The sequence below is a fragment of the Coffea arabica genome, chromosome 1c (assembly GCF_036785885.1).
Source record: "Coffea arabica cultivar ET-39 chromosome 1c, Coffea Arabica ET-39 HiFi, whole genome shotgun sequence".
Lineage (NCBI taxonomy): Eukaryota > Viridiplantae > Streptophyta > Magnoliopsida > Gentianales > Rubiaceae > Coffea > Coffea arabica.
Window position 1 is genome coordinate 57,033,861 of NC_092310.1, and position 121,362 is coordinate 57,155,222.

At 37.4% G+C, this 121,362-nt stretch overlaps 19 protein-coding genes and 1 non-coding gene across 34 annotated transcripts; 8 read left to right on the forward strand and 12 right to left on the reverse strand.

The window, feature by feature from the left end:
* Nucleotides 1-4,084: 4,084 nt before the first annotated feature.
* Nucleotides 4,085-10,039, forward strand: LOC113732711 (ethylene-responsive transcription factor-like protein At4g13040). The gene is made up of 7 exons (XM_027258640.2): nucleotides 4,085-4,531; nucleotides 6,217-6,270; nucleotides 6,474-6,607; nucleotides 7,666-7,750; nucleotides 9,015-9,189; nucleotides 9,426-9,547; nucleotides 9,649-10,039. The coding sequence occupies exons 2-7, from the start codon at nucleotides 6,234-6,236 to the stop codon at nucleotides 9,786-9,788; spliced, it is 693 nt and encodes a 230-aa protein (XP_027114441.2). The 5' UTR covers nucleotides 4,085-4,531; nucleotides 6,217-6,233; the 3' UTR covers nucleotides 9,789-10,039.
* Nucleotides 10,040-10,888: 849 nt separating this feature from the next.
* Nucleotides 10,889-12,837, forward strand: LOC113732719 (uncharacterized). The gene is made up of 4 exons (XM_027258660.2): nucleotides 10,889-11,098; nucleotides 11,271-11,384; nucleotides 11,741-11,845; nucleotides 12,378-12,837. The coding sequence occupies exons 1-4, from the start codon at nucleotides 10,963-10,965 to the stop codon at nucleotides 12,638-12,640; spliced, it is 618 nt and encodes a 205-aa protein (XP_027114461.1). The 5' UTR covers nucleotides 10,889-10,962; the 3' UTR covers nucleotides 12,641-12,837.
* A 683-nt stretch (nucleotides 12,838-13,520) lies between these two features.
* Nucleotides 13,521-17,389, reverse strand: LOC113732729 (FHA domain-containing protein FHA2). The gene is made up of 3 exons (XM_027258670.2): nucleotides 16,144-17,389; nucleotides 15,198-15,355; nucleotides 13,521-13,872 (listed from the first exon to the last, which is right to left on the reverse strand). The coding sequence occupies exons 1-3, from the start codon at nucleotides 16,817-16,819 to the stop codon at nucleotides 13,663-13,665; spliced, it is 1,044 nt and encodes a 347-aa protein (XP_027114471.1). The 5' UTR covers nucleotides 16,820-17,389; the 3' UTR covers nucleotides 13,521-13,662.
* A 4,403-nt stretch (nucleotides 17,390-21,792) lies between these two features.
* Nucleotides 21,793-25,881, forward strand: LOC113732739 (uncharacterized). Its single transcript, XM_027258682.2, has 2 exons — nucleotides 21,793-22,635; nucleotides 24,307-25,881. Exons 1-2 carry the CDS (start codon nucleotides 22,394-22,396, stop codon nucleotides 25,697-25,699), a joined length of 1,635 nt encoding a protein of 544 aa, XP_027114483.1. The 5' UTR covers nucleotides 21,793-22,393; the 3' UTR covers nucleotides 25,700-25,881.
* Nucleotides 25,882-27,230: 1,349 nt separating this feature from the next.
* LOC113732750 (membrane protein of ER body 2-like) lies at nucleotides 27,231-33,555 on the reverse strand. Its single transcript, XM_027258693.2, has 6 exons — nucleotides 33,137-33,555; nucleotides 30,898-31,314; nucleotides 30,175-30,309; nucleotides 29,221-29,439; nucleotides 28,739-28,800; nucleotides 27,231-28,633 (listed from the first exon to the last, which is right to left on the reverse strand). The coding sequence occupies exons 1-6, from the start codon at nucleotides 33,438-33,440 to the stop codon at nucleotides 28,175-28,177; spliced, it is 1,596 nt and encodes a 531-aa protein (XP_027114494.1). The 5' UTR covers nucleotides 33,441-33,555; the 3' UTR covers nucleotides 27,231-28,174.
* A 9,490-nt stretch (nucleotides 33,556-43,045) lies between these two features.
* LOC113743292 (oleoyl-acyl carrier protein thioesterase 2, chloroplastic-like) lies at nucleotides 43,046-43,930 on the forward strand. Its single transcript, XM_027271274.2, has 3 exons — nucleotides 43,046-43,348; nucleotides 43,442-43,555; nucleotides 43,831-43,930. The coding sequence occupies exons 1-3, from the start codon at nucleotides 43,281-43,283 to the stop codon at nucleotides 43,895-43,897; spliced, it is 249 nt and encodes an 82-aa protein (XP_027127075.1). The 5' UTR covers nucleotides 43,046-43,280; the 3' UTR covers nucleotides 43,898-43,930.
* A 2,359-nt stretch (nucleotides 43,931-46,289) lies between these two features.
* On the reverse strand, nucleotides 46,290-54,809 carry LOC113732755 (membrane protein of ER body-like protein). 5 transcript variants are annotated; one of them, XM_027258710.2, is made up of 10 exons: nucleotides 54,343-54,809; nucleotides 51,465-51,875; nucleotides 49,873-49,998; nucleotides 49,516-49,638; nucleotides 48,746-48,820; nucleotides 48,426-48,500; nucleotides 48,085-48,180; nucleotides 47,559-47,819; nucleotides 47,066-47,127; nucleotides 46,290-46,962 (listed from the first exon to the last, which is right to left on the reverse strand). In XM_027258710.2, the coding sequence occupies exons 1-10, from the start codon at nucleotides 54,647-54,649 to the stop codon at nucleotides 46,504-46,506; spliced, it is 1,995 nt and encodes a 664-aa protein (XP_027114511.2). In that variant the 5' UTR covers nucleotides 54,650-54,809; the 3' UTR covers nucleotides 46,290-46,503. The 5 variants fall into 5 exon arrangements, with proteins under 5 accessions (XP_027114511.2, XP_027114508.2, XP_071937358.1 ...); XM_027258707.2 differs by having other exon boundaries at nucleotides 48,085-48,189; nucleotides 54,343-54,803; XM_072081257.1 differs by having other exon boundaries at nucleotides 48,085-48,189; nucleotides 51,465-51,795; nucleotides 54,343-54,472.
* Nucleotides 54,810-61,422: 6,613 nt separating this feature from the next.
* On the forward strand, nucleotides 61,423-65,678 carry LOC113732766 (oleoyl-acyl carrier protein thioesterase, chloroplastic). Its single transcript, XM_027258724.2, has 7 exons — nucleotides 61,423-62,011; nucleotides 62,877-63,010; nucleotides 63,104-63,217; nucleotides 63,493-63,588; nucleotides 64,195-64,282; nucleotides 64,356-64,424; nucleotides 64,933-65,678. The coding sequence occupies exons 1-7, from the start codon at nucleotides 61,661-61,663 to the stop codon at nucleotides 65,203-65,205; spliced, it is 1,125 nt and encodes a 374-aa protein (XP_027114525.2). The 5' UTR covers nucleotides 61,423-61,660; the 3' UTR covers nucleotides 65,206-65,678.
* A 1,781-nt stretch (nucleotides 65,679-67,459) lies between these two features.
* Nucleotides 67,460-72,159, reverse strand: LOC113732772 (uncharacterized). 2 transcript variants are annotated; one of them, XM_027258735.2, is made up of 6 exons: nucleotides 71,951-72,159; nucleotides 70,368-70,655; nucleotides 70,188-70,245; nucleotides 69,482-69,600; nucleotides 68,288-68,538; nucleotides 67,460-67,738 (listed from the first exon to the last, which is right to left on the reverse strand). In XM_027258735.2, the coding sequence occupies exons 2-5, from the start codon at nucleotides 70,605-70,607 to the stop codon at nucleotides 68,296-68,298; spliced, it is 660 nt and encodes a 219-aa protein (XP_027114536.1). In that variant the 5' UTR covers nucleotides 70,608-70,655; nucleotides 71,951-72,159; the 3' UTR covers nucleotides 67,460-67,738; nucleotides 68,288-68,295. The 2 variants fall into 2 exon arrangements, with proteins under 2 accessions (XP_027114536.1, XP_027114545.1); XM_027258744.2 differs by having other exon boundaries at nucleotides 68,288-68,508; nucleotides 71,951-72,126.
* Nucleotides 72,160-74,720: 2,561 nt separating this feature from the next.
* LOC113732786 (uncharacterized) lies at nucleotides 74,721-77,667 on the reverse strand. Its single transcript, XM_027258758.2, has 2 exons — nucleotides 77,380-77,667; nucleotides 74,721-77,218 (listed from the first exon to the last, which is right to left on the reverse strand). The coding sequence occupies exon 2, from the start codon at nucleotides 76,877-76,879 to the stop codon at nucleotides 75,083-75,085; it is 1,797 nt and encodes a 598-aa protein (XP_027114559.1). The 5' UTR covers nucleotides 76,880-77,218; nucleotides 77,380-77,667; the 3' UTR covers nucleotides 74,721-75,082.
* A 1,023-nt stretch (nucleotides 77,668-78,690) lies between these two features.
* On the reverse strand, nucleotides 78,691-82,290 carry LOC113732791 (RPM1-interacting protein 4). The gene is made up of 5 exons (XM_027258769.2): nucleotides 82,189-82,290; nucleotides 81,095-82,074; nucleotides 79,597-80,127; nucleotides 79,179-79,373; nucleotides 78,691-78,998 (listed from the first exon to the last, which is right to left on the reverse strand). The coding sequence occupies exons 2-5, from the start codon at nucleotides 81,101-81,103 to the stop codon at nucleotides 78,969-78,971; spliced, it is 765 nt and encodes a 254-aa protein (XP_027114570.2). The 5' UTR covers nucleotides 81,104-82,074; nucleotides 82,189-82,290; the 3' UTR covers nucleotides 78,691-78,968.
* A 3,350-nt stretch (nucleotides 82,291-85,640) lies between these two features.
* Nucleotides 85,641-88,668, forward strand: LOC113732808 (uncharacterized). Its single transcript, XM_027258795.2, has 2 exons — nucleotides 85,641-86,820; nucleotides 88,043-88,668. The coding sequence occupies exons 1-2, from the start codon at nucleotides 86,541-86,543 to the stop codon at nucleotides 88,411-88,413; spliced, it is 651 nt and encodes a 216-aa protein (XP_027114596.1). The 5' UTR covers nucleotides 85,641-86,540; the 3' UTR covers nucleotides 88,414-88,668.
* A 149-nt stretch (nucleotides 88,669-88,817) lies between these two features.
* LOC140037132 (putative pentatricopeptide repeat-containing protein At3g25060, mitochondrial) lies at nucleotides 88,818-92,367 on the reverse strand. The gene is made up of 2 exons (XM_072081291.1): nucleotides 89,596-92,367; nucleotides 88,818-89,508 (listed from the first exon to the last, which is right to left on the reverse strand). Exon 1 carries the CDS (start codon nucleotides 92,209-92,211, stop codon nucleotides 90,172-90,174), a length of 2,040 nt encoding a protein of 679 aa, XP_071937392.1. The 5' UTR covers nucleotides 92,212-92,367; the 3' UTR covers nucleotides 88,818-89,508; nucleotides 89,596-90,171.
* Nucleotides 92,368-92,455: 88 nt separating this feature from the next.
* Nucleotides 92,456-92,528, reverse strand: TRNAK-UUU (transfer RNA lysine (anticodon UUU)). Its single transcript has one exon. It is a non-coding gene; the product is annotated as a tRNA-Lys (tRNA).
* On the forward strand, nucleotides 92,504-97,731 carry LOC140037134 (uncharacterized). Its single transcript, XM_072081301.1, has 13 exons — nucleotides 92,504-92,792; nucleotides 92,920-93,553; nucleotides 93,887-93,971; nucleotides 94,111-94,200; nucleotides 94,459-94,532; nucleotides 95,079-95,163; nucleotides 95,261-95,350; nucleotides 95,756-95,886; nucleotides 96,360-96,441; nucleotides 96,517-96,564; nucleotides 96,799-96,871; nucleotides 96,969-97,072; nucleotides 97,342-97,731. The coding sequence occupies exons 1-13, from the start codon at nucleotides 92,648-92,650 to the stop codon at nucleotides 97,450-97,452; spliced, it is 1,752 nt and encodes a 583-aa protein (XP_071937402.1). The 5' UTR covers nucleotides 92,504-92,647; the 3' UTR covers nucleotides 97,453-97,731.
* An 827-nt stretch (nucleotides 97,732-98,558) lies between these two features.
* LOC140037137 (uncharacterized) lies at nucleotides 98,559-102,986 on the reverse strand. Its single transcript, XM_072081305.1, has 6 exons — nucleotides 102,506-102,986; nucleotides 100,919-100,980; nucleotides 100,489-100,769; nucleotides 100,046-100,117; nucleotides 99,900-99,962; nucleotides 98,559-99,016 (listed from the first exon to the last, which is right to left on the reverse strand). The coding sequence occupies exons 1-6, from the start codon at nucleotides 102,610-102,612 to the stop codon at nucleotides 98,972-98,974; spliced, it is 630 nt and encodes a 209-aa protein (XP_071937406.1). The 5' UTR covers nucleotides 102,613-102,986; the 3' UTR covers nucleotides 98,559-98,971.
* A 1,820-nt stretch (nucleotides 102,987-104,806) lies between these two features.
* On the reverse strand, nucleotides 104,807-109,988 carry LOC113713709 (uncharacterized). 5 transcript variants are annotated; one of them, XM_072081316.1, is made up of 11 exons: nucleotides 109,546-109,976; nucleotides 109,307-109,383; nucleotides 108,831-108,910; nucleotides 108,583-108,664; nucleotides 107,577-107,644; nucleotides 107,388-107,469; nucleotides 106,941-107,024; nucleotides 106,750-106,845; nucleotides 106,440-106,559; nucleotides 105,600-105,775; nucleotides 104,807-105,091 (listed from the first exon to the last, which is right to left on the reverse strand). In XM_072081316.1, exons 1-11 carry the CDS (start codon nucleotides 109,637-109,639, stop codon nucleotides 105,070-105,072), a joined length of 981 nt encoding a protein of 326 aa, XP_071937417.1. In that variant the 5' UTR covers nucleotides 109,640-109,976; the 3' UTR covers nucleotides 104,807-105,069. The 5 variants fall into 5 exon arrangements, with proteins under 5 accessions (XP_071937417.1, XP_071937412.1, XP_027093310.1 ...); XM_072081311.1 differs by having other exon boundaries at nucleotides 108,831-108,919; XM_027237509.2 differs by having other exon boundaries at nucleotides 108,583-108,643; nucleotides 109,546-109,975.
* A 1,379-nt stretch (nucleotides 109,989-111,367) lies between these two features.
* On the forward strand, nucleotides 111,368-113,458 carry LOC113713753 (uncharacterized). 3 transcript variants are annotated; one of them, XR_011841097.1, is made up of 5 exons: nucleotides 111,368-111,962; nucleotides 112,251-112,285; nucleotides 112,402-112,527; nucleotides 112,629-112,745; nucleotides 112,996-113,458. XR_011841097.1 is itself a non-coding variant. In XM_027237546.2 (4 exons), exons 1-4 carry the CDS (start codon nucleotides 111,659-111,661, stop codon nucleotides 113,013-113,015), a joined length of 567 nt encoding a protein of 188 aa, XP_027093347.1. In that variant the 5' UTR covers nucleotides 111,371-111,658; the 3' UTR covers nucleotides 113,016-113,458. The 3 variants fall into 3 exon arrangements, 2 of the variants coding, with proteins under 2 accessions (XP_027093347.1, XP_027093341.1); XM_027237546.2 differs by lacking the exon at nucleotides 112,251-112,285 and having other exon boundaries at nucleotides 111,371-111,962; XM_027237540.2 differs by lacking the exon at nucleotides 112,251-112,285 and having other exon boundaries at nucleotides 111,372-111,962; nucleotides 112,932-113,458.
* Nucleotides 113,459-113,814: 356 nt separating this feature from the next.
* On the reverse strand, nucleotides 113,815-117,919 carry LOC113713695 (uncharacterized). 4 transcript variants are annotated; one of them, XM_027237491.2, is made up of 6 exons: nucleotides 117,434-117,629; nucleotides 116,510-116,662; nucleotides 115,391-116,399; nucleotides 115,049-115,198; nucleotides 114,775-114,955; nucleotides 113,815-114,170 (listed from the first exon to the last, which is right to left on the reverse strand). In XM_027237491.2, the coding sequence occupies exons 1-6, from the start codon at nucleotides 117,475-117,477 to the stop codon at nucleotides 113,989-113,991; spliced, it is 1,719 nt and encodes a 572-aa protein (XP_027093292.1). In that variant the 5' UTR covers nucleotides 117,478-117,629; the 3' UTR covers nucleotides 113,815-113,988. The 4 variants fall into 4 exon arrangements, with proteins under 4 accessions (XP_027093292.1, XP_071937453.1, XP_027093285.1 ...); XM_072081352.1 differs by having other exon boundaries at nucleotides 116,510-116,675; nucleotides 117,434-117,573; XM_027237484.2 differs by having other exon boundaries at nucleotides 115,391-116,662; nucleotides 117,434-117,919.
* Nucleotides 117,920-118,674: 755 nt separating this feature from the next.
* On the reverse strand, nucleotides 118,675-120,364 carry LOC140037166 (xyloglucan endotransglucosylase/hydrolase protein 2-like). Its single transcript, XM_072081359.1, has 4 exons — nucleotides 120,136-120,364; nucleotides 119,696-119,796; nucleotides 119,373-119,569; nucleotides 118,675-119,159 (listed from the first exon to the last, which is right to left on the reverse strand). The coding sequence occupies exons 1-4, from the start codon at nucleotides 120,320-120,322 to the stop codon at nucleotides 118,754-118,756; spliced, it is 891 nt and encodes a 296-aa protein (XP_071937460.1). The 5' UTR covers nucleotides 120,323-120,364; the 3' UTR covers nucleotides 118,675-118,753.
* Between the last annotated feature and the right edge of the window lie 998 nt (nucleotides 120,365-121,362).

The following is a 121,362-nucleotide window of genomic DNA, read 5'->3' on the forward strand; positions in this document are numbered from 1 at the left end:
TGGTTAAATCCATAAAAATTATGGTTTTGTTGGGGCCTTCAACTGGTCAGATATCGACAACTTATGTCCAAGTTATGATTTTTTTTTTTTATTAGATTCTTACGGTTGACTTTTCTCACCTAGGAACCGGTCCAAGGCTAAATAAGATGTTAAAAATGCTTTTAATATTATTATTGTTTCTATCTTTCTAAGCTGTAGGACAGAACAAGTACATTGTTTAGGGAAAGTTCTATTCTATTTTTGTTGCAAGTGCAATTTGATTATTTATTTATAATGCATAAGTACTTCATTGCATCCACAATTTTTTTTTCTAAACAATGGTGGGATGAAAAAAAAGCGAGAATAAAATTTGAATTTACTGCTTCTAAATTTTAACTTCACACCAAGATCTTTTCCACCAACAAACGAATCACTTATTGCACCTGCTCGTGTGTATATATATATATATATATGAGAAAAAGTTAGAGAAAAAGAAATACAAGTTATGAAGCAACTAATATAGTAATAAATTCGACAAATAATAGCAGCAGGCCAGCAGATATAGAATAGAAAAGAAAACCAACCGTATGCATTAAATAAAAGAAATATGCACACTCTACATCCCATACCAAAAAAGTCCTTTGTTGTTTATTATTTAGACAAGGAGCAAATCCAAATAATTACAACAAATAACAAATTTCTCTATATTATCTCCTCAAAAATTACTTTAGGATCGATAGTATTAAAGCCAATGGATTTTTTTTTCTTTTCTTTCTAAGTGCTTAAGGCCTTGTTTGGGCTGCGAGTTTTTATAGAAAAATTCTCACACGTATTTTCTAATCATTTTTTCATTTCGTATACATCATATCATTATAATAAATATATAATTTTTTTTTGAATTAATTTTTTCTGCACTGACAGTGTATACATTGTCAGCATTGAATGAATAACAAATATATAAAATTTGAATTTAAAATTTAACTTTTATATATATGTTATAAATCTAACGGTGATGGTGTATACATTGTCAGTGTATATAAGATTTATTCATAAATTTTGCAAAAACTTGCAATCGAAGCAGGCTTCTAGCAATTTTTAAGGTTCGCATAGAACAAAACAGCAATAAAAGAAGAGGGGAGAGGATGGATTGGGGTTGGCCGAGCGTTATCTAATGCCGAATACCAAAGCTTATATGGCAGGCCGTCCATCCAATCATGCCTTCGTCGGTGCTTTTCTCTCTTGTTCTTCACTTCTTGGTTCTCCATTTTTTTCTTTTTTTTTTTTGCTCTTTTGTGCTTTGGACCTTTTGCGGCCAACCAACCAAAGCCTATTAATAATTGGGTTTACCCTTTATTGGTAGCCTACACCAATTTATGAATTCCGTAATTGTCCCTGCTATGTCAGCCGTTGTTTTATACTGTCTCGCCCGTACAAGGAATCCTCAAATACCGCCTGAAGATGTTAGAATGACAAAATTATCCTTCCATTTGCAGGCTTGCATCAGGGCGTTCCGTTCAATAAAACTAGTGGACAACAAGTTATTATCCTGTTCGCCGAAAAACAAGAAAGAAAAGAGACTACAAATTATTACAGCCTTCATTTCACGTATTTTGACAAAACATTCCAACAATATTGAAAGCTTCCCGTAAGTAAAGCCACTCTCATCCAAAGCAATATATTATTATTGTTTGCCTTGTAGCATCTCTATTGCAGCACCTATAAATTTCCTTTTTCATTAGACAGCTAGGAATGCAATGGAAAGGAAAATAAATACAAAAACAAAACAAGTAAACCATGAAAGCTTGTGAATGATGAGGAAAATTCTACATGTCAGGGCTTTTGTAGTCCTTAAGGAAGCCAATGACTACGCAAGTTTCGTCACTGCCTTTTTCTTGCACATAATGGCTTGAGTGGCGTGGCCTAGCGCTTCTCCAACGTTGGTAAAATATTCCATCCCCGCTTCATATCTCTGGCTTGTCCGCAATAGCGGCCCAAAAAACTGACCAATAAAATGTCCACTTTGGGATTCATTTCAATTTGAAAAGTGTTATTTGGATGAAGTCTTGTTGTAAAAAATATAACCAAAAGAAGAGAAAAAGGATGGATCCAATTTTACTGACTTCTCGCTTGATGGAATGTAAGCACTATGAAGAGAATAATTACACATGATATAGTCTATTGTCGTTATTACTATTGAACAATCTTTTTTTTTTTTTTTTTTTCTGTGTGGAAGGTTTTAAAGTCAAAATTTTTTACTTACAATCTCTTTTTCCTTACTATTCAATCTAAAGCTCTTTTGTATTTACTTTCGGATAAGTTTATTATATTTCCTTCTACTTTCGACCAAGTTTCATATGCTATTAATTATATGCAAATTCCAGACATATTTTGTCATTACTGGAATTTAGATTTTTCTTAACGGCGAAATATATATTAGCCACACTTCTAGAACCTTTTTTGTTCCTTTAAATCAAAACAAATCATTTAAAAAAGGAAATAACATTTTTGTAGCGATTGGTTTGAAATACTTAAATAGTTGAGTTTACCATGTGATGCTTTAATCTAAATACATCATCATCAATTTGTTTTCCTAAAAAATTTGGCTCTCTTTAGATTCGTGGCATATTTTTTAAATTCAATGTTACAGTACATTTAAAAAATACCTTAAACAGGATCTCAAACACATCCAACAAATACATTATAAGAAATTTTACACCTCTTTTTTCTTCCTTTCATCATCACCTATCGCGCACCACCACTATCATGTACTGCCACTATCCTTTCTTCTTCTTTCTTTCTTTCTTCTCACTTCTTCCTCCCTTCCATCCCTCATTCTTCCTTGATAGCCCCCCTCAAGGTCACAATTAGAAAGGAAGAGAAGGAATGGGAGTTGTAGTGCAAGGGTAAAGGAAGGAAAGGAAGGACGGAGGAGGAGAAAGGAGAAAGGAAGAAGGGAAAGGAAATGGGAGAGACAGAGAGAGGAGAGAGGAGGTTAGAGTACGGAAAGGTAGTGGCGGATGGTGGTTGGTGGACGGTGGTAAAAAATTAATAAAATTTCAAAAATATCTCAATAAAATTTTAAATTATAAAAACATATCAAAATACATATATGTAAAAAAATTTTAAAATATAATACAACATTAAGCCCTCTATTTGGATTAGCTGTTTTTGGAGGTGTTTTTGAAAAATGTTGCTGTAGCAGAGTTTTTAGAATATATTTTGGGATATTTTTAAAAAATATTTTGGGATATTTAAGAGTAGAAGAGTTTCTAGAATATATTTTGATATATTTTTTAAAAAATTTAAACTAATTTTTAGATTATCTTTTAGAGTATTTTTTTTTAAAAAAATTTATTATATTTAAAAAACTAGTTTTTGAAAAACACTCCCATCCAAACTACTTTTTAAAAAAAATACTCCTAAAAATAATTAATCCATACCACCCTTAATTTGGGGAACAGAATCAGCATGTGCTAGACGCTCATTAAAGTGCTGCCAAGGAAGTAGGTAAGAAATGGCAAATTGATTTGCTGTCGCAATCTATGGGCAATTATAGAACTTCTCAATGGGCAATCATAGAACATCTCAGGGATGCATTACATGTCAACTACGTATTCATGTCTACAAATTACGAACATCCTAGACATAGGTGAGACACCAAGCAATAACTTATTAGTACGTATGTAATCGTAATTTGGATAAATATTACATAGCACAGCTTATTACCTGAAATCCTTGCATGTAAATCAAGAGATGAAGCCTCTTACCTTTGGCCATTAGAAAAAGAAACTTTACCGGAAAACCATGTACTAATCAAGAGATGAAGCCCATCCTGGAGTTGAAAAACTTGCGTGTGATCCCCGGTGGGAGAAACGATCAAACGAAGCCAAAAGGTCAACCTTTCTTTGATGCTTACAGGTGGCATACAGAGCAGTCAATCATAAAGGGTAATGAAGTAATTTCGGGTCATCCAAAGATACCTTGACTGGTAGTATTAGGAAAATAGTGGTATGGGTATTGCCGTCCTTTCACAGATTTAAGAAAAATTTCACTATATATAAAAAGAGTAGTAGAAGCATACATACGTTCCCCTTCTCGTATTCAACCAACCACCTCTATCTCTCTCTCTGCCTCTCCCTCTGTCTATGTGTGTTTCTTTCTTTCTCCTATTAGTCACTTTCTTTCTATCTCTTGTTGTAAATTGTAACAGGGAGAATTGGCGACCCCATTAGGCCATTACCACACCAATAGCAGCAACCTCACACCACCACCACCCTCTCCTCTCCCTCAAAACATTATGAGACTAGAAATAAAACAAAAGGTGGTAGATGCATGACTAACAACATCAACTACTACTATCACCCCCCCCATCCCATCCCATCCCATCCCAGCCCCTCCTCCCCCTCTATCTCTTCTATGCTCTCTTTATCTTCACCACCCTTGCCCTTGTAAACCGTAATCCTTTAGATTTCTCCCTTGAAAAACAAACACAAAGTTGACAATCCTCGGTTTCCACGCTTCTCGCCACTTCTTTTTACTCATCACTTCTCAGGTGCCACCCCCAAGCCCTGTATTACAATATGTGTGCTTAACTCGCAATGGCTTTTCCGTTGCATCTTTGCCTTTGCCTTCCTTGCATCTTTTTCTTGGTTTTGTTTTGTTGCGTGCATTGGTCTTGCGGGGGACTTGTTTTTCGGATTGAAAGAAATTCTATGACATGTGGGTTTCTTTAAAATTGGTTGGCATTTTGACAACTGTTCTTTTGTTTCCCTTTTTTATTTTGTTGTTGGGACTTGGGGGTTGTTTCTCTTTTTCACATACTGCTTCATAAAAGGTGGTAGGTTGGTGGGTTGACTTCGTCTCAAACTATAGAGGCAGTCAATTCTGGAAAACCAATGGTTTGGGAGATGATGTTCAGTTCTTCCAATTACTGGTTCAACTCGGCATCGTGATTTTTATGGTCCGGTTAGTTTATGATGGATTATAAGTTTAGCTGTCACCTAATATGGTGAAGTAGGCGTTGAAGTTGCGCTTTGCCACCTTGGCTCGTCCTTCGATCTTTTACCTCAACTAGTTTCTTCTTCTCCTTCCTTTTTCTTTTTTTAAGAAGCTTGGACAAAATTAGCTAATACATAGAATTGGGAATCGTTGCATGAGCTCTCTCTTCCCTTTCCCCGTTTGACTTGCAGTTCTAATACATAGGTTATCTGTTGCTGCCTCTTTTACCCCGTTCAACCCGCTGGACTGCTTTTGGTCTAATCCTATTATCATGGGACTTGGCAGCTTATTCTAGTAACAGCTAGTTTAACAGAACCGTCGCTACAGGAAATTGTCTAGCTGATGAATTATGGCATGTAAAACAGTACATTCTTGGTTGTTAGAATTTGTTGGTCTCTTTGTGGCTTTCCTAGATCATACTAAGTGGCACAAATTGGGTTTTGTAATGTGAAACATAATGACCGCTATCTCTGGATGGTTAGTATACTCAACTTTCCCATTGTAATATAATAACTGAATATGGGGGAGAATTGAGCTCCTGGGTGTCGTTAATCTATGGTGAATTATGGCTACGGCTGTTTGACGGTTCTGGTTCAGAACATCTTAGTGGACAGCGGCTTTTTGGGATTCTTCTGAGTCGGACTTAGTGTTCCGCTTCTGTCATTGTAACTTCCTTATGTGAGTCTTGAGAATGCTATCATGTTTAGCCATCCCCTGATGTTCCTTTTCAGGACTTCCGCAGTTCAAGCTGCAAGCTTAACAACTCTTTTTTCTGATTTTGAAAAAGCAAAAGGGATATTTTGATTTTGGAAACAATCCACAAGCTTTCAGTCTTCTGGGTTTTGGCAGTTCATCATAGCTTCAAAATGTTAGCTTCACTTGCATGCCTTTGACATCTTCTTTGTTCTCCTCAAATACGCCTCATACCTGACTAATTTCCTCTTTCTGATGGCTTGATTTCAGTTCAAACTCTATTCTTTTTTACTTTTTTTTTTTTTTTTTAAATCTAGTTAGCATATTCTGCACGAGCATAGTCCTAGCACTTTACCAGTGGTTTCCTTCTTTTGTTGATGCACTTTCTTCTAGTGGCATTCTCTATTAATATCCTGCTGCATCTGTTACACTGTCTATCTTTCTGTTTACTTTGTCTTCTTTTCTGTATTTCACTTCTGTTTTTATTTGCTAGTTTATCAATTTGTATCTTTTGCAAATTTCATGACCATTGTGTTTTCTGATCAGGAATATTGAAGATAGCCATGGTGAGCATTCGAAGACGCAAACTCTTAGGTTCTGGTATGCCAAGTCCAAATATGTTTTCTTTAGTTGATGCAATGTTTCAATAAAGCTTCCTAGGATTAGTTTTTTGACTCTATCTCACATATGTGGTGCTCTCTTCCGTTTTTGCCATAAAAAATGAAACACATTTTCTAGTTTGTTAGTGATCTTCTCATAATAATTCATTGGAAAGTATCTTAAAATTAAATGCCACTTTGTAGGGCGCTGCAATCCCTTCTTGGCCCCGCTGCCCAAGTTCTCTGAGAATGGGTACACTCCTGAAATCCGCATGCAGAACACTAAACCATTCAGTGTTCATCCTATACCATCAATCGATGTTGATGAAACAAAGGAGGTATTCATTTAATCAAACTCTGGTTCTTTTCTTGTGCTTTACTTTGTCACAGCTCGTGTCAATCTCCATGTAGGCATAAGTTTTTAGCTAGTTGAACTTGCATCAGATGGTTTGATGTTATCCTTGAAGTTGAAATGAAAATTTTCAGCTTAATGCTGAATGCTTGATTTTCTGTTAGTTCTTAACTCTTAACAGCAGAAAGCATTGAAGACGAGATTTCAGTTTCTAGGTTTTCTTTAGTTATAAGATTTATTGCCGGAGGAAGAATAAACAATTCGTTTAGAGCGTTGTTCTGGGAAAATAGATGAATTGCTTTTTTCTATTAGTTTCATTCACACGTGTATGTATAAATGGTTTAATGTTCATTTCATTCCTTGTAGATGTTGCTTTTGAATTCATGTGAGAATAAGTCAGTTAAGATTGGTCTCCTTTGTCTTAATTTTGGTTAAGCTCATCTCCTGCAGTGATAGAGCATGGTACCCCTGATGCTTTTGGGTCTATATCTTTGTTCCCTTCATAAATGCGACAAAGTTTTTATTGGACCTACATTTATATGAAGTAGAAGAAGTTTTTCTTGGCCTATTGAATGGGTTAGTTATAGACTTTGGAAATTCCCATCTGTTCATGCAGAATTTGTATAGCCATGGGAGTCTTATATGCTTATACTTTTGTTATCATGTTTATGTCAAGTAGCAGGTTGGTTAACTTTTATTTGGAACTCTGTAATTTTTTTTTTTTTTTTTGCCTGATATTGGTCATGGTGATTTTTTTCACTTGTTGTTTCTTTGTAAGTATCAAATTGTTGTACACTTATGTATAGTGTTTGTTCAGGAAACTGTTGTATATTTAATATCCATGCTCTCTGAAATATCTGTTGTTTGCCAAATCATGGATGTCCTTTTCCCTGGACTGAGAATAGGTTACATAGATGACTGAATTGGAGTGGGATTGGACTTTATCTTGCTAATCAGAAGAACGTTCTGGATAGAACTGTAACTTTAGGTCTTGATACAAACTGCAATGATATACTGTGAATGACTTTTTGCTGCATATTCTAGAAACTCTCCCCACTGAAGGCCTCTGGGTCATCAAATGTGCCTGCTTGTACAGAATTAAAGGAACAACATACTCAACAATTCCCAGGTAAAGTTTCTTCATTCTAATAATTTCTTGCAGATCTGATCGACCTGGTTGAAAGAAAATATGAGATCTTGTTGTTCTGTACAAAGATGCTCATTACCTATTCTAAAATTTGTGGTGGCATTGTAGTTATGCAATGAAAAAGGAAAAAAAGTGGAACTTGGAGATCTAATATGTGTTATCTGCATAATGTAGGACAAAGACAGAAAGCTAGCATGAAATTTTGCTCTGGTTTTTGTGAAAGAAGCATCCAGGATGTGTCTAATAAGTATTCAGAGCCTATAAAATTGTGAAGTAGAATAAATTAAGATTCCAGCCTATGCTGTGCTTTTAACAATTGCTGATATCACCCATATCATTGAGAAACTAAGGTTTTATGGACTTTATGACTTTTGTCTGGGTGGAGGACCTTGTGGATTAGTTGGGTTAGGTACCAGCAGAGAATTGGGTTAAACGTTTATTCCCTTTTGGCCACGGTGAAAACTGTTTACTTTGTGTATATAGTTCCTCTGGAAGGAAATCCTGGGAGATGTAGCCTTTTCCATGAATTGGGAGATGCAGTGGAGCATTAAGTGATTTCATGAACTACAAAAAAAAGTTAGTTTGACTGTATACTGGTGAGGAGTGCCGTTAAAATTTGTAAAAATGCTCTAAAGTGGCACCACTGGATTTTGAGGTTCTTTTCCGATTATGATGGCAAGGAAAGATTGGTCAACAAATCTAGTAGATGCATGAACGTGATGTGATTATTTCCTGTTCTTTGGTATGTTTTTCTGCATCTAAGATCACAGAAAAAAACTCCTTTTAAGTTTTTAAACTGATATAGTTACTTTTATGTTTATCTTTTCTCACTCTGAACATCTAAGAAGTCTAGAAGAAACATTTCTCACTGATAAAGTTTAGCTTATTGCAGAACTTGAGTTGTCAGACCAACAAGTAAAATGTAGGAAATTGCTGTGTCTGTGAGACACATATATCTATGATAGATCCATAATCAGCTAGGACAATTTGCTTTGTCTGTGAGACACTGACAAATATCAGAGTGAGTTTTGCTTAATATCTGACTTTTCCAGAACTTCGAGAGAATCACCTTATATTAGTTTGGTGTGCAATTTATTTCAGCAAATCCTGATTTTTATTTACTTTTCTTTGCTTTCAGTAACACAGATGTTTACCCCTTTTTATGGAATTTCTCAATGAAGAATTTTACTGCTCCCATTTCTCCTGCCTTTGCCCATTAAACCGACCAACTTATTCATTACTGCAGAAGTTAAACGCAGAAAGCGACATAGGAGAAAGCATTTTGAGAACCAAGAACAATGTGTAATGAGAGGTGTCTACTTCAAGAATATGAAATGGCAGGCAGCCATTAAGGTAGACAAGAAGCAAATCCACTTAGGAACGGTTGGTTCTCAAGAAGAAGCTGCTCGACTGTATGACAGGTACAGTAGATATTTCTAAGCATTGCAAGAAGGAAAATGGAGGGAAGCTCAGGCACTTCTCATCGTGGGTCATGCAGGATTAGTCTATATTGACCCACCACTTTCTTAATGATTTCATTCGATTGAATATTATCATTAGCCTTGAATGTCATCAAGTGCTACCCATTAAGGTTTTAGCTATTAGAGGGGCAAGGAGCTTGAACATGAACTTCTGTTGTTGTTTGCTAATTTTGCAGAGCAGCTTTTATGTGCGGCAGGGAACCTAACTTCGAACTCTCGGAGGAGGAGAAGCAAGAGCTCAGGAATTTCAAGTGGGATGAATTCTTAGCAATTACTCGTTCTGCAATTAATCACAAAAGTAACTCCGCGTATTATGAACTACCAAGCCTGTTTTGTCATCACCCGCCAGTTTGTTCCTTTTCCTGTGCTTGTTGTTCATGAATTTATCGGAATTTGCAGAACACCACAGAAGAAATGGAGCAGGTTCACGAAGAAAATCGGAGTCTATGATGCTGAAAAGGGCCTTGGAGAGTGAGGAAGGAGGCAACGGTCTCTCAGGTTCAGAAGACACTGCAGAACCAGACACATCGGGTTCCTGAAATTCCCATTCCCTGCAGTCGAACAATTTTTTTGGGCAATTTTTAAAGCATTCTCTGCCTCTTATATCTTGTTCCATTTTTTTTTTTTTTTTTCCAAATTAAACGTAAGAGCCCCTATTAGGGCAGATGCATGGTCCGCTTGATTAACAGAGTGTATCCCTATAATTTTCAAAGAATGCTCAATCATGATTACGTGGGTCACAAAGTGTTCGAGTAAATGGGGAGAAGAATGCTCCATTTCTTCTCGCTCTTATCATCCTCTCCAATTTGAGCCAGTTCTAGAGGGTAAGGCCTTGTTTGGACAGCCAATTTTCGTGCGAAAAATTACGTTATTTTTCTTCGTGATCATATTTTTCTATTATCTTTTTTTTTTCTCGTATATATCAAATCGTTACAGTAATTTTTTTACTTAAAAAAAATCCTAGAAAATGCAATCCAAACAAGATTCCAAAAATAAATAAAATCCTCTTTGAAGTGAAAATCAGCAGCTTTGAATTGTTGCATTGGCGGAACATATAACTAATGCGAAGAGTGTTGAAGAAAGGCGGGGCCTTGTTTTGCAACGCAGAGATAACAGATGTGCAGTAAGTCCGCCATGAACGAACACGCATGCAAGAATGTTCACATCGACATCGTACGTACTCAGACGTTGAATTCCGTTGTTCAACTTTCATTGGCTGTTAAAGGTCTGGTCTAAAAAGGCGTACGTATAAATAAATTAATGCGATTGCACTTTCAGCTACATATGACCGAATAGATTTTTTCATCCGACTTCACATAATTTAATCATATGGGTCCAAGTGTCCAGCTGCAGAAATTTCTTTTAAAAAGACACCCAACTTTTCAACGCCAGGTTTTTCCTTATGGTACGGCAAACACTTTGTACTACACCCAATCTCTCTATATATATATATATATATATATATAGAGCTGGTGACTCGAAATTTCTCACACTATTTCATCAATTTAAATATTATAAAAATGTGACAAAATTTGGAAATTGTTAAAGAAACTCTTGGGCCCTCACTCGGGCTTTCCATTGATGGATAGGTCCGAATTGTTTTGGCAAGCCCAATAGAATACTTTTATCCGAAATGGCTATCCATTGAAGACGTCGTAGTTTTGTCCCAGTCGGGTGTAGTGGTGCGCTGCTCGATTGCGATTTCTGCCAAAAATGGCTCCCTCATCTGCTGGTGATGAAACTACTCCGGAAGTAATTGCTTCTCCCTCATCATCATCATCATCTTCTTCTTCTTCTTCTGCACTGGATGTTTGGAAGAATAGGATCATTATACCGACTCTCGTCGCAGGTTAGCACTCATTTTGTGTTATTGTTTTTGTTGAAAGGGGCGAGGGGAGGAATTTAACATCGTTTCCCTAAAACCCTCATTTGCAGGTAGATGGGCACAAAATGCTGATTTTCAAAATTTTGTTAGCATGTAAGCGGATCCTTACAGTTGTATTGACTTGTGATTGTGATAGGGATTGGTGGTGGAGGAGTAGGATTAATATCTAAGCATCGGAAAGTCCATGGCGTCGCCAAGATGTCTGCTACTTACGCAGCTAACTTCGCCATCGTCACCGGTTGTTACTGCGGTAAATTCTCAGTCTTTGCTCTAACATTAGATTCACTTGCTATTGTTTAAAATGTCTGTCAATTAGCCTTGATCATCATGAATTGGCACAAATTATGCTGTTGTAAATATCCGGTAAACTATGCTCTCCGTGTAAAATGTTGTCGATTAACTACCAAATAGAGCTTTCATCTTATGTATTCCTTTAAATGCCAAAGCATCGAAAAGCAAATAAGATCATTAAGTTAATTTGGAAACGTGCGATATTCTAAACGGTTCTCCAAGACGATCATCGCGAAATCCGAAATTTGGTTAATAGGTAGATCCATTGTTTATTGACTTACGAGTCCTTGCTAATTTGAACTTCAAATGTGGCAGGTGCAAGGGAATTTGTGAGAGTGAGTCGAACTGGTAAGCCTGATGATTTATTCAACTCATTGATTGGAGGCTTCGGAAGTGGTGCCATCCTTGGACGCCTTCAAGGTACAAAGTCCTTGCTTCTTTACCTTGGTTCTCCTATGGAACGCGGTGCCACTTCTTCTTTACTCTCATGTGTTATGCTTGTTTCTGAAAGCAACCAATAAAGTCATGTTATATGAGACTACAAGTAGTTGCAAATGCAGCCTTAATAGATTGACATTTAGCAGGACTCGTGGAAATTCTGACATTTCTCTGCAACTTTTTAGGTTTATCATCCGTAAGAAAGTTTGTTATTGGCATGCTTTGAAACGTAAAGAACACATTCAGTGCACAAGTTTTTGACATTAGGGCAGGTTTAGGACATTTTTTAGATTACATAAACAAGAGCTTTCAGCTGCTGTGTTTCATGGCTTATACTTTTTGTAATTAACCATATGTTATCTATGCTAGTGATGCCAGAGTCAAATGCGTGATTTTGACACTCCTCTTTAATTTTGTTTTTATCCAAAGGATCTTTCTTGGAATGAAAGGGTTTCAAGTCAAATCACTATAAAACCCGTCAAAAAGCAATTAAATGTTTCTGAATCAACTTCAGGTGGTCCAGTTGCTGCTGCCCGATATTCAGTCATCTTTGCTGTTGTCGGAACAACAGTTGATTATGCTGCTCTTAAGACAAAACCTCTGTTGAGAAACTTCTACAACTCTCTGGTTGGTGACAGTGATAAGAGTCAGCAATGGTTGAAATTGCCAGAATGGTCACCGATCCAAGTACTTGATGAGGAAGCTCTTGCTGCAAAACGTGCAAGGGAAGAACAAATCTATAGAAGTGTCCGCAACCTGAAGAAGGAAGAAACTTGAGAAATTTCTTCATCAACTCTTGGTTTCTCTTGTTCTTTTGGTTTCCTTTTTCTTAAGCTATTATCTCATTTTGTAGTAGGCATTACATAAAATAATAGTAATAATAGTTCTCACAACGAAATTTGTTCTTTTTGTGGTCATTGACCTCACTAGTTTTGAAGTCTTTGCTTAGGGATTAATGATAATACTTTCTGATATTCTTCCATTGCAAATTTATGGCTATCCGTTCAAAAATGGCATGGCTGTGTCCGATAGCTATCCACTTCATTCGTACGTGCCTCGTGGTATAAATATTTGCGAACATTTGCGCAGCACAGAAAGACTAAAGACACGAGTGAGTTCACCATCCCGAGTATAAACATACGAACAATCACCATGAAAGGCAAAAGATAGAATTCATCAAGAAGCCAATTGTATCAGTAATGGGAAACAGAACTTCACTCTTCTATCATATAGTAACTCCAAATTAACATTGACAGGGCAGATTCTAAATCTGGCAAACGTCAGGCTGAATACATGCTAATCATATGCATCCTCCCTCTGTCCAAATTGGATACTGCCGGATTTAGTGATCCAAGTTGTTTTTTAACGTAATTTACAAATAACATTGGTACTCATTCTATTTTATAAATCGAACTTCCAGCGCCACAATACGTTCAGGATCAAGAATGCTTTATATAGGTCTTTCGCTATAGGTTGTCTTATTCTAATGCCAACCTCATTTTTAACCAGCTCCTCATAAGGTTAAAGGTGCAGGTACACGGTTTGGAACCCCTAAATTGTCCATGGATACAGTAACAAAAATAAGTCCAGTTTAGCAAAAACCAACAAGGGGGTCAAAGGAAGCATTCAAACAGAACGAATGCGTGAGAAGCAGACAGCAAGTTAAGATTGCAACTGACATTCAAAGGAGCCATTTTACATGTATTTGAATCACAATGATTAACCAGCATCAACACATTTGATGAAATGTTCAACACTCCAAAAAACGTCAATATCTGGCACATGTTATGTTTCATTTCTCACGAGAGTAGCGAGACAAGAGAGACGAACTCCAATGTCACCCGTCCCTTAGATCTTGTGTTGATAACAAAGTGCTCTGGATATTTCCTTAACAACATGAGCAATCCATACCAGGGTTTTGCCTTGGCTTCAGGACTTTGAAAATCCTCTGATGTGAGGTATCTCCTCAACCGACCATGATGCCAAACATTCCTATACTTGTCCAGCAACTGTGCAAAACAGAAGTTGCTCATTATCAAACTTATAAAAGGTTAGCAACACATAAAAGGAAGACCAGTGATAATTTTGTGTACACGAAAGCTAAGCAATCTCTACAAGATATATACTTCATAGGAAGGAGTACTTCATCGTGACAGTTATAGAGCAATCTTGGGTCTGGGCTTCTCAGTTTAGATACACGAAGGGTAATAGCACATATGATTACACTAGAAAGAAAGGCAATTATTCTTGAAAGCAATCGGTTCAGTTAATGCAACACATGATTAAAAACAGTCAGCAATTTACTGTTGGTAATGTCTGAAATGGATAACAGCAAATTTTCACTGAAACCGAGTTAAACTTTCTTTGAAATTGCAGACTGGAACTACTAAAAGGGATATAGTTGCTAGCCAGAAACACCCTTCCTTTCTGTTATTCTTTCCCTGAAAAATGGGAAGATGGGAGAAAAAAATTTTTTTTTTGGGGGTTGGGGTGGGGGAAGGATGGTGTGGAATAGAAGAGGATACAGCCTACCAGGTTCACTTAATCTAAAATGAAATAGGAGTCCAATTGATGTTCCCTTTTTATTTAAAGGAACTATCATCAGAAGGCATTACATTTGATTCGCTAATGATTGCACATTTTTTAACTTTTGCAAGGCGATCATTTGCACAAATCCCCTCTTTCGCTTTCTTTTTTAGATTTCAGCATGGTCTTAGGGAAAAGGAGGGATTTGTAAAACCAACTACATCACTTCCTTGTTGATGGAATTTACACTTATAAAGAAATTATGCTTATTCAGAAGACATGGCAAAATTAGAGCCAAATTACATCAACTACTAGCTGCACAGCTCTGCTACCATATTTTCAACAGCAGAGCATCTTTTAGTAGACGAAGTCTGTCCACACCCTATGTGAATTACCTCGAGAACAAAACCGTGAGTCAAACAAGATTAAAGATACATGTATTATCCACAATTTCCAAACTGGAGCAATAAGGTCTTTTAAGCAGAGAAAAGCATGAAATCATGCTGCTCTCCACCCTGATGCTGCGTTTCAATGGGCCCCATCTTTTCTACCCATCTGGAAGAAAAACTTGGCACTCTAAAGCATGTAAGATAAAGCCAACTTTTAATAGGATCTAAGACTAAACAGAAAATTGATCCACCTACTAGGGAGCAGAACTTTTTCAATGTTTACTTTTTTTTCCCCCCTTTTTTGGGTAAGATTCAATGTCTTCCACTTTTCAGATATACCAACACCCAAAAAAAAAAAAAAGGAACTACTAGATGCTTAAAAGCATGTGTTAATTAGTTGTTTAAAGAATAGAATTTACCTCCTTATGAAGTTTCTCCATTGGCATCCATTCTCCAGGGCCACACATATCAGAAAGCACAGTAGCAACAGATGAGACAACATCCTTCTCTTCTAATTGCTGGAGCTGCTGATTGTCAGCGTCCCTGTCAACACGAGATCTTCCATCTAGCTTTTTATCTGCAGAAGCATGCCTATAATAGATTTAGAATGTAGAACTTTTCAGTAACAACTTAAATTCACCAATCAATAGTGCAACTGGTAATGCATGGTGAACTGACCACTCAAACATCCTAAAAAGATTCATGCTTTGATGCTAATTAAAAGAAAAAAAGAGACAAATGATAGAGCAAACACAGGGATGCCACAGCACTTGAGGCCAAAACAACAAAACCATGAATCAAACAGCCTACAACCAGCCACTTTCAGCTGCAAAACCAATGGGAATCAACCTCTAAAGCCAGTTGAAATCAGCACTGCCTAAAATCAATCCATAGACCACCCTAAGCAGCATCACAAATGCCTAAAGCACAACAGATGGAAAAGCAACACAAATGCACAATGAATTCGAGAGTATCATTGACTCAGGGATAAAGCACTAACAGCTATCAGCCACCCAAGCACCCGGGTTTAGCTTAAAGAAAGCCAATGTCACAGTGATGTAGCAAATTTAATGATTTTTGGCCAGTCTATAAGCCAAAGCCGATCTAACTAGAATGCAATTTAAATTTTGTTTGAGTCATTTCAAGATTAAGGCTTACAGTTACAGTTTCCAGTTAGCTCAAATTTGGGAAATTTACAGGGCAAACCAGTTTACTTGTTACAAAGAGCAGATACTACTCATTTATTTTAAAACATTCATCATCTAACTTCAGGAAAAATTATAAACCTTGAACAAGTTAAAACCCCGACATAAACAAGATTGAATCTTTCTTTCAGAATAACAGATAAATGCAGGAAAGACTAACCCAATTGCCCCGAAATTGCGGTCCTCCCACCCGAGCTCCCGGAAGCATACCCATAACCACTCCCATCAATCCCATCTCCTCGTCGGATTTTCTTCGCTCCACCGGAGCCACCATCTTCCCCTCCATCCTCGTCATACTCCTCCTCATAATACTCCCTCCCTCTCGCCAAACCTTTCTTTCCCATGGCCCCAGGAGGAGGGGGCAACCCCATATGCTGACCATGAGGCGGCAGAGGAGGCGGAGTGGCCCCCGCCGCCCCAGCAGGGGGATAATTAACATTGACATTAACATGATGCCTAGGTCCAATGGGCCCACCGAGAATACTCCTAACAGGTAGCAAAAAATAAAACTCCTTGTCGCCGATCTGAAGGAGGTCTTGGGAATCGAGCTTGACGGGAGGGTTACCGGGGAGGTGAAGAACGCCCTCGACGAAGCATCCGTTCTTACCAAGGACTTCGAGGGCAAAACGACGTCGTTGGAAGTCGTAGAAGATGCGAGCGTGGTGACGGGAGATGTTCATGCCGCCGCCTAAGGAGGAGAGGTCAACGTCGACAGTGGATTTCTTGGAGTTGCGGCCGAGGACTATGGAGTAGGTCTGCATGTAGTACTCGAAATCTTCGCCTTGTAATTTGGCAAAGCCAGCTTCCACGTCGCTGCCGCCGCCGCTGCTTCCCATGTGGGCTTTATTTCTTCAAGTAATATTTGCTCTAGGGCTTTAAGGATTGTCTTCTTTTTGCGAGGGTTATGGAGATTTTTGAATCAGTGATGGTACTACTTGGTTTGGAGGTTCGGGATGGAGATTGATAATGAGGGAAGGTAGACGAATTCGTCTGCGAATCCAATTTTTCGGTGCAACAAAGAGGGTTAAAACACTAGAAGAGTAGAAGAAAAAAACTCAATAACCCAGCCCCGCCACATCACTGGCGATAAATCTCCTCCTCCACTCGGATTTTGATACCTTTCATACTACTCTCGAATTGTAAGTAACATGTTTAGCCTGCTTCATAAAACCACAAAATTGGGAAAAGGAAAAAATGAAAAAAAGGAATTAACTAGCTGGATTCTCGGCTTCCCCGACCTTCCTCTCCATCCTTCCAAAAGAATCTAATAGGCATGGCTATTCTGTTGAACCAATTACGTAGAGAATCTAATAAGCAATTTTTGTTACGGCTGTTGTCGCACGGAGTACTACATTAGCCAGGACTCGTACTGGGGTTGTTCATTCTATGCAGCAGTAGCAGATCAATTTCTTGCATTCTAGCTGTAATCCGAATATATAAACGTAGTATGACTGCTTGAAATTATCAAAATTGGTTCGAGGAAGCCTAGCTTTTAGCATCTTGGGATTAATAATTCCATTTTCTTTCAAGCTTTATTTATCTCAACTTCATGAATGTATTATTTGTCCGTTTGAATGGTGAGTTATTAATTTTTTTCTTGGGTATAAAACTTTATAGAAATTGTAAAAAAAACTTTTGTATTTGAGAGTTTAGAGAATTTTTTTTCTTTTTCCTTTCTTCTCCTCTCTCCCTTCCCATCACTAGCCACCAACCGCCACCACCTCACTCCTCTCTCCTCTTCTCCTTCTTCCAATTGTGCGATTAAAAAGAGGCGGGGGAGGGAGGGATGGAGAGGGGGAAAAAAGGAAGGAGAGAAGGAGGAGGAAAAAATTGAAAAAAAAAAGGAGGGCACTAGCTAGTAGTAAGAATGGCAATGGGGACGGGTAATCGCGGGCACCCATCCCGCGGGGGGCTAATGGGGAGAGGGTTAGGGCGGGGGGTGGGGCGGGGGCAGGGGAGTGTACCCCCCATCCCCCGCCTCGCCACCCACTTTAAAAAATAAATATATAAAATATATATGTATATAATTATATATACAATATATAATTTAATTAGTTACAAATTTATGATAATGATATTATTAGTTATATGTATTATATAATGTCTATTGGTATATATAATATAATTAATATTATTAATTATACTAATAATTATATATGTGTACTAATACAAATTATTAATTGGTTATACTAAATTTACTAATATATTTATACTAAATATCTAATTACACTTAATACAATAACATTTTTTTCTTAAAAAAAGCACAAGCACAATAATGAATTAGTGATTGTATTTGTGCAAAAAGTGAAAATTTGACTACTTTAGTTATATTTATTTCGTCATGTTGGATTGCATTCAAATAATTTTTATTTGATTGTTTTTATAAGTTTCAATTGTAAAATTACAATGAATAATAATTTGATGATATGTTAATATTTTAGTACTTAATTATTTGCTAAAATTTAACCATAATAAAATTATATAACAAATTTTTATTAGCCCCGCGGGAGCACCCGCGGGAGAAGTGGGCGCGAGGCAGGGACAGGCGGGGGGAGCGGGGGAAGGGGGATGGGGCGGGGGGAGTTTGTAGGCAGCGGGACGGGGGATGGGGGAGGGGTCCCCCGCCCCAACCCCGCCCCGTTGTCATCCCTAGCTAGTGGTGGCAAATTGAGGTGGGAGAGGCGGAAGAAAATAATAGAAAGAAAAAAAAATATGTTTTTGAATATTTTGGAGTGTTTTTAGAGATTATTATAGACAATGTTATGAAAAAAACTTGTCTATTAAAAATATGGCAAGAAATTCAGGTGCCAAATAGTTTATTTTGTATAAATAATTTGCTAATTTTACATTTCAAGAATTGAAATCCTTGAGTTTATACATTATTATGTATGAGTTTGTTCTAATTATATATTAATTTTTATTTCAGAATCGTTATTTATGATATGTATTTGTATTGATCTTTCTTTTTTTGAGGGGGAGGGGGGGTTAATATAATCCCTCCACCCTCTCAATCTACAATTGCAAAACCCCAAATATTGAAATCCAAAAGAGAACTCTTAAGGTAATTAGTGCAAACTCAAATGATTTTTGGATCACATCACTGTTTACCCTTGATTGTAATCACATGCGAATACATGTACCAAACTTTTGATAATGCAAAATTAGTCATGCAATCTGGATTTAAATCCCTATCAGCGAATTGAATTATGAATTATTTACTCTTAAAACCATACAATGAAATACTAAAGTATTATCATCTTTTACCTTTTTTAATACGGTTATCATGAATCCACAATAGTAGGGTAATACCCAAAAAAAAAATTACAACTCAAATTAATCCACAAAATTGTGAGAATTATAATTCAATATCACTACAAACAAACTTAACATAGTGGGATAATTGCAGAAATCTCTCCTTAGGTTTTTGACACTAGCACTAATTTCCTCTGTGGTTTAGGAAATAGCACTGATTTCGCCTAAGAGGAAATTGGGGCTATTGCTTACAAAAGATTGTGAGAATTTACCTTTATATCTTAATTATTCGGAGAAACATAATGAACGAATTTTGCAAAAGAAACATGCTTCTTGTTAACAAATTAAGTAATTAATTAAACTACGTGTTAGTTCAAAAATATAACTTTTGGAGTTGTTTTCACACTCAGAAATCTTCAATATTGCCTTTCAATTGTAGTTGCAACATTTGTTCTTGATTATGAAGGATGGTTGGGGAGTTTTATGATCCTTTCCTATGGCTCGAAGAAGCTATTCTCTTTGCTACAACACTTCACCTTAAGCTGCCAAATTAAACTCAATGAAAGTAGCTATGTTACCCTCACAAACAGTCACAAAACATTGCTAATAGAGAGTTTTATGTGTCAAATTTATCTTTTTTTTTATAAATTATTGCAATAACTTGCAAATTTAACTTTATTTAGTTCATGATACTTCAACTATTTTATGTAAACTAAAAGGGTTTGTACTTACACTTCCTGAAATTTATTAATTGTTAATTGTTTTGTGGTGTTTTTGTCATTTCTTTGCTAATACTACTTAACATGCAGTACAAATGACAAATCTGGCACAAATTTCTCATCCTACTTCTTAAAACAATATTTTTTTTAATGGCATTTTTTTCTAGGTTAGACTGTATATGTAACAGAATCAGTAAGTTCAAGGGAAGCCAGTGCTATTTCTTAAAACTACACGGAGATGGGTGCTAGCGTCAGAAACCTTTTGCAATTTTCCCTGACGTAAAGCAAGAGATGAAAGTTCTGAATCCTGGATCATCGACCTTGAATATCAGACCAAGGCCTCGTAAGCCACCTTTAAAATTCTTTCCGTTATGATGAAATTCCAATGTTTACACAGACTCGAACTAGAAATCCAAAGTCCTCACTAGTTTACACAGACTCGGATGAAGTTTATTGTTGAGTTTCAACATTTCTGCGCATTAATGATTATAATGATCCTTGATCGGCCACTAAGTAAAGATTGATTATCCGTATTGCTGATTATTTAATGGGGGTCATTTATTCACCTCTTTGTTCGTTAAATGCGGTCCAGAGGAGTCGCATGACCAGTGCAGTGTTAGGCAGTGGCGTTTAAAGAAAAACAAAAAATCAAATGCGGGTAGTGTTGTTTAGTTTTCGGTAGTAGTAATTTTATTCTAGCAATGTGACACCGGAAAATTGCTGAGCGTTTTTCTTTGTAGCGGTTTTCAGACCTGGGAACTTTTTTTATCACCTTGCATGCATGCAGCAGATTTTCCCTCAACCAAAAGAAAAACAAACAGCAGCCTCTGGTGCTTCTATTGGCAAGTGAATCCTTCTGTTTCATGTTTGATATTTCCTACTTCACGTGAATGCTCGTTGCTGATTTCGGAATGGACACCTGTAAATGATTAGGCATCCATCAGAGTAGTTGCATTAATAACTTATTGGAATGGAGCTGCAGATATCAATCAATTTCAAGGTATTGGGGTCCTCCTATACATGTGCCATGTCCGTCATGTTATTAAGAAGATGAGTTTCTTTTGTGGTTCAATTTCAAGTTTTCTTTAAAAGAGAACTTGTTGGCAATAGACAGGAAGAACTATTCTTAGCCAAGCCAATGATTCACCGGATTACTCGAACCCGACATTTATGGGTCTGAATCTGTTACCTGGGATTTTGTGTTTGAATTTAGCTGTTACGAAAAGCAATGCGGATGCTAAGCCCAGCGTGATCTGGGACGGCAGAGGCTAGTCTAGAATAAGAATAGAGGAGGAGGCACTGATTGTAGTGCTAGTAACCGGGCATTGAATTGAATTGGCATCCAATTTCTTGAAATGCCTCCTGCTTTCTTTAGGTGTATGTATCCCTATTGATTGCCTGACCTCAACAAGAAACGAATAAATAACATGCCATCTTCAATCTTTATTCTTCAATTGCCAACCAAGAAATCATGAATAAAGCTCAATCCATTCCCTTCAAGTAAATACTACTCCAGGTATCATTCTTGGCCCGCTATCTCTACCAAGAGAGAATGAACCACCTTAGCAAGACCAGCAGATACACAACAACTCTCTGTGTGTTTTTGTGTTTATCTTCTTGTTAATGGGTACGTTATGGAGCTCAAACAAATGCTCCTACCTCTCGTTGTTGTTATTTCACGCATAAATATGAGCTCAAATGGATTTTCATAAGCATGATGACGGCAAGAAAAGATGCCATGCCATGTACACATGACTCAAACAGGATTTATATGCACAATGCAATTTACTTAATACAGAATTTGTACAAAGTAAACTCCTTTTTATTATTTTTTTTTGTTTTGTTTATTTGAGAATAGTAAACTCGGTTTGGTTCGGGTCAAACAATACAGTGTGATTACTCTTCTCGAGACAGCTTGTTTCCCATGTCAATCCAAATTACACACTCTCATTCAGTCATTCCAGACGCTAACCCACAAATCTCAGCACAGATAATAAAGAGTCATAAAGTCTTAATCGCTCCCTATATTCCTCCCTCGTAAATAAACAAACAAACAAACAAACAAAAAATCTGTTTTACTCTTACCATAAACATCTGCTCCCCAAAATCCCCCTGAAACATTACCCGCTCAGTCAGTCTCTCTAGCTTTGTCCATGATTCCATCTTTCTATTCACACATTTTGCTCTGTTTGAATTATTACTAGCGGGAGTGGCTAGAAGCCTTCAAGTGGTAGCCACAGCTAAAGACGATGGACAGGGCGGCATTGGCACTGGGGCGCCTAGCATAAGAAGAAGAATAATATGCATTTTCAGCTGGAATTCTGGATCTGAATTTCCACTACTTGGAAAGGAATAAACCCAGGGGAAAAAAAAGAAAAAAGAAAAAAGGGAACGCTTTTTTTTGGAGCTAATCCCGCATTCTTGAAGTAATTAACAAGAATGGGGGTATTGAGGGAGTCTTGGTGCTTTTGTAACGGCGGAGGTAAGTCGGAGAGAATGAAAGCCGCCATTTTCTCCGGTAAAGGTCCCTTAATGGCCAGAATCGGAGCTGCCGGCACCGGCTTCCTCATCCACCGGAACCTTCTCCTAACCACCCACGTTAATCTCCCTTCTGTCTCTGCTGCCGAGGCTGCTGAGATCCGCCTTCACAACGGCGTCGCTGCTTGCCTTTTTCCTCACAGGTTAGCTTAATTATAGCTCGTGTCCACTCTTGGTACTAATTTATGTTGGCAAGTAATAGCAATGACTTGTATGTACTCACGGATTCTTGAAATTGGCTTAATAGCAGTAGTGTTCTAGAAAAAAAAAAAAAAACACCCTTTTTAGTTGATTAATAGTGGCTGCCGCCCAATGCGGCCGTACATAAAAGTCGATACGGGTGATGTCTTTCATGGGTTGGGTTGATATTTGGATCTGATTCGCATCAGGTTCGCAAGAAACTCACACGGAATTAACTAGTCTAATTTTCTCTTGCTGCGTGATTTGATGCTGATGCGATTGAACTGGGTAAAAGTTAGATAGTGGGACAAGCATTAGGTTCGTCTACGTGGTATGAGCTACTAGTTAGAAACTTCGTCGATGCGATTTGGTTTTCCGCTTGGTTAGATGTGGGTAGTTTCATGCAGTTGTTTATATTTGGTTGATAACGAGTTAGATGACTGCGATTTGGTGATCTGCCTAATGATTGATCAGTGAGCAGATAACGGTTAAATTTGTTTGGATAGGGTATTATTTGAAACATTATTTGGAATAATAACTGGAGCACTTTTTTGTGATGTGATGTATGTGAGATAAAAATGTGATTGGAAATATGAAAAGGCGGGTTGAGAAATGTGTTTATGATACAAGCGAAATATTATGTGGGATAATTTGCTATCCAAACTCATTGAAAATTCAATAATTCATTGGATAATCTGTGCAGAAGAAATGGGTCCAAAAAACCATGTTTAGCTCTTTGTTTGTTTAGGACCTTAGGTAGTCACCTTATGCTGGATTTTATCAGCATTTCAATGACATATCTTCCCTTGTTAACGAGGCCATTGGGCGGTCTTGTTTTAGACCAAAGAGATAATGGTACGTGCCTGGCTATTCCAATAATAAATGAGCTCATTTCTACTTCTTTTTATTTTCTTAAAGGTAAAATAGAAAACTTACATGTACCTTTTTGGGGTGAAGAAATTAAGAAAATGGCCTTTGGTATCAAATGCTCTCAACGGACTTGATGTTCTTAGCTTTGCGGTTTTAGTGGTCACAATATTCTGGAAACTTAATGAGATCTTGAAATCCATGATCATGGATTTCTGAATGTTAGGACACCTTAAAGAAGCTTTATTGTCAGTTTATGCATTTCAGCGAATTCATGCTTGAGCACTTCATATTCTGTACTCAATGCTTTTCAACTCAATGAGGTCAAAGCTTCAATTTTCTGATTGATCTGTTTACCATAGTTATCTCGTATATGTCTGATTGATCTGTTTACCATAGTTATCTCGTGTATGTCTGATTGATTTGTCGCAAGCCAAAATAAGTTGGAGCAACCCTAAAGAAGTTTTGACATTAGGAGTGAACTCAAATTGGATATTGTCTGTTAAATATATACACAAGGTCCTTTTGCATGTTTGATTCTATCTGACATAAGTATTTAGGTCTAGTTTGTTGGATGGGACAAAACTCAGATGCCTAGGACAGATTAAATTTTGTTGTATACTAACTGGAAATTAACCCAAGTGATTTTAGCATGTTGTCAGCATTTGGTTGGCTCTATCTGAGGTGGCTAACATTCCTGAGACCTTCAACAATGACTCTATTTGTCTATGCATCTTTTGGTTCTTGACTTCTTTGTTTGGTAGCAGGTTCTTTATTACCAGCTCTGTTCTTGATCTGACTATAGTAGGCCTTGATGCAATGGATGGAGACACAAATGTGCTGGTACAGCACAATCACCACTTGAAACCCTGTTCCAATCCTAACTTGGACCTGGGTAGTGTAGTTTATCTATTAGGGTGCACAGAGGAAAAGGAGCTGACTGTGGGCGAAGGAAAGGTTGTAATACCAACCGACAATCTAATAAAGTTATCAACAGATGGAGTAATTTGGAGCCCTGGTTCCGCTGGATTTGATGTTCATGGCAATCTTGCGTTTATGGTCTGTGATCCTATGAAGCTAGCCACGTCGCCGAATACAAAATCCACTTCAACTTCTTCCTCATCGTCATCATCATGGAAGAAAGATCTTCCAATGCAGTTTGGTATCCCCATCCCTATCATCTGTGATTGGTTAAACCAGCATTGGGAGGGAAACCTTGATGAACTCAATAAACCAAAATTACCGCTGCTCCGGTTAATGTCTACTGGACAGAAGAGCGAACATTCCTGTGCATCATTCACTATGCGGCAAGTATTCAAGTCAACAGAAGCTGAAAATGAAGGAACTCCATCATCATCAAACATGATGTCAAAGCATATTGGTCCAAGTTGTTCTGCTGTTCATAATAGTTCAGAAGATGAAGCCGTTACTGCGGATCCACCAGCTGCTACTCATGTACAGGGAATTCCAACACCAGAAATATACGAGTCACCAAAGTTGACGTCTACGCCAGTAAGGAAAAGGGAAAGCACCCAAATCCAGCTCTTGGATATAAATTTTCCACCAAGGATTGTTAAAGTTCCAGCCTCACTGCAGCCTACCAGAATAGTACAGCCAAACTCAGATGAAAATCATGTCAAGGAACCACCAAGGCTGCACCTGATGGATGAAGATCAATTTAGCGATAAAGGACATTCTGGCATCATAGCTGAAGCTGAAGTTGCATCGACAGGTTCTGTAAATGGTGTCCAGAGTGAGGTACAATCTTGTGCATCTCCAGTGGATGGTTCAGAGATGCAACGTGACTACAGTAGTGAGGGAGAAACCACCATGTATTCTGCTGAAACAGCAGAAAGTCGTAATTATCCAAGTCCTAAGGAGGGAAGATATAACCAAGTAGGGAGGAGTCAGAGCTGTGTAAACTATAATAGATGGGGGCCGGCCCAAAAGTTTCCAGTTGGTCGTAAGACAATGATTGAAAAGCAGAGAAGCTTTATGCAAGGAAGAAATGTGTATTCACAAGGGGCTGCTTCTCATAGAAGCAATGAATATTACAGTCCTACTGTTTCTTCAATTTTGAAGAAGCGGAACAACTTGGAGCAGCAGCCAAACAGACCCAGACAAAATGCAGTTCATTCATCTCCGAGATGGATGTTCTAAGTTGTGAAATTGATAGGCTAACTATATATATTGTTCTCTCTCTTCCCTTTTTTTTTTTGTGGGTTCCACACCTACCCTATTAAATTACTTTTTGCCTACACTGTAAATTATATGTCGCAATTTGTGCAGAACATATGAAAGATAAACAATAAAAAGAATCAAGCTATTCAGTTAGTAGAAAATGTTGAGTTATGCCAACTTTTCTTACAAAATTTACTATATTTAACCTGTTTGGAAGGTGATTTTTTTTTTTGGAGTTTGTCTAAAATTTTACTATAACTTACTGTGGAAGTTTTTTAAAAAATTTTTGAAATGTGTAGATTTTTTAATATTTTGAAATGTATAGTTTAAAAACTTTAAGAAATTTTTTGATGTTACTGTACCTAAAGTTTTTAAAAAACTTGTAGTAGACAAACTTGGTAAAAAACTTGGGTTCCAAACAATTAGTTACTAGAGCAATAAGTCTTGTTGTTAGGATATTTGTTAACTAAAAAATCATATTGGTTTACTAACGAATATTTTAGTTAAGATTTGCCAAATAGAAGATTATGTTATCAAGCAGTTTTTGCCGAGGTTTTTTAGAGCTAAAATTGTGGCAGTTTGTTTCTTTGTAAATCATATAAATAGCGTGTTGATGACTGAAAAACTTAAATTCACTTTTATCTTCCGGTATGAATCTTTTATGAGTCATGTTTTTTACAGCACTAATAAAGGTGTCATCTCTTAGTTTATATCTTAAAAAATCAATAGAATAGAAAGTGTTTAACTTTATTTTCGGTACTAGCGAATAATTGTCAAAGCGTGGCTAATATTCTATGTAACATGAATATGAAATTGTTTTTCTCTTCAAATGCAGCTACATATTAGGGCTCTGTTTGAAACCCCAAGTTTTTTACAAGTTTGTATGCTATTAGTTTTTTAACAATTTTTGCTACAGAAACCTTAAAAAACTTATCAAAATTTTTAACCTACACACTTCAAAATATCTAATACACAAAAAACTTTCCCTTCAACTTTTCTTCTTTTTCCTCCTCCACCCAACCCACCACGTCCTCCGTCGCCAGCCACAACCTCCACTACCGCCGGTCACTATTCCGGCCGCTAGTGCCGGCCTTCCTTTTTTTTTTTTTTTTTTTTTCCTCCCCCTCCCCCTCTCCCCTTCTCCTCCCCTCCCCTCCCCCTTTGACCGATCTGTTGGTGTTCTCCTCTTTTTTCTTTTTTTTTCTTTCTCCCTTTCCCCTCCCCTCTTCCCCTCTACCTCCCACGCCACCCTCTCCCCCTCCTCCTAGCTGCGATCTAGTCGCGCAACCAAATCGCAAAGGGGGAGAGGGAGGGGGGCTGCGATCTGGCCGCATGACCAGATCGTAGCTAGAGGAGGGGGAGAGTGGCAAGGAAGGGGAGGAGAGGGGGAGAGAAAAAGCTAAAAAATATATGTATAATCCATGGCTGCAACAATTCTGGCGTCGGAAGGCGAGAGGGAAAGGAGAGGAGAGGGAGAGGGAGAAGAGGGGAAGAGAAAGGGAAAAAAAAATTTTCCTATGGCTGTTGGGTGACCAGATCGCAATTAGGGGAAGGGCGAGGGTGGCAAGAAAGGGGGAGGAGAGTGGGAAGAGAAAAAGCAAAAATAAAAAGAAAAAATCCATGGCTGCAGCTTGCAAGTTCTCGGGCGACAGGGAAGGGGAGAAGAGGGAGAGGGAGAGGGAGAGGGAGAAGAGGGGGAGAGAAAATGGGGAAAATTTTTTTTTACCAAGGTTGCTGGTTCTTCTAGTCAGGGGCAGAGGTGCCAGGGAAGGGAGAAGAAGAAGAGAGGAAAAAAAAGAAAAAAGAAAGAAAAAAGTTTTTCGACCTAAACATTTTTCTTACAACTTCTACAGTAATTTACAGTAAAATTTTAGATAAATACCCAAAACTCACCTACCAAACGGGGCGATTTCTGACTTTTTATGCTACCTGCTAGCTTCCATTCAGGGCTTTGCATGCAATTGCTCCAAAACGAAAAGGGAACTGAAACAATTTTCAAATACTATTAAAAAGATGTCGTAGTATGCTTAATAGCAAGCGCCTAGCAGACTAAATGGAGATTAATGGAACTGTTTTTTCCTGCCAGTTCATTCCTGTACCAAACTGTATCCACTAATTCACTTGATTTGCTTCATGTCGCTTACTCCATTTTCTATTCTGCTTTTTTCTCTTCCAGTCAACAAATGTTTGAGATATGCTAATCAAACTATAAAATCTACTTAAGGCAGAGCAGCCTCATTAAACCAGACATCATATACATAAACTCAATCTAGATACTCTTAGACCTGAGCAAAGGAAAGAACTTAAATCCAAGGTCCCAAACTTGACTAAAGAAGATAAAAGTACCAAGAAACAACACAAGTCTCTCTTCAAACCCTAACCGACCCCAACCACGGTAAAGAGAACAAACACACTTAATTAAAAGACTCCAGCTGAAGTTATTACAATGTGATATCAGTACGAAGCCGTGCTGGTTGGATTGAATGACTTGGCTTGTGAAAACAACTGAGGCTCAACTGTAGCAGGGTTCAACCAACCTAGTCTCTCTAGGAGCTTGTTGACTAAGTCCCCAACAGCATAGGCAATGCCTGAGGCCATTACTGCTGAAATAACGTAGTACAGTATGGTTTTGAAGTATGCCATGACCTTGTGTTCCCCGCGTGTGTATGCCTTTGCCATTGCAAGAATAACAATGCACAAAAGAGAAGCTGCTGCAACTGCCAAAATCTTGTAATCCCTGTCATCACTCTCACGGAATGTGAAGCCGTATATTACAGGTGGGATTAGGCCAAATACAAGGTACGATAGCACAGCTAGCATTGCATGAAGAGAGAAATGCTCTTTCCGACCAAGTTGTTCCTCGTATCTGCTTTCATTGGTTTCACTAGAGTCTCCGTATCTCAAGTCCCAAAGCTGTGAGCAATTTAGCAAGTTGAGAATTTCTATAAGATAGGCTACCATTATCAGGGCAAAGTGGTGGAATTGGATAAGCTAATTTCTTTAGCGAGAATAACTTACATTATGTGCAAGGACGACAAGTCCACCAACGAGGTTTGCCAATCCAAGTGCCACAATGTTCACTGAAAGAGTTCAGATACGTGAGTGAAACTTCACCAATCTTAGGAATGAAATAGATCGGTCGTAAAACTTCTAGCCTAAGATAATGTCTAAACTTTTGATTTGCGTACAGAATCAGTTTTGATCAGTCGACTTCCTTTGCTAGCGTTCATTGGAGCGTCCAATAGAGCAATCTAGTTTTTGAAAATTTTGTGTTTTGAGAAATTAAAATCACGCCTAGCAAGGATGTTACGCCTATTATTTCAAGAGAAAATTCTACCCTTATTCCGCTTAAAGAATCTGGTCAAACTTGTAAATTGAGGCTAAAACTAGTTTAATACTAGATTAACTGACAGTTTTAATCAGGCTTCTTTTAACATTTGGGGACATCAAATGGGGGAAGGAAATGAAAGTGGAAATATTTATGTTGATAGAGGCCTTACATGTGGTAGCGTCAGAAGCTGCTGCTGATGAAACAACACTTAGGCTTGCAATTGACTCCATCAAACCTCCATATACAATACTTCTGACAATCTCCAATGACCTGGAACTTTGTGATGGGGCGATGGTCTCCGCTTTTCCTTCACCAGGCTGTGTGTTTCCAAGTGAAATTGTCACATAATCTCCTTTGCTATCGCTTTTTTTTGGTTCCTTGATAACATCTGCACGAACCACAGTTGAATTTTGTTAGTTATAGTAATGTGAAATGCAAGCTATGGAAAAGTTGATGCTTTTACAAGAACTACGGAAGTCTTGTACCATTAACAAAGAATAGTTTCGGTAACATGTTCCAGTACACAACTGGTTGATGTTTATGAAGCATCATGTTTAATGTTGATTACAGCACAAAGGTGGACAATTTGGATTTTGTCAAAGCTGGAATTCGAGTACACAAGCCTGCGATCTCTAAAGTATCATTTTGGCTCAGAAGTTAATCTCGGAAATGCAGATCCAAAGTAAGGCAATCATCTCAGAAGCAAAAAATGATTTAGTAACATTGCAAATTGAACCCTCAAACTCTCCAAATGCAAAGCAAAGGGGGGAAAGGCGATCATTGGCCTGATCTCTTGGCTCATTGGTGACTTCGGGGGAGGAAGAATTCAAATCTGCTGAGGGGTTTTCATATGTTCTTCTCTTTCCACAAATCGAGAGTAGATCAAAGCTTCCTGCGGCTAATAGCAGACTACTTAAGATTGAACCATGACATCATCTTAGCAAGAAGTGACAAGATCCACTACCACAAATGTGATTTCTCAAATGCAAATCGAAAGTAAGTTTATAACAACTTAAAGTGTGTTGTATTCAAGTATCCAATATGCAGGTTTCTACAACTAATAGGCTGAAATAATTCGTTAAGATTGAGAAATGCACCAACTTTCTTGACCAACATATATCACCTTTGTCCTGTGTTGTGCCAGATGTGGGCATGCTTGCACCTGGTGATTGTTGCCCTGGTTGGAGAGGTGGTGTGCTGTCAGGCCCTTTGCCAGCTCCAAAACATCGAAATGGATTCAGTGATTTCAGTCTATTCCCTGCTTAATTCACAAAGTCATGGTACTTTGTACTCAATATGGGGTCCTCGCTAAAGCACATCAATCAATAAAAGGAAACTAGAAAATCATCTGGGCTATTCAAATATCTTGCAATCTACTGTTAATGCAATAACTTACAGCTCATTCACAATTTACTATCAGAATTTGAGATTGTCTTGCCAAAAACAAAAAATGAGGTCATTGACGCAATTGCTATTGGAACCTGGGAGCCAAATAGAGCAGAATATATATACACTATTGGGTGGGGAGGGTGGTGTAGTTGGGGCCAGGAAAATTACATGAACTTGTGTAAGACATGGAAGCATAAAGAAGCAAGTAGCATGCCATCACTCCTTTATGTGGGTGAAAATTGGGACGGTTGGGTCATGGACACACGATAATAGAGCTGAGCCCAGTTTAACTTTATATGCTAAAATTCAAATTTTCTACCCTGAATTCAGGGAGTACGTGATGATCTTAAAATTTTATTATGGGCCCAGGGAAAAAAAAAGGCAAAAAAGAAAGTTAGTATAGGAAATGCTTGAATGAAAAAGGGGGGAAGTCAGGAGGTAGTTACAAGCAGAATACCCGAACAAATAAATATCTTGAAGCATGACAAGCATCCAAACAGGTCATGACGCTGCGTTGGTGTTGGACTTGGAATTGGAACCATCCTTGGCCTCATTTTCCTACGCAGAACCACCTTAGTAATGCGACTGCTGCAATGAGGACAGTACATGTTATAGTCATCATGACTGTGTATCTTCTCTACTGCCCTCTCAAACTCCACTTCTATTTCTTCCTCGCCACTTTCGAACTCTAGTACATCATCCACCTCTGCACGTTCATGGGTTTCTTCCTGCAGCTGTGGGCTTGTGGAGGGCTGCTGCCTGACCGCCTTACCGCTTATCACCGGCAGAACTGGGTCGATTTGTACGTGCTTCAGTTTGGCACTACCCGACTCCTCCACTTTGACATTAGAATGAGACCATTCCAGTCCACTACCTACAAAGCCACATGCATTTTGCTCAAAATGGAAAATCAGATAAAATCTGGAAGCGAGTTTTAAGTAGCTAGTATGCCGTGATGGCCAATGAATATGCAATGAAGTATCTAAACAACGGAAAGGAAATCAAGGGGATTTTACTATATTAGATGAATCAGCGTAATGAATACCATTGATTAAGGAGAAACAAGGAAGAACATCATCAAGGAAATTTTGTCGGAAAATAAAAATATTGTACTGGGGATATGTAAGGTAAAATTTTTATGGTTATCTCTTTCACAACTATGGGCATGCATGCATGTTACTAACCTCTATTTGCAAAAATAAAGGGTTTCTGATGATTTTGATCAATCCGAGGGTTTCCATTTGGATAGGTCCAAATGAAGTAGCGACACTTCCACATTCCTTCCATGTCAAGGAGTAACTTAGTTGGAATTTATCCAAGTTTCAAATGTTCCAGAGTTAAACTTGTTTTCCAAGACGAAAGTAGAATTTGCATGAATGTGTTATATACGAATATGTTGGTGCATGTGGTACCAAGATTTCGCAACAGATCATTTAATTCTTCCTGAATTTGTTTCAGAAGAATTCGTAGTTAGAGACGACATTTTGCACTACAATGGTTGACAAAACGAAAATAATCACACCAGAATATATAGTTTGATGACTAATGGAGGAGCAATTCAATTATTAGGGAGAAATTATCAATATTGGTTCTGTAATTTAAAAGGGAGTGAGGGACAGTGAAGAAAAGATCTTCCTACACCGAACACAAAAAAAAAAAAAAAAGATCCAAAAAAACCTGCATTCCATCTACAAGCTTTTCGGAAAGTATAAAATCCTAAACCCCAATTCTGAAATTTAATACTAGAAAGCATAAAAAAAAAAATGAAGAAAGCCTCATTTTTATTTATTTTTAAAATTTCGGATGCGCTCAGTCCGTTTTGAATTCAACTAAATTAAATTGTTAAAAAACCTGCCTAATCTCAAAGGGCTCTAACTAAATGCTCAGAAATCTAGTCTGGTCCGGCAGAGAGGGTGTTGACTTCCATAGCGCAATGCCGAAATTTGCAAATAAAAAAAATTACATAACCCTCTCACCATGGAGATCAGCTGGTTACCATCAATAGTTGACTTTTTACTAAGGTGCAGATTCGCAAAGGAGAAAGAACCAAGCGAGGATGATAACCAAAAAAAGCGGTGAGAATCCCTGACCTGAGGGATTTAATGCCTCCTCTCACGACTAAGACCCCTTGACAGAATTGTCTACTCCTTTGCATAATTTTCACGGGAGGAAAAAAAGAAGCAACACTACTAGGAGGAGAAGACTTTAGTATGCCCTTATCTACATCCCTGGTGACTGGTCCGCATGCAAGAATAAGAGGATAAAAGATCGATCTTAACCAATAACTACAAGTACTGTATCCATTTTCTTTGAACATTATGCTCATGGAGACTGGGGATTCATTCTGCATTTTTCCCTGGTCCGTATGCAAGAAGAGGTGGATAAAGGTCGATCTTAACCAATAATTACAAGTGTATCCATTTTCTTCGAACATTGTGCTTATGGAGACTGGGGGATTCATTCTCCATTTTTCTGTTCACAAGCTTGGCGCTAATTAGAAAACATAACCTTAACTTGTTACAACGATATCAGTGACTAATTACTGAATATCTCGCAAATCTAATACAGAAGCAGCAAGGTAGCATGTGTATATTTCGGCACCGCAAATTGCTCTTAAAATAGGCATGGAAGTTGACTAAACCACCAGTGAGTAAAATAGTGGTACTATAGCAGCAATTGATTGGTGACGTACGTACCTTCATTTTTGTCGAAGTAAACAATCTCTTCAGACGTCTTTTCCACCTTCTGGTCGCCTTCCACACTACCACTTACAACCTCCATCTTGGGAGTAGTATCCAACAAATCTACAGCAGCTACCTCCTCGGCGGCGGGGAAGACAGTAGCGTTACCTCCACTGTTGGCAGCTGCAGTTGGGATGTTGGCGGAGCGACGACGTTGCAATAAAGCCTCTTCAACTGCCTCCTCAACCTCCTCCTTGAAATGATGCAGCACTTCTTTTCTCTTCTCCACCCCCGTCCTCAGCTGCTGCACGACTTCCATAATGTCGTCCCTTCCTCGCAAGCTAGCAAGTAACAACTACAATTTCCCAACCACCACCTTCTAACCAGCTAGATCTCTCTCTCTCTCTCTCTCTCTGTCTGTCTCTGGTTTAGAGTGATTCTAGTAGTTATAACTAGTTTTATTGGTGAGTGAGATGCAGGATATCACTTCAGCACAGAAATAATTCTTTTGTCTGTTGTGGTAGAAATTTAATTTGAACCATAAGATGGACTTGTGTGCAATATAGCCGTTGGATCCTACTTAAAAGAAGTGGCACGATTTCAGATGTAGTGGTTGGATACCGGTTGTAGAAGTAAAAGCTTTCATTTGACCAACTAAAAAAATGATAAATTGTTTAAAGGGTAAAAAATGAATTTAACATATATAAGGACACATATAGGGCTGCCCAACCCGACACCATTTGTCTTATGAAGAATCTAATGCTTGCCGACAAACATACAAGAGTGTTGGAGAAATTTCCAACTTTGTGATGAATTTTAAAAAAATTTTACAAAAAGGGTGATTTTAGGTTTAATTTCCGTCAGGGGGGTATTCGCATTTGTGAAATGCGAGCTAAATGCGAGCTCAATGAGCTCGCATTTCACAAATGCGAGCTCAATGAGCTCGCATTTCACAAATGCGAGCTTACAAGAGCTCGCATTCGTGGAATGCGAGCTCTGGTTATTGAGCTCGCATTCCACGAATGCGAGCTCTTCTCAATTTTTTTTTTTCCTTTTTTAAGAGCTAGGGAATTATTTCTAGGAAGCAAATGCGAGCTCTTATCTTTTTTATTTAGTGTGTCAGAGAGTTGCCATAATCTCCTTAAACCCGCATGCGGGTTTAAAGAGTATTCGGATATTCTCATATGCACCTATGCAAATCGAACCAACCGGATATCTTATCCGTATCCCATTTTTTTAAATAAAAATCTTATAAATTTGAAAAATAAAATCAAATTTAAATGTATTAGGGTTTTAAAAATATTATATAAGTGATAAAAATTTTATAAATTGTAAAAATAAAATCAAATTTAAATAATTAAATGTTATATTTGCATAAGAAATAATACAATAATCATAATAATGATAATACAATAATATTGGTGTAATAAAACTGCCATTAATTTAAATATTTACTTATAATGCCCAAAGAGCCTAATTACCAATTTTTTCTTCTCGCGCTCAAATATAACATTAACCCGCATGCGAGCTAACCTTGAAATAGAAAAAACACAGAATCCCGCTTGCGGGTTTCAACGTTAGTGCGAGCTCGCATTCTCAGAATGCGAGCTCACTGAACTCGCATTTTGATGTTGAGCTCTCACTGAGCTCGCATTCTCAAAATGCGAGCTCAATGAGCTCGCATTCTGAGAATGCGAAGACCCCAATTCCAGAAAACCATTCACAATACGCCCTCGTTGTAGAATCATTTTTTTTTTCATCACAATGTAAGAATTCACTATTACCACGTGCCATGTTCATACTTGAAGAATATGTTATGCCAACGTGGCAGTTATGCGTTGTTATCCAGACGCTCATTTAATTTGCAATTTTTGCATGCATGCAGAGTAATTATCGTCATTAACATTGACTTTTATTTTGTATTTTTTGTTCAAGCATGCTCTGTAATTCGTGTTTAATGATCGGTCTTGAGATGCCAATAAATGGATATAAGTAGTTGAATTAATACACGTGTAAACCAAAGTTAATATATAATACACGGTAATGATATACTAGTTTGTAACAATGCTAAATCTAGTACGTGCCATGCGTGTACTGAAAACTAGTAGTGTTACTAATTCACATTCAATGAAATGAATACTAGTACTAATATACATGTAAAGAAAATAAGGTAATAAAGATTAAAACTCCTAAGATGGAAGAAAATAAGGCAATAAAGATTAAACCTCCTAATATGATAATTCCTCTCCTTATGAATTTAATTAACTAATATAATATATTATTATATAATATTAATAAATTTATAATATATATTTATATAATATATTATACATGTGTATATAATATTTATAAATATAATTACATTTACATTTTTTATTATAAATATATTATATAATTATATATTAATTTTTAACAAGTAGTGGGACGAGCCTCGTTTCTAAAAGGGAATCAGACTTGGCTTTTATCCAATACCCTTCAAATTACTAGGGAATTGGAAAACTCCAAATTTTTAGATATAATTCCAAAATTTCAATTCCGATAGTAGTAATCCAAACAATGATTATGAGATTTATTTCAATTCTCTATACCGAAACCTTTTTACCAAATACCACCTAATTATGCATTCAATCCGATAGTCGATAGATGTGGTGCTTGCTCATAAGAAAATGGTAATAGATATGGATCATTTCGTTATGAATTTCCTAATGCGTTGTAAGACTATAACGATAATAGCTAATTACAGCAATTAATCAGATAGTCGATTCCGATGATTATAACTAATTAAGTCTCTAATTTGATTATAGATTCCTTGGTGCTAACTCATAAGTAGACAATTGTAGATATGGATCATCGGAATCGATGAATTCTCCAATTCGTTGTTGGGCTAAGATGATAACAACTCATTATAACAATTAAATTGGATAGTCAATTCCGACGATTATAACTAATTAAGTCTCTAATTTGATTATAGATTCCTTGGTGCTACCTCATAAGTAGACGATTGTATATATGGATCATCTTCCTATGAATTCCCCAATTCGTTGTTGGGCTAAGATGATAACAACTCATTATAACAATTAAATTGGACAGTCAATTCCGACGATTATAACTAATTAAGGGTCTAATCTATTGTCGATTCCTTGATGCTAGCTCATAAGATGGTGATAGATATGGATCATTGTTATCTCTCAATTTGTTGTTAGATCATTGTCAGATAGTGGATTCCAACGATTATAACTACTTAGGCTTATTTATACAACTATTAATAGGACTAATTTATATGATTGTTCATGGTCAACTAAGTCGAACATAGTTGATTAAAGTTACTAATATGATCTCATATATATCAATTAATTATAATAACTTAAAAGCGTGTGGTTTTCATGAAAGTTAAAGCACGCCACTTGCCAAAATGATAGAGCACGCCTTTAAACAAATCCAAGTTTTGATAACAAATCTCCCTCCTGACCAGTGGCACGCGGGCAATTTGGAAATATCTTAATCGTCAGAATACATTTCGCGCCATTGCATTTCTTTGGCGCCAACAGAAGGTTTTACTGACCATTTCGCGCCATTGTCAATTCCGAGAGGTCCCACAACAAATTATGTTGCCGGTTTTGCCCTTGATGCCTGGCCGGTTAACAAGTTTGCTTGTCCTTGCTTGCTTGGCCCACCACTATCCATTTGTCACCTTTATGTTGGTTTTCTACATTAGCAGAATACATTCGTTTCTTCATTTAAGAAAAAACCGTGAGGGATGCATGCAGTGGTAAATATTATGGAATTATGGATGACTGGCTAGCTGCTAGCCAGCTAGCTGGCTTGCAAAGGTGCAAGTTCTTGTTTGGCGAAGCCTTCTTAATTATAGCCTAGAATTTAGGTCAGTCCAATTAAATACGAAGAATACAGCGTGTGAAAGCTAGTTCTAGGTCAAGAAACGAACTATTCAATAATACACTGCTGTGTATTATTACTCCTCGCTTGCTAGCTGGCATTTTCCTCGCTTGCTGGTTCAAGAAAACTAATTTATTTTATTTTCTTATTCTTAAAAAATAAAAAAAGAGAGAAGAATCAAATACGATCTTTATGTAGCGAATACTGTAAATAAAAAAACTTGTTGCCACAAAAATTTGATTTCTTTTGATTTAGGAAGAGAAGAGGATGGTCTGCAATTGAACTCTCCCACATAACATCCTGACATGTTCAGTCTTGACTTAACTATATGCATGTTGCACTGAAAAGTTGTTGTACTAGCTTCTCGCAATTATATCTGCCACACTGCTCAGCGTAGAGCCTATATGTTGGAAGGAAGCGGACTTGTCCCTGCTGCACTAATTAATTGATAGTTAATGAAAACGTGGAAAACGTATCCATGCACGATTAGTAGACGCGGAAAACGTGGGCTCATTACGTGGTGGAGAGTGCAGACTGTCTCTTCTTTCCCATTGTTCATTTCCATTAAAATAAAAAGAAAAAAAAAATGAACGTGATGAGGCATCAAGCTAGACTTTAAGCCTTAGAAAAGGAGTTTTAGGGTGTGAGCCATGCATCTGGTTTTCTTCTGTCCGTATCCTGATATTCTGTCCAGGTTCTCCTCCATATTCAATTACTAAATCCTGGCGGTATTAATTGGCTCGGTGTTGCCTTCATGCGAGTCGCAGAAAACAAAGCCAGAGGAGCTTGACGTAACTTGCTGGGGTGTAACACGAGGGGATGTATTGTTGTTAGCTAGCTGACCAGGTTATGGCTCGGAAATGATGGTCGATTAGGAATTCTTGGCAGTGGCAGATATAATTAATCCTTACGAATTGATCACAAAACTCAAGTATTACGTATATATACTTCTGCACATGCGTGTTATTTATTCATGTATTTGTCTTTTCCAATTTGTGCGCAATATTCGGCGGCTGAAGATATAAAGAGACGAAACTAGTGAAGCACGTAGCAATTTCATTTTATACCTTTTTATTTTTATTTTTTGGTTCCAGAGCCAGAGAGTGTGTGTAAACAAAACATTAAAAAAAAAACAAATAAAGAGTCAATCGTTTCAAAAATTGATAAAAAAAGAAGTATTGAAGTCAACCGAAGCTGAAGGCCTAATTTTTTGGTAGCTGAAATACCATTCTTACAAACTGCATTTCCTTGGAACGCAGCTACATATTAGATTTCTGCTTTTTTTGCTACTTGCCGGCCTCAATTTAGGGCTTTGAGTGCAATTGCTCTCTTGGCTTTTTTGGAGCATAAACTAAGAAACAACACTTTAGTGTTGCAAAAAAAAAAAAAAAAAAAAACTTATAAAAGACTTTGTATTGAAGGTGAAATGAGCTTCTGTTCTATATTCATCAAATCATTATTTATAGTGATTACATGAAACAAACTAGCAAAATATCCAACTAACAATTATCCTAAAAATCTCAACAAAATATAATCTTCTACTACTAGCAAATCTTAGCTAATATATTTGTTAACAAACCAACATGATTTTTGGTTAACAAATATCCTTATTTTCTAATAACTAAATTATTTTGATATCAACCCCAATCTGATAAAATCTGTAGGAAAAGTTGGCATATCTCAATACTCCTCCTTGCCACTTTTGCTGCAGATTTTCAATTGCCTTCTCAAATCTTTGAACCTTGTTTTGGACAAGCCTTTCATAAAAATGTCTGCAATCTGACCATCAGTCTTGCAATGTTTCTTGAGCCAAACTTCAAAATCAATACCAAAATTTTCGATGTATTCAAATGACTTTTTTGCAACTTGAAAGTGCAATTCCCATACGTAATAGATGAACCTGAAGAAGAAATTCACAATACAAAAAATGATTGTTATGAGAGACATAAAACAATCCTTCAAATTTTTGTATGGCCTTTTATCAGCTATGTTACCACCATACAATTTGGGACAAATAAAAAAAAAAAACAGAACTATCAAAGTGGGACGAAGGGAGTAACATTGTGGATGCTCTTACCATTTTCCTCCTGTTTGAACGCATGACTATAGCTGTCCCTTTATTCCATTCACAAGCCAACCTAAATATATATATATATATATATATGTATATATATTTTTCTTTCGCTTTGACTAGTCTTTTTTAGCTATTAGCACCATATATATATGTATAGTTATCTACATTAGAAACGACTCAGGAATTTCAAGAGTTGTTGTATCATAAGGTCCTTAAATAGAATCTGTTAACTGTTTTAGTATCATCTATATCTTGATTACTCATATCAATATCCCCATCTACATCTAAATTAGAAACAACTCCAGAATTGTTGTATCGTAAGGTTTTAAGCTCGATTCCCATGGCCATCGGTATCTATACTTAAAGAGGAGCTAGCGATTTTTAAGTGAAGAAGACACGACAAAGATCAGATGGGCAAAACAATAATCCTGAAATTTTGGGAGGAAATTCAATTTAAAAGAGGATTGTCTGCAATTGAATTCCGTCACCTAACATCTTGACATCTTCAATCTTCACTTCATTGTGTTGCAAGAGCACCGACCCTTCATCAATTCAACCACCGAACTGTTGTACCAGCTTCTCGCAATTACATCTGTCACTGCTCAAAAGTAAAGCTAGTGTTGGGAGTAGACTCGTCCCTGCTGCAGTAATGAAATAAATGTCCTTATTAATAGCGGATGCGGAAAACGTGGGCTCATTACATAGTGGTGGAGACTCTCTTTTCTTCTCATACTTCATTTCGATTGAAGAAGCGCGAGACACCATACGTTATAGAAAACGAGTTTTAGATCTGGTTTTCTTCTGTCACACCACCATTGATCGCTGCTCTGTCCGTATCCTGATATTCGGATTCTCTCCTCCTCCACATTTAATTACTAAATCCGAGCGTTCTACGAATCTTCTTTGGTATTGGCTAGGCGTTGCCTTCATGCCAGCCAGCCCATGAGTTCCTAAAATTGGAGCAAAACAAAGCCAGAGAAGCTTGATGTTAATCACAAGGGAAGTGTAATTTGACTTTGGTATTTTCGAAAATGATGGCCATCTTGTTTATACTTTTCCTTTTATTAGGCCTTTCTTACGGGCCATCTTCTGATTATAACTTACTATCATTATTATTATTACTGTCGTATTTTCTTGTTTCCTCCCAATTTTGTCGGCAACGATTGAGGTTACGAAACATAAATGTGGTCGCTGGAGGAAAAGTTTGGGTAACTTCTAATAATGCTAAAACTGGACCACCGCTATAACCAAGCACGAAATAGGAACGTTAAGAAACTGTTTTTACCTAATATAACAAGTAAAATTACTTTTAGCGACCATTTGATTACCTGCTGTACTGATCATCCAAAATAAAATAGTACCTAAAATTTTAGTTAGTAAGTTTTACATAAAAAATAGTAAGTTAACTCAATAAATTGGTAACTTTTATGTCTCAAGAATTAAATTTGAATAAATATGGAACTTATTTTTTTTGAAGTAAATTACTACTCTATATTCGAAACTTACTTTTTGAAGAGTAAGTTTAGTTCAAATAATAGTAAATTTTTATAGATTAATAGTAAATATTGTTGATAGAATAGTAAATTTGGTTAATCATCAAAACTTACTAGTTTGTGACATAAATTTACTATTTAACTTAAAGAAACTTATATGAAACAAGTATTAGGAAGTTTATTTAAAATAATGTTAAGATTTTGTATTAATAATTGAAACTTAGTATTAGGCTCCGTTTGATAACACTGAATCTAAATTCTAAATTCTAAATTCTGAATACTGAAATAATTAATTTGCTGAATTTTAAGTACTGAAGAGAGATATATGAATGTCTGAATCTTAATACTGAATCTATTTATACTGTTTGATAAATATTCATAATTTAATACTTAATAAGCTAAATTGTACAATTTTGCCCTTCTATCTTTTAATCCAAAAAGGAAATAGAACTTATGATTTAATAAACTTAAAATTGTTAGGTATGAAAATGACAATGATTGTGAAGAGCAATGCATACAATGACAATGTTTCTTTGTGTGGAAAAAGGTTATGGTTTCATCGTTTTGAGAATGGAAAAACAAGCTTTTAATACTCCAAAAGCACGTTCAATTACATTTCTCAATCTTACATGTGTTTGGTTAAAGCGTTCTTCTTTTGATTTCGAACGAGAAGTATTTCGAAAATCAGACAACCAATATCTAATATTTCGATATGGTGTCATAAAGTCACGTGTGTGTGGATAAGCTGCATCACATAAATAATATTTATCTGCACAAAAAAATATCAAAATATAAATGTTTGTGGATGAAAATTACTGCAAAAAAATACTATTGTTAAAAAAAATTTTGAATAGAGAATATCAGGTTGTTTTGTTTAATTATATAAGGATTTTGAATAGGGAATATTAAGTTGTTTAATTAGATAAGGATTTTGAATGTAATTAATAAACAGGGATATATTTGGTAGATAAGATAAAGTAGTTGAAGTAAATCTCTTGATTCTTATCAAATTAAGCATTCAGCTAAGATTTTTGTGCTGAAAAAAATACATACAAATTCAGCACCACTTAATAAGTTCAACAGGTAAATTTTTATTTATCAAACACCCACAACATCTGAATGTCTGAATGAATTCAGTTTCAGCACTTTTTTATGTTATCAAACAGGCACTTATAATTAGTAATTACTCGTAATATAAATGTATGATACACAATTGTACGTATCATTTATAAATGTTATATGTTTTAAGCATTTTAAATATACTATGAAAACATTTTTTTTTTTACATATGACCTTATAAAATATGTAAGAATAATTTGTCATATTATAAATCTTGAGTTATTTTTGAATTTGTGAAAGGTTAGAAAATTTGGATGACAGTAACAACAAATCTTTCGAGTTATATATAGAATTGAACTTATCTATACATCACAATTTCCATATATTGACACTTATGAATATAATGACAATGTACACAATTTTCATATATTAATACCTATGAGTTTAATAAAATGGTAAAATCTTAATAAATTTATTTTCTGGGTTACAAGTATAAAAATTAAAGTTGTATTAACATAACATAATCTTTGAAAATTATAGCAAAATTACCCATATGTTAAATTCTGTGACTTTTAAACATATTTTGTATCATTTGCATTTTGGATTTGCATCCATATGTTTTCTATCAAACTCTTTTTTTATTGGCAAATGGTATGTAAATTATTATAAAATTTTTTATGTAAACTGTTAAAATTATTAATTCACAAACGACTAAATCTGACTATTTTATGGCATATATTAGTCTAAATGACTAAAAAAATTACTGTAATCATGTGCATGTTGATTGTTGAATTGAAATTTCCTTTATTACTAGTACAAGTTCTTCTAATCAAAGCAAAATAAAATCAAATATCTTTTCCTTTTGTATGCAGTAGTTATGGTTAATAGAAAATTATTAAACCATTTTTACAATACATAATTTCTTCTAAAATTAGTAACATTTTCCATGACCTCTAACCTTGTCAATAATACTAACCATTGACATCTAGATAATCTTAAAAGCAAAAGCTATCAATATGACAAAAAAAGAATGTTTTCATGCTGAAAAAAAAATTGCGATTCTATATAGAATTGGAGAAATTCATCATGAATGAGAATGAATTGCAAAGTTATCATATTTCTAATTTCATATGCATCCAGAATTTCACGCAGCATTAGTTTAAAAGAATCTTCCTTTTTCACACTAAGGAACTAATCCCAGTCTCTACGTCTCTTTTATTTTTTCTTTAACCATTAAATGGGATCAAAGTTGTTAGCAGTAAAATACTAAATAAATTTAATTCCATTTCAAACTCTAGTTAATTGTATACTAATATTTTAAACCACAATCAAACTCTAGTTAATCCCAAAGTTTTTTTCTTTTCCTACTGCCCCAACCATTGTAGCTTGTGTTGCTGATTTATCTCTCCAGTTACGCTAGATTTTTGTTTTGTTTGGATAATTTTCTTTCTTGAATATAGCAAGCCATGCATAATGAATTTGAGAACAGAAATGAAAGATGAGTGAGCTTATCTCAGTTTTGCTGAAACTGTGTTGCTTTGTTAAATTACACATTTAAAAATTTGTTGTGCAGGAAGTTGGATGCAACCATGCTCAGAGTGTTGGGTTTTCAACGGATGGATTTGCAACAACACATACTATGAGAAAACTGCACCTCATATGGGTGACTTCTCGCATGCAGATTGAAATTTACAAGTATCCTGCTTGGTAGTAACCACACCACTCATTTTGCATTCATCAGTCAAAGCAATGGGCTTTTTCTCTTTTATATGTGTTTCATGTGGGGAGTCTCTGTGACAGGAGTGATGTAGTTGAAATTGAGACGTGGTGTCAAAGTGAAGGAAGAATTGGTACTAGACGTGATTGGATCCTTAAAGACTATGCCAATGGTGAAGTCATCGGAAGAGCCACCAGGTGAATTTTCATATTGACTGCAAGAGGCTAAGACCAGCGAGATGGTGTGCATCATGCACCTTAAATCAGATGTCTATTTAGCCCAACATTGTGAACCTGCTGATCTTTTTTGCATTGTCTAGGTTTTATTGTTTGGCTTTTTAAGAAATTCTTCATTCACAATTTATAATCATGTTGTGAGATTTCCTACCGTATATATGGTTACATGGTATAAGTTCTGATCTTGTGTTTCAGACCTGTTACATAACTGGATTTGATTATGATTTCTATTGCAGCAAGTGGGTAATGATGAACCAAGACACAAGAAGGCTTCAGAAAGTGACTGATGATGTCCGTCCGTGATGAGTATTTAATCTACTGCCCAAAAGCACCTAGGTGGCCTCCTTGACCCTCATTACCTGTGTCATACTACTAAGTTTCAGTATTGGAATTATCATATGCCATGTGATGAGTGCAACCACTATTTATTAGCCAAGTTTCAGTATTGGAATTATTGCTTGCAAAACATGTGGCCATGAAAAGTTGCTCCTCATCTTGTTCATCAACCATCTGAGCGTGATGTTCTCTTTTTCCTTTATTTTTGCAAACTCTCTCCATATGTCCTATTTGCTTACAAAACCTACATTAAATGTCAGGTCTAAACCAATAATATATTGAAAGATGTGAGGTTTTCTTACAGTGTGGACACGGAGGATTTTTGTCATTTTTCTTCTCATCTTTGCTATTTTTTTCTTGATCATTTCTTTTACCTTGTCGAATTTGATCCTTATTTATTGCTTGAAAAGCACCTTCAATAATTTCTTCAATTCTTATGGCTCGTCTGTGTTCTTGTGCCTCTAGAGCATTGATCAATTCTAGCAAGGTCATCCGAGAGAGATCTTTTGAATCTTCAAGAGAAGAAATCTTGGTTTTAAACCTTTCTAGTAAACTCACCAAGACTTTCTCCATAACTCTGCTATTTGGAAGTTGTTCTCTAATCAATCTGATTTTGTTCACAACATTTAAGAGTATGTTAGAATACTCTTTAATGTTTTCTTTGTCTTTCATCCTAAGGAGTTCAAATTCTCTCTTAAGGCTCAAAACTTACATCTGCCTTGTTCTGTCATTGCCTTGAAAAGCTACTTTGAAAGCATCCCAAGATTCTTTTACAGTTTCACAAGTCATAATTTTTGTGAATACTGCATCGGAAACTGCTAAATGAATGCAAGTTATGATTTTTTATCTCCTTTTGACTGCATCTCTATGGGCTCTCATCTCTGCAATAGTTGGATCTTCTGATAATTCAGAAACAGGATCTGTCTCTACCACATCCCAAAGATCATTAGCATCCAAATAGGACTTCATTTTGATAGTCCAGATTTGGTAATTTTCACCAGTAAAACTTGGAGGATTGGACAAGAAGCTATGTTTTCAGAACCGGACCGGATATCGACTCGGCCGAGGTCAGGGGTTAGGGGTCAATGGGTTCGACCGGGGGTCGATAGGGGTCGAATCGGATGATGTCATAAATAAAAATTATTTAAAAATTAAATTATTGTATATAAAATATCCAATAACATATTGATATTAATAAAGGTATATTCATATATATTTGATATTTCAAATATATTTGATGTTTCAAATATATTTAACAAGAAAATACAAAAAAATTAGAACAATCAAGTAACAATTTATATTATTTAATAAACATTAACAAGTTTAGAATTAAAATTATGGATTTAATTGAAAAATAACATCAAATTTTAGGACAATATTTATAAACTATGAAATATTTGAGGTATATTAATAAGTTTTCATAATTTAGGGGGCCAAAACATAATATTAAAAAAGTTTGAACTTTTTTTACAAAAGCTCCTGTTGGACCGGTTTTTCCCGTTTTGTACCGGTCAAACCCGGTTTTTGACCGGAGTTGACCGGGTCTTGAATCTCCCGGTTCTGATGACCAACTCGGACCGGACACTTGGCCGGTTCCCGGTTCAACCGGTCGGACCGGCCGGTCCGGTCCGAGTTTGAAAACACAGACAAGAAGTTGTTTCCTGACATTTTGATGTTGAGGGCTTTAGTGTGAAAAAGGAATTTTCACCAGATTCACTCACTCTCAAAGAAACAGACCCTTAAGATTTAGGCTCTTGATATCATTTTGTTGGCTTTTTGGAACATAAACTAAGAAATAACACTTTAGTGTTGCAAAAAAAAAACTTATAAGAAACTTGTATTGAAGGTGAAATGAGCTTCTGTTCTACATATATCAATTCACTATTTATAGTGATTACATGAAACAAACTAACAAAATATCTAACTAACAATTATTCTAAAAATCTCAACAAAATATAATCTTCTACTACTAGCAAATCTTAGTTAATATATTTGTTAACAAATCAACATGATCTTTGGTTAACAAATATTCTTATTTTTTAATAACTAAATTATTTTGATATCAAACTCAATCTGATAAAATCTGTAGGAAAAGTTGGCATATCTCAATATGCTCAAACACGAAAAGGAAAATCAAACATATTTCAAATACTCCACACAAAAAGGTCCTGGCTTCCAGCCGGTTCATTCCTGTAACCAAACTGCATGTATCGACTAATGCACTTGATTTGCTTGATGTCGCTTACTCCATCCTCTGTTCTGCTTTTTCTCTTCCAATCAACAAATGTTCGAGATACGCTAATCAAGCTATAAAATCTGCTCAAGCGGAGCAGCCTCATTAAACCAGACATCACACACATAAACTCAAACTAGATACTCTTATACCTCAGCAAAGGAAAGAACTTGCAATCCGAGGTCCCAAACTTCCCAAACTTGGCTCAGGAAGATAAAATTACCAAGAAACAACCCAAGTCTTTCTTCAAACCCTAACCGACCCCAACGCTGGTAAAGAGAACAACACACCAAAAAAAAAAAAAAAAGGCGCAACCTCCAGCTGAAGCTTCACAGTATGATCAGTACGAAGCCCAGCTGGTTGGAGTGAATGACTTGGCTTGAGAAAACAACTGAGGCTCAACTGTAGCAGGGTTCAACCAACCTAGTCTCTCTAGGAGCTTGTTGACTAAGTTACCCACAGCATAGGCAATGCCTGAGACCATCACTGCTGAAGTAACGTAGTACAGTATGGTTTTGAAGTATGCCATGAACTTGTGTTCCCCCCGTGTGTATGCCTTTGCAATTGCAAGAATAACAATGCACAAAAGAGAAGCTGCTGCAACTGCCAAAATCTTGTAATCCCTATCATCACTCTCACGGAATGTGAAGCCGTATATTACAGGTGGGATTAGGCCAAATACAAGGTACGATAGCACAGCTAGCATTGCATGAAGAAAGAAATGCTCTTTCCGACCAAGTTGTTCCTCGTATCTGCTTTCATTGGTTTCACTAGAGTCTCCGTATCTCAAGTCCCTAAGCTGTGACCAATTAAGCAAGTTGAGAATTTCTAAGATAGGCTACCATTATCAGGGCAAAGGGGTGGAGTTGGATGAGCTAATTTCTTTAGCGAGAATAACTTACATTATGAGCAAGGACGACAAGTCCACCAACGAGGTTTGCCAATCCAAGTGCCACAATGTTCACTGAAACAATTCAGATGCGTGAGTGAAACTTCACCAATCTCAGGAATGAAATAGATCGGCTATAAAACTTCTAGCTTAAGATAACGTCTAAACTTTTGATTTGCGTACTGAATCAGTTTTGATCAGTCTGACTTCTTTTGCAAGGGTTAATTGTAGCGCCGATAGAGCAATCTAGTTCTTGAAAATTTTGTGTTTTGAGAAATTAAAATCACGCCTAGCAGGGACGTTACGCCTATTATTTCAACTGAAAATTCTACCCTTATTCCGCTTAAACAATCTGGTCAAACTTGGAAATTGAAGGCTAAAAGCCTAAAAGTAGTTTAATACTTAGATTAACTGAGATTTAATTAACATGGCTTCTTTTAATATTTGGGGATATTATATAGGGGAAGGAAATGAAAGTGGAAATAGTTATGGTGAAAGAGGCTTACATGTGGTAGCGTCAGAAGCTGCTGCTGATGAAACAACACTTAAGCTTGCAATTGACTCCATCATACCTCCATATACGATACTTTTGACTATCTCCAATGACCTGGAACTTGGTGATTGGATGACGGTCTCTGGTATTCTTACATCAGTTAGGAAAACATCTGTTATTGGGAAAATTGGAGGAACAACAGGTGGTGTGTCTCCAACTTGAATTCTCACATCATCTCCTTCGATCTCGCTTTTTGGCTTCTTAACAAAAATTTCTGCAAAAATTACAATTGAATTTTGTTAGTTATAGTAATATGAAATGCTAAGCTACGGAAAAGTTTATGCTTTTAATGAATCTATGAAGTCTTGTAGCATAAACAAGGAATAGTTTCAGTAACATGTTCTAGACTTCTAGTACACAACTGGTTGAGGTTTAAGAACATCATGTTCAATTTTGATTACAGTGAAACTGCGGACAGTTTGGATTTTGTCACTGCATATTCTAAATTTCACACATCTATTCTTTCAAGTAAATTTTACCAGTTTTGTCAATGATGCCAATAGGCACAATATTTCCATTCAGTACAGATCCTTGTGCTGGTAATGCATTTGGTATGAAAGTCTTGACACCATCTCCTGCACAAACTAATCGAAGTTTGGATCACCGGAAATTAACTTTAATAACAACCTGAACTTGGGTGTATTTCACCAAACAGTATTTTCATGTCCTCATATATAAAATGATATATAAGCTACGCCTCGTCAGATCTTAACTGTTCTTTCAAGTAAATTTTACCAGTTTTGTCAATGATGCCGGTAGGCACGATATTCTTATTCAGTACGGATCCTCATGATAGAGTAGAATTTTCAATTACGTTTACCTAGAGTTGCCGCGTTACTTTCAGTCATTCCTACTGGTGGTATCGCATTCGGTATGAAAGTCATCACACCTTCTCCTGCACAAGCAAATTGAAGTTTGTATCACTGGAAGTTGATGTTAATAACAACCTGAACTTAGTATATTTCACCCAAACAGTGTTCTCATATGTTAGTGCATAAACTGGTACATAAGCCATGCTTTGTCAGATCTCAACTGTTCTTTCAAATAAATTTTACTAGTTTTGTCAAGGATGCCAATAGGCACAATATTCCCATTCAGTACAGATCCTTGCAATGGAGTAGAATTTTCAGTTGTGTTTACCTATAGTTGCAACCTTGCTTTCAGTCATTCCAGCTGGTGGTGTTGCATTTGGTATGAAAGTCGTGACACCATCTCCTGCGCAAGCAAAATTAAAGTTTGCCATTGGAAGTTAACTTTAATAACAACCTGAACTTGGGTATATTTCACCCGAGCATATATTCTCATGTCTTCATGCATAAACTGATATATATAAGCTATGCATTGTCAACAGGCTTCCGGCAAATGCCTAAAGTGTTTCTGTAATTTGCTGTATGTGGTAGTGGAAACGAAGAGGCAAATGCTTATTGGATAGGGAACAATACGGAAAATACACAAAAAGAAAAAAAAAAAAAAAGAAAACAGCATAATGGTAGACCATTGATAATCAACCGCGCTTTTTGTGTTAATTACAAACTCAATCTAAATAGGCAGGGGCGGGTGAGGGAATGTGGCTAGCGAGTGATTAGGAAATTGACACCCTGCTAATGCTAAACAACCCTGCCAATGAGTTCTTGGCTGCATAAATCACTTAATTAATCTTAAACATTTCATGTTTCTCAGATACAAGTGAAAAACTACTGAGTTTGGTGTGACCAAACTCAGACTTCAATACTGATATCGAGTACACAAGTCTGCAACCTCTTAAGTATCATTTTCGCACAAAAGTTAACTTCCGAAATAAAGTTCCGACGTAAGGCAATCGTATCAGAAGCAAAAATGATTTATTAACATAGCAAATTGCTCTCTCAAACTCTCCAAGTGCAATGCAAAGGGGGTAAGGTAACACGCACCTTGATCATTGGCCTGATCTCTTGGCTCATTTGTGACTTTGGGGGAGGAAGAATCCAAATCTGCTGAGAGTTTTTCATGTGGTCTTCTCTTTCCAAAAATCCAGAATAGATCAAAGCCTTTTCCTGTGGTTAATAACAGACAACTTAAAATTGAACCGTGCCATCATCTCAGCAAGAAGTGACAAAATCTAATGCCTTAAATGGAATTTCTCAAAATGCAACTCAAGAGTAAATTTATAACAATTTCTAGCATGTTGTATTTAAGTATCCATGATGCTGGCTGCTACAACTAATAGTCTGTGAAACAATTCATCAAGGATTAAGAATGCACCAACTTTCTCGACCAGAATATGTTACCTTTGTCCTGTGCTGTGACAGATGTGGGCATACTCACATCTGGTGTTTGTTGCTCTTGTTGGAGAAGTGGCGAGCTTTCAGGCCCTTTGCCAGCTCCAAAGATTCGAAATGGATTCAGTCTATTCCCTGCTTAATTCACAAAACCATTGTACTTGTAGTCAACATAGGGTTACCGGTATAGCACATCAATCAAGAAAAGGAACTAGAAAATCATTGAGGCTATTGATATATCTTGCCATGCTACTGTTAACGCACTGAACCGTAGCTGATTCAAAATTACTATCAAAAATTGATATTATTTTGCCAAGAAAACACGGAATCAGGATTATTGACAGATTTTGTATCGGAACCAGGGAGCTAGACCTGGCAATTGGGCGGGTTGGGCGGTTTTGGGCGGATTGATATTGGGTTTTTATTTAAATGGGTTATACCCAATCCGCCCAACTTTAAATTGGGTTACTTTTGGGTTGGATCATTTTGGGTTATCTCAAACCCATGACCCAAATATGACCCAATATATTAATTAATAAATTTTGATACATAAATTCTCTTAAATATATTTTTACATACAAAAAATTTTTAAAAGCAACAAGAAGAATACCTAATCACGAAAATATTCGAACAACCATGTTCATATGGCACATATTTAGAATTATCCATACAGGTTGTAGCTTCCAAATTAAAGCAATGAACGAAAAAGAAAAAATCTGTTGAACTGAGAACTGAAGTTGCCTAAATACTCAATATTTCAATCCTGGATTTTTGGAGATTAGAGAGAAGTACTCCTCGACGCTTAGGAGCTCAAGATCACCAAACGTAAAAGGCTAAAAGTACATACGAAAATTACCCAAAAAGACATAGAATACGTACAAAATTGTTTGTAGGATAAAAGCAATTTGTCTAAGATCTAAATTTGCTAAAGCAAAGTTTTCACAACACTGACAATCTATCCAGGAGTTACTCCAATAGACAACATACAGGTGAATCCATTTACTACCCCTAACATACAGGTGCGAAGCTGGTGGTGGTGGAGGTTTATTTGTTTTTTAAGTTGGGTAATGGGTACCCAACTTAATTACCCAAACCCGCCCAAAATATGTATGGGTTTTTATTACCCAACCCAAAATTAACCCAACACCCAATTTACCCAACCCAACTTCTGAAATTAGTGGATTGATTGGGTGGGTTTTTGGGTTTTGGGTATAATTGCCAGGTCTACAGGGAGCTAAAACGGATTCAGGATTATTGACAAATTTACTATCCGAGATTTTTTTTTTTTTTTTGGTGAGGGGAAGAATGGGGTAGGTGGTGCCAGGAAAATTACATGAACTTGTGTAAGACATGGATGCATATAGAAGCAAGTAGAATGCTATCACTCCTTTATGTGGGTGAAAATTTTTGGGTCAAGTATGCAGGATAAGAGGTGAGCCAATTTAACTTTATATGCAAAAATTCAAACTTACAACCCTGAATTCATGGAATACATGATAATGTTAAAATTTTATTACAAGCCCAGAAAAAGCAAAAGAATAAGTATATAGGAAATGCTTGAAAACAAGAGGGAAGTTAGGAAGCAGTTATAAGTAGGTTACCGGAAGGAACAAATACGCTGAAGCATGCTAAGCATCCAAACAGGTCATCACGCTGAGTTTCTTTTGGAGTTTGAACCCTCCTTTGCCTTATTTTCCTACGCAGAACCACCTTTGTAATACGACTGCTACAATTAGGACAGTACATGCTATAATCATCATGAGTGTGTATCCTCTCCACTGCCCTCTCAAACTCCAGTTCTATTTCTTCCTCGTCACTTGTTTCCTCCAATACATCATCAACCTCTACACGTTCATCCGTTTCTTCCTGCAGCTGTGGGTTCGTGGAGGTCGGCAACTTGACCTCCTTATTGTGGATGACAGCACTCAGAACCTGGTTAATATCTACATCTTTTAGTTTGGCACCCAACTCCTCCACTTTGACATTAAAATGAGACCATTCCGGTCCACTACCTACAAACCAAGCATTGTTTGCACAAAACTCAAAATCAGATAATGTGGGAGCGAGTTTTCAGAAGTGCGCCATGCTGGCTGATGAATGTGCAATATGCTTTTGAAACAAAGATGGAAAGGCAAAAAAATGGCGGGGAAAAATGCATATTTGCTCATATATCTTGGATTTATAATTTACAGATTGCTAACATCTGTGATCATATATAAAACAGCTTAATGAATATCATAAAGGAGAGAAAAAAAAAAAAGAATACCATTAAGGAAAATTTCCTGGAAAATAATTACTATGCGGGTGGAAATCTGCTAAAATTTTTATGACCATGTCTTTTTTTTTTTTCCACTACTCTATATGGGCATGTACTAACCTCTATTTGCAAAAATGAAGGGTTTCTGATGAATATGATCAACCCGAGTATTTCCATTTTGATACGTCCAAATGCATTGGCGACACTTCCACATTCCTTCCATGTCAAGGAGTAACTTAGTTGTAATTTACCAAAGTTTAAAATATTCCAAAGTTAAACTTGTTTTTCAAGAACAAAATCTGATTTGCATGAATATGTATTAGATATATGCTGGTGCACGTGGTACGTACCAAGATTTCGCAACAGATTAATGTTTGCTGGTGAGTTTGACGTTAGTAAGAGTACTCCACAGACTCAGAGACGACAATTAGTGGTTGATGGAACATAAATCATATATCATTAAGTGCATACTTTGATGCCAAAGTCTTGAGCAATTTTCAGGAGAAAGAGTACTATTGGTTGTCACATTTAAGAGGGACGATGAAAAAATAATCAATAAATTCGTGTTCTTAATTTGTATACAAACAAAAAGGGTATATTAAACTTTATCCTCGATTTAGAGCTTTTCTACATTATTTTCCTATAGTTTTAAAAACTATATATAACCCCTTATAGTATCGACTAAAGTGTCAAGGTGACGAAATTTGCATTGCGGGGTCAACTAAAATATTAAAAGTACCCATGTGTAAAGTTAAAAATTATTTATTAACTAGACGAGGGCTATAAATATATTTGAAAATTATAAGGGAATTATGTGATAAAATACTAAATCATAAGGGGGTTATATGATAAAGTATAAAATCATAAGGGGTTAAAGTATTATGTATATTATATTTATATATTTTGATCACTTCGACCATCTATGTTTTTAAACAAGGGTATTTTCGAAATTTCTATAAGTTCCGTTATCTTTAATCTAAATTATGATGGGAATTATGTATAACTTTTGAAATTATAAGATATTTATATAAACAATTGCTAAACCACAAGGTCCAGGAAAAAAAAAAAAAAAAAAAAAAAAGAGTTACTCCCAAAATTTGAAAAACATGAAAGAAAAGAATCAGTCGTCCATTCGGGGGTGCGCTCAGTTCTTCTAGTTTTGTCCTCAGCTAAATCGTTAAAATACCTACATAATCTCAAACGCCCTAATTAATTACTCAGAATTCTAGCCTGGTCCAGAAGGGCGTTGACTTGGGCATGGCACCAACTGGCGGAAATTTATAAGATAAGCCTCAAATCCTCAAAGATATATAAGTCATCATCACGATTAGTTGACTTTTAGGGTGCACAGTCCCAAAGGTGAAGGCCACCTTACTTGGTCAAATTTACATGCTGCGGTAAGGAAAGAGAGAAAAGGCATCTGATCAAAGGAACGAATAGAAGGTAAGCCCAAGTCTTATTATTATTTTGGGATTGCAAAGATAAAATAACTGCATAAAATTAGACAGGCATATAAACACAATGATCTGGGGGGAAACAAACCCCGGCTGAGGATAGAAGTAACTTCAAGAGCTGTTACTTCAATAATAGTAAATTAACAAAGGACCTAGCGGGAAACATATCCTATAAGTACTTGGTAAGCCCAAGTGTGTTGTCGAGGACAAAGAACAAAACGAGGTTAATATTTAATAATGAAAGGAGGAAATGGTATACATAAGAAAGGTCAGTGAAAGAGAAACATCTGGTGCATGCACAATATTTTTCATGTGAAAGAAAGAAAGGGTACTAACTACTACGTTGAGAAGACTTTCATACGTCCTTGTTCACTTCCCTTGTTCGTATGCCAGAAGAAGTGGATAAGGATCGATCTTTTATCAATTTAGTGTTACACAGAATCCATTTTCTTTCGACATTATGTTGATGGAGGGACAGTGAATTGTCCATTTCAGAACTCAGTGGAACAACGCCCAAGGCACTCCTTAAGACCCATAACCTTACCCTGTGTCGCAGCGGTTTTACTGACCCTCCAGTTTTAAGTATCTCGCAAATCTGATTTAGAAGCAGCGGACTGACAATGCTCGGAAAAAAAAAAGGTTGCAGTAAATATATATATATATGTATTGGCATCGCAAATCGCCCTTAAAAAAATATGCATGAAATTTGACTATGCTACCAGTAAGTAAAATATTAGTATAGCGCGCAGTAATTGAATGCTCACGTACCTTCATTTTTGTCGAAGTAAACAATCTCTTCAGACGTCTTTTCCACCTCCTTCTGGTCGCCGTCCACACTAACACTCGCCACCTCCATCTTGGGAGTAGTATCCAACAAATCTACAGCAGCTACCTCCTCGGCGGCGGGGAAGACAGTAGCGTTACCTCCACTGTTGGCAGCTACAGTTGGGATGTTGGCGGAGCGACGACGTAGCAATAAAGCCTCTTCAACCACCTCCTCAACCTCCTCCTTGAAGTGATGCAACACTTCTTTTTTCTTCTCTACCTCCGTCCTAAACTGCTGCATGACTTCCATAATGTCGTCCCTTCCTGGCAGAGCTAGCAAGTAGTAACTACGATTTCCCAACCACCACCTTCTCACCAGCTAGAGAGAGATCTCCCTGTGGTGTAGATTATATGTGAGATGTATTCAGTGGTATCAACAGAATTAGGAATGACTAGCTGCTGGCTAGCTTGCAAAATTGCAAGTTTTTGTTTGGCCCAGCCTTCTTAAATATATAGCCTAGACATGAGGTCACTCCAATTAAAAAGTGAATATTTCACGGGAATAATTTCACTAGACTCCTTTAAAGTTTATAAAATTATACAAACCACCCCTATGGTTAAAATTTTGATAACGAAATTAGTCCAATTAGAAAAGCCAACATTAAAAAGTACTTTAAGGAGAAAGATGAAATTTTGATTCCATAGACACCCCTTATGCATGTGTATAAGTTGTATTAGTAAACAAATAAAAATAATTAATACACATATTTCATCATTCAAAAAGTTCACATTTAATAAATTAGACAACACAAATAAATAAAAAACAACACCAATTATCACAAGATTCAGCAAAACATACTAGTTATCTCTTTTAGCATGATGTTTGCTATGATTCTTATAATTTTGAATAGAAAAAAATTTTGAATTTTTCCTTTATTTCTCTTTTACTAATATCTAATGATAAAGTAATTAGAGTACTGATTAACTATTAGTAACTGATTAATAAAAACAATTGTTAAAAATTTCTTTAATGATGAACGATGACTTGTATTTACAAAATAACATCAATTGATATACCTAATGAAGGAAGGATGGAAAGGAAAAGTAAAATTTGAAAATTTTTCTATTTAAAATCACGAGAATCATAGTAAACAACTAAACATCGTATTAAAAGAGATAACTAGTCTGTTTTATTGAATCTTGTGATCATTAATGTAGTTTTGTTACTTATTTGTGTTGTCTAATTTATTAAATGTGAACTTTTTGAGTGGTGAAATGTGTATATTAATTGTTTTTAATTTTTAATTATTTATATTCAATTACTAATATAACTTATATACATACATAAGAGATATTTATGAAAACAAAGTTTCATCTCTCTTTTTAAAGTATTTTTTTAATATTAGTTTTTCTAACTGGACTAATTTTATTATTAAAAAACTTAACCTCATGGGAGGTTTGTGTAATTTTATAAATTTTAACGGAGGTTAGCGAAATTGTTCGAAACCTCAGAGGCGGTTTCTGAAATTATCCCATATTTCAGTGTCCGAGAGCAAGTTTCTAGGTCAACGAACGAGCTGCGCATTATTATCCTCCTGTTTGAACGCATGACTATAGCTGCCCCTTTATTCCATTCACAAGCCAACCCACGCTTTGACTAGTCTTTTTTAGCTATTAGCACCATATATATGCATAGTTATCTACATTAGAAACGACTCAGGAATTTCAAGAGTTGTGTTGTTGTATCATAAGGTCCTTAAATAGAATCTGTTAACTGTGTTTCAGAGTATCATCTATTATATCTTGATTACTCGTTTCAATATCTCCATCTACATCTAAATTAGAAACAACTCAAGAATTGTTGTATCGTAAGGTTCTAAGCTGGATTCCCATGACCATCGGTATCTATACTAGAGGAGCTAGCGATTTTTAAGTGAAGAAGAAGACGCGACAAAGATCAGATGGGCAAAACAATAATCCTGAAATTTTGGGAGGAAATTCGATTTAAAAGAGGATTGTCTGCAATTGAATTCCGTCACGTAACATCCTGACATCTTCAGTCTTCACTTCATTGTGTTGCAAGAGCACCGACCCTTGATCAATTCAACCACTGAACTGAACTGAACTGTTGTACCAGCTTCTCGCAATTACATCTGTCACTGCTCAAAAGTAAAGCCAGCGCTGGGAGTAGGCTCGTCCCCGCTGCAGTAATTGATACTCCAGTTAATGCTAATCTCGTCCCCGCTGCAGTAATTGATACTCCAGTCAATGCTAATTTTGGAACCAGACTTGTCTCTTGCCCCTGCTTAGAGCTGCAAACTAGCCGAGCCGAATCGAGTTTTGAGCTAATCGAACCGAGTCTCGACTAAATTTTACCAAGCTCGAACTCGAGCTCAAGCTCGGCTAGCCGGCAAATTTCGAGCTCGACTCGAATCAAGTAGAGCTGAGCTCGAAAAAAATAAAAAATAATTATTTTATTTTAAAAAAATAAATAAAATAATATTTTTTTTCTTAATAAATAATAAAATATTAAGGATATATACGTAATTTTACTATGAAATAAAAGATAAAAAATATATATAATATACGTAATTTTATTATTAAATAAAAATAAAAATATATATATATATATATATATATATATATACCCAAACTCGCGAGCCGGCTCGCGAGCTAACGAGCTTAATATTCTGAGCTGGAGCTCGAGTTTGACTCGAGCCGGCTCGAGCTCGACTCGAGCTCGATTAATATTGAACTCGACTCGAGCTTGACTCGAGCAGCTCGCGAGCGGCTCGATTTGTTTGCAGCCCTATCCCTGCTGCACCAAGTGACTTGGAGCGGATCGATTCGTTTGCAGCCCTACTCCTGCTGCACCACCAAGCGACTTGATAATGAAATAAATGTCCTTATTAATCCATGATTAGCGGATGCGGAAAACGTGGGCTCATTACGCGGTGGTGGAGACTGACTCTGTTATCTTCTCATACTTCATTTCGATTGAAAAAAAAAAAAAATGAAGCGTGAGGCACCATACGTTTTAGAAAACGAGTTTTAGATCTGGTTTTCTTCTGTCACACCACCACTGATCGCTGCTCTGTCCGTATCCTGATATTCGGATTCTCTTCTCCTCCTCCACATTTAATTACTAAATCCGAGCGTTCTACGAATCTTCTTCGGTATTGGCTAGGCGTTGCCTTCATGCCAGCCAGCCCACGAGTTCCTAAAATTGGAGCAAAACAAAGCCAGAGAAGCTCGACGTTAATCACAAGGGGAGTATAATTTGACTTTGGTATTTTCGAAAATGATGGCCATCTTGTTTGTACTTTTCCTTTTAGTAGACCTTTCTTATCTCACGGGTAGGGTGCTAGCAAGTCTGACTCGGGCTCGGTAAAATCGAGTTCGAGTTCGAGCTCGAGCTACTCGTTAAATTTAATAAGTCGAGTTCGAGGTCAAGAAATAAATACTCGAGTGTTCGTCGAGCTTAATCGAGCTTTCATATTTTATTATATTATATATTTTTATTATATTATATATTATATATTTTAAAAAAAATTATAGATTTATTTCAAAACTCGAGCTCGGGCTTGTTATTTTACTCGAGCTTACTTGAGCTCAAACGAGTCGAGCTCGAGTTTAGTTTTATTTCATCGAATCGAGCTCGAGTCCAAATTTTTTTACTCGATCGAGCTCGAGCTCGAACTTGAGTAGCACAAATTTTGATCAAGCTCGAGCTCAAGTATGGTGCTATTCGAGTTCGACTCAGGTCGATAGCACCTCTACTTACGGGCCATCTTCTCTTCTTATTATAACTTTGCTATTATAGTCTGCTAATAATGCTAAAACTGGACCACCGCTATAACCAAGCACGAAACAGGAACGGTAAGAATGTTTATCGTCATCTGCTGCGAGGATTTATCATCCAGAATTAATGCAAAGAAAATAAGAAATACCAGTAATAGTTAAACTGCTTGAATGTGTAAGAGACAGGCATGCCAGCGTAGATATTTTTAGTATAGAAAAAAAAAAAAACGATAGGAATAACCTGAGTAAATGAACTGGATATCTTTTACTACTTTTTAGTTACATCAAAGGATTGGTTTAGGAATACTTTGCAGCATCATATATGATCATTACGAGCTGACAAAAGTCAAGAGTTGGCGGCTGTTCACTATACCAATCCACACGGTATTTTCTTTTAGATTTGGTATTTTCTGGACAGCGTTATTTATTTAGACTTTTGTCTTTTACGATCTGTACACCATTTATTTAGAGTTTGGCAGCCAAATATATACAGTAAAAGACGAAATTAGTGGAGCACATAGCAATTTCTTTTTTTTTGTTTTGTTTTGTTTCATTTAGTGTCTGAAAACAACAACAACAACAATAATAATAAAATAAAGAGCAGCGGGTCACCGGTAGGAGTGTCAATTGATCGGATTCGGGTCGAAATTGATCATTTTATATTCAAATCCGTTTTTATGTAGTAGATTCGGACCCGACCCGTATACTCGTCTGGTCTTGCTTTTAAAATCCTGAAGCAGGATCTGACTGATCCGGGTCGGATCGGGTCCAAATTTAAATGTTTCATCTAAAATCAATTACAAATCCAATCTCCAAATTTAAACAAACCAAATTATAAAGTTGAATCACAAAAAACTCGCAATAGCCATTTCAAAACTAACCACAATTAATCTACATAGTCATTACTAAATTGTTAATTTGATAAAAGAATGTATTTAGAAATATTTATATTTTATAATTATTAGTTTATCGTTTGGGCCCGAATCGGATACGGATTGAAATCCTATAATTCGTATCCGACCCTTTTTTTTTAGAGTAAACGGGTTCGGATTTGGGTATCAAAATTATTTTTCAATCCAAACTCGAAAAAATTTATCGAATTCGGGTCGGATCCGAATCTAGACCCGACCCGTTGACACCCCTCATCACCTAAAAGCCAATTATCACAACTGAGTCGTTTATTTCAAAATTTGATTGAAAAAAGAAAAAAGAAGTTAGTTTTAAAATGGAAGGTCCAATGCCACATCGGGTCAGATTAATCTAAACCATTGAATTGTTTTGTACAATTGCTGGGGCGATCGGAAAGAAACCGATCCCAAATTCAGGGTTGGCTGTACCTTTTCAGTCTACGGGGTGAAGTTAGTTGATTTAAAGCATCCAAAGGTGCTCACAAGCCCAATGGGATGAGATTAACAACACGGGCGGCACCAGCTTGTTTCCTTGCAAATTAGGGATCCCAAGCCTAGTCCAATTTTGCTTTGCCTTCGGATCCAACAATTCGTTTAGGCACAGGGTAATTAACTCCTTTTGGCAACTTTAACATAAAATTATTTAAGTAAGAAAGCCCTTTTCCTTTAGATTATTCATTCCTACCTTTTTAATGGAATCTCATCTCTTATAAAAATTTAAGAATGTTCAAAATAGCAGGGTGTCAAATTTATCCTTATAAATATTTTTAATGCATCACCAAGTCTTAACGTATTTGTGCGCTCAATAAGTAAATGAATGTAATTTTTACATAATAAATAAATTCTCCTCATGTTTAAAATACAATTTTCTTACTAGCAAACATTTATTTGCCAAAATTTATTTGGATAGAGAATTATTAGCCAAAATTTATTTGCTTACATTATCATTACAATTTCCAACACACCTTTTTATCTCTCCAATTACTTTTTTATCTCACATACATCACTTCACAAAAAGTGCTACAGTAAAAGTATCTCAAATAATTTACAATCCAAGATGTTGATTTGTGATGCTAATGCCTTGCTCTATCTTCAATAACAACTGGAATGACTTGGTAAACTTTTCTTATGCCAGCTTCTTTCAGCCTTTAGGAGAACCACTCCATAGGTCGACGGGATGAGAACCCCACCCGCATTGAGAAAAATTCAAAGGAGATGACAAAGCGTTCCTTTGATCTAGTGAAATTTTTATATCTATTAGTTTCTTATACACAGTTTTTCCAGACTCTTTTTTCTATAAATTATGATAGATTAGATTATAAAAATATTATCGTTATCGTAAAAAAATAAAAAAAAATTCAGCCTTTAGGAGCGTTTTCTTGACTAATATCCAGAATTTCATTAAAAAACCATTAACTAATATCCTGCATTTCATTACACTATTTTCATAGTATCCATTAACGCGAAACAAACTATTATGTCGAACTGAAATAAAATACCAACACCTTTTCTAAGGCCAACAACACCAACTCGAAATGAATTTAAAAAGAATAAAATTGATGAGCATATTTGGGAGCTGACAAAGATATTTCCAGAATCAGCTCTGAGTTGTTACTGCATAATAGTAGAGGGGCTGAATTTTGTATTTGTGCGTCCAGAGGGCCTGAATTTTGCATTTGTGGAGAGGGCCTGAATTCTTCACGCAAACCTCAATTTTGTATTTGTGCGTCCATAGGGCAGGGGAGAGGGGCTGAATTCTTCACGCAAACGTCAGATAATTCCAACTTCAGCAAAGTGCAAGTTGTTCGGCGATGCTTGACTACTACAGGGCTACGCATGATCCATCAAAAAAATTTTTTTTTTTTGGTCGACACAAGGGTGTCCGGGTTAATTCTTACGGGACCCAACTAATTTTCTGCGACCCGGACCCGGCGCGCCAACCTGACCCGAACGCGATAAGTGCGCGGAGGAACCCAGCGGAACGGATATTCGAATTTGGAACCTTAGAGTCACAGGTGAGAGGCGCTACCGCTGGACCATCAACTTTTCTTTCCATTCCCATCCAAACGAAGAAAGCTTTATTTATTTTTTTTTTTTTAAGGAAAAACGAACAAAGTTTTAAAGACACCACCAAGTCCATATGCGTAATATCACCCAAGAGGCAAGAACCCCCTTTTTTTTTTTTTTTTTTTTTTTCGTTTTTTACCCAAGAACCCATCTGATTACAGAGTTTTATTGCTCCTACCATACCATGCCATATTGTTGCATAGGTCTCATCGAAAATAGCCACATTCTCCCTTCCCCACCGACCACATGGTCGACCACACGGTCTCGGTTGCACACCAGTAACTTCCAAAAACAGCAAAATATAACCAGAAGAACCCCAGCTGCTAGCAGTACCAGTAGTCAACAACGTTCCCCACAGCCTCTGTCGCACACCGATATCTCCCAAAAACAACAAAACATAACCAGAAGAACCCCAGATGCTAGCTAGTAGTAAATAACATCGCACGCAGGCTTCTGTGGCGTTCAGTCTCTGTGGGCAATCCACACACGCACACACAGGGAGCAAGAGGGATTTTGTTGTAATAAACAAGAAAAAGAAAGAAAAGATGTTGTCGAGGGGGACATTTTGTGTATGCAATTCAATCACCGACCACAGCCATGCCGCTGCCCCGGGCCTAAGTGGTCAATGCCATCAAAGATTCTTCAATTTTATCAATCGGCGCAGAAATTTTGTCATCTACTCTTCTGGGGCGGCTCAGAAAGGTCCGGTTCTGGCTGTGGCTACCGACGAGCCCAATGCCAAGCAAGCCGGATTCCAGCCCAGCCTGGCTGACCGCCTCAGGCTTGGGAGCTTAACCCAGGATGGCTTGTCTTACAAGGAGAAGTTCATTGTCAGATGCTATGAGGTTGGAATTAACAAAACTGCCACCGTTGAAACCATTGCCAATCTCTTGCAGGTACTCTAATTTCACATTAACTTTTGGTGCTATTTACCAAAGATTGCAACTTTATGGGGTTTTACCTTAGAATTTGCCAATGCATGCATGCCTTCTATGGTTTTTGAAAGATGAAATTGACAATCTTCTATTTTTGTTTTTTAATATTTATGCTTATCAAGCAGGTTTTATTTTTTCAGTTGTGGGAAATCGCTGTGTTGTTGTTGTTTCTCTGTCGAAATACTAGCAAGCTGTAAATTCATATGGGCTCTTATATAACTAGCATTTCTCTGTGTTTGCTTTGGGTTTTATGATAAAGTTTGGCAAAATTAGTGAACAAATTACAAGTTCAGGAATGGTTTGTCGCTGGAGTCTTCTTGACTCTGATCCTTGTTAATCTCTCAATTGACATTTTGCTGTTTTCTTTAGGAGGGGAGGGGGGGATGTCTTCAAATCATGCTAGCATTGTTTGCTTTTTCTGATTGATTTGAGTGTGTATGATTCGAGTCATTGGAACCTTACACAAGGAGGGGAATGAACAATCAGTGGAGACTGAAGTAGAGTAGATTCATCTTTTTCTGTCCCTCTTGGTCAATAGGTTGGCTGGAACTTTTGGTGGTTTGTCAGACAAGTTTGTTTCTTCCTACCCACTCTGTTCCCAAAGTTTTTTTCTTTTCCTACTGCCCCAACCATTGTAGCTTGTGTTGCTGGTTTATCTCTCCAGTTACGCTAGATTTTTGTTTTGTTTGGATAATTTTCTTTCTTGAATATAGCAAGCCATGCATAATGAATTTGAGAACAGAAATGAAAGATGAGTGAGCTTATCTCAGTTTTGCTGAAGCTATGTTGCTTTGTTAAATTACACATTTAAAAATTTGTTGTGCAGGAAGTTGGATGCAACCATGCTCAGAGTGTTGGGTTTTCAACGGATGGATTTGCAACAACACATACTATGAGAAAACTGCACCTCATATGGGTGACTTCTCGCATGCATATTGAAATTTACAAGTATCCTGCTTGGTAGTAACCACACCACTCATTTTGCATTCATCAGTCAAAGCAATGGGCTTTTTCTCTTTTATATGTGTTTCATGTGGGGAGTCTCTGTGACAGGAGTGATGTAGTTGAAATTGAGACGTGGTGTCAAAGTGAAGGAAGAATTGGTACTAGACGTGATTGGATCCTTAAAGACTATGCCAATGGTGAAGTCATCGGAAGAGCCACCAGGTGAATTTTCATATTGACTGCAAGAGGATAAGACCAGCGAGATGGTGTGCATCATGCACCTTAAATCAGATGTCTATTTAGCCCAACATTGTGAACCTGCTGATCTTTTTTGCATTGTCTAGGTTTTATTGTTTGGCTTTTTAAGAAATTCTCCATTCACAGTTTATAATCATGTTGTGAGATTTCCTACCATATATGTGGTTACATGGTATAAGTTCTGATCTTGTGTTTCAGACCTGTTACATAACTGGATTTGATTATGATTTCTATTGCAGCAAGTGGGTAATGATGAACCAAGACACAAGAAGACTTCAGAAAGTGACTGATGATGTCCGTGATGAGTATTTAATCTACTGCCCAAAAGCACCTAGGTGGCTTCCTTGACCCTGATTACCTGTGTCATACTACTAAGTTATCATGTTCCCGAATCATTGCGTAACTGTGGAAGAACAAATTGCAATTATTACTGGAAATTGCAGAATAGTGTGAATTTGTTCTTCATTCTCTTGAAATGAGCATCTTCTGAATGTTCAAGAACCACTCAGTCCATTCGGTTCTTCTTTCGTGTTTCCAGTTAAATATGAATGTAACTCACCTGCTGTATAGTCCTGAGTACCAAAGCATAGTTCTCTTTTATTCAACCATTTGGGCACTTTTATATATGCTATAAAGTAAGTTTTGAATAAACTATGAAAAAACACTAATTTTTAGTACACTAGAAAGACTGGCGGGGCATTGCCTCTTCTATGTAGTTACAGTAAAGGTAGTCCATTAGGAACTGCATATTAAAATTAGCTTTCACAATATGGAGCCATTTCTTGTCCAACTCAACCAAATTCTTGTCTTATTTTGTAAAAGGTGGACATCTTTTAATTAATATAGATTATTTATCCAGATAACTCTGACGGAATTTTCGTCTGTTTTTTATAGCAGTGTAGATAAATGTTTCCTTATATGTGTCCTTGGATTCCCATTAGATTAGCATTTCCTGAGGAGAATAATGCCAGTTTGAAGAAAATTGCAAAACTGAAAGATCCTGCTCAATATTCCAAAATAGGACTGGTGGTGAGGATCTTTTTCTAAATGATCGTTTTTGAACATCTGCTCTCAAATATCTTACGTGCTTCTATGTTGGCAGCCCCGACGAGCTGATCTGGACATGAATCAGCATGTAAACAATGTAACCTACATTGGATGGGTTCTTGAGGTTAGTCTTCAACCATCACAATGCTGCAACTTCTGTACTGGAGCTATATTTGTTCAGGGACTTGCATGCTTGGAATTCTTTGGATATTAGTTTCCTTATCCATCAGTTCGAGTAGTCTAGCTAGAATGTCTATAAGCGTGATGAAAAGATCTGGTATTGGCACCACTTGTCAAAATTACTGGTTAGTGAATAGTGAGTGACCTATAAGCTTTGGCAAAAACTAGAAGGATATTCCTGTTGGGTTAGCACCTGGTTGAGTATTAAGTCAAGGCAATTAATGAGGTGTGAGAGATTCCTGCCAGCACGAGAAACACTAAGCTCCTGAAAGCCTTCATCTTAGATCGTTGATTATGTTTGGTAACTATGATACCATCGGTTGTCTTTCCAATTCAGTAACAGATACTTTGTGATTGTTTATTCTAATGAATTCCTGCTTGCATCAGACTTAATTTTTGACTATCACTTCAAAGCACAACATTGATTTTGATGATCCTTACTTGTCTGCCAGAGTATACCTCAAGAAGTCATTGACAATTATGAACTACAAACTATTACATTGGATTATCGGCGTGAGTGCCAACATGATGACATAGTCGATTCCCTCACCAGCCCTGAACTGGATGATGATGCTGCAATTCTTCAGACAACTAATGGGTCCCCCACTGCTAGTAGAGATACGGACAAGTGCTGCCAGTTTTTGCATTTATTAAGATTATCTGGTGATGGACTTGAAATCAATAGGGGTCGCACTGAGTGGAGAAAGAAACCTGCAAAAAGATGAAATCTGCATGTACTTCTGGTGGAGAAAGGCGAGCTTTTTGTTTGGTTGTGTTAAACACTAGCGCATCTCTTCTTCTTTTCCCTTTCTAATTCTTGACTTTTTCTTCTTCACAAGAGGAAGGATTCTGTTTGAATTAGGCCCTCATTAGACAGTCAATTGTGTGTTTCCATCTTGTTTAATGCTGCATATGATAGATGAAGTAGCAGCATGGAAAGTGTTATTCATCATAACAAGGGATAGAGTTTGACACTATGTTAGCTTAGCTTTCTTCAACCCAATGCATAGTCATGGACTCATGGCTGTTTAACTTTTGACTTAGAATATACGTACTACGCTAGTGGAACGCAGGTCTCCGGCTGATGTATCGGTTGTTCATCATCGTCCATAGTGTACAATTCATCACAACATGTTGGATTGTTCTAAAATTTTATCCATGAATGATAACTGCTCTTCAGAGTTTGCAAGCTAGCAAATTTTGATCTCTATCTCATATTATTTATGCATCATTCACTTGATGATATCATATTGAAGAAGTTGGGCTAGTAACTGAATCCTAGTAACCTCACATGCTTCATTTCTTAAAAGGGTAAAAAACAAAAAAAAACCCTCTGTGATATACTTAACATACAAGAAAGTTCTTTATGATTTTAAAACGTATAAAACGACACCTCATGTTTTGAACTAAATTGTAAAACTAATGAAATCTGATAAACTTAACGGAAATGATGGTCTCAACTGTTAAGTTTATCGGATTTCGTTAAGTTTACCGAATTTTGTCAGCTTTGCAATTTAATTCAAAATATGAGGTATCGTTTTGTACGTTTTGAAACCATGAGGAGTTTTTTTGTGCATTAGGTGTATCACATGGGGGTTTTTTTTTTTGTTTTTAACCCATTCTTAAATCCAACATTCGTGATAGTAAGAGCGTTGCTTCATTTGACAGAAGTAATTAAACAGGGGAATGACGTTTCTTAAATCCAACTACAATCGAATAGAGATTGCAAAAATTTTTATCATTCGACGGGTAAGAAAGATACAAGCAATGGCGAAAGTCCTGCTGCGAACGTTTGTCCCTTGCTTTGGCCATATTTGTTAAGAGTATCATGATGTCCATTCAGCAATACATTTCAAATTTTGAGTTATCTACGAATTACTGCTGTTCCGAGTTCTCAAGCCAGCAATTTTTATCTTATATAGCGTTGCATCATTTCCTGCTTCATTTCTAAATTCTAACATTGCTAAAGCTTTCAGGATCAGACGATCATTGCATCAGACTTGGCAGAAGTGGTTAAATTGGAGAGTAAAGTTGAAGCAGCATGCGTTAAATACATATAATGAGAGTGATAAGCAATCTTATGCTTTATGCTTGTAGTCGTACCATCTAAACAACCTACTTAAACATTTCCCAGAAAAACACAGAGGATAAGCTACTAGCATTTTAACGCGACATGTCATATGGAACCTGGCTAGTCCAATTTCCAGTAACAGTAAATCTCCATATCTTGACGCAAGGATGAGGGATTCCCGTGGCACTAGCATTTTTCCAAATTTTAAGTTCCCAAAACGTGATAAAAGAGGAAATCAAGCCAGGACCTGACGATGATGAAGGAAAGGAGCCCGGACCTGGGACGGAAAAAAAAAGGACCTGATGAAGAGAAGAAGCCGGGACCTGACGACGGAAAAAAAAGGATGAAAGCTCCGTAATTAAGGACCAAATTGCTTTTCTAGTGTGGTTTAAAGAACTTGGCATCTATGTGGGGAAAGATTATCTATTTTCTCATGTGTAGTTGTGAAAATATTCGGGTAACACAGGGAAGGGGTTCAATCAATCTTCTATAAGGGCAGCCTGGAAATTGGCGCAAACGGACCCGATCCTCGTAAATTTTCTAGTTCGAATCCCCACAAGGATACTAAAAGCCTAGACCTGAAAAGAAAGATGGTCACCACAACCGCCCGATAGCCTCGCAAAGATTCCGCGATCCAATCAATGCTAAGTGCTCCTGTAAAGAAATATACGCAAAGCAAACACTTCCTTCTTTTGGCAGTTTTATCAAACGCATTCCGTACCAAGGAGAGACCAAGAAGCCCATATTTGCCCAAACAAAAAAAAAAACTGAAAATTGCAGTGGATTATTTTTTCCTGTACATTTGTTATGGATGCGTTTTTGAGAGTAAATATCTGGTTTTTGTTCCAATTCTTCTCAACGAAACAGAGGAATAAGGGAGATGCGAGAGTAGATTAGCAGTTGCAATATTGAAGGAATAAGAACGAAGTCTTCATCAGCAATTGAACAATCAATCAGAACTTCACTAAAATTACATATATCATAGCCAAAACAAATATTTTGCCGGGTGTCACTTAATGCAAGAAGGAACACCCAGAACAATAAACAGCCTAAGCCTTAGCCAACCCTGCAAATCCTTCAATTTTGTCCCGTCTTCCAAAACCCACCTTAAGGTATTTAATGCTGCATATCACCCGTGCTCTTATCCAGGTCTCTCATGTCAAACCGAACAGGTTTTGACCCAAGCCCTATTGAAAAACGAATATTCAAGTGAACGGTTTGAATGAATTAAAACAATGCTCATACAGTATACTGCACAAAATGATAACCTTTATAACAACATATCAAATGGGACATCTGTCACATATAAGATGAGAGTCCAGATAAAAACCAGCATGTGAACAAGGATTGCAGAGACAAAAAATGAACAGATAAGGGCGTTTTTGGAAGAGAAACACCAAAACAAAGATTTAACCAGCTCAGATAAGTGAATCATTCAAAACAAGTTTCACTGGTTTTAATTCTAATCAGTAAATTTCACTGGTTGCACGAAGCAACCAACTAATGTATCAAGTCATCATTATCATAGGAATCCAGCCCTATTGTCCTTTCAGATCCCAAAAGAAGAATTTAACACTTGCAGACTCTAAACGTTGGCTGCAAATATGTCTAATGTTACTTTTTCTCCATTGTAAACAGATGATATAAGTTCAATTTCATGGTAACAGACATTGATATTGTTACTTTCACGATAAGGCAGAAAACCTGCTTCATTCCAAGTAGGAAAAGAGGAAAACCTTGAGCATTAACTTGCAGCAGGAAGATAGACCCTAATAATGTCTTTCGTTGTGACTTTCCGCCTACATGTAGGGCATTTATTCTGAGCAGCTATGGCAGACTTGATGCATGCCTTACAGAAAATGTGACCACACTTGGTTGACATTTCCTCAACCAATGGACCCATGCAAACTGGACAATTGAAGGTAGGCTCCTTTGGTGGGGGCGGTGGTGGCAATGGCTGCGACACCATAGAATTCACATTATCTCTCTGCAGTTCCGAGAAAATAATTAAACTGGGAAAAATCACTTCATATACTGATCCAACTAAGAAAACTAAACCAGATTACAGAAGTGGATGAATACAGAGAAAATAATCAAACTTGGAAAAAATGCTTCATACAGTAATCCAACTAAGAAGGCTAAATCAGATTATGAAAGTGGATGAATTTATAACAAAATGTTATCAGCTTTACAAACAAAATGATCAAGTTCAAGAAACTTCATAAATCAAGAGCTACAAACCCATCGTTCAAGAAACTTCATAAGGCACGATGACGATATACATGCAGAACTAAGTCAGAATAGTTAGCATCTTTTCTTCTAATTTTCTTCGGGTGAAAGGGGGGGAGTAAGGAAAAACCAAACAAACACAAAATTTAGTTCCATAAAAACATCCATAATCAGATGACCATAAGAGGAAATACAACAAATTCAAATAAAATTTAAGATCTAAGAGTTAGTCTTGTCTCTGGTGTTATCATTACCATAATTATCAAGGTTTCCTAGAATAGAATGATGATACAGTAAGACCCCTTAATCAATCAGGTATTTAGTAAGAGAAGTGATGTCCATAATTGGAACACTGCCAGCATGCACGTTAAATAGAACTCAAGATTTACATAATTGAACTGTAACACCTGAGAAGAAAAAGAAATGAGGCAACCTAATTATAGAAAAAACCTTCACCAGGGAGAAAAGGAACCAGGTAAAAGTAAAATGATCTATACTGTCAAAAAGGTGAAACTAAAATGCTCTATCTTGAACCGTGAAACATAAAAATGCTATCTTCAACCAGGACATAAATTCATCAAGTTTAACATTAACTCGAATCAAAATAGCAATTTTCCAATCAACACTCAAAGTGGAAGAAGTTTAAAAAATACATAAGTGGTGCAGAATAGATTAAAGCAACCATAAAACCATAGTATTACCCCAGAGTTGCTTGCACCTTCCAGGTTAATGTAAAGGTCGCAGTTTATAAATGTTTGGTTTGCAGAGACTCTTCTGTGCTTGTTTCGACCATTTTGAGTCCCTCTAGATGATCGTTCGTCTGCAATTGTTGCAAATAAAGTCACAGCATTAATCCCCCCCCCCCCCAAAAAAAAGAAATAGGGTAAACTAAAAATTTTATATGACTAATTTCTTTTCCTTAATTGTCATATAGCAATATAGCAAATGTCCAACAATTCATTGAAGGGTGAAAAAGAAGATGTCATAGAAATTCACCCAAAGAAAACAAATGATTCAAAACAATACTTTTAGGTAATCATTGTCTGTACCGGCTGTTGCCATTCATTTACCAGTAGAAATATTTTCAAGTAAAGAGTATCGACTGTGATAGCTAGCAAAGAAAGGCCATCTCTATAAAAATAGCCAAATGGCATATAGCATGTTAAGTGAGCAAATCAGAGCAACTACATAACTACATCTGTCTTTAGAGGCACATGACCTCATGGACACAATCAAAGGATAAACTTGACATGATTTTAAAAAAAATGTTTCAGGTGGCCCTGTAAATAAAGAACTTGAGTCAATCTCAAAGTACAACAAAGCCCTCAAACCCACAAATTAAGCACATGTCTCAAGATGGCAAAACTCAAACTAATGTCTGTGAACAAAGGGAAGCAGACGAAGTACCAGAGTCTACATCAACGACGATCACCCGCTCATGATTCCTCCTAGAATTGTTTTTAGCCTGAGGTAAATGAAGACAATCTTTAACACTATTAATCATGATGCCCGAATGCCATAACAAAGACAAAAATAAATCTCCAAACAAAGGGGAAGAGTAGATGAAACAAAGAAGGAAATCCATACCTCTGCAAACGCCCTAGGCGAGGATATCATCACATCATCATCAATTGCCTCAAGATCAATTGGGCAAGGTGGGATAGGAGCAGCTCCCCAGCTAGTTTCATAGTCTCGAGACTGAGAACGAGCTGAAGGTCCCACTAGGTCACGGTTATCATTTGGTGGCACTGCATTTAGATCAACATTTAATCCTGTTTTCCGCCTTCGTTGAGACCTTGAATATGTCCTATGTCCCTGGGTGCTCATCACAAATTTGAGTATGGCCTGACAGGATAAGGCACTCTGAAATTCTTACTGCAAAAACAAATCAAATTGCACAATTAGAGCTTAGGATAAAAAGGCATCAACCATGTAGTAAGAACCAATTTCTAGATCAACCAAAACCCTCTTAACGTCAAGAATAAAAAGCAAAAACAATCAAACCCAGTCCTTCACAGTAAGAACCAGTTTTGAACTTTTGAATCTAACACGAACTTTAGACAGCTTACAAGAGATAACAACTACAGGGCAATAAGAAGTTTTTTCCTATCGATAATCTTATGGCCTGATTAAGTATCCAAAAGCTAGAGGCGTCAAGCATGGCCACTCATTCAGTCGTTAGACAGTCTTACTAGAAACTAATACTACGATTTAACTAAACACGACAGATGTAAGCAAAAAGATTCAGAAATAATCAGGTATGGTCAACAGGGAAAACAGTGGCGATGTTCTCAATGAAACAAAGCTATGTAATAAAGACCATAATCGTCTGATACAAGCAATCCTATGTGAACCACTAGAATGATACAACAAAATAGCGAATGTCTACTAAAGCTTGCTGGCACAAGACTTAAAAATCGGCTCAAGTGGGAAAAGTCGGTATCTTTAAATGACAACCACAACCTAAAGCAGAAAACTGCCACCAAAACCATGAGTTGAGAGAAAAGTGGCCATTCTACAAGCAAAATCTGAGGAAAGTCTTTTCAGTGCAAACAGGAGAAAAAAGTTTGGATGAATAAGTGGCGCTAGCAGTTTGCTTTTCTTAAAAAAAAAAAAAGAAAGAAAGAAAGAAAGAAAAAAAAGAGAGGAAAAAACTTTTTTTTTTACATAGCAAAAGTGTCTAAATTTTTTCTTACAAGCTCATACCTCAATTCTGAAATGTGAAAAAAAATGAAGAGTAACCGTCCTCTTCACATTTAATCATCTAATTAAAATAAAGTTAAAAAAGATTGGACCAGTATTCAAAATCATCGCCAAAAGTCTTTTCTTTTTTTTTCCACAAAATATGATGATCGGTTAATAGAGCATATTTACTTTTAAAAAAAAAAGGAATAAAATTAAATCACTGCTACAAGAACATTTATGTAAAAAAAAGGCCCCAAAAAATATATAGCTACTAATCAGAAAAACCATTACTTCCTTCAAAAAAAAAAACGAAAACAAAAACAAAAAACACTCGACGATAATGATTTTTTAACAAAAAATTAAACTTAAAACAGCAGATGCCTCGATCATGAACCAAGCCAGAAATCGACTTGGGAAACGAAAGAAATTAGATACAAAATTTATGTGAAAAAACGAAATAAGGGGAGAGGATGGGGATTAGAAACCTGATATGTAGAGGTGGATAGGCGATTGACACTTGGTCTTCTCCGCCTCTCTGGCTAGGGCTTTTAAATAGAGAAGGGAAAGGAAGGGGATGGAAGGGGAAGCGTTCCAGTACTGGTATTAGTATTTTTAGAGAGAGAGAATTGTGTGACTAAAAGGAAACAGCAGGATGGGGGATGGGGCGGACTGTTGTCAAGTTGCCTCCAGTTTTTGATCAGAGAGATTGGGAGAAACGGATGCGGGTAAGTAAAATCGGGGTTTAGTATTAGGGTCGGGGCCGATGTTGGATCCGAAGTCGGTTGGAGCTAGATAAGGTGACACGTCGCCTTCTAAGAAAGGAGAAAGAAACAAAAAGGCGACACACGGTCCAATTTTATGATTTTTTCCCCCCACTGCTCCCGTTACCGCGCTTCGCTGTACTTTGCGTACTTGCCCGCGTCAACGTTGGTTCAAATCTTTGGAGTTTCTTTCTTCCACCCCCCCCCCTCCCCCCTCCTTTGGAGCCTTTTTTCTTTTTTTTTGGGGTGATCAAGTTATGGAGTTCCTTTTTGCTTTGCTTACTGCACTTTTTTTCATCAAAATTCTTCGGACCTTTGGAATTAAAGGACAACATTGATGATTGAACATTTGAACTTGTATTGTTAAACTTTTCGAGCATTCATTTAGTTTTCTTCAAATTTACAATTGATTTGCTTTTCTTTTAAAAATCGACAATTTTACATTTTAGAACTTTGAAACCACGTGGTGTGATTACAATTGCATTTTACTGCCATATATTTAGTTATTTTAATCATAGTTATTTAATCCGATACAACAAAAAACTCGTAAGAGGGACCAAATCAATGAATCACTGATTAAACAAATAGATATTAAAATAATAATTATAAATATAATTTTTTATATACATAATAAAAAAGTAAACAAGTATGTATAAAAAATATTTAGTTATCAAATAAAAACTAAGTAAAGTAAGTTATCAAATAAAAACTAAGTAAAGTTTCATATACATTTAAATGAAAATCTGATGTACAAATATTATCAAAAGCATATATACACTTTGTTATAAAAACAAAGATTCAAATAGGTCTGGCCAACATCCATCCCACATCGAAAGATTGTGGGTTAGTTACCCTGGGTTTAAGGTCCTCAGTTGCACCTCTAGTTACCAATTGGCTGGATGGTGTTGGTTTGTGGGCTCCACCTTAGATTGTACTTTGCACCCGAATTTCGATTACCTCTGAGTGTTGTGTTTCTAATCTAATTGTTCTTGTGTTGATTTCGATTTGTTGGAAAAAACAAAAAATAGTTGGTGACGGTGTGCTCGGGAGAGGGGGTTAGTCATCCATCCCACATCCAAAGATTATGGGTTTAAAGTCCTCAGTCACACCTCCAGTTACCAATTGATTGGATGGTATTGGTTTATGGGCTCTACCTTAAATTGATCTTTGCATCAGAATTTCGATTTTCTCTAAGTGTTTCTAATCTAACTGTTCTTATGGTGATTTCGGCTTGTTGGAAAAAATAGGTCCGACCAAGTTTGTTAACTCCTTATAGGCTCAAGCCAACTCGATAATCAATTCATCTGACCGAACAATTCAACCACCAACTAATGATAAGTTGAGGGGCACTTTTGGTATCAAATATTTTTTTCATCCTTGAAATACTTTTTATTTTTGTTTTTTTTTTAAATTGAACTAATTTGTTACAAGAAAAATTAATTAAAAAAATTAGTGATATTTTTAAAATCTCAAAACAAGATAATGAAAGTGTTAAAAACCTCAAATGAGGTTCGAGATTTCTAAAAAAATCCCTTTGTTTGCCGTAGGCTAGAATTCGCATCGCCAAACCGGGACCGAGGGAGCTGGAACTTGGTAGTTGTATAGATGGGTCAAAATGCATCCAACATTGAAGTCACTTCTATGCTTTTGAATTTGCAATTATGTTGAACCCATTTCTACTAATTTTGTAAAACTCAATCTAACGCTCCATAATATATGAGCCTTATACACTTTTTACGTACGAGATTTTTCTTAGAATTTCCAACTTAGTCTACCATATTTTGTGGCTTAGCAACCGAGTATAAGTTACCACACATTAAAATGAAGCCAAGTTTTTTACCAAATGAACATGACATTTTAAAGAACCAAACTCAAATCAAGATTGATATTTGTTTGGTTCATCTTTTTACAATTACCAGAACATTATGATTTGCCCTGTTTGATATGCTCAGCGCCAGAAAAATCTACCTACCGGCTTTTATGTGATGGTGAATATCAAGTGCTGTTCATCTTCGGCCAGTCTGCCCCCGTAGTCCGTGTACAGCCCCTCACTATTCTGAGGTTCGCAAAATTATTAGTACCGTAGTATGTCAAGGCAGGGGATTGATCCCAAAAAAAAAAAGAAGTACGTTAAGGCCTAAGGGAGCGACAAACGGTTCCCAGAAGTTAGCAGAACACTTATGAGTGGAAACACTACTGCTACTTTCGTTGATCAGACTTTGTGTCCATCGCAAGTTTTAGGGTAAAATGAGGGAGTCGCCCTCATTCATGAGGAAAAAAAGCCATATATGAAGTGATAACAGTAGTAATATAAAAACCAAAGGGCCATGGAGCTACCAGATAGTTTGATTATACCAGGGAGCCACATCAGAAATTTTGTATCTTAAACAAAAAGCATCAATAAAGCATAGCAATTAGCATCTTCCAGGTACTTCCTTCAATGTTGTTCCTAATCTCCTTCCATTCAGTTCCAGAAGAAAACCCAAAGACCATGCTACTGAACATTATAATGTAAACTATAGTAGTACCAACTATTAATTCCTGCCAGATGAAATTCGCAAGTAGAGACAAAAATCCAGTACTCTACCTTCCAACGAGCTAGAAATCCCCAACAATTTATGGTTATTGGAACAATCCAAGTACAGTAAACATTTGAAATCGCATCACATACAATTGTAAAAGATAACACGAACAAAGTTGTCTTACAGTTACACAGTTCAATCAGAGTCATTTTTCTTATTTGTCATGTCAATAAATCAGAATGAAATCGTGATCGTTGCTTTTATGCGAACAACAAACTCTAAAACAAACAAGATTACAGTTAAACTTACTGGGGAAAATTGTGAAGGTATGCCATCATAAAAGCTTCTCTGTCAACCTGATCATGAATGAATTCACAGCAATTGAATCCAAAACTATCCAAGATGATTCAAATAGTTCGTGAAAGTACTCAGCTCCTGTCTCCTCAGCCGCACTTCTAAATGCAATCCCAAATGCATTTCCCTGAACTGCACCGAGTCGCGGCTTCCCGCAAACCCCCACCATTAATACTTTATCCCGTTCTTGAGTATAACAAACACAGACTAACGGCTTCATCCTTGCTCCCTTTTCCCGTAAGGCATCCATCAGAAAATAACCAAATTTAGTTAAAGCCTGAGGGTGACATAACACCTTTGTATCTGCTGAATCTTCAAGCTTCACCCACCGAAATTTACTCCCACTTCTTATTGATCCTTTCTTGGTTATGGCTGAGCTACCTTGTCTAAGAATCGACCTTTGCACTGAGATAGCATGTTTCATCCCAATTTCGAGCTTATCAAGCTTGTTCAAGGACAATGCATCATAAGCAACCCCAAACTGTTTTGAAGCAGAGGAGCCATTGGATTCTACGGATGACTCTAACAGGGCGGTAACTCCATGCACTACATCTGCTGCAGAGACCCTTGAACTGTATCCGTGCAATAGTAAGAATCCTCTAAAATAAAAATCCGTGAGACCAAACTCTGGAAGATACTGCTCAAACATGTCCTTCATCCTTCTCTTGATCTCAACACTCATATACTGAAACTTTTGTTTGCACTCTTCCCGGGCAAACCCCATCCGAGCTAAAAGAAGCTGCATCTTCTTTATGCCATTGTCACTCCAAGTCTTTAACTTAGTTGCAATGTAAGATGAACACAACATCGAATCAAACAAGTTCCATTCTTGTAAGAGCATCAGCCTTGGCTCATCCTCGTATGAGATTCTTGAAGTGTCAGGTGCAGTGACCTTTGTTCCATCTTTGAGAGTAACTGAAGTAATAGTGTCCAAATTGCCTGAGCTATTAATATGCTGCTCAAGCTCCATTACCCCAGCATGGTATCTCTCTTCTGTTAATCTCTCGTGAACAAACTGGTCAGTCAAAGCCACACAAGCCAACCAAAGCAATTCATTTGTGTTTTTCCTGAGAGAATGAGACAGTTCATACATCAAACACCCAGATGGCTTCCCATGAAAGGTACCCATAAAGTAGTACTCTTTCTTCAACTTTCTGAAAAGCTTAACTGGGTCACTCTCACTTTCTTGAGAAACCTTCCTCCTCTTTCGAGTCCCTTGACTCTCACCACCATCTTCCTCCTCACCCTCACTGTCATTCTCATCCTCACTATCCGAATCGTCCCCAATCTCATCATCACTATTCAAATCACCAGCGTTAGCCAGCTCTGAAATGTCAAAATCATAAGCCAAATCAGCCTGGTGCTCATCATCCTTGGTGTAAAGCACCACAACGCGATCATTCCTGTCGCTCAAATTATGCAAGTGGATGGGCCTGTGGCTATCCACCACAAAAACACAAGCCGAAGGACCAATTTGTAATACCCTCCTAAGATCTCTATGACAACCCCAATTTACTAACAAAATTGTAATGGGTTCCTCAGACAAGGCACACAAATTAGGTCCCGCGTATTTATGAATTTCCTTAAAACTGGAAACTGGATAACAAGCATATCTAACGGAATCAGATTCAAGAACATGGCCAATTATCTTTAAAGCACAAAGCGAATCCACATCAGAAGTTGAAGGGAAAATTAGCAAAGGAGTGGACGAAGCTGAAGCTAAAGCCGATTTGCGCAACCGCAAGTAAAATGATTCTATACTTAGCTCTCTCACCATAATTCCTTAACTGAGCTATGCAAAAATAAGAAAAATCTAATCTTTTTCCGGTAAAAAACAATTCTGAGCTCATTACAGAATTATGTTCCGCATGGGCATTTATACAAGCACTTGGATGGGACCTTTAAATCTTATACAAATAGAAAATGAGAACTATTTGTGAACCCAATTTTGCGGATCTATGGGAGAGGAAAGGAGAGACCGAAGTCAGATTCAGGGTTTTGTAGAAATACCTCGAAGGGGAGAATTAAGTTGAACCCGGAAGAGGATTGAAGCTGGAAAATCAGTTATATGGGCTCACAGCACTCAAATTGTTGTCGTTCCGTTGAGATTTGTAATCTGAGGAGAAGAAAGTGATTTTGAGGAAAAGAGGATTTGAGCTTTGAATAATGAATACTTCTGTGTTTGAGTTTAGAAATTTGAAATTTTCAACGACCGCCAAATTTTGGCGGGTGAATCATTCGGCCTGAAACGGATCCATATTGATCTGACGAAATTACCCTCCGTTTGAAGAAGTATTCGAAGCCTTGCTCGCTTTATCAGATCATGTCCCTGCAATTCGTTGTTTTTTGCACTTGCGTCCTCCTTTTCTTTTTCAAATTTAGCTGGGAGGCCAGTGGAAATTGTTTAAGCACACTGGACTGGAGTTACCTGTAAATCAATTGATCTTTTTGACATCGAATTGTAGGATGATACACCACGATTTTCATTTTGGGCATGTAATTCTAGGTTAGACAAATTTCATTTTGGGCATAATTTCACCCAATTGTTGTAGCTATATTATTAATTTGAAGTTCTCAATAAACAACGAAAAAGCTCTATTTTAATTGGTGTTTAGATTGCTTGCTAGAGCAACTAATAATCATTCATTGAAATTTGCATTGTGATCAAAGTGTTGGGCTTTCAAAATTGATAACAGGTGAAATTATACGAGTGCATGCAACGTGTACGTATAATAACTCACAGATACAGCTTGCAAAATTTTTTAGGATTAATTTTACATCATGCACTATCAGGGTAAGGTGCATGATTACGAATGCAAAATTTGGATTCCACAGTCGAATTTAGATTAGTTATCATGCACTTAATGATAATAGTAATATACATACTATATACTATCAGTGTATAAAAAGATTCATACAATTTCTTAATCAAGTTGTATGACTTTTTTCAAGTGCTTCCAATCCCAACTTTTAGCCCTAATTGAAGATCAACACTACGTGTTGTTTTTTTTTTTGGGGCCAAAGCCTTTATTGGGCCGAAAATTATTAGTTTACATCACAAACACAATTTCGAAATATCTTTTTGTCTTTCTAATTACTTTTTTTTATCTCATATATATACGTTATGTAAAAAAAAAAAAAAAAAAGTGCTACAATAATTATTTCAAATAATTCCCCGTCGAAAAAGACATCAGTACGTGTGTCTTATACTAGACACTCATGCAGGAACCCCAAGGTGTTATACTAGACAACAATGAAGGTACTATTCGGGAGAAGAATTAGGAGGACCAATCCAATGAAGGCCTTTTTTCAATTGAAATGAAAAGCCTGGCATAACAATCAATCCATGGACACAGGACAGCTTCCATAGCTTGGAATTGCTGTACTGCAATATGCATGGGGTCTTGCGGCTGTGTTAGCGCATACTATACTTGCGATTTTAACCTTGTCTTGGTTCATACATTATTGTCTCTTACAGTTAGAAATGCTGATTTAAGAGTGCAACAAATCTCTAACTATCTTGCCCCTCCTGATTTGTGTTTGTGGAATTGGCTTGAACGTTGGCTCTTGCGCAACAACCAGCAAAAATGGAACTAAAGGCAACATCCTTTTTTAATTAAAGAATCTGCCACTTTTCAATATTTTTGTATTTCAGAAATTGGTAGCTACATCGTGCAACACTAGTTAAGATTTGGCACAAAAACACTAGTGACCAGTTCCAGGACAAAAGAAGACCCGAAACCTTAAATTTATTGTCCCAACCAACAAAACAAACTGAGAGGGGGGAAAAAATGCACCAAAACTCCTTCAGGGCTACTTACAGGTCCATCAAATGGGATGAATAGACACCAGAAGGTAAAAATTCCTCATTTTCCAAACCATGGAAAGCAGCATCCCTGCAGAGAAGAGCAAACAGACACGAACGCTTTGTCAGGCACTGACATGAAACCAAGGATCATAAGGCAGGCCACAGTTAAAACGACAGTTGAAACTTGAAAGGCATAGGAAATATGAGAAGGGCCCTAGGTTGAAAAAATCACTGGATCAATGGTTCTTGAATCGATTGCACAGCATACCTTACGATCGCCACTGGCATTTTGCTTCCGCTTCATGTGGTAGGATGGCTCGAAATTATTGCCTGCTTGGAGATTTGAGGGGCCGGTATGCCTTTCCTCGCGCACCTTGTTGAAAATATGAGTGTAATTATCAGCTGACTGAGGATTGTTCTCGTCCCAGTCACCAAATCTTGGAACAGCAGCACCTCTATCAGGCTGCATTTTACATGAAGGAAGATGATCAGCAAGCAGAACAAGAACAGAAACCGCAAACACAACAAAGCACTAAAAAAAAAAAAAAGGATCTTTTGGAAAGGATAAACATGTCCAGCGTGCGTCGAAGTTCTAAAAACAAAGTCAGATCCCTGCCCTGCAGTCTGAAATCATTGATCCATGGAAGTTTGAAGATTAGATTAGAAAAATATAAACCACAACTTACACTTTCCTCCACTCGACTAACTTGCTTCATACGGGACTTCCCGTAAGTCCCATGGCTGCTGTCATGCGAGCTCTTTCCATCCCAAGCGGGAGATGTGCCACCTCTCCCTGCTAACTTTGCAGGGTGATGTGAATGTAGTGGCGACCGCTCGAAGCTGTGCTCAGACCCTGCACTGTGTCTGGTTGGCCGACCAGAATTGTGATGAGTTGACTCACCGGAGGTCCTGCGGCCTGGATTATCAGTACGTGCAGGAGAATCCACAAATTGCCTGAAATTACCATCTTCCCTACTTCCACGATACTCGTGCTGTGCCCTAACAGCTCCCCGTCCCACTGGTTCCTCCGTTTGAGGTCTTATATTAGAGGGTGCTGGAGCTGGGGGAGCAAACTGGCGAAACATTTCTGGATTTTCCTCGGGGTCGTTGGGATTTATCATCTTTCCACCTCTACCTTTCCTTGCATTATCGAAGTACAGTGTGTAGGGAACATTTTCTTGGCTGTCCCAGTTGCCAAATTGAGGCACATGGGGGCGCTGAAAAGTGACAATTACAAACACACGATTGTTATTTACTCGAATATGCATGGCTTCACAAAAGTTTCCAATTAGTTGTAGCAACTATTCTATGATTCTCATCAGTTGAATCTAATTCAGGGTTCGCAACTCCTCCAGTTTTTAAGAACTGAGCAATTCCAGGCCATGGTTGTTTTTAGCAGTAGTAACACATACCGTGAAAGCCCATAAGAGTGAGCAATAAAGACACATATTTCTATTCCTGGGGCACTTTGATAGTTTGTCCCCAGTAGAAAAAACTAGAAATCAACAATCTCCCGTAATATTCCAGAAATTCCTTCTTCCGGTTTTCCTTACTAGTGCCCCGCAGCCTCTTACTGGAATTGCAAGCGTGAAGTAACACTCCCAAGACAACCCAAAGCTACAATCTGACTACCCAACCAAATTAGCCATATTATTGCGGGCGTAAAATAGAAGGGACAAAAGCACGTGCAATGCAAACCCCACATTTTATCTTTAAAGAGCTAATTAGCTATCTTAACCCCATCACTAATCAGAAATGCAGGAACAGCAAACATAAAAGCCACCGCCTAATTCATCCAGAACAAAAGTCAACTCTATTTTGTCTTCGTACTTTAACAACTGGAAGACAACTGCAGGACACAAATCACCCAAGACATGGATCTCTTTTTTGGGGGGGGGGGGGGGGGAATGGAAAGAGAAAAGGCAAAAAAATTGTCAAGAAACCACGAGGGATTCAAAAGAAATAATACTTACAGCGCATGGGAGAGAAAAAAAGAACAATTGAGTTGGGGCATGACAGATTTTAATCTCAAAACAGCGTGGTAGCAGCCATTGGGTATATAAACACATAAAGTAAATAACTTTCATATATAACAATCCATTTATAGCATAAAAAATCGCAAGAGTGGTGTGAAAAAGGAAGAAGAGGACATGGAAAAGAAAAAAAGGACGAGATGGAACTTACTGCTGCCATTTCCCTTCGACCAAGATGTTGATTAAAAGCCAAGAAAATGGCAGTAGAGGATAGCTCTTTTCAGCAAAGAAGCAAATATGATCGAGAACAGCAAATCAAGCCTTCTCTTCCCCAGGAAAAAAATGAGAAAGCTCTTCAACTACCCAAGAAACCAACGGAGAGAGAGAGAGAGAGATGGGGCAATTAAAGATTTTAAGAGGCGTTGTAGTAGTAAGAGAGGAGAGGAGAGAAGAGGGAAAGGTACATCAACCATTGACGCACGCCACCGATAAAAGTTTTGACCATTCCCATTCTTCTTACCAAGTCTTCCCTCGTCTCGTTTACGAAGTCTTCTTCACCGTGTGAGAGAGCGAGTTACCACGGAGTGGGAGGAGTAGGAGGACTAGACCAGATTTGAAGTTAAAACAAAACATAATATATAGTAAAACAAATTTAGCAAGTCAAAATCAACTACTAGTCCGAGTATTCAACTTCGGCCCCTCCTCTCCTCTGACCATGAAACCGAATACTGCTACTAGTCTACTACTACCACTTCAGTCCAGTTTTTTCATTTTTGCTGGTCCGTCTCTAGGGTTCAACAATCAACACCAGTACGTACAGTACGGTACAACTGGGCAGCTAGCTAGCGTGCTTGCTTGGCCTTTAGTTAGCCTTGATCGGCTGATGACTGGTCTTCTTCTGCTCATCAGCTTTGATCAGCCGAGAAAAATGGTCGATTCACTCTGGATAAGTTGCCAGTACTAAGCACCGTCCGATGACCATGGAAGACCGAAGTTGCACCGCATAGGCCTCTGAATCGTTGTCTGTCATTCTTCTTCCCTATTTGATTTGGAAGTAGGCTGAGACTCATTTTACTAAGAACTTAAATCATTTTGAAATCCGAATCATTGAATAGAGAATTATACAGTCAACTTTTTGTCATCTTCCACGAACTGGAAACTTGAGCTCGAGCGCATAAACCATAATCTCCTCTTATTACCAGAAAAGAAAAAAAAAAGCCTTAATATCTCAATCTGGAATAATTAATTGATTTCATCAAGAATGAATGTAGAAGCAGTCATATTAAATATAAATATGCTACGTACCCGTAACTGCTTACGTAATGAGAAGCGTGTGGAAGCTCTGGGTGATCACCTCATGCACGAACTTTTCCTGGTCGTCCCCCAGCCCCGTGTAATAAGCCACGTCACCGCCTCTAAGAGTAGTGTGCCCTTTACACATTATTTACAACTTATTTATACACTTTACACATTATTTACAACTTATTTATACAAATTACCTAATTTGAATTATCAATATATTTTTTCATCATATTTTTATCTTTTATATATCATATCAAAAAAATATTATAATATATCACTTTTTTGAAATATTATATCAAATAATTTCCTATCCAAACGCATTCAGAGTTTCTTGTTACTTCACAAAAAAAAAAAAAAAAAAAAACTCTCGATTTTTATGTATTTATTTATTTTTCATTTTGTAATGCTCTCTTGGCTTGGGCAAGATTTGCGTAGCCATGTTAACATCATAGTCTTACGTGACTGTCAAAATAAATGCAACTTAATTCTGTGGTGGTGATGGCAAAGAATAAGAAAAGGGCGAGCTGATGGTTGGTAGCACAGTCAATGGTTTGAAAAGAAAAGAAAAGAAAAATACATCCGGATTCATTCAACCTGAAATCCTTTTTTTTTTGTAAACTTGCACCTCATTGCCCCCCACAAAATTAAATTGCTCTTCCTCTTCGGTGGGTTGATTGAATTCCAACTAGTTAGTATTTTCAGACATCAATTCCTCATTGAACTCAAATAGTTGTCAACGAAGACCTTAGCGCAAGAGCTCAAGAAGAAGAAGAAGAAGAAGAAGGACAAGAGAACAATAAGAAGTAAAGGAGCAGAGAATCTTCACACTATTCAAGTACATTAATCTGCTGTCGGCAAGCCATCAATACATATGACAAAATGCCACGCCAACTACAGCTGGCATTTACTCTTTGTACCCCTTCTACTTATGTTATGTTGCGCAACTGCCTCTTGCATTATACTACTCCCTCCGCCCCACTTCGATAGTCCTGTATTCCTTTTTTATCTATCCCAAATTATAGTCTGCTTTCTAATTGAAAAATATAGTTATATTTTAATTTTCCTAAAATACCCTTATTCAATGTAAATAGTTGTTACTATTCCCTCCTTTTTTTTATAACTGACGTTTAAGAAATTTGTTCTTGTGTACTTTTATCTGTCGTTTTATTATTCCCATACAGTATTAATTATTTTTTCACAATTTTACCCTTTTATCTCTCTTTTCCAATACAGGGTTCTTAATTACTACTTCTAATAATTATTGCTTCTCTCTTTGTAACAACCCTAGTAATTATCTGCCCCTCCGTACTCCAGTGAGAGAAAACATGGGTGAATTGGACAATTAATGAGGGTACAAAAGGAAAATAGTGTACAGATTTAAGCAATGAAAAACTTTTCTTAATTGGTGTGCAAAACCTTAAACGTCAGTTATAAAAAAATGGAGGGAGTATAAACCTACCTCATTTAATGAGAGTTGATTCTTTTTTTACCATCAATTCAAGTTCCCATAAAGTTGTACCATATTTAATGTGAGGGTATTTTAGAAAAATAGTAATCTAAATTTACTTTTCCAACAAAGTTAACTACTTTTTCTTAAACTGTGTAAAAAAATAAACAGAACTATCAAAGTGGGACGGATGGAGTATTGTTTTTCAAGCATCAATTAGAGCAGCTAACATTACTTTCTGGTGCAGGATTTTTCTGAATTCTAATGGTGTGTTTGGATTGCAATTTTCTAAAGAAAAAATTGTTACATTTGCAATTGACACATTTTTACTTCATATATATATATATATCAAATCGTTACAATAATTTTTCTATAAAAAAATTTAAAAAACTACAACCCAAACATAGCCTTATTCTTCTTCCGATGGAAAATTGCAGTGTCAAGATGTTTAACATTTGGATCTATATAGACACACACGCATATCTTTGAAATCAAAACCTGAGAAACGCTACAGGGAAATATCACAATTTCCGTGCACCATATGATTGATACTAGAAGAGGATTTTCCTTTCTTTTTTTTTTTTTTTGGGTGATGAAACTTGAAGAATTTATACTAACAGTTTTGGTCAGATTGTAGGTCAAACTTTGGGAAACTAATGCAAACGTTGTCATTGTTTAAGTTGGAATTTGTCATTGTCATGCAAATAGCCTGTTTAGACTTGGGTAGAGACTCCTTCGGCCTCAGCCCAGCCCACATAGAAAGTTAAGAACTTAAGATGTCCTTGTCTTCCGAGTGGAGTTCGAGCGCAGACGTCGTACTGGATTTCCGTTGGCTTAGAGGCCCAGTGAAAATGTGGGCCAGACTTTGCTCTCTTCCTTCTTGTAGAAATCCGGCCTAAGTCGTACTGGATTGAGACGGCAGTATATTGTTTTTTATTTTTGCAAGAAGTATACATTGACTAACAAAAATACATGTTGCATTTCAAATGTTGATTTTTAGTAAAAGGAAAACGCACTAGTAACAAAATAAAAGTATTCTTAATTTTTCTTTTCTTTGTTTTCCTATTGCTAGCATACCTGTCGTCGATTGGCAGGGGCGATACCAAGATAATAAACCTAACCTGTATGGACTACTACGAATGGCAATGGACAAGTTTGGGGTGGGAAATCTCTCCTACATCTTCAACTGAATCTATTAGAGAATCGACGGAGATCAAACAATTATCGAGCCAAATGAATGTACTATATATATACACCTGTATGGATTTATATAAGATCAAATGACTGTTGATCTCTCCCCCATCTTCTATTGTTAGGCTCTCGCTCTCTGTTTTTAAACTCGGATCGGATTGTCAGTTCGATCGGTCGAATTGATAACCGGTAAGTTGGCTGGTCCGAGTTAATCCTAAAAATCGGGAAATAAAAAATTCGGTCAAATCAGGTCAAAACTCGAGTTTGACTGAAAAAATGAAACCGGTCTCCTTTTTTTTTTCTTTTTTTTTTTTTTACTTTTTTTGAAAGGGCAGAATATTTTAAATATGATGTTTTGATCCTTAAGTTGTTAAAAATTATTAACATACCTCAAATATTTCATACTTTATAAATGTTATCTTAAAGTTTGGTGTTATTTTTCTATTAAGTCCATAATTTTAATTCTAAACTTGTTAATGCTTATTAAATAATATAAATTGCTACTTGATTGCTCTAATTTATTTGTATTTTCTTATTAAATGTATTTGAAATATCAAATATATGTGAATATATCTTTATTAATATAAACATGTTATTAAGTATTTTACATATAATATTTTAATTTTTTAAAAAATTTTATTTATGACGTTTTCGATTCAACTCCTATCGAATCCGGTTAAACCTATTGTCCCCTAATTCCTGAGCTCGATTGAATCGGATATCGATTCCGAAAACATAGCTCTCGCTCTATCCCGCACCCTTTTCTCCGTATATAAGATATAATTTCTTATATCTAAATTTGTTTATCCGAAGGGACGGTGCGGGGGTTGGACCCCGTTCAAAGGCAAGGGAAGAAAATGCCCTCGATCCCCCGCCCATTCCTCTCCCAGAGGACACCCACTTCAGTCGCTATCCCTGTAAACCACCAAAGAGGAACCCCTCTGACCTTTTTTTTGTTTTGGTGGAAATTTCTTCTGAATCTAAATCCAATCACTCGCCAACTTGCTGACCCACTCGCTAACACCTGGTGGTAGCAAGTAACTTTTGGAATGCTTGGCCCGCTTCCCTTCACGCAGTGGTTTCCCCTCTTCACTTGCATCTTCTTACCTCTTCCCTTTTGACTGTTAAATCCACCATTTCATCCTTTGTGTTTATTCTTTTTTAAATTAAATTCTCCTTCCCTCCTTCTTCTAAAATTCTAAATAGGCTAATGCCAACTCTTTTGCTTTAACACACATCCTCTAATCCCCAAAAAGTGGCAGAGTAAAGCGTCTCCTTGGAAAGTAACCTTCTTTTTCATTTTCCAGCTAATTTGCTAGATCTGCTGCCTTAAACCGTCTCACTCTTCTAAAATCTGGAATTTTAAGCTTGGGTTTTCCAGGTTATAGGAGTGTTATGGATATCAAGACTCGTCTTAATGAAGATTTCTAGCAGGTTATGTTCATGGGGTTTTCAAGATTCAACATAACCAGGAATTGGTCAAGTATAACTTTGGCCTGATTGGAAGTGCTTAATTGGGCGAGCTTTTTAATTCAACTACGTCTTTGTTTTAATGGATAAACCTGAAGGTTTATGCGCAGATAGCTCACTGTATCTGAAGATGTGGGGGTTTAGTTCTTTTCTATGAAAAAGCACATTTTCAATAGAGATTAGGAATAGTAATTCCTGGTGCAGGTTAAACTGTTTATCTATTTATTTACTTCTTGGGGCTCTCAAGATGATTCAGTTGCTGTATTTGGTTCTTTTTGCTGAGGGCTTGGTAGCATTTCTTTTAGTGGTAAAGATTGGGCCATTAAGAGAGCTGGTAATGAAGGGTTTAGATCAGGTGAAGATGAGAAAGGGCACCGTTTTAACTATTGCTGGTACTTTTGCTGCCATTCTTCTTTCCAACTTCTTCAGCATTGTCAAGATTCAGAACAAGGGTGCTAAGCTGGGTACCATGTCACCAATGGATCAAGTGCTTTGGAGGACCAACTTGCTTGAGGCTTCTCTCATGGGTATTAACCAGCAATTTTTTACTAGTATCATTTAATTTTAGAGGGTTTTTAATTTGAATTCCGCTACTTAGTATGTTTGTTCTCTGGATTAGTATATTATAATTGCGGCTAAGAAGTTTGTGTTGGTTAAGAATTTATCCTTTTCTGCACTTGTTTGGAGGAACAATTCCTACTGCAAAATGCAGTGTTTAGCCACGAAATTCACAAACGGAATCATTAGTCTCAAATATGAAATCCCATAGGATGCTGCTAGCCTTTTCTTTTGAACAATCCTATAAAATCAGTTAAAACACAAGAGCTATAGGCATTATTAACTTGTATGATAGATTGATTGAAAAGCTACTGAAGAGAGACTTCATTAAACTTGTAAAAGTTAATGTCTCTAACATCTGACAGTGGTGTTTTGATAACATAGTTGGGACTTTGGTTATGTAACTCCATAAATTGCTACACATTTGCATGGGAACATACTTTAATGTGTATGAAGTGCTTTCTACACGGAGATGCCTCACCTCTTGCTGATTTACGACTATTTGCTCAATTCATGTTGTGAATCCCCACCTTACAGGACTACCACTTGCACCTGTCTAGCATCTATTTTTACCCTTCAGTTGGTCACAGGTTAGAGCTAGTAGATCACTTAAGAAAAAGGACTGTCATAAGTAACCTCTGTCAAAGGTTTCTAGTCTCTAAGTAATAAGGAGAGCACAGGAGCTCGAGCTTGGTAGTTAGTGAGTCTCCCTACAATCTATTGGCATCACCGGAGGGTGCTACAGGTGAAGGTTACTTTTTCTGATTGCACGCTTTTCGTAGCTCACTGCAACTGAATTATGAATAGGATCTAATCATTTTGTGGTAAAAGTATGTTGAGTTGTTACATATGGCTGCAAGCTAGATGTCAGTATTTTCGTTTCTCCATATCATCTGTTGGTGTCATCAGACTATGGCTACCTGTGAGGAAAATTATTTCAAGTTCTCTTCTATAGTGGTTGCATCTGTTAAATTCGGGATTGAATCTCAAACTTTTATTGAATGAGTATTCTAAACTGTATCATGTGGGAGCCAATATATTCATTGACAATTCCATATTGTACATAGCATGTCTCTCCTCCTATACTTCTTAATTCATCATACTGTGTAATGTTGTCTGAGTGTCGTGACTATTTGGCAGTTTTCTTTCTTGTTGTACTAGATTGGTCCCTAAATGGTATCTACTTTGTAGGGTTCTGTTTGTTCCTTGGATTTTTAATTGACCGTATGCACCATTACCTCCGAAAATTGATTGGATTGAGAAGTACAGCTGGGGCTTTGAGAAAAGAAAATGAAAGGCTTGAAAAAGATAAGCTGCAGCTTAAAGAGAAGGCCGAGAAAGCTGATGAGGAAATAAAGGTAATGAAGAAAGAGATCTCTAGCTTGACAGAGAACTTAAACAAACTTAAGATGGAGTCTGCTGAGAAGGACAAGAAGGTTGAAACTGCAGAAGCTCATGTTGCTGCTCTTCAAAAACAAGCCGCTGATCTACTTCTGGAATATGACCGTCTTCTAGAGGATAACCAAAATCTTCAAAACCAAGCAGTAGGATACCGTGGTTGAGAGATCAGCTTCTAGCAGTTCAAATTTGGAAATTTTGGCGTTAAAAGTTGATATTGGCCATATATCAAGTGAACACGAAAGCATCATGCCTTGTCTGAGGAAAAAGTTTTGTTGGCGGAATAGAGCATACTCCTTCCCAATTCTTCAAAAGTTTTGCACTTACCGTCGGATACTATGATGCTTCATCATAGGATGTTCATTCGCAAATCCAGATTGTCAATATTTATTAAATTGACTTGGCCATTCATTTGAAAATGCATTCTATAACCTTTCATATGATTCAAGTAAGTCTGTAGTAAGTCCCGAAAACTTTAGCTCGAATGCGGCGTTTCTCTTTTAGTGTGTGTGAGGAACTCTTTACTGTTCGATGTTCCATTTCATATCTAATTGTTCAAGAATCCAGATGACCACAAATATTTTCTTAAGAAACATCAATTTTGTCCCGATTAATGAACAGTACACTACTGAGTGTTTCTCTCCCTCTGGAGGTGTTGGAGGTTCAAATTAGAAATGACAATCACCTCAATCCATGTTTGCTGCGTGCCTTGGCCATATGAGCTGATGCATAAAGCAGCAGAGCGGTTAAGCAACACCATTCTAAAATTGCACCGACTTTTCACGGGTAATAACCGGTCTCGATTTTTCACAGGTAAAATGACCGAGTATTCCTCGAATAAGCAGTCGGAACCAATTTGCACCGAGTAAAATGCAGTCACTGTAATGGTTGGGCCAAGATCAAATATGCATCTACTGCTTCCGCAGAAGTAGCTCTGGGTTAGCAGCCATGTTGCCCCGGTAGAATCCCTACAATTACCCCCAGTGAGTATTTTCTGGTGCAAAATTTGCCGATCAGCGGGTCTATCTGAGTAATACAAATCTTCACACAACATGGATCTTGTCTGTGAGGCACTGAATCAATGGCAACTCTAGGATAACCCCGGCCCGCCGGGGGGTGGGGGATACAAAAGATGTAGAACCGGGCATATGACGGGAGTATCTGAACCAAAAAAGTCAGCTCAAGGAATCGGAATCTCGATTTGTGCTTGTCATCCTTGCGTGGTGGCCATCGGATGTCCCCGAAGGGACAATTGGATTCTGCAAAAACAGTTCCGCTTGAGAGCTATGCTAATAATAATAATAATAAGCGCCCTAGTATTCAGCTGACAAAAGTAGAGCACATGCCTGGCCTGTTGAATTTCCTTTATTTAGCATCTTAAAGACTTCATTGCCTCGTTTCATAGTTGTTGCAGAGAATTGAACACATTCTAGGGCAATTAATCCAATTTGAAAACCAACTTTTAGAGTAGTTGGCCGCTAAGAGAGCTTTAAAGCTCGACTTGGATGTAGCTTTGATCCCTTGACCTGCATTTTAAAAAATCCAAGCATTCTTAGAAAAGTTTGTCAGGGATGCGTAGGTACCCGTTTGAACCGGTGATGGTTCAATTTCTTTTAGGTTCTCCTTAGGCTTCTTTAGGTCCCGTCCTCCTCCTATAGAGTATGAATAGGTTTAAAATAGATTCTATCGCATCCGGAGGATAAAAAAAAAGACTAATCCAATTTGTAAGTGTAACTTTTAAGGTTGAAGGATTCTATTTGTGTCACTCCCCGAGAGAGAGGACCTTTCCAAACTCTCACAAGTCCCTGCCTCATTCTTGCACCGGGCTCTGAAATTCCCCTACTACTAGGAAGACTGTTTTTAGTCCATTGCACAACTTCAAGACTTAGAAGTAAAATCAGTCTTTAACTGAATTTATACCTTCACCAGTAATCACAGCATGAGCAGATTCCATCCTTGAAGTGGTGGAATCGCTTGACATCCCTCACAATAATCTCTCTCTTTGTTATTGTGGAGATGAGCTTGATCACCACATGGCAGTCACCGCAGACTCTGAGGTTCTTCGTGATCAGCAATCTGGTTCCGGGCCCTGTGTTCAGGAGTGCAAAAGCAATTGCAAGTCTCTCACTATGGTTGCACAACATTTTCACTTTGACATTCTCTTCAAGATTGTGCAACACAAAATCAGTCTTAGGACTATAACCAAGAGCTATCATCTGCTGCTCCAATTTCTCCAAAAACCCTGCAATCTGTTTGTATTGAGGGTGACTCTTATCTTCCATAAGAAAAGCATGGATTTTTCCCTTCACTTCAACAACACTGTGACCCGGTACTTTCTTCATCCCTCTCTTCTTCATGAGCTTCCTTATTTCCATAACCTCATTCCACATCTTTGCTGCACCAAAGAAGTTTGCTACGAGAGTATAAATTCCGGAGCTATCTGGGTTTAGCTCAATAATTTTCTTTGCTGCCAATGCTCCAACCAAAAATTTCTTGTGGTTGTGGCAGCCAGACAGAAGGGCAACCCAAACAGCAAGCCCTGGTTCACATGTCATGGAATTTATCAGGCTTTGAGCCTCATCAACTTGCCCAGCTCGAGCCAAAAGATCAACCAAACAAGCGTAATGCTTTTCACCGGGCTGGATGCCATATTCTTTGACCATGAGATCAAACCAATATCGCCCTTCCCCTACTAGTCCTGAATGACTTAATGCTGAAAGAAGAGAAGCAAAAGTTGCATGGTCTGGAATTAGATTTGAGGCAATCATCTGGTTGAAGAGTGAGAGAGCTTCCTTTCCATGGCCATGGATCCCATAGCTGGAAATCATTGCATTCCAACATACCAAATCCCTATGACGCATCCTATCATATAGAGCACGGGCACAAGAAATGGATCCACATTTTGCGTACATGTCAATCACTGCAGTACCCAAAACTTGATCCATTTCAAGCCTTCTCACAATATATCCATGTATTGACTTGCCCAATTTTGAAAATCCAACCTGAGAACATGCAACAAGGGCACTGACAAGCGAAACCTGGTTGGGTTCATATCCCGATTTCTGCATCTCTATAAATAATTCAAGTGCGTTTGCAACAAAACCGTTCTGAGTAAAGCCAGAAATCAAAGCACTCCATGAAATTATATTCCTATAAGGCATTCTCCAAAAAACATGAGAAGCAAGTTCCAACTCTCCAATCTTGGCATACATATCTACAAGGCTAGTCTGCAGAACAACGTCCATAAGAAGATCATTCCTAATGAGGTAACCATGAATAGAACAACTCATTTTCACATCCCCAGTATTTGCAAGAGCCTGAATCAGTCCCAGCATCACGACTCCATCTCCGTCAATGCCCTCTTTCTTCATCAGCTGATACATATCCAAGGCTTCTCTCACCTTCCCACTCTGCACAAAACCAGTTATCATTGCAGTCCAACAAACAACATCCCTTCTGGGCATCTTTCCAAACACGCCCATTGCCTGATCCATCTTCCCACACATGGAATACAGCTTCAACACAGACGATCCAACAAAAACATCATTCCCATACCCACATTGAACCGCTCTTTTCCAAATTTCCTCGCCCATTTTCAAGTCCAACAAATCTGTACATGCTTTGATTGTCATTGTGAAAGTTGAACTATCAGGTTTAGCTCCTTCATGACTCATTTTCCTGTATAGTTTTATAGCTTCACAAGGGCAATCTTTACGTGAATAAGCAATTATCATTGCATTCCAAGCATCTATTCCTATGTTAGGCGATTTCTCGAGCAGTTTGTGGGCAAGTTCGAAGTCGCCAACTCGGCCATAGGATGATATGAGTTGAGCAATGGAAATCCCGTGGCCAACTAAGCCAGATGAGATGATCAAGCCATGGAACCTGGAAACGGATGCTCTGTCTTTACATTTTTGCATTAATTGTTTTAGGTCCTTGGTAGGCCATTTTTTCAATCGCATTGATGCCGAAGAAATTTCACTTAGCTGTGAACATAGGAGCTGATTTAGATTTTAGAGTGGGCTCAGTCTAGTTTCCTAACCTCAAAAATCAAAGACAGATTTTTTTTTATTTATCTGGCCTTTAGACATGGATTTCATTAACATTATATGCAAAATGGAAGAACCAAAGCAGGGTTAATAAGAGGAATGAATCATGAGGAGAATACAATTAAAAAACAAGAACAACCATTAAAACCAGCCTCTGCGCCGACTGTGGGAATCGAACCCACGACCACACGGTTAAAAGCCGTGCGCTCTACCGGCTGAGCTAAGACGGCGGACATCGTAAGAGCTCAAAAACATAACTTGAAAGGAGTCGAGATGGTCGGAAACCTATTTAACCTTACAATGCAACGGCGGCAGTTGAGCGGAGTGTTGGACTCGGAGTGAGCGAGCGATGGCAGAAATCAGTGAAGCTCAGCCCAAAGAATCCGACGAAACACCGCAGCCGTCGAATTTAGACCCGGAGACCATGCGAAAAACAAAACCCGGAGTGAAACGCCTCATTCTCACCCTCTCTGTTCTCCTCTCTTTCCTCATAGGTTATTTTCTTTTCCTGTTTTATTCAAGAACCATCACCGATATGCTCTGTACTTTTACTGAGAATATTTTCTTATTCTTCTTCTTCCTTTTTTTTTTTTTGAAAAAAAAAAATCGATTCAAATGCAGGTCTGCCATTTTTGCTAAAATCAGTGGAAATCTACAGATCACAGCTCCCCTTCCGCGACATCGATTCACTCTCAGCGGCAATCGAATCCAATCCAATTCTCTTCCCTTGCCATTTCCATGCCGTCTTTGTAAACTTTCCCGCCGCGTCATCATCATCCTCCGGAAATCAGCTAGGGTTTTCGATTTACTCTCGCATGCAAAAACTCTTCCCTAAAACTCCACTTTGCGGCGCCTGCAGCAACTGCTCCGTCAGCGTAACGCTGGACTCCAGTGGATTGCTTGATGGATTTAAATATGACCGGAATTTAGATAATTTCGACGAAAACTTGGATGAATATTTGGAGTCCTTGTTGAGTAAAGATGGCAAATATACGGTTGTGGTGGTGAACAGGGAGGATGTGGAGGAGGTGAGGGCAGTGGTTGGCAAGTTTCGACATGCGTGGATCGAAGGGAGGATTGAGAACGCGGAGGAGCTGGTGGAGAGGATAGCGGAGATATTTGTCAAAGTTTTTGTCAATGGTGGGAAAGAGGAAGGTTCAATTCACGGGGAGTTTATGCCTGTTGGAGCTGATGGGAGGGTTGTGCTCTCGTTCAATTTGTTGAATGCCGATCCGCGTGATTGGGTTTATGATTGGTATGATGTTCTGCCTGTGTTGGTTTCCTTGTGTTTATCTACTTACTTACTAGTACTTTATTTGTCAAACAAATGGTGCTTCTTTGCTTACTTTGGTTGCCGTTGTCCTCGTACTTTTTCTTTATAGTGGCTGTATGAGGAATGCCCAAAGGTTCATGTTTTAGCTATTCTGCTTCTGCTTATGTCTGAACTGAATTTTACTGGCATTTTCCTCTATGCTGAGAACTTGCCTTGCCAATGGCAGAGTTCCAACTAGAATTGTTAACTGTCACATCGACCGAAAGTCTTAAGCTGTACGAACATTGAATGACTGCATGTTCAATGTGATTGCAGGGATTTTCAGAGTATGGAAGAGATTCTATTGGCTCCAATTGTTGAGGCTTTGAGACCTCTGGCAGACGTTAGTGTGGAAAGTCAGGTAATGATACCATATCCTATAGTGATGTGTCCACTCCTTTTGAAAACTTTGTGGTGCGTTGTTTTTAGGTTCTTTTGAAAGATTCAGGTTAGTAACTGATGTTTCTGTAAATGTTTGGCGTCACTGGCTGTACATGCAGGTTTTATATCATACTCCTAAGTCCTCTTTTTCTTATTGGGATGAGAAGCTGACCAGCCATGTCTTCAGCACTAAAGATCTTCCTTTCTTTGTATGTTCACTTAATTCCTTCTAAGGTGTGCACCCTTATGTTTGGGGAAGAAAATTTCCGTGCACATGTACTCTATCTGCATGTAGACAGGTTTATGTGTCTGTTTTCTTACTGTATATGTGTTCCTTTGTTGCCTTTTCTTCTCTCTGTTATTTGAGCTATATTGCACTTTGATTTTCTTATTCTTGTTTCATTTGCTATTGTCTGCAGTGCCTTCTATTCTTCTGGACTGTTCTTGAGTAATTCGGTTTTTGATAGGTTAATTCAAATGAGTGGCACCTGGATACATCAACTGCAGCTGGAGGACGGTCTAAAGTTCTGCAGTTTGTGGTGTATATTCTTTAACTCATTATCATTTGTCCTAGATAGTTCCCTGAAAATTAGGGGGGTTTTCTCCATATTTATGGGTCATGTGACATGAATGTCAATGAGCTATCTTAGCCCAACAGACTACATGAACCTAAAGAACTCAAAATATACCTTTCCAACAATAAAGCTTTTTGTTCTTTGTGGATATAAAGGTGATAAAGCACATTGCAACTGTAGCACAACAAGGGAATTGAATTATATAGAAGTGTCATGAGAATGAAGCATGCATAAGAAAAAAGAATGGTGAAAATTTTTGCATGAAGTCTAGTTCTTTGATACTGATTTCTTTAACTTCTGGTTTTTAGTTTGCCTAAGTGCAATAAGTTTGTCAATGAATTTGAGTGATTGAATAATATCTAATATGACTAGTGCTATTATAGGAGCTGGTTGTGTTTGTTAAGGTTTATTTTCTTTAGAAATGATTGCATTGCTACACCTGGTTTGAATCCACTTATCTGTTATTACAAACCATCTAATGTCCATAATAACTAATTTCCATGTAATGGCAGATACATACCATCTTCAAGAGAGTGTCCGCTTTTCTTGCAGCTACCCAATGGAGAGCTTTCCTTGACAAATGGCTTTATATCTCCAGTGAGTTGCATACTTAATGTTACAACTAGAGATCTATTTCTCTCATTCTTCTCATAACTGTTGTATCCTCTAATGGGCTTTTTTTGCTGTGCAACAGATGTGGGGAGGTGTTGTTGTTTGGAATCCCCCTGCTTGTTTGAATATTTCTGAAAGTACTCATCCTCTTAGGCATACGATGTCCCTCAAGGTCAGTATACTGTTAGCTTTGATGTAAAGACTATAAAATACTTATTTAGAACTAAACTCATCTTGAGGACTTGTAGTCTCTAGTGCCTAATTGCACCAACATTAATATCGGTAGGTGAAAGTCATTGGTATACTCATTGGGCATGAAAAGCGTACACGAACATGATCAGTACACCTTTAGAGCGGTCGAACATTTGTATCTGCTGGGGTGTGACTGTGAGCCAACAGTCCTTCTAAGCAGAAGTCTGTGTAGGAATGAAGCATCAGATGTGGAATGTCTTTCCTGACCATTAGCTAGATTGAACTGAGTCCCTGGGCAGACTTGCATTTAGAAAAATAGAGATTATTCAAGTATGCAAACCTGGTTTATCAAACTTTGCTTATTAACCTATCTTTTGTGAACTAGGACATGAAGAAGGTTTTTGAAATTTTCACTGGGCAGCTGCGACAGCTATTTGGTCTGAAGTCTGACAGCATGGTCACTAGTGCATCAGGCATGTCAATACTTTTAGCCAGTGAAAGAGGCTTTGCAAAGTGGTGAGATACTTGCCTGGTACAATGGTTAAGTGGGAAGTGAACTAGAGAAAGGTTTATGTTTGTCTTTTGAGTGCCCCAGTCAAGATTGAGCCTCCCCTATAGTGTAAAATTCGGCAGTCTACTTGTAACTGCTCAATTGACTGAAATAATGGCAAACTTCCTAGTGGTGTTATGTATAACAAAGGGTCAAATTAAAATGTCATTAAAGGTTGTTTTTTGTCTGCTTGGCTTAGAGATGCATTATTGACCATGCATACTGTTACTGCAATTGCAGGTTTTGGTTCTGAAATCATTAACACATTGGCTCTCCTTTTCATGTTAACAGACGTTTGAATTGTGATTTTTTCCCTAATATTCATTGTGTGTTCTGCTTTTATTCCACTGTTAAGCAAAGTTTTACTCTTTAGCTTTCTGGTTAATGGATTGTTCAGTTCACTGTATTTGCTAAAGAGTGCAATTACTTTATGCGTTAGGGAACGTGACGTGTTGTCACGGCAACATACATGCTTTAATCTTCTCCAATGTGGTACGACCCTTGGATCGCTTTCTCGTTTGGTGCGTTATCTTCTCTTTATATCCTTCCTCCTTACACTTAAAAAAGTTTCTAGATTTGATACATTCCCTGTTTAGGTACAATCCCTTCCAAGGATGATCATCATGGATGAGATTGGGAAACAGGTTAGTTAACAAATGCTTCTTTGATTGGTACCCTTGGGTTATTCTCTTTTAAGCCGTCTGAACAAAACATAGATGTAAATTATCTCAAGCTCCCTCTAGCTTTGCTTGTCTTTTTAATCAAGCTGGTAAACCAATATGCACGCATGTCTTGATTTTTCTCGACGTCTATTGTTTTAGCTGTAGCACATTTTAAATCATTTGCTGATAAGTTTTACTGCTCTAAACATGGAACAGGTTAAGTTTTCTCTGGAAGCTGCAAAGCTAACTCTGACGAATGCTTCTCTTGGAATTTATGATGCCTCTGCTGGTAAGATGTTCCAACTTGGTTCTTAGTACTGGATTAATTCACCTTCTGTTGCATTGTAGCAGAAACCTAATATATAGTCTATTCAATTTTGTGTCAGTGTCCTCAAGACAAGCAAGATCCTTGGCAGAGGATGCTTTCTATCATCCATCTATGATGTCTGTGAGCTACTACTCGTTTGAGCACTGTTTTGCTGTCTATTCAGTATGTTCCAGACCACTTTAACATGTTTATCTTGCTTCTTGGACAAATGAAATGATAAAGTTTGCAGATTAAAACTTCACGAGGACTTGCATAACATAATCAAATCCTCCTGGTGTTGCATTGCATAGGAATTCTCACTGTAGTTTAGTTAGAATATGTTATGCACGATCTGCTTGCAATTTAACTAGTGCTTTGAGCGCCATTGTTGCTATCCACAGACAACTGCATATGAGAAATTTTTCTGATGATTTGCTCCATCTACTTTTCAGCCATTCTTTCTTCCAGTTTCGCTCCACGTGCTTCTTGCAGTTCTTAGAGAATGGAAAAGATACAAGCAAGAACAGAAAAAATATCTTGCCTGGAAAAACAAAGGCATTTGAAGTTGTTCTCATTAGCTCAATGCATGACTATGGTGTGGGCCAAAGAGTTTCGGTCGTGAACTGACAACATGCACGATTTCATAGGGATCCCTCCCTTGCGCCCAAAAGCCTCTAGCTGCATTTTGGAAAGGTGTAACAGCTAGATGATACTCGATGAAATTGAGAGCAATCTTTTACAGGCAAATCCAAGTAGACTTGCGTTAGCCTTAGATTTTCCTGACAAAATTTTTGTATAAACTAACAACAATTGATTATCTATAAATGATTGAATTTGTTTCTTGTTGCTGTTGGCAGTGGCTTTTCAAGTGCATAGTTTGATTATAATGGTTGAACTCTTGCCTTCACTATGGTTTTTGAAGCATCCTTTTGCTATTGACTATGCGGATCTTTTTCTATCCGTTGCGTAGTTTGACAAGATGTAATTTTGGCACCGTCTCTTAATTTGGGAGTTTTGGAGGGTATGCTGGAAAATTTTGAAAGATGTCATATGGTTTGGTGATTTAAGGAAGAAAAGTAAAGATGTTGGTTTTAGGACACGAGTGTCCTTGCTATTTCTCTTTCACCACTTTTGGGGACGAATTGGCATTCTGAAAATTTCAAGTGGCTACTTCAAGCTCTCTGATTTCCAATTTCGAAATAACTTCCTAAGGTGGCATCATAGGTGATATGTAGTTCTGAAATATCCTCGTACTTCTCTGTTTTTCTCCCCAATCTTTCCTGCCAAGTAACTCCAAATAGATGGATTTCTCCTCCGTTGACTTTCCTTATTCTTATCGGAGACTCCGACTCCCCAGCGCAGGTAACCGCAAAAGGAACGATTACACACCTAGTATTTGTACTTCTTTAAAATTCACCTACAAACGGAAGTCTAGCTTCAAATGCTGTTGCGGGTAAGCTGCAAGTTTGCTTGGTTAAGTGCAATAGACGAGCATCCTGACAAAGGAACAAAACAGTTTTGTCCTGGCAGTTTGTACCTAAGTACCGGTCGCGCACATAAACTGAAGCTAATGCCGACAGTTTTCAGTTCAAACAGCCTTTTCGTTCATTTTATATTTCCTATTGTATACCTACGAGAAAGGAAAATTTAAGGGATACAGTAATCCGGATTGATGCAGTAACCATGCAAAACATGAATTAAATACTTGAAAGAATTATCTATCTCAGACCACATTCAGTATTATCCTTCCATTAGCCCACTCCTACAACCTTCTGGAAAGCACGTCTTTTTGACATTGTTTGCAAGTAACTAATAACATCAGAGCTTGAATGAAGGGCACAATAAAAGCACCAAGCCACAAGTTCACAAACAGATCCCGCTTTGTTTTTCAAGATTCCAATCCTTCCATCATTTGACAATAATGATGAGCTCATTAAGGTCGCTTCCAGCTAGACTCTGTAATTTTCCCACAAAAAGTAAAGTGCAGCCTCCATCGACTAAAACAAGCCTGCAAATCTTTGGGGACGGTCAACTAATCAACACGATCCAAGCAAGCAAACAAGGAAACCACTGCTAGATAAGCTAAACTTTAGACTCCAATGCAAGCAGTATTTTCTTCCTTGGACCCTGAAAACACAGATAGATTGATTAAGTAGACAATTCAGAGGTTTCAAAGGCAGATAGGCGGCTAACATGGGTTTGTTTGGATTGTAAGTTATTTGGGATATTTTTACTGTAGCACTTTTTGTAATATAATGTATGTGAGATAAAAAGGTGTATTGGAAATTGTAATGATGATGTAAGCAAATAAAATTGAGAAAATAATGATAATAAACAAAGCTGATCCTTTTATCTTCTGTCATCACAACTCCTTACGAATTCACTAAGCACCAAATTGAACTCGAACCAGTGATTACAAGCCAGTGGGAAATAATGGGGAAATTGTAATGATGATAAACAAAGCTGATCCTTTTATCTTCTGTCATCACAACTCCTTACCAATTCACTAAGCACCAAATTGCCTCAAACCAGTGATTACACAAGCAAACCTATTTGCTTCCTTCCACCCCGCTCCCTCCAAAAAAAAAATATATATATATATATATATATATATCTTCCCAGAGCTAAACCCAAAAAAAAAAAAAACTTGTAATGTGGGCTGTGCATAAATTGAAACAGCACACAGTGTATATGTCACGGGAGATCAAAACTAAAGGCCTTTAAAACAGCAGGCTAAGAGCTTATATTTCTTGGAAACCAACCTGACCATTAAGGATCTCATGTTCAAATTTCAGATTCACTAACAAAAGGTTTTAAGCCTCTGGTACCTATCTTGTGCTTCTTTTCCATGAATTGTCACCCTATAGTTCGTATTCTGACCAGCCAATAGCAAAACAGCAAAATTTTGCATATGGATGTAATAAGTTCCTAATAAACACCTAATCATAACCCCAGAAGAATCAATAATGATAAACCTTGATCTGAACTTCGAAGGGACTCGATAACTTACCATTGGTATTCCCATTGCCTTGAGATCTTCGTCAGTCATGTGCAAAAGGGCAGTCATATCAACCTGAAAAGGCAGGCAGGTGGTAATTTCCTGAAGGTAAAGCTGTTGAAAACAAAACTAATAGTTAAGTACTTTACAATACATACTTCCTCAGCTTGAAATGTAATGGAGTATTTTTCAAGGCCCAGCGATTGCAGAAAGCTATCCACTGATTCTACCTGAAACAAAAAAATATCAGGTATAAAAACCAGTCATGGGAGATATGGCAACAAAAGATATTTGACAGTATACAAGTATTCCTCCTCTTCTTTTCTCTTGGATAAACAACATTCAAGTAAACCAGGCACATGCATTTCACATGATGGATAGGGAAGATAGAAGTAAAACGGGGCAACTATATCAAGGGCAATAGTTAACAGATACATCACTTGCATGGGCACCCCTGGACACCTTATCATCACCTCAACATCATATCATTTAGGGCGTCCATCCTAATAACTATGTGCACACAGAGCATGAATAAATCTATGACAAAAGTGACGGGAACTGAACTGAACTAACATGAATAAATCCTAAGTTATATTCTTGCCTTCTGATTTTTTTTCTTAGAAACTGAACTGGCAGCTGCTTTTTTCTCTGATGCAACAGGAGCTTCAGCTATGACACTTTTCCTGGCAGGTCTACCGACCTCAGATGCTGGTTTTGGCTTGGGTGGATCAGTGTCCATAGCTTGTGAATAAATTGTACCAGAGAGCTTTTCCCGTAGATCCCTTACACCACCTGGAAGAGACCCTCTTACATTTTGGGTTGCTCGCTGGATACTCTTCTTTTGGAGTTTCAAACGAAGATCTGATGCACCAATTCTGCGATCTATTCATTGATTAATAATAATCAAAATCCTATAAAAGGTAAGTGCAGAGGAAAACCTGATATACATATACCAAGGTTGAACCCATAAGTGGTCAAACTAACATATACATATACTAAGGTAGAACCCATAATTAGTCAAACTAACATACTTGAAAACTTAGGTTCGTCATCCTCAAAAAGATCATGTTCCCATTTGTCATCTTCTCTTTGCCTGCAGAAAGCATCATGCCAGAGATTATGAAATGCAAACAAGGCCAGGTTCGGATTCGTCATAATCCATTTTCCTATTATCACATTCTGTATTAAAGAGTAAACCTTCAACACATCCGAGAGGAAAATATGCACTAGGGAGGAAGGAAGATGGTTTGGGAGTGGGGAAGCACCATAACACAAGCTTTTCTTGAATCAAAACTTTAACTGCAGGCGATGTCAAATAGATCAAAATCCAGCATTGACAGTTTCCAATGCCCAGAAAAGGAGTGTTGATGGAAGAAATCCATCATATGTTATTCCTATTAGCGCCATGGTTTAGAAAACATCACCAGAACTTAATCCCCTTAAAATTCGTCAAAGCACACACACAACTTATAACACCCCAAACTCTAAGAATAAGAACTCTTCACTATCGATCACCCATCAGAAGGTATCTGCTGATAAACAATGGATGTCCATTCTAATCAATACAGATGCATATTCCACCTTGTCATCATCTAATTAATTAGTTTAAATGCTGCTCATGAGATGTTTTATGGATATAAAAGAACAAAATCATATAATTCAGTCCCATGATACATCACCATTCATCATCCTGACAACATAGATAGCATGAACTGCAACTAATCCACAAATGTAGTAAACTAACTTCTCAAAACAAATAACAATGATGAATTATCTGGGTGAAACAAAAAGAGTCGGATGGCAACAAAAATAGAAGAGGATGTGGAACCACAAAAGGAAGCTGGATTACGAGAAAAGACATTTTCTGTCATTACAAACCAAGGAAATTGCAATAGTCATGAATAACCTTTAGATACAAAATTGGCTGTCAGTGTATCAGCAGTGGTACTTTCTGTACATTTATAAAGCATAAGGCTGAAAAAAAAAAAAAAAAAAAAAACTGTAGCTCCAATTTGTGTATCAAACACCAAAAAATATTTTCGGCACAAAAATGGTCACCACGAAATTAGCCCTTCAACAATTAGCAAAGTCTAATTCCAAAAAAAAAAATTACAATATGAAGCAGTACTACTTTCTGTGAAGCATATATCGATGCCCGCCACATGATACAGTAAGCTACATAAAAGCCAAAGTTCTCAAATGAAAAACTGGAGCAGCGCCCGAGGACCGGCAACTGAGTAGCTTCCGAACAAACCCAATTTAATAAACAAATGAGAAAAAAATTAAATTCCAGAAGTTTCACTCTTGAACTTTTTTTTTTTTTTTTTTAAGCGTTCAACATTTAGTACCGGATTTCCCAGCACAAAGCTTTCCAAAACTTTTTTAATTAGGCAACCAAAAGAAGGAAAAAAATGGATACCCCCCCCCGGGGGGGGGGGAGGGGAACTAGTTACTGCTTGCAAAACAATTTCAAGTCTTAAATCAAATTATTCGAATGGAAAATAATTTCGAAGTGAAAATGCAAGACGGATAAGCGAATCAACATAGCTGTAATAATATGGAACAATGATAGTACCTAACAAATTTACATACAACAAGAAACCCGGAGCAGGGAGTACCTTTTGCCGGTAATCTGTCTCCGACGAGCGGAATCGCCAGCTGAGTTACCATTAAGGCGATCCTTTACTGACCTCTTGGATGCAGCCTCTACTCGATCAGCATACATATTAATACTGAAACAGCTACAAGCGGCCAAATAACCAAAAACCCTAACCCTAGCCCTAACTTTGATTAAATTTCTTGTATACGATTCACGAACCGGGAAAATGTACTAGATACAGAAGAAGAGCGAGAGCGGGCGGAAAGCGATTCGCATACAAGTTAAAAGGTACAGAAAAAACTCGTCTAAATTCAAAGCAGAATTCACTGTTAGTAAGTATTATTTAGAACATAATAATAAAAGGAGGAGGAATCTTAAACGGGATGGAACGCAAAGGTCAGCAAAAACTTTGTGCAAATTCGGGTTTGGGGCAACTGATGCGTGTATGGGTTCTCGTGTCGCCCGGGAAGCGGATCGTTTTATTTTTTGTTTTTTTTGTTTTTGTTTTTGAGAGAACACATTAATATATTATTTTGTGTAAAATCCAAAAATTCTTATTTCTGGTATTAATGGAAATTTGAATTCCGGTATTATAAAGTTTGAAAAACGCGGCCATATGTCCTTTCCAAATAGTAAGTTGTTGAGAAGAGGAAATACTACTATATATTTAAAGAAAGGAAAAACACTTTTGGGGTTATATAAAAGGGTAAGCGCTTAGGGAAATACTATAAATAAACAAAACTTGAAGATGAAAACAAATTGAAGTTAAGAGAAGTGAAAAAAGAAGGAAGACTGCTACAGAAAACAGGGGACTTTAGTTGATTAATGTAAGTTTTCTTCTTTTTTTTTTCATTTTCTATTTTATGAATGGAGTTGAAGTGATGTAAATTACTTGAAGGCTTTTTCATTACTAAATTATTTTCAATCCTAGGCATATGGTACTCGAATTCATTGGGGAAAAAGATGAAGCAGTTTTTGGGATTAAAGTTACGAGTTCGGCCTTGTTTGGGCAGTAATTTTTCAAAGAAAATTTGCTACGTTTTCTCTGTGAACATATTTTTCAATCACCTTTTTATGTCAAATATATCAAATCGTTACAATAATTTTTCTGCAAAAAATCCAAAAAAAAATTGCAATCCAAACAAGAATAGTTATTGAATGACTTCTCAATAATTGCAAGTTAGGCACAGACGATTGTAGTTAAGTAGTAGTAAGTTTTTCACTCTGCCTCATAATAACAACTAAACTTGTTAAACAATTCCCAACCGTTTAATAAGTAAAACGAAAGTATTCAGGCGTGTGAGGAAAAAATGTGGTAAATGGATGGTTAATGAAACCAATAATTTTTATTTATTTATTTATTTATTGTATTGGAGAGTGTAATTGATCTTTAATGTTGTCATGCAACTACATCTAATGTGGTCTCAAGTATTTATGTTGCCGATAGTTGAAAAAAAGGATGGGACAAAACTGAAGACCTTAGATTCTGTTAAAATAGCTCTTCCTATTTGTATTTTTTTAGGTATGAAATTATTGTTTATGTTTGTGAAGCTCTTTAACAAGCCAAGCAGTAGAAGTATCTTTCCCAGGTTGAAGGCTACCTCAGGAACCCTTAAAAACACATTTTCCTAGAGACTTCGAGAGCTGGGAACACAATTCAAAATGGTGCTTGACATGGGGGGCCTTGGCTTTGAAGAAGGATTTGATGATGAAGCGGTTGATTCCATCTGGGCTGCGATTATAGAGTGTGTACTTATCATCAAGTTGTACCTTGGTTCTCTTTTTCTTCTGATTGGGGGATGCTCAGATCATTGATGCTGTCAGCGATTCGTTAAACGCAAGTGCCACTTTCAATCTTCTTATACAAAAGTCCCTTTGCCACAGGTTCTTATATTAAAACGAGATTTACGTATGTCGTAATATAACATATTGCCATCTCCATTCTGTGATCCAATGATATCGTAAACAAAGGGGAACCAGGGAAATCAGGCTAGAGCCACATCTTGGTTTGGGTCGAGAGCTATCAGACGAAACAAATCTCTTCAAGGTTAGAACCAGGATTTGCTTATTCCCCCTGCAGGGAGAATGGGTAAAGGCTTTAAACGAAGATTGTAGCATGAAAGATGGAGATGCCAGCAGAGGCTTGACGTCCTGTTACTTGCATAATTGCATGAAAAGAATACTACTTGTATTCTCAACTGCAACAGAAATATTAACTTGACGAAATGTAGTTGCACCTTTCCCCTGCATTCCATTCCTATGTGATGTTTATGGCTGCAAATGCTGTCATCGACTCAGTTTGATTTCTCAAGTCGCGGGATTCAGACAACGCACCGAAGCAAAGAGTAAACCTTCTAAACACCAACAAGTTTTTCTCCAGTCCTTTCTTAATCTTCGTTTATGAGCCTCTACTTTCTACTACAGAATTCAGATTGAGTTCAAAGGCTTTTGTTTACAACAGTTGGTCATACTTTGTTTACAACTTCGTTACCTGAATTAATCTAACCATGAGTCCATGGCCTTCACTGTGGAGTGAAACGAAGCAATATGATCCCTCACTTCCCATGCAAACTTGGAAGAGGCTTAATCACCAGCATCAACACTCCTGCTAGCGATGCAACTGAGTTAGACTGAATTAGAACCAGATATTAAGAAATTTCAGACTTCAATCTCCTCTTGAGATTCCACACAACAAAATCCTTTCAATTCTTATTTAGGATCTTGTGGCATTCATTCTGTTTCAGTTTCTAAAGTCGTTGCTTGTATAACGATGTTGGAGCACTTTTACTTTAGGTTATTGTGCACGTGGGATCCTGAGTTACAGTTTTCTTATAACAATCACGAGTCAAGGAGCTATTCTTCATCACTTTCAAGGAAAGAGAATGGGAATATGGCATCCAGTTTAGGAGATAAAAGTGGTTTACAAAAGTTTGGCTTGGTATTTAAGCAATTCTTGATGGCAATCCAATCCAAATGACATTGAAAACCAGAGTGAAAGAAAGGCAAAAATTAAGATATTATGGCTAGATCTCCTTATTCATCATCCCCAAAGAGCTTTCATGCCTGTCCCTGCTCAAGTTACGATCCTGAGAATATAATAAGACTTAAATTACCTTGAAAACAGTCCAAAGTAAGGATTGGTAATAGCAGAGTTCAGAACTGCCCAAGCTTCTGCAAGTGTGGCCATGTCAACTTTGTCTTTGGGTAGGTACAAAAATTCTCCTCCAATTATCTCAAACCCACAGAGTTCGAGAAACTTGACACCTTCTTTAAATTTTCCTACCCTGCTCTGTTATTACAAATGAATTAATCAAGTATACAATACAGTAGATAAAAAAAAAACTTTGAATCCTACATTGTTAGTAGATAATCACGGTGCAGAAAAAAGTTTCACAAGAATTGAGTGCTATAATGGTCATACAAATTATGCAGGTGCAAAATTCCAAGGGAACATTACGTCACAGCTACCGCATTGCTTTTCTTGATATTGGTTCTTGACGATGCAACCAAACACAGAGACACAATGCACAAGCATCTCTCTCTCTCTCTCTCTCTTCCCAGAAAGTCTATGCAATGTATGAACTGAACCTAGGACTGACCGTCAAGATTCTCATGTCATGGCCATGGCTTCAGCATGAAAAGTAGAATTGCCTAAAACCACTTTGTTTGGGTGTTACTCCTAGTAAAATTAGCATCATTGCAGAAAGGATGGTAGCATAAAGAAGTCTCTCTAGTTCAATAGAGCGGAACTAAGAAAAGGAGAGACATAAATACTCCCAACTCCCTAGAATCTCGAACATTTTATCTCTTCATATATACGTTGACAACATGCAAAATTTTATGACCAAAAAGTATATTTAGTTCTTTGGTCTGGCAACATAAACCCAACTTTGCTCATTCATTATGGGGAAGAACTTGATTGTCTTTTCTAGTCCATTCAATAAGCATATTACCTGGAAAGCTGGATTACCGAGTCGAATCTTCCTAAACTTTTCATCATCAGGATTATTAGCAACATTTCTCACATAAATTAATAGAGTTTGGAAGGCCTTTTTCACTTGAGAGTCATCCCCCTGACAAACAAAATTAGCACAAGTAGGCTGATAAGCAGAAACAGTAAATCCAACTGCTGCGTAACACAAGATGATAAAAGATTTCATCTAGGACACTTCACTCTTTTTTCATCAATTAAGACAAGATAGAACTTGAAGTTGTTTACAATCAACTTTCAATCAAAATGAAATCAAAACAGTTTTTGCCTACCATGACTTGACGCTTGAGAGATCTCAGACATTCCCTCATCAGATCCTCCTTCCTAGCAGAAACAGTCAACAAAGCAGGCTTACCCAGCTCTAAGTTCTACAGTTGAAATGGGAAAGAAAGGCATAATGAGCCCAAAATATATAAAATGCAAAAGTATAACCAAACACGTGTGTTATTCCAAATACAGATACCTTGCTTTCATGTGAAAAGGATATGGCAGGGTTTACAGATAAAGGGCCTTCCACAGGCAATCCAAGCCACCCCCTTCTTTCTGCCTGGAAACACATATTTCATGTTACATCTTACCATCAAATGGCAACAATGGCTTCAAAACATCTAATATTTAGTTAACACGTTCTACTACTTCCAAAACTCATATGAACGAGTTGAGAGATCATTGGGACTTAACGCTGACAAGGACAATAGTATTAAGGGTCACAGAAAGTAGTTTGAGTCAGAAATGGCATAGGTGTTTTGAAACTTTTTCTTAATTGACAAGCATAATGAGAAGACACAATAATGAATTCAAGAACATCAAATTTGACAGGATAACAAAACAAAATGGAAATCAGGCTGTAATTGTTGCACAATAATTTGAAGATTCCAAAACTTTCAAAACTGGAAAAGTCTAACTCTACCTTATCCTGTTGCAGCTTCTGACGGACTCTTTCCCTTGCCCTTCTCTTTTCTTCCACGTCTGCTTTCCTCTGAGCTACATTACTGAGATTTATAAAGATAACAAAAAGAATAATAACTGTCAAGAATCAAAAGCCTCATTAGAAGCACCAGAAGTTCATAAGTAATATCTCAATGAGCATAGGACAGACCGCTTTCTTTCATTTTCTTCTGCCATTCGCTTTGCCACTTGCAGCCCTTTACCTGCTCTAATCCTTTCCTGCAACTCATCAGACAGCTTACTGTTACCAGCACAACAATTCTAAACATAAAGTGAAGAAATGTTCTTAAAAACTCTTCCTCAGGTATTTGTGTCAAAATACCAATTTGTTAGTTCATGCACACTAGTCTTGAAATTGACTGATGTCTGATGTTAAGGAATACAGAAACTGAGATATTACTCAACCCTTCCACAAACCCCACATTTCCTCTGTTTTTTTTAGTTCTCGTTCATTGGTAAGACCATAATGATGTTCAATGTATATAATTCTCTTGTGACATTGGCAGCGAACTTGGGGGCTTGGTTAAAAGATGAGAAGGGAACTCCAGAAGAATGATAGCCATAATCAGCTTTTAATAGGCAAAATCTTCCAGAGCACTTGAGAATGGCTCTTTATATGTCAAAACCTCGAACCCATGCACACACCCAACATATGCAGACATGCCCAACACATGCAACATATGCACGCACCCAACAATTTACCTCCTATGAACATATAGCATAAATGTCAGACAAATACACAAGGACACACACACATCCAGGGGCACAGAGTAATGTGTGGCTTGATAGAATGCTTTGTCAAAGCATATCCCTTGATGCCAAAGCAAAAGCAAGCACAGGCATAGAGAGCCAACTTCTAAGAAGTCTAAACTGTATGTTAAAGGAGAAGTCAGCGACCCTATGCTAACTTTTAGTCTACATATGAAAGGGGAAAATCACTGAAACTATATGACATGAACCTTTTTGAAGGACTGAATATGCTTAGCAAGTATTGCCTAAAAGATAAAATGCATTCTGATAAGGAACTTATCGATGGTCAAGATGTCATAGCAGGAGAGGCTTGAAGTATTCAAACAGGAATCAATGGCACCCACAGAATATGGGGCCAAAAATTGCAGTAGTGACTGCTAGCAAAATATGAACTTATCTTAAAGTACCTTCTCCCGGCTTCTTTCCAGTTTCTTCTCTTCCACTTCTCTATTTTTACGCACCTGATCGCTGAATTTTAGATGGTAAAGACTGAAAGTCAAATTTTGCATCTTAATAAACTGAGCCTGGCAAGAGGTTAAAAGTCATTAAAGAAGTGAACAAGACTCAAGAAAGTTGGTAATCTTTTCTTCTTCTTATTTATTAGTTTATTGATTTATTTAAATATTTTTGATGGGGGACAGCAGAAAAAGAAAACCTTATTTCCGGTGCTTTCAGCTTCATTTCTTCGGAGATGAAAAATGGATCAGAAGCTTCAATAGGGATATCCACAGGAACCTGAGCAGACTTTTGGCATGAGCATGTACAAATTATAAAGTAATTAAGCACGCTCCGGAGATTAAGCCGCTTTATCCATATATCAGATGAAGCCTCATACCAAAACATACACAATAAGGAAGCGACTCCAATCAGAGTAGCTTTTTAGATACCGGTAGCAAGCACTGCTCTAAATGCATGTAAAGCACTCCCACTCATTACAGTAGACATTTAGCCAAAGAAGGTTGAGACGTAAATCCAGATCTTCACATTCTCAGGTAGGTTTTGGGGTAAAATCAAATTTATAAACAGTTTCGAAAACATTTGTCCGAGAGAGAAATGGCACACTAAGGATGAGACAAACTGCACTCAACATGAATTACAGACTAGGCTAGGTGTAAAAATGAAGAGACATACCAAGGGCATCTCGTCAATGTCAGCATCATTCTCATGATCGATTATCCAATTTATTGCAGCCTCGACACTTGAATTACCTGAAAATTTAGCTCTCCTACTTGTGAATTGGATAATAAGTATGCAATCTAACTGTTAAGTACGTATCCTTTTTCTTTTTCAAAATTATGCTCCAGTGCAACACCACTGCACGTCTAAAAGTCCAAATCCAGCAAGTTAATTTTCAGAACAAAAGAACCTACCTGAATAATGAAGAGCCCTAGTGGCCCGAGCCTCCGGGAATCCCATTTCCTCGAGTTCGCAAAGCAGTTTCTTGTCAACCCCCGGAACAGCCATTCTTGATAAACAGAAGGGGCTTCCGAATTTGAATTGAGAATGAGGAAGTAAGGATTAAATGCTCTCGGGCATTTTGTGCGTCGCCGTCTTCTGCGAAGTTCGGGAAACTGTTAAAGGAAAGCCCGGAAACCAGGGTCGAGCAGAAGACCGCCATTACAAGTTTAAGAGATGCTCTGATTCTTTATCCTTCTCCGAAACTTGAAGCCAAAATCTTCTGTAAGGTTGCTTTCCTCTCTACCTTTTATCGTATGTTGCTTGGCGCGGATCATGAATCTTCCTTTCATTTATTTTTATAGTCGTAATAAATAAGAAAGCAGATGAGCTGCAAATAGGATATCCGGTCCCGGGCGCTTTTGTGAACCGGTGCTTTTCTTTTTGTAAATATTTTAAAAAAAAAAAAACTATTTGGTTCAAAATTTTTAAAACTTTGCTCTACTTATTTACTAGTTAGTTGTTTCTCCATTTCCCTCGAATTTGGAAAAGAAAAAGTTCTTCAAAGCTTTGACATCACCCCAATTTTCCTCTATTCTTTTTATTATTTACTTTCTCTCAGCAAATTTTGAATTGGAGTGGGAAAAAGGAAAGAAAAAAAAAAGAAAATATTCATCTATCTTCCCTCTTTTTTTTTTTTTTTATTCCAAATTACAGTTCCAAAAGCGCTAGCACCATAGTGCAATGACTTGCGGCATCACTACACTAACGATCAGCTTGACAAAATTAAATTTGATTAAGGAAAAAAAAAACCTTTCTACTACATAGATTAGTACAAGAAAAGGATCTTAATTTTTTTTGACAAAATATCTTTACAATAATAATGTTTGTGAAGGCAGTTAATTTGGTGTTAATTTTATATATTTTCAAATTTATCTTGATCTCTATTATTCATTAACTCTTATCTATATAATATATATAAAAAAAGAGCGTCATTGTGTGATATAAACATGTAGTGTTATAATCATTCTTTAAAATTTCTAATATACCCTTAATTATAAAGGTAAAATTGTCTCAATTGCATATAGTTATTTGAATCAAAAGATAGTTATCTATTCAGTTATCAACTAACTACTACTTCCTCCTTATGCTAACTTCTAACTCCCACATATTCTTCTCTACTTCCATCATTTCCGTTTCGAGTATAATTATCTACATTATAATGGATTTTAGGATTTTATTTGGACCCATAAAATCCATTAAAAAAAACATTTTGAAGATATAATTGTGATAAATATATTTTTTGTTAATTGTACAAGCATTAGAGTGCGCCATAAGCAGTGGTACTAATAAACAAGTGCTGCTGTGCTTTCCTCAGTTATCTAGATTATTTTTATTACATTATTTGGTGTATAATTATATTCTATTAATATTATATTTGCTTAAAGAAAAAAATTAATTACTCAACATACATTTGGTACAAAAAAAAGAAAAAGAAAAAGAAAAAAATAGCATGAATGCTATAGCAAATACGAGAAGCGAGTTGTGGACGCCGTGTCCGTAGTCCGGACTACATCATGGTAAACCCCCGAACAGGGTCTGGTAGAGGTTCTCTATTAATGCTTAATCAATAGGGCCAGGCCAGAGAGAGTCCATTCCTTCGCTGTCCAAAGATGTTCTCATTAAAGGAGCAGGATCTTAGATGGGCCAAGAGAAACACGCGGACCCGGGAAACCGCCCAGCCCATGACAATCATGGAGTAGCAGACATCATAAATCCCCAGAGACACTTCCAGAAAGAAATGGAAGTCGGAAAAAGAAATACTGGAAAGTAGTAGTAGTAGGCTAGTAGCCTATCTAATGCTATTGTTAGAAAGGAAACACCCTGCAACAATTCAGCGATCATCCACGTCTGATGCTGATGCTGGCAGCCAAAGCCCAACTCGCGGAGAAGAATGGCACCACCGGTACGAGAACAAGTGATCTAAATCTTGACTGGTATCCACATGGTTGCTAGAGAAGCATAGGAGCAGTACAGTATCTTGTTCAAGAAAGAAGGAGGAGAAGAAGAAGAAGAAGGGGAAAAAACATGGCAGGTGGAGAGGGGAAGAGAAACATAAAGATATTCTGCCCTTCAGCATCCAAGATTATTGAATTGGTAGCGTGGGATGAGCAAAGACTGGACCTTGGTTCCATTGCTAGAGCCTTTGGCCTCGAACCCAATACTCTAAAGCTGAATGGCCACTTCATAAGCAGGGGCGTCGACCTTATTGCCTGCTCTGTCACCTGGAAATCTCTTCTTTCTTTCTTTTCCTCTAGGGGTTTGTCCACTGGCACCACCGACTCCGATGCCCTCATTGTTGATGGAAAGCTCTCCAAACTCGGCTCCAAGAGTAAGTTCTTGATTGTTGTCACTCTTCTTTACGCTCGCCCCTCCCCACATCCTTTTAACTACAGTACTATTAGTGGGCTGTGATGGAAAACTTTTTTATTTTTCTTGCATATGAGACGAAGGTAAGAGTAGATAGCGTCTAAAGAATAGGTTTCAGAAGTACCCGTTCTCTCCATTTTTTCTACAGCGATGCTATGGAAATTGATTTCTCTTGTGCAAGAATTGCACTTGTTATTGAATCACGCCACTACAGAATGCTGTAATGTGAATTGCAAATGGTTACCTGTAGGCTGTAGTGATCAAGCAGCAGTTAGCAATTGCCAGGTTTACAGAGAGTTGTTTGCAACATATTCGTGCACTCTATTTTGTGTTATGGGGTCAGGTCTCTGTTTCTCCCCCATTTAATCGATCTACTTTCCAAATTGGGAAACAATATCCAGGAAAGCATGAGCTGTCAGATCTTGGAAATGGGACAAAGCCGAATGGAGTTGGTGGTCATTGCAAAGATCTGCAGCTTGGGCACATTGATTTGTTCAGCAGCAAAAGATCTAAAGATGGCACTGCAGGTAATTTTGGTACATTATGGCACTTCCTTAAAAGATTCCAATTTCAAGTGCCTGGTCCTCTGAAGCATTCCTTATTAGTAACCTTTTGACTGTTTCTTCAGGATTTCTTAACAGGATAGATAAATTGACTGGATTTAACTGCTTGAGCCTGAAGAGAAAATTATCATCAAGGGATACAAGTCCATTGAAGAGGACAAGAGTAAATGAGACCAAGTCAGGTATTCAGCATTATTTGCCATTCAAATACTGAAACAATAATATGTCTGTTGAATCAAAATGAATATGGTTTGTTTTTTTTCCTGCCTCTTGCATTTAAATGGTGTAGATCTTGAGTCTATCAGCTCAAAGAATCCGAGTAACTTCAAATGAAGTTTCATAATGAAAATTAGTGGCCCTTTCTTCAGGTCTTCAAGAAAGAAATGATGGCCGATCTCAAAGTGTTCTGAATGGTCGTCAATTTTCTTGCAGTATTGCGGGTAATAGAATGAAGAGGCTGAGAGAAGACAGTCTGGTTCTTGCTGCACCTCACAAGAGGTTAAGATGATGATTAAGCTGAAATTGCTAACCAAAAGTTTCCCAGGATACACTTGATGCTTACCGATGTTGTTTCTTGCTTCATGGCTGGACGCATCTTTATAGATCGTAAAACAGCAGTGCTTCTACAAGGTTCATACATCATCGTGATGGAATAAAGCAACAGCTGTAGCTGGATTCCTGAGACAAAATGATTTTCATGAACCTTCATTGTTGATATCCGACCAAGCAGGAGTTGAATGTCAAATGTCAATTGGATCCCTCAGTTTCCCTTCTGATGCTCATTTCTGTGTAGTTACTGTATGTAAGATATTGTGTAGTGAAGCATTGCATGTATAATTGATTGACATGATCACGTGTGTATCTTAATTGACAAGGTCACAATCGGTTTAAAATTCTTGAGTTTGTTGTATTAATTTTCTTTTGATAAAAATTAGAACTGTAGGGGGCGGATTGAACCAAATTGAAGTTCGGACGGACTGATGTGAAAAGGAAATTACTTGTCGCTGTGCTTTCTAATTAATCCTTTAAAATACTCTGTTTGTTTCAATGCCTGAATTAAAGGGCAAAAGTGAAACTGAAGCATAGTGCATTAATGCGCAGATCAATTGTACCAAGGACCTTGACAACTTCGTAAGAACATCCAACAACAATAATATAATTCCCATTCTTTCTCGCCGAAGTGGCACCAATGGCTCATGAGAACTCCGCTGAAAGTGGATAGGCATAAAATTAAATGCAGTACGAAGCAGATAACTAAGGATTTGGCTATTGAAATTTCCAACTGATGACAATTTTACAGCCATAGAGAACAGGATTAGTTGGTAAGTAACACGAAACTGACAAAAAACTCCTAAGCGATAATCTCATCTGTGTAATCTCTAAATACACATTGTATACAAGAAGCCTCATGGCTTGAACTTGTGGTCAACCTGAATAATATTGCCAAGCAACAGCAAGACCAGCAACTAGCAGGACTTTCAAAATGAGCTTACGGTTAAAAAAGGATGCAGAAGATGAGGATTGTTCGGGTGGTTCCCACGGTTTTCCCCTCAATTTCGCAGACAACCTTGCTAGAAGGGAGCTTAGTTTACCTGTTTCCTTGGTGGCTGCAGAAAGGGTTGCACAAGGTAAACGATTTCAGCAGGGACAAATGCAGATGAGCATGAATCAAAAGAAGAAAAATGCCCAATCCTTTTCCGCAGCTAGAAGTATAAGATTGAAGTCATGTGGCAACAAAACCACGCATTGTGACATTAGTACTACTGAATCTTTCTGAGAGAGTTCCATCTTTGTAAAGTTTACAGAGTCAAATCTTTCTGAGAGAGTTCCATCTTTGTAAAGTTTACAGAGTCTGACATTTCTTAGATTTGGTTAAACACCTTCTTGGTCTCTCTATATATCTTTTAATTCAGCTTCACCTCTGGAATTAAAAGCCATGTGATATTGAATTCAATCTTTCTTGCTAAACAGAACACACGTGTCAAACCAAGACACTTTCAATAGATCAGGTCAAAAAAATATTTATCTATAGTTTTCCAGACTCAGTCTGTAGTAACGTGAGCCTCACTTTTGTACTTGCAACTATATTTTCGGCACATAACTACATAATTCTTGCACATGAAATTAAATATTCCTAGTTTCTGTTTTTAAAGAAAAAAAATCTCAAAAAAGCTTATTCTGCATTCACAAATAATTTAGAAGATGCGTTACCTTTGGTTTTCAACAGCCTTCCTTCCTCACCCACACGCCTTCTTAATGCATTAAGCAGAGACCCAAAATACAAGGCAAAAACTGTGCACGTGATTGTGATAACGTTGTAAGGCATGCTGAAATCAGGAGTTGTCAAAGGCACTAGCAATACTTCTGTATAGGAAACAACTCTGCTCTTGTCCTGCTTAGAGTGTTCAAATGGTCAGGAAAATAAATTAAAAAAGACAACGCACAATGGCACCTAAGAATCAACATTGCATACTAACACCTATACCTGTAGCTTAGACAACAAAGGAATATTGTGCAAGTAATCATCATCTGCAAATTGTATGCTTGTCTCAAAGTCACCAAAGACCACTACAGCTGAAGGAATGTCAAATCCCTGATTAGCATCTGGAGGATACTCATCAATGTGCAGAAACCCCTGCAGGAATACATACAAAGCCAATGACGATACAAGGCTAATTAATATCCTCGTTAGTCTTTAAAATGATTTACCTAAATTAATACTTAAGTGGCTCTTTCCTACTTCTGTTTCAGACTCGATTCATGTGTACCCTAAATTATCCAAGATAACTTTGCTTTAAAAAAATCGCATTTAAATCATGAAGCATACCTTATCAAACTCTACAGTCAATGCTGCCGATCTGACTCCACAAGGTAGTTTCAACGTCAGTTCCATTACACCAGGTGAGACCTTGTCTTCAGAAGGTAAGACGTGCATCCTCTCTACAGCATTTGCAACAGTTTGAAATCGTTCGTCTATGAATATTTTCAGCGTGTGATAGTATACCTTCACATACCAAGGCACAACTTGGAAAACATCAACCCTCAACCAACATTCACTTGCACTACTATCAGCAGTTTGCATACATTCACTCATTCTAGTAGACATCAATGAAATCGCTATAGAACCCCTCTCATTACCACTTCCCATTAGGTATCTGCTGACACTTAGGGGTGCTTGTTGGCATGACCAAACTAAGGGTAACTTCCATCTGAATTCCAAGTCAAAGGGTTTTAAATCGCTATAGTTCTCAACAGAAAATTGATGCAGGATAGACAAGCTTCCAGTATCAAATCTATCCACTTCCCTGATTTGTCTATCTGGGGGAATTGATAACTCAAAACCTCGATCACCCACGAAGTTCTGAGAGATATCAACCTCATGGTGAGACCCTTTATCACCATTTCCAGTATCATTTCCTAGTTTTATAAGTTGAGATACCAAATTCTGCTCCAATTGAACATAAACATTGCTGGATTTAGAAAGAACACACCTTTCACCAACTTTCCGGCCAAACAGTGAACTCAGTGACCAACTTGGTTGCAGTGTTGATCCACTTGAAAATATTGCACCAGTTCCTTTTATATTTGGCTGAAGAACAATGGTAAGAGTTTGGTCAAGTACTATTCCAGATATTAATCCATTGGAATCAAATTCATTAGACGTCAAATGCAGCCGCTGAGAGTGATAATAACCTCTGTAGATGGAGGGTCGGTCCATCAATGTAGAAAGCCCAGCTTTGTCTCTACAAGGAAGCAACTTCAACCAAGGAGTGAGGTTCTCAGTGCAAACAGCCTCCCGAGGCAAAGTTCCGTACTTTAAGTAGCCACCAGATGACCTGAAACTCCATTCAGGAGTGGAATATGCCGTTGAGTGCTCAAGGAAATTGATTGAAGCACAAAAGAGACCTGAGAGTGCATGGGTTAAATTTTTCCAGGAAGCATCAACCTGATGTTGGGGCACATCAAAAACAGCCCAAAGTTCAACCCCAGGAGGCTTGGCATTGCTGCTTGATATGGGGTCATATCCACCCCAGCGCTCATAATTCCAGCGACCTTGTGTAAATGACAATTCCATTTCCCGTAAATGAAATTTTTGAACCTGCACCAGTGAACTGCTGTTGTTTACATATTATGGACTACATAAAATCCAAAATTAGCAACATTCTCCATGACCAAGACAGAGAGTGCGAACTTTAGGTTTCAAAGGTAAAATGCTACAGTAGAATTTACTATGTGGCGACGGTACTAACAAGGATGGAATCACAGACGTGGAGCTAAAAACATGAGATGTCATATGAAGACATCCTAACAAGCATGCCACTACTAGCTGTCAAAACAGTCTGAGATTATAAAGGGCCGAAGTTTCATTCATTCTCATACGCACAAGTGGCCCTTCGACTGATCTATTTAATCACCCTATGCTTCACTATTCAAGAAGGAAACTTGAATCCGGAATTCACTTCTCGAGACATTTTGAAATACAGAAACCTTTGCAATCAGTTGCATACACAAAAGTGAAGAGAGATAGTAGGAGACACGACAACTTGCGCATTCCAATCCTTGATGACTAGTGCAAAACTTGAATCCTTGCTGTTTCCTTCGTAAACCTTTTAGCCCTTCCAACTTAAATTTCCCTAACTAGCTATTCCAAGATTAATCTATTAAGCAGATTTTGGATTCAAATAAATGAGTCCATTGCATCATAAATCTAAATCCAACATGTTGTCCAATTGCAACAAGAAGACATGCATACTTCTTAAAGCTCGTATAATCCCGAAAGCCATAGTTGCAAAATAAGGGGGAAAAAACTCAATACTCAAGAAAGAGACATAAAATCAACAAAACCCAGAAAGACGAGATAAAAATTCACCAGTTGATAAATGGATTTGGGGAAGAGATGGTGGTGGCGGCCATATGAGTTAGTAGGAGGCACCGCGCTTTGAAAGTGAAAATGGGCTAGCACCTTCCGGTCAGGTAATGGCCTCAAAAGCAATGCTTCCGAGAACCCTTCATTTTCTCCTACTTCTGCTCTAGCTAAAGAAGTTTCATAGGCAAAGAATAGTAAAACAAACAGAAATATCGATCTTACACCCGTCATCTGGCAGGGCCTATTATCAGGTGGGCTTTTGGTAATTGCTATCACCACCTTCTAGCAGTGGCATCGGAGTGAGGAAGAGACAGAGGTTTCAGCCACCGACACTTTGACTTAAGACTGTGCCATCCTCCCCAAGCCAATTAAAGCTTGCTTAGAAAATGGCGAAGCAAACAGGGTGCAGATCAAGTTCCGAAAAAAGGAAGGAAATTTTCCTTAAAAAAAAAGGGGGAGGCGGGGGGAACGCAAAAGGAAGGTGTTTGTGGGGGGTGATCTTGGGCTGGATCTGTTCACTTTTGGGCTTGATCTAATTATTGGCGGATTTTATCTTTCGTTCACGTTGATTGGGTTTTAACTTCGTTAAAGTGAATAGTTGGGAAGTGAAAAGGCCAGTGGGGAAGTGGACCGAAATCTATGACCATTCGGACATATTTGACTTTTCAAGTGGAATTAATTTTTGCTGAAAAGTATTTAATTTGTGGCAATTGAACCTTTTCGATTTCTTTTCATTTTTTTCCCTCAAGCAAAAGATACCAACAGTTTGCGCAAGTATTCAAGACAACAACCCTCAAAGGCAACTTCACGACATAGAGGCTAAGTTGGATGGTTTTTTACTGGGTTTTGAGAAAATTTGCAAGGTGATCAAAGAAACTTTGGCATCCCGCGTGAATGGTCCGGGTCCAGCGGCAGCGCCTCTCACCAGTGAACCTTAAGGTCACAAGTTCGAGTCTCCGTTCTGCTGGATTCCTCCGTGCACTTAACGTGTTCGGGTCGGATTGGGGCGCCGAGCCTGGGCCACAGGAAATTAGTCGGGCCCTGTAAGGATTGACCCGGACACTCCTGTATCGACCAAAAAAAAAAAAAATCAAAGAAACTTTGGCCGAAGATATTTTCACTTGAACTGTGCTAGGAAAAATTTAACCCAAAACGACCAAGGTCTAAAATCATAATTTCCACAAACTCTAACTGGTGAGACGTAGCATCATATATAATTCTTCTAATGGTTGTAACAAATCAAATCCGTCCCAATAATTAATCAATCATACTATAGTATAATTAATTTCTTTTTGAAGTTCCTCTTGCTAACTTGATTGAAGATCACTCATAAGTGTTGCTACTACACTCGAGAGGAGGAACAGGATATCTATTCCTGTCGCTGCAATAATCATAGTTCATATACTTATTTCTCACTGCTTCCATTGCTTTCATCTGATTGGAATCCAACTTCCAAAATTTCCTTTGGTTCCACCAATAATTAGGGGACTGACAGCGCTGAATATCCATATTCTGATTATCAGTTAATGGGCAGCCATCAACGTTGAAGTCTTGGTAGGATGCTATGAATGGTGCTTGAGACCAATCAGTCTTTGTTTTGCCCCCATCTGTCGCCCAGCCATCTCCATCCCACAAGCTTGCCAGTATTTGCATTGGCTGTGACGGGTAGCCTACACCCGAGGCTGTGTTGTTCTTGTATATGCGGATAGGAATGTTGTCAACATAAAACCTGAGAAACCAATAAATCATAATCAATATGCAATCAGGGTTCTTGAATCTTGACCTTTTTTTTTTTTTTAATTTAAGTCACAGAAAAAAGTTGCATTCTAGTTCAGATAATTTCTCACTTAGAAATATATATGCTGGCATGCATTGAAGAATACACAGGTAGTATACTATATATATACATGCATAGGAGTCAAAGCGGGGTAGGGTTTCTTACACTATATGATACGGGTTCCAGAGTATTTGATAGGAATGAAAATCTGCCGTTGGATCGAACCACAGAAGTGTCCTCTCTTCTCTACCTCCAACCCCGCGTGCAAATACGTTTGTCTGTAATGCATAAGGTTTCCCTTCCTTGTTGCCCAGAAACTCAAAATCCACCTCGTCGTGAGCATATTGGCTATTCGAACTCAGCTGTATCACACGAGTAAAAGAACAGAGAAATCAAAAAGTATAAAGAGAAAACAATCACTCTTTTTGTTCAACTCTTCTAAATTTTCAAGAAGATTGTGAACTGATCATGATGCATTCAGCCCTTACGTAGAAAGTTGTAACTACTCCTGCAGAATCCTTGTTTGGGACCTTTATCCTCATGTCAAAGAAGCCTGATCCGTAGTTCACCTTGGAGCCAAAGCCAGCCCCTATTGTATATACATCGATCAAACAGCCAAATTAATGTTATAGTACCAAACCACATCAAACCTTAACCCAACTATATTATAATAATAACAATAAACACTCACACAACTTCTCGTTGTTCCTGATATATAAATACATACGTACATATAGATCCAAAAAAAAAAAACACACACACACACACACGCAGAGAGTTGTGGTGCGAAGATATTATATATATATCCAACAAAAACTTGATATAATAATAAAGGGCGGCACCCCTACACATCCACCGCACTTTTTCATGCATGGAAAATTTTCATAAGAAATCACAGAAAACAGATGGTGATTAAGAGAAAGTTTACCAGAGTGCACGTCCATTGAAAGCTGAAGTTGTGTTCCTTGATTGAAGAAGGCGACATGGTCGTTCCCATAAGTAATTCTGTAGTTGTCATCAAACGGTACGTCTTTGGCTGTAGAAGGCAGAAGTAGTACTCCACAGAGAAGGAGCACGACAACGAGATCCATCATCAGTTGCTGATGAGAATACATGACTTGTATGTATCTAAGTTGAAGCTTGTAACTGTGCTGCTGCGGATTCTTGATGAGCATATATATATATATACACATATAGCTAGGGTTTCACGTAGTTATGTAAGATTATTAGGGAGGTTGGGATGTTAAACAAGAAAGCAATTATTACTACATAGTATCAAATAAAGAAGTTTATGTGCAGATTTGGAAATTTTATTTCAGTCGAGTTCTTTTAGGTAGTTGACTAATTCAAATTCTAAACTTTCCTACGTCAGATTCTTGTGATTAACTTTTTTAATTCATGTTTGTCTTGCTTTTCTTTTTTGGAAGCAATTCTTTCCTATTCCAAAACTCTTGTTGCTTAAATTCGAAGAAATTGTGTTACATTTCTAATCTTTAATTAGAGAAAGAAGTAGAAAAAAAAAATCCAATATAGATTTGATTGTTTGATTGATTTGTGGTGAGCTTGTTGATTTCCTCCCCATTAATTTGTTATAGTTGTGTAAAAAATTCTCCTCAACTCTAATATTCCACTAATACTATCAGAGCTGATCAAAAGACTATTACCAATACGTAAGAAAAGGACACGCACCAGGTTTATTGGCGGGCTCGAGCAGTGTGAGCGATGATCATCTTGTATCTATCCCACACGCTAGTGGCTTCTCCATCCTGTCGTCCTCACCCATAACGGCCAGGCCCCCGTCATGCTTCGCAGTTTGCTCCTCTGGGCATTTACTTCAGAAATAATTCTTGGTGTTTTCGCAGGCTTTTTAGCAAATATAATGATCCTTGATAGACAGAAGTCACAAAAAGTGAACTCAACTTCATTTCTGATTAGGGGTGGCAATTCCTGACACGATCCGAAAACACGATACGAAATTAATGGATTTGGGTTGAGATTTCGAGAGTTCGAGTCAGAATCGGGTCGAACCCGGTGAACCCGAAAAGAAAACAGATCAATTTCGGGTCAACCCGTGGTGACCTGATATGACCCGATGTGACCCGTTTACGAATTAAAACTAATTTAATAAACATAAAAATTATTTTATCTAACTAAA

What these genes read in the sequence shown, in the direction of transcription:
- LOC113732766 (XM_027258724.2), top strand. Translation starts at nt 61,661, where the DNA reads ATGTTGTCGAGGGGGACATTTTGTGTATGCAATTCAATCACCGACCAC. An exon ending in CCATTGCCAATCTCTTGCAG is followed by an intron (nt 62,012 to 62,876) that starts GTACTCTAATTT and finishes TTTGTTGTGCAG; the next exon opens with GAAGTTGGATGCAACCATGC. An exon ending in ACATTGGATGGGTTCTTGAG is followed by an intron (nt 64,425 to 64,932) that starts GTTAGTCTTCAA and finishes CTTGTCTGCCAG; the next exon opens with AGTATACCTCAAGAAGTCAT.
- LOC113732791 (XM_027258769.2), bottom strand. An exon ending in TTAGTCGAGTGGAGGAAAGT is followed by an intron (nt 79,374 to 79,596) that starts GTAAGTTGTGGT and finishes TGTAAAATGCAG; the next exon opens with CCTGATAGAGGTGCTGCTGT. An exon ending in ATGCCAGTGGCGATCGTAAG is followed by an intron (nt 78,999 to 79,178) that starts GTATGCTGTGCA and finishes TCTTCTCTGCAG; the next exon opens with GGATGCTGCTTTCCATGGTT.
- LOC113732719 (XM_027258660.2), top strand. Translation starts at nt 10,963, where the DNA reads ATGGCTCCCTCATCTGCTGGTGATGAAACTACTCCGGAAGTAATTGCT. An exon ending in CGTCACCGGTTGTTACTGCG is followed by an intron (nt 11,385 to 11,740) that starts GTAAATTCTCAG and finishes CAAATGTGGCAG; the next exon opens with GTGCAAGGGAATTTGTGAGA. An exon ending in CATCCTTGGACGCCTTCAAG is followed by an intron (nt 11,846 to 12,377) that starts GTACAAAGTCCT and finishes AATCAACTTCAG; the next exon opens with GTGGTCCAGTTGCTGCTGCC.
- LOC113732711 (XM_027258640.2), top strand. Translation starts at nt 6,234, where the DNA reads ATGGTGAGCATTCGAAGACGCAAACTCTTAGGTTCTG. An exon ending in ACGCAAACTCTTAGGTTCTG is followed by an intron (nt 6,271 to 6,473) that starts GTATGCCAAGTC and finishes GCCACTTTGTAG; the next exon opens with GGCGCTGCAATCCCTTCTTG. An exon ending in ACATACTCAACAATTCCCAG is followed by an intron (nt 7,751 to 9,014) that starts GTAAAGTTTCTT and finishes TCATTACTGCAG; the next exon opens with AAGTTAAACGCAGAAAGCGA.
- LOC140037137 (XM_072081305.1), bottom strand. Translation starts at nt 102,612, where the DNA reads ATGTATGCTGATCGAGTAGAGGCTGCATCCAAGAGGTCAGTAAAGGAT. An exon ending in AGACAGATTACCGGCAAAAG is followed by an intron (nt 100,981 to 102,505) that starts GTACTCCCTGCT and finishes TGCTTTCTGCAG; the next exon opens with GCAAAGAGAAGATGACAAAT. An exon ending in CTAAGAAAAAAAATCAGAAG is followed by an intron (nt 100,118 to 100,488) that starts GCAAGAATATAA and finishes TTTTTGTTTCAG; the next exon opens with GTAGAATCAGTGGATAGCTT.
- LOC113743292 (XM_027271274.2), top strand. Translation starts at nt 43,281, where the DNA reads ATGAGAAAACTGCACCTCATATGGGTGACTTCTCGCATGCAGATTGAA. An exon ending in ATTTACAAGTATCCTGCTTG is followed by an intron (nt 43,349 to 43,441) that starts GTAGTAACCACA and finishes TCTCTGTGACAG; the next exon opens with GAGTGATGTAGTTGAAATTG. An exon ending in GTCATCGGAAGAGCCACCAG is followed by an intron (nt 43,556 to 43,830) that starts GTGAATTTTCAT and finishes TTTCTATTGCAG; the next exon opens with CAAGTGGGTAATGATGAACC.
- LOC140037132 (XM_072081291.1), bottom strand. Translation starts at nt 92,211, where the DNA reads ATGCGATTGAAAAAATGGCCTACCAAGGACCTAAAACAATTAATGCAA.
- LOC113713695 (XM_027237484.2), bottom strand. Translation starts at nt 117,661, where the DNA reads ATGACGGGTGTAAGATCGATATTTCTGTTTGTTTTACTATTCTTTGCC. An exon ending in TGACTGTAGAGTTTGATAAG is followed by an intron (nt 115,199 to 115,390) that starts GTATGCTTCATG and finishes GTATTCCTGCAG; the next exon opens with GGGTTTCTGCACATTGATGA. An exon ending in AAGGCTGTTGAAAACCAAAG is followed by an intron (nt 114,171 to 114,774) that starts GTAACGCATCTT and finishes CCCTTTCTGCAG; the next exon opens with CCACCAAGGAAACAGGTAAA.
- LOC140037134 (XM_072081301.1), top strand. Translation starts at nt 92,648, where the DNA reads ATGGCAGAAATCAGTGAAGCTCAGCCCAAAGAATCCGACGAAACACCG. An exon ending in CTAAAGATCTTCCTTTCTTT is followed by an intron (nt 94,201 to 94,458) that starts GTATGTTCACTT and finishes GGTTTTTGATAG; the next exon opens with GTTAATTCAAATGAGTGGCA. An exon ending in GGCATACGATGTCCCTCAAG is followed by an intron (nt 95,351 to 95,755) that starts GTCAGTATACTG and finishes TTTGTGAACTAG; the next exon opens with GACATGAAGAAGGTTTTTGA.
- LOC113732729 (XM_027258670.2), bottom strand. Translation starts at nt 16,819, where the DNA reads ATGGGAAGCAGCGGCGGCGGCAGCGACGTGGAAGCTGGCTTTGCCAAA. An exon ending in CGCAATTTCGGGGCAATTGG is followed by an intron (nt 15,356 to 16,143) that starts GTTAGTCTTTCC and finishes ATGCTTCTGCAG; the next exon opens with ATAAAAAGCTAGATGGAAGA. An exon ending in TGGAGAAACTTCATAAGGAG is followed by an intron (nt 13,873 to 15,197) that starts GTAAATTCTATT and finishes TGTTTTGCACAG; the next exon opens with TTGCTGGACAAGTATAGGAA.
- LOC113713753 (XM_027237540.2), top strand. Translation starts at nt 111,659, where the DNA reads ATGGCAGGTGGAGAGGGGAAGAGAAACATAAAGATATTCTGCCCTTCA. An exon ending in CTCCAAACTCGGCTCCAAGA is followed by an intron (nt 111,963 to 112,401) that starts GTAAGTTCTTGA and finishes AACAATATCCAG; the next exon opens with GAAAGCATGAGCTGTCAGAT. An exon ending in AGTAAATGAGACCAAGTCAG is followed by an intron (nt 112,746 to 112,931) that starts GTATTCAGCATT and finishes CCCTTTCTTCAG; the next exon opens with GTCTTCAAGAAAGAAATGAT.
- LOC113732739 (XM_027258682.2), top strand. Translation starts at nt 22,394, where the DNA reads ATGGGGGTATTGAGGGAGTCTTGGTGCTTTTGTAACGGCGGAGGTAAG. An exon ending in GCTTGCCTTTTTCCTCACAG is followed by an intron (nt 22,636 to 24,306) that starts GTTAGCTTAATT and finishes GTTTGGTAGCAG; the next exon opens with GTTCTTTATTACCAGCTCTG.
- LOC113732755 (XM_027258707.2), bottom strand. Translation starts at nt 54,649, where the DNA reads ATGGAAGTCATGCAGCAGTTTAGGACGGAGGTAGAGAAGAAAAAAGAA. An exon ending in CAGCGTATTTGTTCCTTCCG is followed by an intron (nt 49,999 to 51,464) that starts GTAACCTACTTA and finishes TGAATTAAGCAG; the next exon opens with GGAATAGACTGAATCCATTT. An exon ending in TGGCATCATTGACAAAACTG is followed by an intron (nt 47,820 to 48,084) that starts GTAAAATTTACT and finishes TAATTTTTGCAG; the next exon opens with AAATTTTTGTTAAGAAGCCA.
- LOC113732750 (XM_027258693.2), bottom strand. Translation starts at nt 33,440, where the DNA reads ATGGAAGTCGTGCAGCAGCTGAGGACGGGGGTGGAGAAGAGAAAAGAA. An exon ending in CAAGATATTTATTTGTTCGG is followed by an intron (nt 30,310 to 30,897) that starts GTATTCTGCTTG and finishes TGAATTAAGCAG; the next exon opens with GGAATAGACTGAAATCACTG. An exon ending in TGGCACAACACAGGACAAAG is followed by an intron (nt 29,440 to 30,174) that starts GTGATATATGTT and finishes TGGTTCGTGCAG; the next exon opens with ATGTTATCAAGGAACCAAAA.
- LOC113713709 (XM_072081311.1), bottom strand. Translation starts at nt 109,639, where the DNA reads ATGGCTGTTCCGGGGGTTGACAAGAAACTGCTTTGCGAACTCGAGGAA. An exon ending in TAGGGCTCTTCATTATTCAG is followed by an intron (nt 109,384 to 109,545) that starts GTAGGTTCTTTT and finishes CTAAATTTTCAG; the next exon opens with GTAATTCAAGTGTCGAGGCT. An exon ending in GAAGAAAATGAAAGAAAGCG is followed by an intron (nt 107,470 to 107,576) that starts GTCTGTCCTATG and finishes TATAAATCTCAG; the next exon opens with TAATGTAGCTCAGAGGAAAG.
- LOC140037166 (XM_072081359.1), bottom strand. Translation starts at nt 120,322, where the DNA reads ATGTATTCTCATCAGCAACTGATGATGGATCTCGTTGTCGTGCTCCTT. An exon ending in GAGTAGTTACAACTTTCTAC is followed by an intron (nt 119,570 to 119,695) that starts GTAAGGGCTGAA and finishes CGTGTGATACAG; the next exon opens with CTGAGTTCGAATAGCCAATA. An exon ending in TGGAACCCGTATCATATAGT is followed by an intron (nt 119,160 to 119,372) that starts GTAAGAAACCCT and finishes TTGGTTTCTCAG; the next exon opens with GTTTTATGTTGACAACATTC.
- LOC113732808 (XM_027258795.2), top strand. Translation starts at nt 86,541, where the DNA reads ATGATTCAGTTGCTGTATTTGGTTCTTTTTGCTGAGGGCTTGGTAGCA. An exon ending in GCTTGAGGCTTCTCTCATGG is followed by an intron (nt 86,821 to 88,042) that starts GTATTAACCAGC and finishes TCTACTTTGTAG; the next exon opens with GGTTCTGTTTGTTCCTTGGA.
- LOC113732786 (XM_027258758.2), bottom strand. Translation starts at nt 76,879, where the DNA reads ATGGTGAGAGAGCTAAGTATAGAATCATTTTACTTGCGGTTGCGCAAA.
- LOC113732772 (XM_027258735.2), bottom strand. Translation starts at nt 70,607, where the DNA reads ATGAGCACCCAGGGACATAGGACATATTCAAGGTCTCAACGAAGGCGG. An exon ending in CGCCTAGGGCGTTTGCAGAG is followed by an intron (nt 70,246 to 70,367) that starts GTATGGATTTCC and finishes CATTTACCTCAG; the next exon opens with GCTAAAAACAATTCTAGGAG. An exon ending in CGTCGTTGATGTAGACTCTG is followed by an intron (nt 69,601 to 70,187) that starts GTACTTCGTCTG and finishes CAACAATTGCAG; the next exon opens with ACGAACGATCATCTAGAGGG.